The sequence below is a fragment of the Euleptes europaea genome, chromosome 1, assembly GCF_029931775.1.
Source record: "Euleptes europaea isolate rEulEur1 chromosome 1, rEulEur1.hap1, whole genome shotgun sequence".
Lineage (NCBI taxonomy): Eukaryota > Metazoa > Chordata > Lepidosauria > Squamata > Sphaerodactylidae > Euleptes > Euleptes europaea.
Genome location: NC_079312.1, coordinates 179883515 through 180025555, shown reverse-complemented (window position 1 = coordinate 180025555; position 142041 = coordinate 179883515). Strand labels below are relative to the sequence as shown.

General features: G+C 48.8%; 4 protein-coding genes across 4 annotated transcripts; 3 read left to right on the top strand and 1 right to left on the bottom strand.

The window, feature by feature from the left end:
• The first annotated feature begins 26121 nt into the window (after positions 1-26121).
• S1PR2 (sphingosine-1-phosphate receptor 2) lies at positions 26122-27193 on the top strand. Its single transcript, XM_056867225.1, has one exon. It carries the CDS (start codon positions 26135-26137, stop codon positions 27185-27187), a length of 1053 nt encoding a protein of 350 aa, XP_056723203.1. The 5' UTR covers positions 26122-26134; the 3' UTR covers positions 27188-27193.
• Positions 27194-59781: 32588 nt separating this feature from the next.
• DNMT1 (DNA methyltransferase 1) lies at positions 59782-109787 on the top strand. The gene is made up of 34 exons (XM_056867127.1): positions 59782-59839; positions 66712-66754; positions 66894-67001; positions 67893-68172; positions 68924-68996; positions 69998-70091; positions 70363-70403; positions 73180-73231; positions 74161-74244; positions 74340-74449; positions 75235-75353; positions 77578-77670; positions 78662-78813; positions 79367-79554; positions 81817-82006; positions 83852-83949; positions 84110-84257; positions 84978-85093; positions 86700-86904; positions 87954-88087; positions 89408-89581; positions 91625-91846; positions 92845-93037; positions 95014-95104; positions 96974-97108; positions 98546-98828; positions 100103-100244; positions 101070-101236; positions 102344-102521; positions 104172-104367; positions 105425-105588; positions 107352-107468; positions 108104-108194; positions 109525-109787. The coding sequence occupies exons 1-34, from the start codon at positions 59793-59795 to the stop codon at positions 109560-109562; spliced, it is 4566 nt and encodes a 1521-aa protein (XP_056723105.1). The 5' UTR covers positions 59782-59792; the 3' UTR covers positions 109563-109787.
• A 4569-nt stretch (positions 109788-114356) lies between these two features.
• Positions 114357-126095, top strand: EIF3G (eukaryotic translation initiation factor 3 subunit G). Its single transcript, XM_056858605.1, has 11 exons — positions 114357-114423; positions 116387-116433; positions 119607-119738; positions 119847-119935; positions 120816-120875; positions 122184-122288; positions 122443-122632; positions 123230-123337; positions 123477-123613; positions 125108-125214; positions 126044-126095. The coding sequence occupies exons 1-11, from the start codon at positions 114404-114406 to the stop codon at positions 126057-126059; spliced, it is 1011 nt and encodes a 336-aa protein (XP_056714583.1). The 5' UTR covers positions 114357-114403; the 3' UTR covers positions 126060-126095.
• Positions 126096-128049: 1954 nt separating this feature from the next.
• On the bottom strand, positions 128050-129066 carry P2RY11 (purinergic receptor P2Y11). The gene has a single exon (XM_056850467.1). The coding sequence runs from the start codon at positions 129064-129066 to the stop codon at positions 128050-128052; it is 1017 nt and encodes a 338-aa protein (XP_056706445.1).
• Between the last annotated feature and the right edge of the window lie 12975 nt (positions 129067-142041).

Below are 142041 nucleotides of genomic sequence, written 5' to 3'. Positions count from 1 at the left end.
CATAGAGTCCAAGGTGGCCATTTTCTCCAGGGGAACTGATCCCTGCCATCTGGAGATCTCCGCCCATTACCTGGAGGTTGGCAACCCCATGTATTCCCCAAGCAGGAGCTGGCAAGTCTTTGTGCCACTAATAAGAGGCTTTTACCACTTCTGCATTGCTCTGCGTCAGTTGCTAATGTTAGAGCCTTTTGTTACTACCAGGCCTTCCTTTTTTTCCCCCCAGGCCGGCAGCCTTTCGGCATTTAAAACGTATTTTTTGCCCTGCAGGGCATCCACGTGTTTCTGCCTACTTCACTCTGCAGTTAAATCAGCCTTTCGTAACCGGGCTTTCTGTCTGCCACCCTCTAAACTATGTTTAAGTCATTCACATGCCTCTTCGGATTCACAAGTTCTCGCTAACAGGTTTACGTAGGTTTGCATATGGATCTGTGCTCTCCTGTTGAGTCCGAGTGACGAGCGTCTCCTTTCCAATTTAATTTTGCCTTGCACTGCGCCTAGGGTTGCCATCCTCCAGGTGGGGGCTGGAGGTCTCCCGCTATTACAACTGATCTCCAGGCGACAGAGATCCGTTCCCCTGCAGAAAATGGCTGCTTTGGCAGTTGGACTCTCTGGCATTGAAGTCCCTCCCCTCTGCAAACCCTGCCCTGATCTTGGGCTAGTCACAGTTCTCTCAGGACTCTCTCAGCCTCACCTACCTCACAAGGTGTCTGTTGTGGGGAGGGGAAGGGAAGGTGATTGTAAGCCGGTTTGATTCTGCCTTAAGTGGTAGAGAAAACCAGGGTATAAAAACCAACTCTTCTTCTTCTTCTTCTTCTTCTTCTCCTCCTCCTCCTCCTCCTCCTCCTCAGGCCCCTCCCCCAAAATCTCCAGGTATTTCCCATCCTGGAGCTGGCAACCCTAGCTCTATGGCATTGAAGTCCCTCCCCTCTCCAAACCCTGCCCTCCTCAGTCTCCACCCCCCAAATCTCCAGGTATTTCCTAACCCGGAGCTGGCAACCCTAACTGACCTGGCAACCCTAACTGCACCGCATGCTTCGAATGTGCTAATGGAAACTTGAATGTTCTCCTTATCTGCATCGTCTTCAGAATTAAAAGTATTAAATATCCGTCTTGCAAAGGGCTTTGCCCGCTAGATGAAGAAATGGAGCTGACTGAAGCTCCTAATCTTTCCGATCAGCCCTACTTTCAAAGGCAGGACAATTCAAACCTTTGTTTTCTGCTCTCTCTCGTTCTAACCCACATTTCCTTCAGCTTTCTCAGAGGCTGTCGCCGGCCGTATTTTGCTTTACTGTCATGTAATTGCCTGACACGGGTAGAATATTTGTTGCTGTTAACTTTACAGAACGATGTCACATGAGATAGTGAAATACGGGCTAACACAGCCCCATGGTGCTCTTTGAAATTTAAGGACCATAGAATCATAGAGTTGGAAGGGACCACCAGGGTCATCTAGTCCAACCCCCTGCACAATGTAGGAAATTCACAACTACCTCCCTGCCCCACACCCCCAGCGACCCCTACTCCCATGGCCAGAAGATGGGGAGAAAAGCCCTCCAGGATCTCTGGCCCATCTGGCCTGGAGGAAAATTGCTTCCTGACCCCAAAGTGGCGATCAGCATTACCCTGGGCATGTAAGAAAGAACCACCAGAACCAAACACTGACACAACCCTTCCTGCCCTTGAACACATGAAGCTGCCTTATAATAAATCAGACCCTTGGTCCATCAGGGTCAGGATTGTCTACTCAGAACGGCAGCGGCTCTCCAGGGTTTCAGGCAGGGGTCCTTCACATCACCTACCTGCCTGGTCCCTTTAACTGAAGTTGCCGGGGATTGAACCTGGGACCTTCTGCATGCCAAGCAGATGCTCTACCACTAAGCCACAGCCCCTCCCCCATGCTCAGATGCTTCCCTTTATTATGATATCACATAATCTAGGGCTGTACCCGTGTACTTGGGGGGGATTCCAAGTCTGATCTCTGGCTCTATTAATTCCTGCAAGCGGCTGTAGGATTTTCCTAGCGTAGAGAGCCATTATAGTGTAATCGTGCGGCTCACTGGTAGAGCCTCTGCTTGGCATGCAGAAGGTCCCAGGTTCAATCCCCAGCATCTCCAGTTAAACGGACTAGAAAGAAGAAGAGTTGGTTTTTATATGCTGACTTGCTCTACCACTTAAGGAAGAATCAAACCGGCTGACAATCACCTTCCCTTCCCCTCCCCACAACAGACACCCTGTGAGGTAGGTGGGGCGGAGAGAGCTGTGACTAGCCCAAGGTCACCCAGCTGGCTTCGTGGGTAGGAACGGGGAAACAAATCCAGTTCACCAGATTAGCCTCCGCCGCTCATATGGAGGAGTGGGGAATCAAACCGGGTTCTCCAGATCAGAGTCCACCGTTCCAAACCACCACTCTTAACCACTACACCACGCTGGCTCCCATACCATGACTGAGATGCTGTATGTAGATGTAGGGTCTTCGACAATATAATTTTTCATATTGTGGCTTTAAAAGTTGTGTGCAGTGGTCGGTTTCAAAATAGAGAGGACCTAAATTCTGCTAAGATCTCTTGCCCCCATCCGCCAGATCTGTGGGGACCAGTTACTATTAGTAGGGGAGGGTGGGTGTACTTTTCTTTTTTAATGCCCCTATATATTTCACCAGTGACCCTTGGCTGTATCTCTCTTCTTATGTCTATTTGTAAAAGATCCATAGGAACAAAGTCAGGCATGGCAATTGTGGGATCTGGGCGAAGTTCGTGTTCCATACAAATGTGCCTTTTTCCCCTTTCTACCAGACCAAGCTCTGGAGAAACCTGTTCTGCCGCTTTCAAGAGTCATTAAATTTTCCTACGGATGGCACTAAGTGGCTAGCGCCGGTGATGTCAACAACCACGCCTCTCTCCCTTCTTTCTCCCTCCCCCAGTCCCCAGGACCAGATTTCATGCGTCTGGGTATATTTTTGCTAGCGCGCATGACGATATTTCGTTACTGTGGGAGAAATCCCATCCTAATGTGAGCCCTCGAATCTTGCAAAACACTCCAGCGGGCCGGACCGGGGGGGGGGGGGCCGACCGAGCCCTCTTTTATCAGGATCTCTGTGCGCCTAGCAGCCCATTGTAACTTTGATCTGCCCCTGATGTGTACAGATCGGTCCTTTGCTTTTGGCCAGTGACATAATTCCCCAGAGTTTGGGTGGGGAGCCAAGGAACTGCCCTGTAGTTCAACGGCTTTGCTGCGTAAGAAGCCGTTTCCTGCTGCAGAGATACAAAAGGGCTTGAGCCTGACAAAGGGCACCGTAAGCATTTGGAGAATTTGGTCCCGACGCAGCTTTTGGGATCGTCGCGCTCTTCCCCGGAGAGGGAAAGGTGGCCGTAACGGGATTCTTTGCCTTACGCACTATGGAAACGGCAGATTCCCCAACCCCGGCCTCCCTCTTCAGATCTTTGAAAGGTCAGCCCTTGTAGGAAGCGGCCCAAAAACACACACCTTTGGCACATGCAGATCAGCAAGGGGGGGCAGGTTTCTCGTTTTCCTGTAGCTAATCTTGTAGCTTTTCAGGCTCGGGACGGACAAGGGTATTTCTGCAGAGCTGAAGGCAGCTCGGAAGAGGAAGAGATGCTCACAGGGGGCAGGATCTTCCCTCCCGCCATGTTGTTGCACTTGGTGGACTGATTTGGCAGGGTTTTTGCCTTTCAAAAACCTGCAAAACGTGTTTGTCCGGAGGCAGCAATGGGATAAAAGAAGTAGGTGTGTGCTCTTGGGAAGGGATGCGTCTCTCAAAGCTCTGCAATAAAACTCTATGCTTGCTTCTGCACAGTGTTGCTGTCAGAAATTCTTCGGGGTTTTTTGGTTGTTGTCATTTCACTGTCCCCTGTTTCAGGAATACATTCCCCCTTCAGCTGCTGGTTGTCGTTTTCGTAACAGGGCGAAAGATTTTTCTCTCTTCCTGCGCTTACCCTGACCTTTCAGTCTTTTCTTCGGTCTTGGTGTCCCTCAGCATTTTGGAATCCCTGTTGTACGAACCCCGTCTTTTCAAATGTCAGTCTGCAAACCAACCTTGTGTATAGATCCCGCGGCATATCACTTTCATTCAGTGCTTGCTAAGTCTGTTCCTATTCATTTCAGCCCAGATATGGCCAGTTGTGAATCTAAAGCCTGGCTTATAAGTGCACGGTTCTTGTCCAGTACCAACTTAGAGACCAACACGTTTTTCAGGGTATAAGCTTGGTGGTCCTCAAACAGAGAAGCCTCAAGGGGAGATTTCAAGGGTGAGATTGCTGAACTGGAGTTCATTCACAAATTCAGAACCATGGGCCACCCAGGGCTGAATAGGGATGTAGGATTCTTGGCTCACTACAGATGCTGATTTTCTACCGCTAAGCGTTTCTCCCCTGCTCCAATCAAGCCGATTACATTCTGCATTGTACCTTCTTTGTAACACCCCTCCCAACTTCCGGGAAATGAAGCATGTTCCCTGTCTCTCGAAATCCACCTGGTACGACGCAGGCCTTGTATTGCAACAGGGAACTAGTATAGTAACCACCTGGATTCTCCGTGAGAAAGACAGACTATAAAGACAGTAAATAATAATCAATAATACAGCACAGTGGCAAAGGGCGCAGCTACAAATTACACCGGTATTTGCACATTTGCTGTGGCAAGGCGTGTTAGTTAAAACGCACACACAAGTGCATGAATTTGGTAAGCTTTTAATTTCGCAGGCGTGTGTACGATGCCATCTAAACCTGTGTGCGTGCTTGGGCTTCTGCACGTTCCCCGTGAAAGACTACCTCGGAGCTTTGCTTTGATTATGCTCGCATTTTCAGACTGCCAGAGGTCGCCTTGCTCTCCCAACGCGTTTCCGCGCGTTTTGCCCGTGCTTTCTGGATGCCGGCTAAACACGAATCCAGAAAACATGAGCAAGAATGTGCAGAAGTGCATGGGGAGAGCGAGGCAACCTCTGACAATTGGAAAATGCAAGCATAATCAAAGCAAAGCTGCGAAGTAGTCGGCAGGGTGACCACGAGGAAACAGCCGTGCATTAACGGCCTGCATGTTTGTGCATCTGCCACTCTAATGCTCTTAGTTGGTGTGCTTGCATGGCTTGCTTCGGCTTCTTAAGTTTCCTCTCTTCCCATTCACCCTCCCCCTCCCTAAAATAAAATCTCCGGCACCTTCCATCTAGCTCACTGCTCACGCCCTCCCCCTTGGGTTTTCTATTCCCGTTTTTTAATCCCATTACTTGCGAGGAGGCAGTGATCCAATTTGCATCCGCCCCATGTCCTCAGGGCACGTGGCGTGTGGGGTGCGGGGCGGGGACGAGTGCGTCTCCGTCTGGGCGAGGGATGAATGAGGCTTTGGGATAAAGTCTGGGGCTGAGAACAAGGCCTCCCTCTGTGCGGGTAATGAACGTCTTCGGACAGCTCCTCTCTCCCGGGCGATCCAGACAAAACCCTCTTCTGTATTACGGTCCCTGGAGCCGTTCTCGACAGGGATGAAGGCACAGGTAGCCTGAGGCTTCATCCAGGGCTAGCGCAGGCAAGAGGTAGATCTTGAGGCTTCACAGGGAGGCGAGGCAAGGGGAGAGAAGGGGAGCCAGAGAGTACAAAACAATACCTTTCCTAAAAGGACGTTTAGCCTCTTGGATAATTCCAATAACAATAGAGTCGATAAATAAATCTGTAAAAGCTAAAATAAAATATTAAAATATTTATTTAGCATTTTTATCATTATGCCCGCGGCGCACATTATACACAAAAGCACAGAACTTAGCAACATTACTTGTGACTTGTGGGTTTTCATCAGAGAAGAGTTTTTCGAGGTCAGTTTTTTTCAGAACGACCTGGGATTTTCTTTAACAAAGGTAAATAATCTTCATTCCCATGCCATTGTAAAAAGAACAACGAAAAAGCACATGTTCTCAAGTCTCTACTTCCCCATATACATAAACCCTTTGGCCATTTATGCTGGGTCGATTTTGATACTCGCTCAAAAAGCTCCTTTTTTAAAATCCGACCTTTAAAATGCCTATTCACAGTCCCGATGCAAGAGGAGAAAGTCAAACAAATTCCACCACCCCCACTCGCCTGCTCCTTCGTTCCTTTGTTTGCATAGCCTTTAGCGCTTGTCGTTTGCATAGCTAACCCCTTGTGATTCTTCATGCTTCCTTGAGGGGATTCTTTGATGCGGGGGCGGAGCAAACACAAAAGGTCGCGCTAAAGGGGCTCTTAAGAAATGCGAAGCAGGTATGCGCCGGCTTCGCAGTGACTTCTAGAATGACGGTTCAGTGTGAATAACTCAAAAAAATATGCAGGGCACTTCAGCCTGGAACACACTGCTAATTACCAAGCATAAACGGCCTTTCTCTCCAAGAAGTGGATTTTTTTACGCCTGCCTTCTAAGACTGCCGATGGCAAGGCAGAGTATCCGCCTGGGTTCGAATGCCCACTTCTACCATGGAAGCTCTCTGGGTGACCTTGGGCCTGGTCTCCCTCACAGGGTTGTTGCGAGAGGACGGAGGAGGGAAGAACGATGTTCTAAAGCTGCTTTGAGTCCCATCTGTGGGGAGAAAAGCAGGATATAAATAAATGCAAAGACATGCCTCCTGCATCAGGGGCGGCTGTAGGGCTGCCAACCACCAGGTGGTGGCTGGAGATGAAAACGGTGCAAATAAATGCATGGAAATCATTTTGGCCCCACATGCCTGGGCATTGGGTCTGAGTGCGGAACTCGCAGCCCACAACCCAGGAGGGTGCAAAGAAAACGTAACATGTAGTTAGGCCCTGGAAGAGTGGATGTGAAGCTGAAACATCAGGAGTTTTCTCTCAGGACTTGGCCTGAGGCTGCCTGTATCGTCTTTCTATGAATCAAAATTCTTGGGAAGCAAACTCACATTCCACAGTGAGAAACATTTGGTTCTTGGGATAAATGGAACATACATAAAAGGGTCCTTGGGGCTCCCATTTGGCGGCTCTATCTTTGGCTTTGCCCGACTGGCGTTTTATTCCAGCTTTATTACAATATTAGGTTGAGCAGAATTTGACACTTTTATAGGAAGACGTTGTGTGGGCTATAAGAAGGGGGTTTGAGGACAGACCAAAGAACGTAAGAAAAGCCCTGCTGGATCAGACCCAGGCCCATCAAGTCCAGCAGTCTGTTCACACAGGGGACAACCAGGTGCCTCTAGGAAGCCCACAAGCAAGACGACTGCAGCAGCACCATCCTGCCTGTGTTCCACAGCACCCAATAGAATAGGCATGCTCCTCTGAGACTGGAGAGGATAGGTATGAGCATAAGAACATCAGAAAGGCCCTGCTGGATCAGACCCAGGCCCATCAAGTCCAGCAGTCTGTCCACACAGGGGCCAGCCACCCTATTAAGCTGAACCCTATTAACCTGGATCCTGAGGTGGGACATGCTTCCTGAGCAAGAGTTGCCAACTCCAGCTTTGGAAATTCCTGAAGATTTGTGGGGGTGGTGCCTGGGGAGGTTGGAGTTTAGGGAAGAGAGGAAACTCAATGTGGATGCGATGTCTTCTTAGAGACTACTATCCAAGGTTGCTGTGTCCTCCAGGGGAACTGATCTGTCGTCTGAGGAGTGGCTCAGTTTGTAGAGCATCTGCTTGGCATGCAGAAGGTCCCAGGTTCAACCCCCGGCATCTCCAGTTAAAGGGACTAGGCAAGTCGGTGATGGGAAAGACCTCCACCTGAGACCCTGGAGAGCCATGGAGAGGGGCTGTGGCTCAGTGGCAGAGCCTCTGCTTGGCATGCAGAAGGTCCCCAGTTCAATCCCCGGCATCTCCAGTTGAAAGGGACCAGGCAAGTAGGTGATGGGAAAGCCCTCTGCCTGAGACCCTGGAGAGCCGCTGCCAGTCTGGGTAGACAATACTGACTTTGATGGACCAAGGGTCTGATTCAGTAGAAGGCAGCTTCATGTGTTCATGTGTGTGTGTGTGGAGATCAGTTGTAATTCTGGGAGAACTCCAGTCTCCTCCTGGAGGTTGGCAACCCTATCTTGAGTAGCTTCTCGCCTTCTGCCGCTAGGGCTCTTGGTGTTTTGCCAGTCTTGGGGCCGCCAGCAAATGCCTGACCTCCCCACCCCGTAGAGAAGGCCGTGGCCGTTCCGGCTGACGCCCCCGCGTATTTCAAGTGACGAAGTTTTCTGAGCGCTGGATCTTCAAGTCCCAATCTGGAGCCCTTCCAGAACCAATTTAGAATGAGGCAAATGTGAGCCATCTAGTGCTGGGAATGCATCCAGTTCTAAATGCAACCCTAAATCAGATTTGAATCTGTTCCATGCGAATGTTTCCTGTGTGACTCTCCCCCCAAAGGTATCGATGTTCCACTGCTTCGCTTTTGCACAGCTTCTCTCTGGGTATTTTCTCCCAGCGGGACCAGGGGATTTCCTGGAATTACAACTGATCCTCAGACAACAGTAGGGTTGCCAACCTCCAGGTGGTGGCTGGAGATCCAGGATTACAACTGATCTCCAGGCGACAGAGATCCGTTCACCTGGAGAAAACAGCTGCCTTGGAAGGTAGACTCTATGGCCATTTTTGCGTGGTCAGTTTTGATGCTCGCTCAAAGCTCTTTTTTAAAATGGGACTTTCAAAATGCCTTTTCACGGTCCCGAAGCAAAATGCCTTTTCACAGTCCCCCCACTCGCCTGCTCCTTTGTTCCTGTTTGCATAGCCATTAGCATATGCACAGCTAACGCGCCTCTGTTGTTTTGCATTGTTCCTTGAGAGTCATTCTTCGTGGCAAACCCCAAAGGTGGCGTTAAAGGGGCTCTTAAGTAATGCGAAGCAGGTATGCGCCGGTTTCGCAGTCACTTCCGGAATGACGGTTCAGCACGCAAAATTCAAAAAAAAAATGCGGGGCAATTCAGCCTGGAACGCTCTGCTAATTACCATGCAAAAATGGCCTATGGCATTATGCCCCACCAAAGTCCCTCCCTTCCCCAAACCCCGCCCTCCTCAGGCTCCACCCCCAAAATGTCCAGGTGTTTCCCAACCCAGAAGTGGCAACCCTAGACAACGGAGATCAATTCCCCTGGATTAAATGGCTGCTTTGGAAGATGGACTCTATGGCATTATACCCTGCTGAGGTCCCTCCCCAAACCCCGCCTTCCCCAGGTTCCACACCCCCCCCCCAAATCTCCAGGTATTTCCCATCCCAGAGCTGGCAACTGTAAGCTCAAGCCAAGCCCCCACAGCAGTTGTGTTGGCACAGGCCCCAGGATGTGATGCCAAGCCCCTGGTAGCTGGTAGCCAGACAGGCATTGGGGCCCTACTCACCGGGCTGTGCCAGCCGTCTCTCGGGTGACTCGGTTGGAGAATTGGGCCGCCTCCCCTGGGGTGAACGTAGCAAGGATGGAATCATGAGGGTGGAACGGCCGGTCCAGTCATTCTGCATCGTTCATAGTCCACCTTTCTCTCGAGGAGCTCTAGGGGAGGGGCCGTGGCTCAAGGTAGAGCATCTGGTTGGCATGCAGAAGGTCCCCGGTTCAATCCCAGGCATCTCCAATTAAAGGGACGAGGCAAGTAGGGGATGTGAAAGACCCCTGCCTGAGACCCTAGAGAGCCACTGCCGGTCTGAGTAGACAATACTGACTTTGATGGACCCAGGGTCTGGTTCAGTATAAGGGTCTAGTTCAGTATAAGGCAGCTGATTCAGTATAAGGGTCTGATTCAGTATAAGGCAGCTGATTCAGTATAAGGCAGCTGATTTAGTATAAGGGTCAGCATAATAGTCTGATTCAGTATAAGGGTCTGATTCAGATTAAGGGTCTGATTCAGTATATGGGGTCTGATTCCGTATAAGGCAGCTGATTCAGTATAAGGGTCTGATTCAGTATGGCCATTTATGCATGGGAGGTTTTGCCTTGGATTTGCCGCTCTCTAGATAGACATTTTCCCCATCCAAATTCTAAAAACTCACAAATAAGCTCCCATGCAGAGCTTTGAGAATTCGGATGGGGAAAATGTGCATCTAGTGAGCGGCAAATCCAAGGCAAAACCTCCCGTGCATAAATGGCATAAAAGGCAGCTGATTCAGTATAAGGGTCTGATTCAGTATAAGACAGCTTCAAATGTTCATGTGTGAGCTCAGCTGCGTTGGTTGGAGAGCCCGATTCCCCATCGAGCAGACATGCAATGCCTCACTCCCATTTGATGAGCAGAAATTCCTCCAAGTTCTCTTTTTTTGCTTTCTACTCCCTTCTGGGTTGTATATCCCTGGCAGCTAACATGGAAAAGCCAGAGAAGAAAGATGGCTTTGAAAGAGAACTTCCTTCCAGCGTGGTGTATTGGGTAGAGCAGCCGACTAGAATCCTGGGTGGCCCAGGTTTGAATCCCCACTTCTACCATGGTAGCCCGCTGGGTGACCTTGGGCCCGTCACAAACTCTCAGCCTGGCCTACCTCACAGGGTTGCTGTGAGAAAGTCGAGAATGGGAGAATGATGTTCTTAGCCGCTGTGAGTCCCGACTTCCGACTGGGGAGAGAAGTGAAATATAAATAAATAAATGCAAATGCCTCTTGAATGCCTGCCCATCTGTCTCAATTCTCCAGTTCAATGATCTTTGACCTTGTTCTCATGGAAGGGCTAAATTTTTGCCTGCAGGTTGGGAGCTTACGGGATGGACGAATTCTCTGTTGTTGTTTTTAATCCCTGCATGTAGAAACCCAGCGTGTCAGGGGGTGAAAGGTATTCCATCGTGTCTGACCTACTGTCTCCCACGGTGAAGCCCAGGCAAAGATTTTACCAGCTTGGTGAGGAATAAATAACTTGAATCTCAAGAGCTTTATTTTTTGTTTTGCTCTGAAACCAGACCGGCTGCTTGTCTGCTAAGTCGGCGAAGGCGGAGAGAGAGATTTGAGTGTACCGCTCCTCCACCCAGGGGGGAAACGGCCCACTCAACTCCCACCTTAAGTTGCTCATTTTAAGCCGGTTGTATTGAAATCCCCTTTAAAAAAATCATTTCTTTAAAAATTCTGCCATTGGTTTCCAGACGCGGGCGCTCAAACCGAGAGGCGGGTATCTCTCGATCTGCGGCTGCCGTTTTCCTTCTCCCACACAGACCTAGGTGGGCAGCTATGTACCTGGAGCACTCGTGGCTGGCTCCGTGCGTCAAGCCGAGGCACGCATGGGGAGGGACGGTGCCCTTGGAGGTTTCCAGAGTGTCAGATATGGAGCTTGAGTCAGAGTGATCACGCCGGAATTTGTGCCAGGGCACACAGGGCCAAAGGAGCGCTGGGCAGTGACGAGCCCAGGACGGGGGTCTTCTGGAGCTGCAAAAAAAACCCCGCGAGGAGGGGCAGGAGGCAGGTTGGGTTGCGTGAAATGGGAAGCATCTTTGGTTGCTCGGCACAGGTGACTTGCAAGGCCAGGAAAGCTTTGTGAAATCCTTCTGCGTGGGTTACAAGTTAGGAACGGTGCCAAGTAAAGAGCTGCTTGCGAAGAAGAAGAAGAGGAGGAGGAGGAGTTGGTTTTTATACCCCGCTTTTCTCTACCCTTAAGGAGTCTAAGGAGCCCCGTGGCGCAGAGAGTTAAGCTGCAGTACTGCAGTAAAAAGCTCTGCTCACGACCGGAGTTCGATCCCGACGGAAGTCGGTTTCAGGTAGCCGGCTCAAGGTCGACTCAGCCTTCCATCCTTCCGAGGTCGGTAAAATGAGGACCCAGCCTGCTGGGGGTAAAGGGAAGATGACTGGGGAAGGCAATGGCAAACCACCCCGCAAACAAAGTCTGCCTTGGAAATGTCAGGATGTGACATCACCCCATGGGTCAGGAATGACCCGGTGCTTGCACAGGGGACCTTTACCTTTACCTTTAAGGAGTCTAAGGTCATTTATGCCTGGGAGTTTTACCTGAGGTTCACTGCTGGCCGGACCCACACTTTCCTGTTGGGAATCTCGGCACCAGCAGTGACAGACAGCCAACTGTTCAGTACGGAGGCAGTCACAAGACTGACGGAATCAGCGTTCAATTCGGTGATTTGTACGTCTGTCATTTGAATTTTGGAAAGGGGAGGAAGCCAGGTTCACCCGGCCAGGGGGGAAAACATGCCGCGGTACTTTAAAAAGACACACCGACCATCCCTGCACTTTTTATGCGAGGGAAGTACACCGTCCTAGAGCAGAGGTGTGGGGCGGGAAACGTTCCTGCGCTTTATTTTTCCAGAAGAAGACGGTTCCATTTCTAAAGATCCATTTTTTTCCCACTCAACGATCGACAACGGCATCATGTAGCTCTGCCTTCCGAGACCGGTGTTTAAACCTTAAGGACTTCAGGCTAACTTTAATGAGCCGCAACCTGCCACCCCACAATTGCCTTTGTGTTTTTTAAGGGCCATCCTGGTACATACCAACGGAAGTCGTCACGGCACATAGACCGCCGGAAAAATAAATCAGCTACGGTCTAATTGACGGGAACTTCCCTGTCGACTCCCTAAGGGTCAACTTGTGGAACTGGTCGAGGAGAGATCCAAGACAGGGAGAAGATCGGCTTCCACCCAAGTATACATGATTTGTGGACCATCGCCCAGAGATGTGGTGATTGCTACTGCCTAGTCTTCCCGGGTTGCCCGCTCCCGCGCTCCGGCTCATGGAGCCGTGGGAGCACATTGGGGAGAGGAGCCAGGGTCGTGCCATGCTGTGACATCACTTCCAGGCACGAAACAGAAAGTGATGTCACAGCGCCACACGACACTGGGTTCTGCAGCCTCCGCCCCGTCCCACTGCTCCTGGGGGTTGACAGATAGAGGGCTGGACAAACATATGGCAAATGCATATATTGCTGACTGTGTTAGCCATGATAGCCAAATGGGGCCTCTGAGTCCAGAGGCAAAAATGCCTCCGATTGTCAGATGTGGGGCAGCAGTTGGCAATTTGGGGAGGGGGCTGTTTTGAACACATGAACACATGAAGCTGCCTTACACTGAATCAGACCCTTGGCCCATCAAAGTCACTATTGTCTTCTCAGACCAGCAGCAGCTCTCCAGGGTCTCAGGCAGAGGTCTTTCACATCATCTCCTTGCCTAGTCCCTTTAACTGGAGATGCCAGGGGTTGAACCTGGGACCTTCTGCATGCCAAGCAGATGCTCTACTACTGTGCCACGGCCCCTCCCTAAAGGAAGCCTTAAATCAGACCCTTGGTCCATCAAAGTCAGTATTGTCTACTCAGACCGGCAGCTGCTCTCCAGGGTCTCAGGTGGAGGTCTTTCACATCACCTACCTGCCTGGTCCCTTTAACTGGAGATGCCATGGATTGAACCTGGGGCCTTCTGCATGCCAAGCAGAGGCTCTTACCACTGAGCCACCGCCCCTCCCTGTCTGTGGGCCCTGGTCGTGGTATCTGACTGGGTACCGCTGGAAACATTTTCAGAGTGTATCCATGTTGGTCTGCAGGGGAACAGCTAGATTCACGTCCAGTAACGCCTTAGAAACCAACAAGATCTTTGGGGTATGAGCTTGCGAGAGTCAGAGCTCTTGTATCTGACGAAGGGAGCGCTAACTCCCGAAAGTTCCTACCCCGAAAATCTTGTTGGTCTCTAAGGTACTCCTGGTCTTGTATCTAGCTGTTGGAAACAGGACCCTGGGCCAGAGACGAACCTCTGCTCTGATCGAGTAGGGCTGGGTCCACGTTTAGTTGCTTGAACGCAATCACTACTCGCCTAAGGAGCCAGCGTGGTGTAGTGGTGAAGAGCAGTGGACTCTAATATGGAGAACCGGGTTTGATTCCCCACTCCTCCACATGAAGCCTGCTGGGTGACCTTGGGCCAGGCACAGTTTTCTCCAAACTCTTTCAGCTCCACCTACCTCACAAGTAGGGCTGCCAGGTCCCCCCTCTCCTCCGGTGGGAGGCTATGGGGCTAAGGTCAGGATTGCGCAAGCGCGCCGACGCATGTGCGCGTCACTTCGGGTTGGCCTTGTGAGGGGCCTTATAGCTCTCAGTTTGAGTGGTAAAGCGACCCTTTTCCCTTAGTTTGAGTGATATAAGGCCCCTCGCAAGGCAGCACTTCGGGTTGTAAAGCGGAAGTGATGTGCGCGCGGTGTGTACGCGCGTGGTCGGCGAGCAGAGGGGCGATTTGCCGGGGGTTTGCCCACCACCACTGGGCACCTGGCAACCCTACTCACAAGGTGTCTGTTGTGGGGAGAGGAAGGGAAGGTGATTGTAAGCCCCTTTGAGGTCATTTATGCATGGGTACTTGGACTCACGATCGCCCCGTCTGACTTGGTTGTTCCTTGGAGTTCTGCATGAGTTTTCCATCCAGTAGAAATGACCTCGCTGCCAGCCCTCACAGTGCCTGGATCTTCTCATTCCTCTGTTAACCCAACTCTTCCTTCTCCCCTGAGCTCAGCCCGGCTGAAATCTCCGTGCAGAAGGCAAAGCACTGGACACAAAAGCCGGGTTTCTCTCACAGCCAGTTACAAAGCAGTGTGTAAAGAGGCGGGGATTCAAATGCTTCCTGAGAACTCTTTCTGAGCAGAAGAAGGTCTGGATTGCTCCTCCCCTTCCTTTGAGATTGCTCCCTTTTTTGTTTTTTGCTTTGTTCTTAAAATGCTTTTTTTATGCAGCAATTGGGTTTGGGGGGGGGATTTTCTCTCACAGAAAGCACTACAAAGTAAGCCAATTACAAAGCAGCATTGCAAGGGGCGGGGACTTATTTGAGCTTGGAGACTGCTGGTGCACAGATTCCCAACAGGAAAGGGTGGGTCTAGCAAGCAACGAACCTCGGGTAAAACTCTCATGCATAAATGACCCAGGAGGGCCCCGGTGCTTCTGTCATTCTGCAAAATGTGCAAAACAAATATTCAGGAGGCATCTTTATAAAGGGGTTAGAACGGCAGCAGAATGCAACAGTCCCCAAAGATGCCTTTATAACGGAACAGGAAAGTAGCGCATCGCCGTAGTTATTCAAGGTATTATCTTGCTTTTACCGCATTGTGCTCTACCTTTGTAATTCCACTTACAACGCTGTTTATAGCCCTGACCTGGATAGCCCAGGCAAGCCCAATCTCGTCAGATCTTGGAAGCTAAGCAGGGTTGGCCCTGGTTAATACTTGAATGGGAGACCACCAAGGAAGTCCAGGGTCGAGTGACATGGAAGCAGGCAATGGCAAACCACCTCCAAGTGTCACTTGCCTTGAAACCCTACAGCATCACCATAAGCCACCACCATCCTTCCTTTACTTCATTGAGAGCCAGCGTGGTATAGTGGTCAAGAGCGGTGGTTAGGAATGGTTTGATTCCCCTCTCCTCCACGTGAGCGGCGGAGGCTAATCTGGTGAACCGGGTTGGTTTCCCCACTCCTACACACGAAACCAGCTGGGTGACCTTGGGCTAGTCACAGCTCCCTCAGCCCCACCGACCTCACAGGGTGTCTGTTGTGGGGAGGGGAAGGGAAGGTGATCGTAAGCCGGTTTGAGTCTCCCTTAAGTGGTAGAGAAAGTCGGCATATAAAAACCAACTCTTCTTCTTCTTCTCCTTCTTCTTCTCCTTCTTCACCTTCTTCTTCGCCTTCTCCTTCTTCTTCTCCTTCTTCTTCTCCTTCTTCTTTTTCTTCTTCTTCTTCTTCATTGTCCTCTATCTTTGGTATTCTACTTAGGGCGCTGTCTATATCATTCCTTGCCTTAGGCAGATTGTCATTCGCGTGGTGTGTTTTTGTTTTGTTTTTTGAATAATTTTATTCCTTTTTTTAAAAGGGGTACAGGAAAGGGGGGGAAAGGGAAGGGGCAGGTAGGGAAAAGTGATACAATTCGTTTCGCGCCCATGCCCGTCAAAACCCGTCTACCTTTCTGCTTTTATTGTTATCGGTTTTAATAGTATTGGTGTTTTTAATTCTGTGCCATTCTTTGATCCTCGGAGGTCTTGACTTAGGCTGTAACCGAACGTTGCTTTCGCTCCATAACCCGGTCTTGCGTCTCCGCAAGAAGCGCGGGCTGTAAATAAAGCAAATAAACCAACACCGAAACAAAGAACGCCGTCCCGGAACTCCAGTCTGCAAGAACGCTTGCAAAGAAGAAATCCCCCGTGGCTTGGGCCGTCTGGCTAAAAACTGGCAACTTGTTAATACAGTATATGCACAGAGTTCTTGTTTTCACTGCAGACGTGTTTCTAGGGGCGGGGGGTGTCGTTCCAAATTAAAAGCAGCTTTCGCTCGCATATTAGCATGACATATTAACTAAGTTCACATTTTTTTTGAAGTGTTAAAAGAAACAGATGGCCTAGCCATAATTTCTTGACAGTAATTCAGGTTATTCACTTTCTCCGTGCGCACGCATAACACACACACACACACACCCTTGACTGTGGGATACGCGTGGGCTTGCCTGGCCGGAGCGGCGCTGACGTCGGCACGTCCCGTCCGTCCTGTCGCTTGAAATCTGCAGGGTCCCAGTTTGGTTCTGCTACTGAGAGCCCGCGTGTGATAGTTGTTAAGAGTGGCGGACTCTAATCTGGAGAACCGGGTTCGATTCTCCGCGCCTCCACATGAACGGTGGTCTCTAATCTGGAGAGCCAGGTTGGATTCCCCACTCCTCCACATGAGCGGCAGACTCTAATTGGAGAACCGGGTTCAATTCCCCACTCCTACACACGAAACCAGCTGGGTGACCTTGGGCTAGTCACAGCTCCCTCAGCCCTGGGTGACCCTGGGCTAGTCACAGTTGTCTCGGAACTCTCTGCCCCACCTACCTTACTCTGCCCTCCTCAGGCTCCACCCCGAAAACCTCCCGCCGGTGGCGAAGAGGGACTTGGCAACCCTACATGCAGAAGGTCCCAGGTTCAATCCTCAGCATCTCCAGTTGAAAGGACCAAGCAGTAGGTGACTTGAAAGACCTCTGCCTGAGACCCTGGAGAGCTGCTGCTGGTCTGAGTAGACAATGTTAACCTTGATGGACCAAGGGTCTGGATTTCTCACATTGAACTGGCGAGCAAGGGCATGTGCTATGCTCATATTGGTTTCTCTGCTCTTTCCCACGCTCTGCATCCTACGGTTGCCAACCTCCAGGTACTACAAATATGAAGTTAGCCTGCTATATAAGTAGTTAGTAAACCATGAAATAGCAGAAAATATGCAAAGTTTTATACTGCAATCTTTTTAGTTAGATATATGTTTCACCAATATTCCCATTATATTAAAGTTCATATATGAATTTGTACAATTTGTGAAACATATATCTAACTAAAAAGATTGCAGTATAAAACTTTGCATATTTTCTGATATTTCACGGTTTACTAACCTCCAGGTACTAGCGGGAGATCTCCCGCTGTTACAACTGATCTCCAGCCGATAGAGATCCGTTCCCCTGGAGAAAACGGCCGCTTTGGCCATTGGACTCTATGGCGTTGAAGCCCCTCCCCAGGCCCCGCCCTCCTCAGGCACCGCCCCCAAAACCTCCCGCCGGTGGCAACCCTAATTATAATGTGTGAATCGGCCCTAAAGCTGCCACAAATGTGCGCTTACCCGCTTTGGGGCAGGCATCCCAACGATAAAACTTCAGTTCCAGAAGGGCAGATTCTTCCTGCTCCCAAGAGGAGCGCTGATTGACACGCGGGCCCAGCCAATCGCAGCTCCGTTTCCCTCCCCAGCCAGCGGCGCTGAGTTCGAAATCCGCTCCCAGCGGTGTTTCAGTTACCAACCCCCAGCCCCGAACCAACTGCACCTTAATTAAAAGCATCAAATAAATACACTGAGTGCTTGGGAAACAAAAAAAAACCGCTCTGAAATCAAAGCAAACAAAAACCTATCCAGGGAAAATGTTAGGATGTAAATGCAACCCGGTGTTTGTGCCAGGGATACCTCTGGCAAGAAGAGAAACCCAGGGCTTCGCTGAGTGTGCCCTGGGAGGGTTCCAGATTTGGCGCTCCCAGCAAATTTTTTCAAACAATTGATTTTTAGGGGTACCCGGAGGTGAGGCCACATACCTGAAAATTAAGTTTACAATATCGCCGGGAGCTCTGAACGTGGTACTCACAGCGCACGGCTGCTTAGACCCAGAATCAGGGAAATCAGGGCTGCCCTGAACCCCCAAACTTCTCACCCATTCCGGCATGCAGCTTAATGGCCAAACTACATTGTAACTAAAAATCTTTTAGTGCTTATACAATCATAGAATCGTAGAGTTGGAAGGGGACCACCAGGGTCATCTAGTCCAACCCCCTATACAATGCAGGAAATTCACAACTACCTCCCCCCCCCATACCCCCAGTGACCCCTACTCCATGCCCAGAAGATGGCCAAAATGCCCTCCCTCTCATGATCGGCCTAAGGTAATAGAATCAGCATGGCTGACAGATGGCCATCTAACTTCTTCTTAAGAACCTCCAAGGAAGGACACTTACCACCTCCTGAGGAAGCCTGTTCCACTGAGGAACTGCTCTAACAGCTAAAAAAACATTGCTGGGGTTGCCAACCTCCAGGTAATGGCTGGAGGTCTCCCGCTATTGCAACTGAACTCCAGGTGACAGAGATCAGCTCCCCTGGAGGAAATGGCCACTTTGGCAGGCGGGCTCTGTGGTGGGCTCCCAGATATTCACTAAATGCTACCTGATCCTTGGGATATCCTTGAATTTTGGATTGTGCCTCTCCCAATGATGCACCCCTAACCCCGTTGCTTTCTTTTTTTTCCCCCTCCAGTGAATCGCTTCAGACAACCATGATCCTGACCGCTGTCGACGACTAGGATACCCTGAGCTAGTCTGGAAAGTCTTCCCTGCACGTTCGTAAGTTGGAGCCTTATTGGGTAAATTACATTTGAACACATGAACACATGAAGCTGCCTTATACTGAATCAGACCCTCGGTCCATCAAAGTCAGTATTGTCTAAGACTGGCAACGGCTCTCCAGGGTCTCAGGCAGGGGTCTTTCACATCACCTGCTTGCCTAGTCCCTTTAACTGGAGATGGCGGGGATTGAACCTGGGACCTTCTGCATGCCAAGCAGATGCTCTGCCACTGAACCACAGCCCCTCCCATTTCCTCTGTTACCTGAATTGCTCCAAGGAGTGCGCAAAGGTGGGAACTTTCCACAAGGCGTGGAGATCTTGCCCTGGGAAAGGGCTCCATACACGCTGTTTCCTGGGTCATTTATGCTTGGGAGTTTTACCTGAGGCTTGTTGCTCGCTTTCCTGTTGGGAGTCGATGCACCATCAGTCTCCAAGCTCAAATCAGGAAGTATTTGGATCCCCGCCCCTTGAAATGCTGCTTTGTATTTGGCTGAATCTCCAGGGGTTTCCTTGCTCAGAGTTGGCAACCCTACTCTAACCGAGCCCCCTAAAACTGGGGAGGGGCTGTGGCTCAGTTTGTAGAACATCTGCTTGGCATGCAGAAGGCCCCAGGTTCAATCCTCGGCATCTCCAGTTAAAGGGACCAGGCAAGTAGGGGATGGGAAAGACCTCCGCCTGAGACCCTGGAGAGCCGCTGCCGGTCTGAGTAGACAATACTGACTCTGATGGACCGAGGGTCTGATTCAGTAGAAGGCAGCTTCATGTGTGTTCATGTGAGTGTATTGGAATTGGATTTCTGCTTTAGTGGGTGGAAGAGAAAAGCACTTTCCCCAGCTCTAATGAATGGGTTCGGCCTTATGTGTAGTGGCGAATTTGTTTTGTGTATAATTCCTTAGTGTGTACAGGACAACAGAGCAGTAAGCTGCCCTCCAAATGCCTATTTCTGTCCTCCGCTGGTAATCCCCATCCATCTTTTTTGGGCTTCTAGAGCTAGCGTGGTGTAGTGGTGAAGAGTGGTGGTTTGGAGCCGTGGACTCTGATCTGGAGAACCAGGTTCGATTCCCCACTCCTCCACGTGAGCGGCGGAGGCTAAACTGGAAAACCGGGTTGGTTTCCTCACTCCTACACATGAAGCCTGCTGGGAGACCTTAAGCTAGTCACAGCTCTCTCAGCCTCACCTACCTCACAGTGCGCCTGTTGTGGGGAGGGGAAGGGAAGGTGATTCTCTGATCTGGAGAACCGGGTTCGATTCCCCACTCCTCCACATGAGCGGCGGAAGCTAATCTGGTGAACTGGACTTGTTTTCCCACTCCTACACATGAAGCCAGCTGGGTGACCTTGGGCTAGTCACAGCTCTCTCAGCCCCGCTTTCCTCACAGGGTGTCTGTTGTGGGGAGGGGAAGGGAAGGTGATTGTAAGCCGGTTTAATTCTTCCTTAAGTGGTAGAGAAAGTCGGCATATAAAAAACCAACTCTTCTTCTTCATCATCTTCTTCTTTTTCTTCTTCTTTTTCTTCTTCTTTTTCTTCTTCTTCTTCTTCTTCTTCTTCTTCTTCTTCTTCTTTCTTCTGGGACATTTGTGGGGATTATGCTTATCTGCTTCTCAAGGAGGCAATTTAATTGGGGGGAGAGAAAGAGGGTCCAGAGGAGGGTCCAGGCCGTGTGCGCAGTGTGTTTCCTTTGTGAATTTTTGGGGGAAGTCGCTCCCTTTTCTCCCCTCTTGCTCCAAGTGAGGAGGGGCAGGGGCCACGGCCTGTTTTTCTCCCCACCCTGCCCGGGAGCTAGACCTCTTCCTTCAGGACAGTTGTGTTTGAAGGCAAGGCGGGGCCCCCAAACCTAGTATCAAAGCAAAAGTTGAAATGTAATATGTTTTAATGGGTGGGGGGGGAACCTGTTACTTGAATACCGTGTTTTGTTTCGCTGACAGTAATATTATGTTGTTAAGCGGCACTCCTTAATTGTTCTACGGATGTTCGACCTCGACGGGAGGGATCTCATTGCCAGCAAACTGTATGTCCCGTAACGGCAGGTCAAAAATATCAAAGCGGTGATTTGTAGAAGATGGAAGGGAGGGGCCGGTTTTTGTCAGCAGCAACTAGTCGCTTTCCCCAGCTCTGAAGACTCAGAGAGCCAGCGTGGCGTAGTGGTTAGGAGGGGTGGTTAGGAGCGGCGGATGCTACTCTGGAGAACCGGGTTCGATTCCCCACTCCTCCACGTGAGCGGTGGATGCTAACCTGGAGAACCGGGTTCGATTCCCCACTCCTCCACGTGAGCGGTGGATGCTAATCTAGAGAACTGGGTTCGATTCCCCACTCCTCCACGTGAGCGGTGGATGCTAATCTGGAGAACTGGGTTCGATTCCCCACTCCTCCACATGAGCAGCTGACTCTAATCTGGAGAACTGGGTTCGATTCCCCACATGAAGCCAGCTGGGTGACCTTGGGCTAGTCGCAGCTCTCTTAGAGCTCTCTCAGCCCCACCTACCTCACAGGGTGTCTGTTGTGAGGAGGGGAAGGTGATTGCAAGCCGGTTTGATTCTTCCTTAATTGGTAGAGAAAGTCGGCATATAAAAACCAACTCCTCTTCTTCTTCTTCTACATATCCTGCTTTTAGAGTTGCCAACTCTGGGTTGGGAAATACCTGGAGATTTTGGGGGTGCAGGCTGGGGAGGGGAGGGACCTCGGCAGGGCATATTGTCACGGAGACCACCCTCCAAAGCAGCCATTTTCTCCAGGGGAACTGATCTCTGCCGTCTGGAAATAAGCTGTAATTCCAGAAGTTCTCCAGGTCCCACCTGGAGCTTGGCAACCCTAGTGGCGATGCTGCTCCCTTAACCCTAGCAGCAGACAAACACACCTTCTCCGTAAACTCTATAAGCTGGAGGTTGGTTATAAATTTGGGGGCTCTCCAAACCCCACCTGGAGGATGGCAACCTTGTGCCGTCCTAGCTCAAGGGTAGAGATTTATGTGCAAGAGGGCATCTTGCTTTGACTTTGACCTAACAGTTCTGGGAAATCTATTTCTTAACCAAAGTCCCTGGAGAGTCATTGCCAGTCAGGAGGAACAGTAGGCTCTTGGGGTTTAGCTGGGTGAAGCAACGGCCTGTTTACTGGGTAGAAACCCTTCCCATCATTCTTTTATCCTGCTTGCCAGAGTCTGAAGGGTGTTTTGGCTTTTTGCCAGTGAACCGATATATATGGTATGACCTCTCTCTTTCTCCCTTCTTTCCTGGACGGGAAGGGCTGTGGCTCATTGGAAGAGCCTCTGCTTGGCATGCAGAAGGTCCCAGGTTCAATCCCCGGCATCGCCAGTTAAAAAGGACAAGGCAGTAGGTGACGGGGAAGACCTCTGCCTGAGACCTTGTAGAGTAGACCAGGGCTTCTTAAACTTTTTCCACTTGGGTATACAAATCAAACATTTACTCATAATAAATTAAATGTTTTGCAGCCCCCAGTTTAAGAAGCTTTGGAGTAGACCTTTAGGGTTGCCAGGTCCCTCTTCGCCATCGTTGGGAAGTTTTTGGGGTGGAGCCTGAGGAGGGAGGGGTTTGGGGAGGGGAGGGACTTCAATGCCATAGAGTCCAATGGCCAAAGCGGCCGTTTTCTCCAGGCGATCTGATCTCTATCGGCTGGAGATCAGTTGTAATAGCAGGAGGTCTCCAGCTAGTACCTGGAGGTTGGAGCAAAAAGGCACGTTTACTATAAAAGTCAAGCTGAGGGAAAGTATAGTAAAGGCTCTGTAAATAACACACAAACTCTTATTCTATAAGCCAGTGAATTTAGTGACAACAGTGAAATATTACATATATACAAAACTATTAAAGGAAAATAACTATGAGTACGATGCAATACAAAAATATATATTTTGGGCTTATCTCGTTCAATAAATTATTAGTCTCTGAGAGTTTTATATTGTTCATATGCTTATTATTCCTTCAGGAACAGGGAGCTGTGGTCTTATAAAAAACATGAAAGGTCTATTTAGAACGAAAGCATTGGAAGCCCCTTCAACATCCCATTTCATTGAAAACCACCACAATGAAAAGGACTTGCGATTCTTCGCCATTGGGGTTTACAGAGGTAACCCTTTTAATGCAGAAAATATACAAAACGTACTGCTCAAACAAGAAATGCGCTTTATATCTCTTTTGAAATCTTATTTTCCTTTCGGGTTAAACAATGAAATAGACCTTGCATGTTTTTTATAAGACCACAGCTGTTTCAGTTTTGGTATTCAGATAAATTACCCACACCTGTAATCAGCTCTCTAAGCAGCTAAGAGCGGAGCAGCCTAGCAGGCGCGTGAAACTTCGAACTTCTGAGAGATTGTACATATTTGGTAACTTATTGAAGGTATGCAATTGTCACTGTATCCAACATTATGTTGTATGCTATTTTGAGTACTGCAGACTGTGTTTAGCTTAAAGAACAACAAGTTTAGAAATGTATTGTCATTTTGTTCCTTCTTAAAGGAGCTTAGACTCCAATCGAAAGGAGAGCTGATGAAGCTGCCCACGGGGTGGTGAAAACGCAAAGCATCCGGACGGCGTTCCTCCACCCATCGTCCGTCATCATCCTCCCTGTTCCTGAAGGAATAATAAGCATATGAACAATATAAAACTCTAAGAGATTAATAATTTATTGAACGAGATAAGCCCAAAATATATATTTTTGTATTGCATCGTACTCATAGTTATTTTTATAAGTTTCCTTTAATAGTTTTGTATATATGTAATATTTCACTGTTGTCACTAAATTCACTGGCTTATAGAATAAGAGTTCGTGTGTTATTTACAGAGCCTTTACTATACTTTCCTTCAGCAGTACCTGGAGGTTGGCAACAGTACTGGCCTTGATGGACCTGTGGTTTGATTCAGCATAAGGCAGATTCATGGATGTTTGGGGAGGGGCTATGGCTGAGTGGTCGAGCATCTGCTTGGCTTGCAGAAGGTCCCAGGTTCAATCCCCGGCATCTCCAGTTAAAGGGACCAGGCGAGCAGGTGATGCGAAAGACCTCTGCCTGAGACCCTGGAGAGCCGCTGCCAGTCTGAGTAGACAATACTGACTTTTATTTGTTTGACCTGCTGTAAGGTCCTGGAATATTTACAAACATTCCAACTTCTGAGAGAAAAGGATTGGTCTTGGAACGCTGTCAGTCCTGTGGCCGCAGTGGGCTCTTTCAGGGCCTAAGGGGCAAGAGGTTCTGTAAACAGTTTGGAAGAAATAGGATGCGTACGTGTGCGGAGGGAGGACTTTAATTTTTAACCTAACGTTGCAAAGCAAAGAGCTGAAGAATGATTGCTGCTTTATCTACAGAGACTCCGTGGACATTTGGTTCTACCCATAATGTGAAAGGAGGCACAGGGACCTATTTCTGGTGGTTCATAAAGCAGAAGAATAGAATCTTAGAATCATAGAGTTGGAAGGGACCACCAGGGTCATCTAGTCCAACCCTCTGCAGAAGAGTTAGTTTTTATATGCCGACTTTCTCTACCTTTTAAGGAGAATCAAACTGGCTTACAATCGCCTTCCCTTCCTCTCCACACAGTAGATACCTTGCGAGGTAGGTGGGGCTTAGAGAGTTCGGATCCAGCAGGGCTTCTCTTATGTTCTTATGACACAGAGGCAAGCAATGGCAAAACCACCTCTCAACGTCTCTTGCCTTGAAAACCCTACGGGGTCGCCATAAATCAGCTGCCACCTGATGGCACTTTCTACCACTACTGTTGTCTGTAGCTTGTATTCAGGGACGTCTGGGGAAGGTGGTAGGCTGTAAATGGGATATGGAAGGGGCTGTGGCTCAGTGGTAGAGCATGCATAAGGTCCCAGGTCCAGTCCCCGGCATCTCTAGTTAAAGGGACCAGGCAAGTAGGTGATGTGAAAGACCTCCGCCTGAGACCATGGAGAGCCGTGGAGAGGGGCCTTGGCTCAGTGGTAGAGCCTCTGCTTGGCATGCAGAAGGTCCCAGGTTCAATCCCCGGCATCTCCAGTTAAAGGGACTAGGCAAGCAGGTGATGGGAAAGACCCCTGCCTGAGACCCTGGAGAGCCATGGAGAGGGGCTGTGGCTCAGTGGCAGAGCCTCTGCTTGGCATGCAGAAGGTGCCAGGTACAATCCCCGGCATCTCCAGTTAAAGGGACTAGGCAAGCAGATGATGGGAAAGACCCCTGCCTGAGACCCTGGAGAGCTTTGGAGAGGGGCTGTGGCTCAGTGGCAGAGCATCTGCTTGGCATGCAGAAGGTCCCAGGTTCAGTCCTTGGCCATCTCCAGTTAAAGGGACCAGGCAAGTAGGTGATGTGAAAGACCTCATCCTGAGACCCTGGAGAGCTGCTGACGGTCTGAGTAGACAATTTTTACTTTGATGGACCAAGGGTTTTGGTTCAGATTAAGGCAGCTTCATGTGTTCATATGCTCGTGAGACAACGGATGCTTCCCCCCCCCCCCCCGTGCACGTGCACACACGCTCACACTCAGAGGGCAACAGGGCCTGCCTTCCAAACAGGAAGCGCAGTAGCAAAGGAAAAAGCGATCGGTCTGCGGGACGCCGCACTTGGGAAGGCCAGAGGTGGGAGAGCAGCTTTCCTGTCCCCACGTGGCCTCTTCCTTTCCCCTCCCTGTCCACCTCAGTCCACCAAGATCCTGAAGTCTCAAATGCAAATCCAGGCGAGGCCAAGATGTTTTTGCCGCCTGGAGGCAAAACCCGTAAAAAGCCGGCAAGGGGGGTAGGGATGGGTAGTGAAAGGCCCCAGCCTGTCTGATTTGGTCAACAGATTTAGGGCGTAATCTCTGCAGTCTGGAGATAAATCATAATTCTTAGACAACTCTAGGGCTCAACTGGAGACTGGCAACCCTATCTGTGAGAGAGGCAGCGTGGTGTAGTGGTGAAGAGCAGTGGACTCTGATCTGGAGAACCAGGTTTGATTCCTTGCTCCTCCACATGAGCAGCGGTGGCTAATCTGCAGAATAGGGTTAGATTCCCTGCTCTTCCACATGAGTGGCGGACTCTAATCTGCAGAACAGGGTTCAATTCCTCACTCCTCCACATGAAGCCTGATGGGTGACCTTAGGCTAGTCACAGTTCTGTCCGAACTCTCTCAGCCCCACCTACCTCACAAGGTGGCTGTTGTGGGGAGAGGAAGGGAAGTGGGTTTGATTCTCCTTAAAAGGTGGAGGAAATCGGCATATAAAAACCAACTCTTCCTCTTCTAATGTTGCCCCTTTCCCCAGACAGTTTTCTATGCTCCTAACCCTGTTGGTTTTGTGCCTACTTCTAGGGTTCTCCAAGTTGCCTCTTCGTCCCTTCCGCTCTCGATGGACATATCCTGGCTGCAGCCTGGCCCCGTGCCCTCTTGTACGGATATTCCCGGGCAAGCGCCAGCGTGACCAGTCCACCGGAGAGGGAGCGTGTCAAAGCCATGGGGAGCTTCTACAAGGACTACTTCAACTCCTGCAAGGTCTTGGAGCACTACAACTACACCAAGGACAAGCTGGAGAAGGACAAGGACCCCTCGCTCGGGCCCGTCACCGTCGCCATCGTCATCTTCTGCTGCTTCATCATCTTGGAGAACCTGCTGGTGCTGGTGTCCGTCTGGAGGAACAAGAAGTTCCACTCGGCCATGTACATCTTCATCGGCAACCTGGCCTTCTCGGACCTCCTGGCGGGCGCGGCCTTCATCGCCAACGTGGTGCTCTCGGGCCCGGCCACCTTCCTGCTCACCCCGCTGCAGTGGTTCGTGCGGGAGGGGACGGCCTTCGCCACCTTGGCGGCCTCCGTCTTCAGCCTGCTGGCCATCGCCATCGAGAGGCACGTGGCCATCACCAAGGTGAAGGTCTACAGCAGCGACAAGAACTGCCGGATGGTGCTGCTGATCGGGGCCTGCTGGGTCATCTCGGCCATCATCGGCGGGATGCCCGTCCTCGGCTGGAACTGCCTGCATAATCTCGACGAGTGCTCCACCGTCCTGCCGCTCTACTCCAAGCGCTACATTTTCTTCGTGGTCACCGTCTTCACCCTCATCCTTCTGTCCATCGTGGTCCTCTACGTCCGGATATACCGCATCGTCCGCTCCAGCCACGCCGAGATAGCTGGCTCCCAGACAATGGCCCTGCTCCGGACCGTGACCTTCGTCCTGGGGGCCTTCATCGTTTGTTGGCTGCCGGCCTTCATCGTCCTCCTGATAGACGCTTTGTGCCCCAGGAAGGCATGCACAATCCTTTACCAGGCGAAGTATTTCTTTGCCTTCGCCACCCTCAACTCCGCGATAAACCCCCTCATCTACACCCTCCGCAGCAAGGACATGAGGAAAGAGTTCCTGCGAGTGTTGTGTTGTTGGGGGATCATGGGCCAGGGGAAACCCGCGGACCGGTGCATGATCCCCCTCCGGAGCTCCAGCTCTTTGGACCGCTGCACCCAAAAGCAGGACCTGACCACTTCGCCTTTCATGAAGGAGCGTTCCACTTTCGTTTGAAGGGACCACAAGGAGAGGGATCGCAGGGATGGAGAGACCCCCCCAGAGAGAAGGGGTTTTTGGTAGACCCCCCCTAAGGGAGCGGTACAAAAAAGAGATGCGGTACAGGGTGTAAAAACGTTGTCCTGGCGGCTCGGTCCGTGGGCTGCGGACACGCGAGGTGTCCGTTTTGCCCACCAGACCCTGTACAGTATTATAACTTCCTGTTTTGAAAAGTGTGGGCGGGTCGGACCGCGTTAAAAGTCCGACGGGTCTAGGGAATAGGTGGCCACGGAGCGATTGACATCTGGTTTGGTACGATTCTCCTTTGTGAAAGGCGCCCGGACCTGTCTGTACACCCACATTTCTTCCCCTCCAGCATCTCAGAGCAGGCTTACGCGTTCCCATCTTTATGACTCATTCGCTCCCCTTTTTTCCCCCGGGGGAGCACCAATTAGTTGTTCCAATCTACTTGGCTCCTTGCTGCTGCCGTGTCCGCACTTTGGGCCCTGGTTCTAAGGTGCATGCTGGTGGTGCTTTGAGGAAATAAGGGGCGGGGGCCGGCCCGAGGTCTTTGGGCACCCTAAGCGAACTACCACACTGACACCCCCAGTCAATAGAGAGAAAGAATGAGAAATCAAGAATGAATTTTTTACTTACTGGGCATTCAAAACGAGCGATGGAAAAATAAAAACAGATGATAACAATTAACAGCCATCAAGTTGCAATCGATTTATGGCGACCCCTTGAGGGTTTTTCAGGGCAAGAGGGGCCGTGGCTCAGTGGTAGAGCATCTGCTTGGCATGCAGAAGGTCCCAGGTTCAATCCCCAGCATCTCCAGTTAAAGGGACTAGGCAAGTAGGTGATGGGAAAGACCTCTGCCTGATACCCTGGAGAGCTTTGGAGAGGGGCTGTGGCTCAGTGGTAGAGTATCTGCTTGGCATGCAGAAGGTCTCAGGTTTAATCCCCAGCATCTCCAGTTAAAGGGACTAGGCAAGTAGGTGATGGGAAAGACCTCCGCCTGAGTCCTGGAGAGCCGCTGCCGGTCTGAGTAGACGACACTGACTCTGATGGGCCGTGGGTCTGATTCAGTAGAAGGCAGCTTCATGTGTGCATGTGTTCTAGAGATGAACAGAGGTGGTTTGCCATCAGCCTGCTTTCGCATAGTGACCCTAGACTTTCTTGATGGTTTTCCGTTGGAGTACTAACCAGGGCCGACCCTGCTTAGCTTCCGAGATCTGACAAGATTGGGCTAGCCTGGGTCATCCGGGTCACGGCAGAGACAAACAGAGGTGGTTTGCCATTGCCTTCCTCTGCACAGCGGCCCTGGACTTCCTTGGTGGTCTTCCATCCAAGTACTAACCAGGGAAGACCCTGCTTAGCTTGAGCTCTGACCAGTTGAGGGGTCGCCTGGGCTATTCTGGCGGCCCCTCTCAGTCTGGCCCAGCCCAACCAAGTGGCATTTATGTCATATCCGGCCCTCATAACAATTGAGTTCAATGCCCCTGGGCTAGATTTGGGGGTTGGCCAGTGGGGGCTACAAAGCATAGAATCATTGAGTTGGAAGGGACCACCAGGGTCATCAAGTCCAACCCCCTGCACAATGCAGGAAATTCACAACTACCTTCCCCCCACACTTAGTGACCAGAAGATGGCCAAGATGCCCTCCCTCTCATCATCTGCCTAAGGTCACAGAATCAGCATTGCTGACAGATGGCCATCTAGCCTATTCTTAAAAGCAAAATCTAGTCTCTGAGCTGAGTTGCCCAAACCTTGAGAAAAGATTTGCTAGCAGTGCCCTTTGGGGACAGGAGTTGGACTCTGGCCCACCCAGGGTTGCCAAGTCTGGGTTGGGAGCTCCCTGGAGATTTGGGGGTGGAGCCTCCGGGGGGGCGGGGTTTGAGAAGGGGGCAGACCTCAGGAGGATATAACGCCACACCCTCCAAAGGTGCCGTTTCCTCCAGGGGATCTGATCCCTGTAGTCTGGAGGTCAGTTGTGATTCTGGGAGATCGCCAGGCCCCACCTGGAGGTTGGCAAGCCTAGGCCCACCTCCGTTCATTCCCCTCCCTGCCATGCCCCCCACCCCCTGTTGCAAAATTAGCTGGCTCGGGTCTTAGACAGGGAAACAGGCCTGCTGCGGCATTTGGCAGCGGGTTTCGACTCTGTGGGCTAAGAACCGTGCGCGCACCTTGAAAGAACCGTTCTGCAAGATGCCTCTTGCACCAGAATAACCCTCTCTCTCCTTCAGCCCTGAGCATGTGTCTTGGGGGGTGGGGGTGGAGCGGGGGTGGAGGATAGGGTTGTACGCACAGGCACTTTCCCTTAGGATGCTTTCTCCGCCACCCCCATCCCAACCTGAAATTCCAGTCTGCCATAAAAGTCCTTTAATTTCCAACCCCGTTCAGTCAAAGGGTTCCTTCTGCGGTGTGGGAACACGGGCTCGTTGTGGGTTTGGGGAGGGGGGGGCCGGGCTGAGAGCATCCCTAAGGGAGAGCCAGCGCGGTGTAGTGGTTAAGAGCGGTGGTTTGGAGCGGTGGACTCTGATCTGGAGAGCCAGGTTCGATTCCCCACTCCTCCACGTGAGCGGCAGAGGCTAATCTGGTGAACCGGGTTGGATTCCCCACTCCTAAACATTCAGCCAGCTGGGTGACCTTGGGCTAGTTACAGTTCTCTTAAGAGCTCTCCCAGCCCCACCTACCTCCCAGGGTGTGGGAGGGGAAGGGAAGTGGATTGTAAGCCGGCTTGAGTCTCCTTTAAGTGGTAGAGAAAGTCGGCATATAAAAACCAACTCCTCTTCTTCTTCTTCTCCTTCTTCTTCTTTGTGTGTGTGTTTGTGTGCCAGGAGGAATGATTCCTTCAAGGAAAACGCCAGGAGTGGGTGTGCTTCCCGCCGGCATTAGGGCTGCTGCTAAAAGCATGATTCACCCCTCGCGATGTGCAGGGACATGCTGTGGGAAGGTACATGGGGGATGTTTTTATGAATGGGAATGAGATGCAGGCGTGGGAATAACGTCCCCTCCTAGGGCACGGAGGATGAGGCCCAGGGCTGGAGGAGGCGGGTAATTACTTTAAATAACCCATCTTCGTCCTCCTCGCTCACTTCACACACACACACCGACAACATTCTGCAGGAACCTGAATATCCACAGGAATTTTAGAGCAGTTCTCTGCTTGTGGTCAGCTGCAGTGCTGCAGTCCAAGCTCTGCTCACGACCTGAGTTCGATCCCGGCGGAAGTCGGTTTCAGGCAGCCGGCTCGAGGTCGACTCAGCCTTCCATCCTTCCGAGGTCGGTAAAGTGAGTACCCAGCTTGCTGGGGGTAATGGGAAGATGACTGGGAAAGGCACTGGCAAACCATCCCGTAAACATAGGCCATTTATGCTTGGTAATTAGCAGTGCGTTCCAGGCTGAAGTGCCCCACATATTTTTTGGGTTTTCTTCACGCTGAACCGTCATTCCAGCCGTCACTGCGAAGCCAGCGCATACCTGCTTCGCATTTCTTAAGATCCCCTTTAACACGACCTTTTGTATTTGCTCCGCCCCCACATCGAAGCATTTACTGAAGGAACCATGAAAAATCACAGCCACGGCTTAGCTATGCAAGCGACCATTGCTAATGGCTATGCAAGCGAAGGAACAAAGGAGCAGGCGAGTGGGGGGGTGGAATTTGTTTGACTTTCTCCTCTTGCATCGGGATCGTGAATAGTCATTTTAAAGGGCGGATTTAAAAAAGCAGCTTTGAGCAAGCATCAAAACCGACCCTGCATAAGTGGCAATAGTCTACCTAGTAAACATTGTGATGTGATGTCCCCCCATGGGTCAGGAATGAGCCACTGCTTGCACAGGGGACTACCTTTACCTTTAGCTGGGGATCAACGCGGGGGCTGGGAATTAAGATGGAAACAACATGGTTATCAGCTCTGTGGGTTCTAAGCAAGATCCCATGAGCTGCAACGGTTGCACATGGAGTAGGATTGGGAGCTGTGCATATACAACGTTCAGTTGCGTGCAGGTCAGAAAGTGCCCCCCCCCCCGGGCAGTGTCGATCATAAAATGCATTGCTGAAAAACTATCCAGCATTCGACTTAGGCTGGCGCTCAGCTCTGGAGTCTTTTTCAGTTCTAGAACGTGTGAACTGGGATATTAATACCTTGGATTGAGATCCGTTTCTCGGCTCAGGCAAAAGAGAACGCTGCAAGCAACCAGCCTTTCCTCACTGCTAAGTCAAGCCCTGCTGGACCAAAGCCCCACCTGACCCCCCCCTTTTAAAAAACACTTGGCACCAGGAAAGGGGTCAGTGGGGGCTATGGTGCCCATGGGTACCACATTGGGGAACCCTGATAAGGAGCCTGACTGCCAGAAACTCTGAAATGCTAGTCCAAAATCCAGCCTGTACTCAGCTTGCCTTGCCAAAGAAGTATATAGTTGAAGTCTGCATTATATACTGAGTGCACCCCGTAAAGCTAGATGGCCATCTGTCAGCAATGCTGATTCTATAACCTTAGGCAGATGATGAGAGGGAGGGCATCTTGGCCATCTTCTGGGCATGGAGTAGGGGTCACTGGGGGTGTGGGGGGGAGGTAGTTCGGAATTTCCTGCATTGTGCAGGGGGTTGGACTAGATGACCCTGGTGGTCCCTTCGAACTCCGTGATTCTATGAGTCTAAGTACAGAGGGGTGGGTAAGATGGACATGCTTGTAAGCTAGGGAGGGAGAATGTGTCCCCAGGAGGCATTGGCTACCCTTTTGCAGATCGGCGCAAGCAGCCAAGCAAAACTATGAAAGGGAAAAATACGTACTTGTGAATGTCTTTTGGGGGCCAAGCCGAATCACGCTGTGGGGTAGGGTTGCCAACCTCCAGGTGGTAGCCGGAGATCTCCCACTGATACAACTGACCTCCAGCCCATAGAGATCACTTCCCCCTGGAGAAAATGGCTGCTTTGGCAATTGGACTGTTCTGGTCATTGGGGGGGTGTGGGGGAGGTAGTTGTGAGTTTCCTTCATTGTGCAGGGGGTTGGACTAGATGGCCCTGATGGTGCCTTCCACCTCTATCTTTCTATGATTCTATGACTCTATGGCATTGAAGTCCCTCCCCAAACCCTGCCCTCCTCAGGCTCCACCCCCAAAATCTCCACGTATTTCTCAACCCGGAGCTGGCAACCCTTCTGTGGGGTGTGGAGAAACTTAAATACCGATCCTATGAAGGATGTGTGTGCTTGTGCTGCTTCTTATAGCAATGAAGTGTGTCCCTGTGTGTGTATACATGCGGGAGTGAGTGAAGATGCACCTTGGTAAAATGCCCATTTGTCATTTTCCATGTCTTCCTTGGCATAGATGTCCTGTCTGCACCCAGGCCCCCCTCCCCTGGCCAATGATTCTTCCCCCACCGTATCTGGTGACAATTTTGGAACCAGCATCTATTCGGTTCGGTTCTGATTCTGTGGAACGTTTCGACTCCGGAAGATGGCCGGAACGGGAGCGCAAGCCCCAAATCCGGATCGCAGGTAGCTGCCTCCTGAACGTGCACGGATCTCGTTTCCGATCTCGTTCTCGCATGTAGCAAAGCAGGAATGAGCTTGAAGGCATATCTGCCGCACAGACGTCCAGGTCTCTTCGTCTTTCCTTTGCCGTAGAAAACCCCAGGGATTGTAACGGTGAGAGGGGAGGCGAGAGATCTCGAGGCAGGATTCTCGGCACAATCCATCAAACCACAACAGCTGGAGATTCGTTGGGGGAATCTCTGGGATAAAACCGATGATACAAGTTTGCGGTGTGGACATGCCAGTAGATGCAGAGCCGGTATGGCTTTAGAAAGCCTTGAGTCGATCTCGGGGCGAGCGGGATCGTGGAAGGACCCCGGACGGTAGGAACAGGGGCCGACCGCCCCCCTGTAACGATCTTTCTCTTGCACACACCAAATGGTACGGCCTTGGGCTATTGGTTTCTGCCGTCCCTACCGCAGCAGAACCTTCCCTGTGGAAACACTAACTTTTTGGTATTTTTTTAAAAAAAATAATAATTCTCCCTTTTAATGGAGATGTGTATGTATTAAAATGTTTGCTTCTAAGTTTGGCCTCTGTCGTCGTTTGTTCTTGGCCCGCGCTCTCCAGAGGTCATGCAGATTTGCAGCGTGTTAAGGAATGACCCTTCTCAACGCCTTGGAGAACCTGCAGACCTGTACTGGGGAGGGGCTGTGGCTCAGTGGTAGAGCATCCGCTTGGCATGCAGAAGGTCCCAGGTTCGATCCCCGGCATCTCCAATTAAAAGGACTAGGCAGGTAGGGCTTTCCTTATGTTCTTATGATGCATCCCTGTTCTCTCCAGTATCAGAGGAGCATGCCTATTATAGTAGGCTCTGTGGAACGCAGGCAGGACAATGCTGCTGCAGTCGTCTTGCTTGGGGGCTTCCTGGAGGCACCTGGTTGGCCCCTGTGTGAACAGACTGCTGGACTCGATGGGCCTGGGTCTGATCTTTTCTTATGTTCTAACCCCGCTGGAATATCCGAGGCAAAAAAGCATGCTTGATGCTTTTGCTTCCCCCAACAGCTGTCGCAGGGAAGAAGGAGTGGTCCGGTTGCCAGGTGACTGCCAAGTTCATTCTGCCGTGAACGGTGACACACCCGTCAGCCTGGCAGTGGATGAGAAACCCTCCCTTGCCGCCTGCCTCGTTTCTCGTTCTCCCGGATTTGTAGGGGCAAGAGTGGATGGACCCGAATGCCAACTCGAAGGCACACCTCGAGTCGGGTTCAGCAGCTGGCGGCCCAGCGGCTCAACCTGGCCTTTGAACTCTGCCCCCCCCCCGCTCCTCCCCTCTCCCACACACGAAGCCAGCTGGGTGACCTTGGGCTAGTCACACTCTCTCAGCCCCACCTACCTCCCAGGGTGTCTGTTGTGGGGTGGGGAAGGGAAGGTGATTGTAAGCCGGTTTGAGTCTCCCTTAAGTAGTAGAGAAAGTCGGCATATAAAAACCAACTTCTTCTTCTTCTTACCCTCTCAGTCCCAGAGACCTCTCCCTTGTGCGCTACACGTGAGGGATTTATTCCACGCTTGTTCCAAACTTTTTTTTTCTTTTGCAAATGTAGCTGCCTGAAATTGTTTTTCTCATGGAAAAGAGAAGAGCTTTAACCCTTTGCTCCCATTCTGTCTTGTCGACCCCCGGTTGGGTAGAAAGGCAACACACAAATGTTTTAAATTAAAGAAGAAGAGGAAGAGTTGATTTTTAAAAATTATTATTATCTAAAATAATACGAACAGATAATACAACACTAAAAGTAGCTACGATAAAGTTAAGGAAATACAATACAGTAACACATGGAAAACTTAAAAGCAAATGAGCTAGATGAGATTTTACAACAAACAAAATGATCAAATTGGCACAGAGAATATGAGGAACGTTGGCCGGTGCACTTGAAAAAACTGAGATATCTATTATCTGACCATTTAAGCCAGTGGCATACTGACTGCTTGACCTTTTCATTCAGGATCATTCAGGATCATTCAGGATACTGGATGTAAACTAATATCCCCAGGACCTGCCTAGCATTCAGTATATTTGTAATGTATTGTTAAACCTACTATGGTCCCTGACCAGGAAAGCCACAGTTCTAAATAGGCAACCTGGTCCCAATACTAAAAGGTGGGGGGGGAGAAAGGTGAAGGCTGTCATAGAATCATAGAGTTGGAAGGGACCACCAGGGTCATCTAGCCCAACCCCCTGCACAATGCAGGAATTTCACAACTACCTCCCCCCATACACACACACCCAGTGACCCCTACTCCATGCCCAGAAGATGGCCATGATGCCCTCCTTTCCTTCAGTCACAAAGAGTAGAGTTGCCAACCTCCAGGTGAGGTGTTGAGTTCTTCCAGAATTACGACTGATCTCCAGAGGACAGTTCCCCTAGAGAAAATGGCTGCGTTGGGTGGTTATTATACCCACTGGGGTACCTCTCCTTCCCCAACCCTGCCTTTCCCCAGGCTCCACCCCCAAATCCCCAGGAATTTCCCCAAGTGGACTCTTGGCATCTGCCGTTGCTCTTTCTTTGGCCCAAACTCAGCATCCCTGATTCCGCCCTACTCCTTCCTTGGGTCAGAGGAAGAAATATCCTTCCTCCATAGGACTATTAGCAGATGGAAGACATCTGTGGCTGGAAACCCCCCATTCCCTCCCCCTCCCCACCACTCACACACACCCGCTGTCTGGCCTGAGCTGTGGGAGCCGATCCCATTCGCATCCAGGGGGACATAAATGATGGCAGAGGATTATTTGTCTTTCTATTAAAAAGCCTCCCACCCCTTCCCTGGAGGGACCCAGGCAGGAATCGCGGCTGAGAATGGGCTTTCCTTTCCTCGGGAAAACTTCGTCGAGCAGCCCCAATGTCAATTGGGGGTGATGATAGGAGAGTGGTGTGCCTTTGGAGAGAAACGGCCTCTTTTCCGGCACTGCACACATCTGCAGGAGTGTCTTCGATCATTCAGCCCACTTGCAGCCTAGACCCCGCTTAGCTTCCGAGATCTGATGAGATCAGGCAAGCCTGGGCCATCCAGGTCAGGACATGGGAGGAGCGGAGGGGATTTGCCATTGCCTGCTTCTGCGTGACGACCCTGGACTTCCTTGGTGGTCTCCCACCCAAGGACCATCCAAATTTTAAAATAAGCGAAGGGGGAAATGTTCCTAAAATACAGCCCTGGGAGGGCTCCCGGCTTGCGTACCCTATGCGGCTATATGCATGGAATTGAAACAGATGGTTAATAACTAAGGCCTGGATGACAACGCTTAAATTCTGGTTACATCTTCATTTTAGGTGTGACACAGCCTGATTTCTATCATGCTTGCCGAGCACCATAGATCCGAATGGCTGGCTAATATTGATAAGAAAATTTCAGCCATTGGCCTTAATATAAACGACTTGGCCTTGCTTTCTGAAAATAGTGCCTTTGCGTGATTAAACAAAGACTTATCGATATTGAGATACAAGAATTGAGTAGCCTTGCTGCTGGCCGTTGTTCCCCAGCGCTTTGGGGCTTTTTTCCCGATCCCTCTCTTCCGAAATATTTTTTCTGCTTGACTGAACCACCTCTCTGTAGGGCATTTATGTTGGTTCGTTTTAATGTCCATCCTTCCAGGGTGTTATATGGAAGATTCGACAAAATCCCTTATACTGAGAGATTGTGTCCTTGTGGGATGAACAAAATTGAGGATAATGAGATTGTTTTGCTCCATGGTAAATTCTATAAGGACCTTCGCACTATTTATTTACAGTCTAGCTTGCAATTGCTCGAGGGGCAATCGGATTATGGTAAAACCCGTAAGCTTATTGTAACAAAGAATAGGATTATTATTGACTCAGTTGCGAACTTTATTATGCTACTAGGAGGAGATTTGCCTTTGACCACTGATCCTTATGTAATTTATGATGTTTATGCCAATAAAGGTGTTTCTGATTCTACAGCCCTGGGTTTCCCAGAGTCCCTTCTGAGCCCCTCCCTGCGCCCCCCCCCCCCAGCCACTGATCTCATCTGGTTGGGTTGAGGAGGTCTGAGTTCTTCATCCTCTAGTGCAGGGAGGCCGAGAGCTACTGGAAACCCAACCCGCAAAGACAAACATTCCCAGGGAAGTTAGAAGGGTCAGTTGCTGCTTTCTCACTGCATGGGTAGCAGATGGCCCCGGGGTGGGGCGGGGTAACTTGTCTCTTCCTCTGCAAAGCAACATCTGCAATGGATTTGCGGGGCTCCGAGGGTCACACATGACCTCAGAAGATACCACGCATGATGCAATGACCAACATCTGTTTTACAGGGACGGAGGGCAGAGAAAGACAGATGTGATTTTCTTCAGATCTAGCTGCCACAAGCTGATAAATAGTCCCCTTGCTGTCCCATAGTGGCCCCAGGAGCCAATCTTGTTCATTCCTCCGACGCAAGATTACAGCATTGCATTAGATATCTCTGAGTTCTCTCTTGCCTTCTTTGAATACATGAAACTCCCTGATACTGAATCAGAGCATCACTCCATCAAGGTCAGTATTGTCTACTCAGGCTGGCTGCGGCTCTCCAGGGTCTCAGGCAGAGGTATTTCATGTCACCTACTGCTTTTTCACTGGAGATGCCAGGGATTGAACCTGGGGCCTTTTGCATGCTAAGCAGAGGTTCTGCAAACATACATGAAACCACCTGATGCTGAATCAGACAATCTCTCAGGTAGATGTTTTTCACATTACTTATTACCTGGTCCTTTCAACTGGAGATTCTGGGGACTGAACCTGGGGCGTTCCACTGATCTTGATGGACCAAGAGTCTGATTCACTATAGAGCACTTAGGGAGGGGTTGTGGGTCATTGACAGAGCAGAAGGTCCCAGGATCAATCCCTGGCATCTCAATCTAGAAAGGATCGGGTGATAGGTGATGTTAAAGACCTCAGCCTGAAACCCATTATTGCGAGTCCTATCCTCTGCTGCCAACAGGAACAGCTCCCTGCCCTCCTCTAAGTGACAGCCCTTCAAATACTTCAAGAGAGCAATCCTGTCCCCCCCCCTCAACCTCCTCCAGACTGAACATCCCCAACTCCCTCAGTCTTTCCTCACAGGGCTCGGTCTCCAGGCCCCTGATCCCCCTCGCTGCTCTCCTCTGCACCCGCTCCATTCTGTCCACATCCTTTTTGAAGTGAGGCCTCCAGAACTGCACACAATACTCCAGGTGCTGCCTGACCAATGCAGTGTGTGTGTGTGTCTGTGTGTGTTAAGTGCCGCCAAGTCGCTTCGACTCATGGCGACCCTATGAATGAAAGTCCTCTGAGCCTTGCTCAGATCTTGCAAATTCAAGGCTTTGGCTTCCCTTATTGAGTCCATACATCTCTTGTTGGGTCTTCCTCTTTTCCTGCTGCCCTCAACTTTTCCTAGCATGACTGTCTTTTCCAGTGACTCTTGTCGTCTCATGACATGACCAAAATACGATAGCCTCAGTTTAGTCATTTTAGCCTCTAGGGTCAGTTCAGGCTTGATTTGATCTATAACCCACTGATTTGTTTTTTTGGCAGTCCACAGTGTCCGTAACACTCTCCTCCAACACCACATTTCAAAGGAATCTATTTTCTTCCTATCAGCATTTTTCACTGTCCAGCTTTCACACCCATACATAGTAATAGGGAATACGATGGCATGAATTAATCTAGTCTTGGTGGCCAGTGACACATCCTTACACTTCAAAATCTTTTCTAGCTCCTTCATGGCTGCCCTTCCCAGTCTCAATCTCCTTCTGATTTCTTGTCTGCAGCCTCCCTTTTGGTTGATGGTGGAGCCAAGGAATAGAAAGTCTTGAACAATTTCAATTTCCTCATTGTCAACCTTAAAGTTGTGTAATGCAGTGTACAGCAGAACTATGACATCTTGCGATCCTACTTCTGAGCACCCAAACATCACTGCCTGCCTGCCTGCCTATGAAACGTGGCACTGGGACCTGACTTTGCCCAGCAAGTTCCTTGGCATCTGGGCAGCATCTTGCAATGTTTCTGTTCTAAAGCCCCTTTATTCTCTGCTGGGGGGACAGGCAGTATTGAGCTGGATCTCTGGACCTCAACATAGATTACAACCCTTTGAAGGTCACCATGTAAAAATAATATCTGAAGCTATGCAACAGATCGAAACACAACCCGGCAAAGCCCGTTGCGATTATATGTATCCCCTATAAACCCACAAAATACTGGATTAATCCTAGCCAGTCCCAGATGGAATATGTTGCAACAACATTGGAAGATTTTCAGCTTCCCGCTTTGGCGAGGCTTCAGGACAGGAAATCCATCAGAGCCAAGCAAGGGCTGAGAATCTTGCCCCGCATGTCAGGGGCATTTGGGGCACAAATGAACGAGAGTTGGCAGAGCTCAAGCTCACATGTAGGATTGGCAGTCTGCTCTGGAAGTAAACCCCCGCATCTTCATTCTGCGGGCGAATATGGGTTGGTTTGGAATGGTTTATTACTTTATCAGTAAATAATTGCTGGAATCAAAAATAAATCTCTCGTTCTTCTCTCGGTGTTACATTAATGTACTTGGCTTTCCCGTGTCCCGTATCTTCTCCATCCGCTTGCCAATGTGCAGAAGTTCTAAACTGAGCAAAGCCAAATGGCGAAAAGAAAGAAAACAGTCGTAGATCATTTTTACAAGAAAAGGGGTCTAAGAAGGAAATGGACTCCCCAAGGTGGGAACAACCAGCCCTTATTGGTCCCAAAGAATTCACTGGGTGAAATATTTATTTATTTGTTAACATTATTTATAGTCCACCTTCTCACTGAGACTCAAGGTGGATTGCACCGTGTAAATTAGTACAACCAACAAAATGTGTGTGTGTGTGTGTGTGTGTTAAGTGCCGTCAAGTCGTTTCCGACTCATGGCGACCCCATGAATCAATGTCCTCCAAAGTGTCCTATCCTTAACTGCCTTGCTTAGATCTTGCAAATTGAGGGCTGAGGCTTCCTTTATAGAGTCGATCCATCTCTTGTTGGGTCTTCCTCTTTTCCTGCTGCCTCCAACTTTTCCTAGCATGGTTGTCTTTTCCAGTGACTCTTGTTTTCTCATAATATGTCCAAAGTACGACAGCCTCAGTTTAGTCATTTTAACCTCTAGGGTCAATTCAGGCTTGATTTGATCTAAAACCCACTGATTTGTTTTTTTTGGTGGTCCAGGGTTAGGGTTAACACTCTCCCCCAACACCACATTTCAAAGGAATCTACTTTCTTCCTATCAGCTTTCTTCATTGTCCAGCTCTCACATCCATACATAGTAATAGGGAATACGATGGCATGAATTAGCTTGATCTTGGTTGCCAGTGACACATCCTTACACTTAAGAATCTACCAACAAAGTAGGACATCCAATAAAGGAATGGGGAGGGGGCATGGCTGAGTGGCAGAGCATCTGCTTGGCATGCAGAAGGTCCCAGGTTCAATCCCCGGCATCTCCAGCTGAAAGGAACAGACAGTAAGTGATGTGAAAGACCTTTGAGTCCCTGGAGAGCTGCCGCCAGTCTGAGTAGACAATACTGACTTTGATGGACCAAGGGTCTGATTCAGTTTAAGGCAGCTACATATGAGAGTTCCATTCAGGGGAAGGGCCGTGGCTCAGTGGTAGAGCATCTGGTTGGCAGGCAGAAGGTCCCAGGTACAGTCCCTGGCATCTTCAGTTAAAGGGACTAGGCAAGTAGGTGATGTGAAAAACCTCCGCCTGAGACCCTGGAGAGCCACTGCCGGTCTGAGTGGACAATACTGACTTGGATGGACCGAAAGCCTGACTCAGTATAAGGCAACTTCATGTGTTCATGTGTTCAATGTAATAGGATTCCGATTGCAGAAATCTGAAAACAATGCATAAGCATTAATGTGACATTAGATGCAGAAATTGCACAGCAACAGATAATATATATTATACCTTGTAGGGGTTCCCAGCATGGTAGGGGGTCCCCAACATGGTGCCCATGGGTGCCATGGTGCCCTCCAATACCTTTCCAGGCACCTGCCAAGTGTTTATAGAAAGTGGGTGGGGCCAGGTGGGGCTTTTGCCCAGCAAGGCTTCTGGTTGGCCGCTGGAGATTCTTTAGCACGGAGGTATGACCGCATGCTTATAAAGCTGCAAAGAAATTTCATCGGTGCATATCTAGATGGGTCAGTTCAGTCATAAACTCCCGAAGTCAATTCTTGCAGACTTTTTGGCAAGAATACCGATGACACGACAACACATGATGCTTCCAAGACAAAAAATATGACCTTACGAACTCTCCCTGGGAAGATATGCTCATTGAAGATCTCCCGTGGAGATCATCACAGGGTCAGGAGATGATGTCTCTAAAGGAAAATGTTACTTGCACAATCCCCGCCATATCCACCCTCAGACTGGAGCTATTACAAGGGCAGAAAGAGGATATCCTGATGACAATTGAACACATGAAGCTGCCTTATACTGAATCAGACCCTCAGTCTATCAAAGTCAGTATTGTCTACTCAGACCAGCAGCGGCTCTCCAGACAGAGGTCTTTCACATCCCCTACTTGCCTAGACCTTTTAACTGGAGATGTCAGCTGGAGTATTCTCTTTAAAAGGTAGAGATAATGGGCATATAAAAACCAACTCTTCTGTGATTATACGAAGAAGAAGAAGAAGAAGAAGAAGAAGAAGAAGAAGAAGAAGAAGAAGAAGAAGAAGAAGAAGAAGAAGAAGAAGAAGAAGAAGGGGGAGGGGGAGCCGACTTTCTCTACCGCTTAAGGGAGACTCAAACCGGCTTACAATCACTTTCCCTTCCCCTCCCCACAACAGGCACCCTGTGAGGTAGGTGGGGCTGAAAGTGCTGTTACTAGCCCAAGATGACCCAGCTGGATTCATGTAGAGGAGTGGGGAAACCAACCTGTTTCACCAGATTAGCCTCCGCCGCTCATGTGGAGGAGTGGGGGAATCAAACCAGTTTCTCCAGATCAGAGTCCACCGCTACAAACCACCTCTCTTAACCACCACACCACGCTGGCTGGTGTAGTGGTTAAGCCTGATGGAGACATCAGTGAGGGCATAGGACAGGTGCAGCAGATGTCATCTAAGGTCTGCTCCGGGCAGATGCGGCTCATCTGCTCATAGCCAAGAACCTGAAGAACAGGAAGGACCGCAAATCCGTATCCACCCATCATCTCGACAAAAGAACCATCCAGCCTAGCCCACGCAGACGTTTCCAGAGGCGGAAACATCTAGAGGTCCTTCTGAAACCAGATCCTGTAAGATGTGGATGTTAGGTGAGGGACCTGAACCTTATAGGGATGTGTATGAAATGTATTTATTTATGTATTGAAGACATTTATTAGCCACCTTTCTTCCTCGTGGAGCTCAAGGCAGGCTTACAATATCAATAAAATACACAAAACGTAGTACATAAAAACACATAAACCCAAAGTCTTAAAACCACAGTTCAGGATGGCATGAATCGAATGCAGTCCTACATAAAACTGTCTTCAGCAACCTCCAAAAAATGGGAAGGGAGGGGGCCAGGCACACTTCCTTGGAGAGATTGTTCTGTATTCATGGGGCTCCACAAGGGGCTGTGGCACAGTGGAAGAGCCTCTGCTAGGCATGCAGAAGATCCCGGGTTCAATCCCCGGCATCTCCTAGGAAAAAGACCAGGCAGTAGGTGATGGGAAAGACCCCTGCCTGAGACCCTGGAGAGCCACTGCCAGTCTGAGTAGCCAAGGCTGACTATGATAGATCAGTATAAGGCAGCTTCATGTGTTCATTTGTAAGGGAGGGGCCATGGCTCATTGGAAGAGCCTCTGCTTGGCATGCAGAAGGTCCCAGGTTCAATCCCCGGCATCTCCAGTTAAAGGGACTGTGCAAGTAGGTGATGCTAAAGAGCTTTGCCTGAGACCCTGGAGAGCCGCTGTTGGTCTGAGTAAACAATACTGACTATGATAGATTAGTATAAGGCAGTATGATTCAGTATAAGGCAGCTTCATTTGGTCATTTGTAAGGGAGGGGGCATGGCTCAGTGGTAGAGCCTATGCTTAGCATGCAGAAGGTCCCAGGTTTAATCCCCGGCGTCTCCAGTTAAAGGGACTAGGCAAGTAGGTGATGCAAAAGACCTCTGCCTGAGACCCTGGAGAGCCATGGAGAGGGGCCATGGCTCAGTGGCAGAGCCTCTGCTTGGCATGCAGAAGGTCCCAGGTTCAATCCCTGGAATCTCCAGTTAAATGGATCAGCTAGGAGGTGATGTGAAAGACCCTCTGCCTGAGACCCTGGCGAGCTGCTGCTAGTCTGAGTGGAGATACTGACCTGCGATGGACCCAAGGTCCAATTCAGTATAAAGTAGCTTCATGTATGTTCACGTGTGCCACTGAAAAGGCGTTGTCTCACGTCCACACCAAATGAGCTTCTTGGCTTGATGGGGCAGTCAGGAGGGCTTCTCCCGGTGATTGTCATTCTCGGACCGGAAGCGCTGTCGCCCTAATTGTCTGGCCCAGGAGACTAACTAGGGTTGCCAGCTCTGGGTTAGGAAATAGCTGGAGATTTGGGGGGGTTGACGGTCTGGGAAGGAGGAAGGTCTAATGCCACAGAGTCCACCCTCCACCGCTGCCATTTTCTCCAGGGAAACTGATCTTGGTGGGCTGCAGATCAGTTGTAATACTGGGGGCGGGGGTCTCCAGGTGCCACCTGGAAGTTGGCAACCCTAATTATTGACAAGTTTAAGTTTTTGCTTACCTGAATAGTTTTTTTTAAGCTTGCTTTACTTGGGGAGGGGGACAGAGGGAGGGAGATGGACAGCCAGGTTGTCAAGGGGAGCACTTTGTTAGTTGAAGGAAGAAGAAGAAGAAGAAGAAGAGTTGGTTTTTATATGCCGACTTTCTCTACCACTTAAGGAAGAATCAAATGGGGTTACAATCACTTTCCCTTCCCCTCCCCACAACAGACACCCTGTAAGGTAGGTGGGGCTGAGAGAGCTGTGACTAGCCCAAGATCACCCAGCTGGCTTCATGTGTAGGTGTGGGGAAACAAATCCACCAGATTAGCCTCCGCTGCTCATGTGGAGGAGTGGGGAATCAAACCCGGCTCTCCAGATCAGAGTCCACCGCTCCACACCACCGCTCTTAACCACGACACCACGCTGGTGAAGGGGGTTGGCGAGAGAGGAATAAGCAGTGAGAGCCGCCCATTATCTGGGACCTCACCCAAAGAAGGAAGACCTCCAGCGCCTTGCCCGGGAGCCGTTCTTCAATGCGTTGCCACCCACGCACCAAGGCAGGAAGAGCCTCTGTATGTTGTTCGCTCTCCAGCTCCTCCGCCACAATCAGGAACAATTAGACCTGTTTTGTTTTGGTTTTTGGGCATCCTGTTTTCCAAGCTATAGGATGTCTCCAGATCATTTTCAAAGGCTGAGCCCCTTTCAGAGGGGAGAGAACACATCAAGGACGTACGTGGTGTTTTGCAGTTTAAAGTGTGCCGTTTTACTTTCTCTTGCCGTAAAGGAAATGTCCACGTCAGACCTAGTCTCTGTGCTAGAGCATGTGCAGGACAGGGTTGCCAACCCCCAGGAGGAGCTGGAGATCTCCCACTATTACAACTGATCTCCAGGTGACAGAGAGCAGTTCCCCTGGAGAAAAGGGCCACTTTGGCCATTGGACTCTATGGCATTGAAGTCCCTCCCCTCCCCAAACCCCACCCTCCTCAGGCTCCACCCCAAAAACCTCCCGCCGGTGGCGTAGAGGGACCTGGCAACCCTAATGTCCCCCTTGCTGAGTTCTAATCCCTCCTCCAACCTCACCTCTCCAAGCTCCATCCCTCAAATCTCCAGAAATTTCCCAACCTGGAGTTGGCAACCCTAGAAGGAACTGGCTCTTATGTCGATATGACTGCCTGTACGAATTTAGGGTTACAAACTCTGGGTTGGGAAATTCCTGGAGATTTGGGGGTGAAGCCTGTGGAAGGTAAGGAGCTCAGCAGGGAAGGGATGCAAGGTTGCCAAACTGCAGGTGGGGCCTGGAGATCTCCTAAAATTACAACCAATTTCCAGACTATACAGATCAGTTCCCCTGGAGAAAATAGCTGCTTTGGAGGGGGCATTGTACGGCGTTATTCTTCTCCGAGCTCGGTTCCCTCCATAAACTCCACCCTCCCCAGGCTCCACCCCCAAATCTCTAGGGATTTCCCAACCCAGAGTTGGCAACCATGCCATAGCGGTACAAAACTGGAATACCCTTGTGTTACAAAAACAGCAAACTACAAATAACCAGCATAAGCCCAAAAAGTGCAATGTATGTATATATCAAAAAGTATCACAACCACAAAGTATATGTCAATAACACATATTCACAGACAGAGCAATACACAAATATACATCACATACTATAGAAATATTAAGACTGACACATGGTGTTTTCTTAATCTCTTGCAGGAGATATGAACAATGAATACATCACAGAAGGAAGAAAACATCTCTTCTTTGAAGTTTTCTCCTTTGGAAAAAGGAAAAGAATAAAATACAAGCTTCAAGCCATATGGACTACTATTCTTCCACTCACCTTTCTTTTGAGATGTATTCATTGTTTGTATCTCCTGCAAGAGATTAAGAAAACGCCATGTGTCAGTCTTAATATTTCTATAGTATGTGCATATTTGTGTATTGCTCTGTCCATGAATGTGTGTTATTGACATACTTTGTGGTTGTGATACTTTTTGATGTATACATACGTTGCACCTTTTTAGCCATGCCATAGAGTCCCCACGCTGACGCTGTCATTTCCTCCAAGGGAACTGCTCTCTGTCGCCTGGGGATGGTAATTTCAGCAGATTTCCAGGCCCCATCTGGCAGGTTTCCAGGCCCCAGATAGTAGAATAGATTTAAACGGACAGGTGTTTCGCATCAGTAAGGATCCATACGCATCACGGTTAGGAAGTGTGGTTTTCCATGAAGAAGCAGTGCTCAGTCAAACAAGTTTTGTTGTAAGTATGGTTTATTTTTAGATTTTGTTATTTGTATAATTGTAACAACTATGGATGTGATATTCATTGTATGTATGGTAAATGCTTTATTGCCAGTGGTACAATGTCCATGGGAATCTTCAGATGAAGACGAATTCTTGAAAGAGGATAAATTCTACCAGAGACCTGTTAAAGAGCATGAAGAATATATTAGACATGGACATGTACTTAAATGCGTTAAATAACTGGACACTTACCTTTTACCACATGGAACAGGTTCTTTTTGTGTGAACATGCCCTAAGTGGTTGCATATGGAGATATTTGGACTTGTGTGCCACATGTGACCTTTGCTTGGTACATTTATGTTTGTGGGAACATTGTAAGAGCTTAATGGATTTCTCTTTATGAAAGTCTAGTTACTGTTGCAATTGCCTGAGTTGCTTTATTTTTTTTTTTTGATATCATATATTAAGGGGCTGGAGCTCCCCCCCTCCCTTTTAGGTTGTCCCATCTGGAGGCCGGCAGCCCTAAGCACGTACAGTACACGTGTACTTTTTTAAAAATGCACTTACATATTTAATTACGCCACTTTGGCACCTTGTTTCTATTTTAGTCGTGCGTCTGCATCGGGCCCCAAAATAGCTCGAGTCGGTCACATTTCCGGCCCTGGCCTTCTACTCCTTCCTCCCAGGCATTATAGCTCTGCTCTTGACCTGTGTGACCTCATGCATGGTTCACAGCGGCAGCTCTCTCCGGTGGCCTCCTCGGTGCGCAGATCAGCTGGCTGTCATGGTGGTGACGCATCGCCTTTGTTCCTGCAACCAGGGCCTGCCACCCTGTATTGGACTTTTGTTGTTGCTGGGGTTTTTTGCGAGGGAACTGGGCTCCTTGTTTGGCACTGGAGTCGATTTACAGCCCATTCCTGAAAATGGGGCCGAAACTGGTCGATCCAGATGGGATCCAAAGAACAATGTCCACGTTTTATCCCATCAACAGTCCTTGTATCTGCTTATCCATTCCCAACATCCTCCCCCAAAGCTGGAACCCTGGAACGTGGTTCTGGGGAGCCCCGAGGGGATCCCCCCAAAAGACAGGGATCCGGTAATCACCCGTTTCGAGTTTTTTCTTCATCAGGATTCACTATTTGTACATGGACTGCACTAGGGTTGCCAACCTCCAGGTACTAGCTGGAGGCTCTCCTGCTATTACAACTGATCTCCAGCTGATAGAGATCCTAGCTGTAACTCAGCACCTCTGCAATTAGGGTTGCCAGGTTCCTCTTTGCCACCGGCGGGAGGTTTTGGGGGCGGAGCCTGAGGAGGGCGGGGTCTGGGGAAGGGAGGGACTTCAATGCCATAGAGTCCAGCTGCCGAAGTAGCCATTTTCTCCAAGGCAACTGATCTCTATTGGCTGGAGATCAGTTGTAATAACAGGTGGTCCGCAGCTAGCACCTGGAGGTTGCAACCCTATCCGCAATAGAGTTTAGCATATTGCCTTCTTCTTGCCTCTTGCAGAGAATGCAGGCAAGATCTGACTTTAACACCAAGCCCAGGGAGGCCAGCTCTGGGTTGGGAAATATTGAGATTTTGGGGGCAGAGTCTGGGAAGGGTGGGGTTTGGAGGGAGGACAGCAGAGTATAATGCCATAGAGAGGAGTGCCCTCAGTGGAGTATAATGCCATAGAGTCCACCTTCCAAAGCAGCCATTTTCTCCAGAAGAACTGATCTCTGTCATTTGGAGACCGGGTGTAATTCCAGGAGATCTCCAGCCACCACCTGGAGATTGGCAACCCTACTGTTTCCTGAAAAATCTGACTCCTGCCCTTCTTTCTTTTTCAGTTGTGTACCATCCAGCCTGAAACAATTGCATGGACGTCATTCTTGTTTTTAGGGTTGCCAGCTCCAGGTTGGGGAAGTCCTGAAGATTTGGGGGTGGAACCCGGGGAGGGCAGGGTTTGGGAAGGATGCTGTGAGCGGTTAAAACACTTAGGGCTGTTTAGCCTGGAAAGAAAGCGGTTAAGGGGAGACGTGATCGAGGTCTATAAAATTATGCATGGTTTGGACAGAGCGGACAGGGAGAAGCTTTTCTCCCTCTCTCATAATACCAGAACGTGGGGTCGTCTGCTGAAGCTGGAGGGCGAGAGATTCAAAACAGATAAAAGTATTTCTCCACACAATGCATAGTTAAATTGTGGAACTCCCTGCCTCAGGAGGTGGTCATAGCTGCCAACTTGAAAGGCTTTAAGAGGGGAGTGGACATGTTCATGGAAGAGAGGAGTATTCATGGCTACTAGTAAAAATGGATACTAGTCATGATGCATACCTATTCTGTCCAGGATCAGAGTAGCATGCCTATTCTATGAGGTGCTGTGGGACACAGGCAGGATGGCGCTGCTGCAGTCGTCTTGTTTGGGGGCTTCCTAGAGGCACCTGGTTGGCCCCTGTGTGGACAGACTGCTGTGTGGACAGACTGCTGGACTTGACGAGCCTGGGTCTGATCCAGCAGGGCCTTTCTTATGTTCTTATGGAGGATGGGGCTATCCATGGCTACTAGTCAAAATAGATACTAGTCATTGATGCATGCCTGTTCTCTCCAGTATCAGAGGAGCATGCCTATTCTGTTAGGTGCTGGGAACGCAGGCAGGATAAATGCTGCTGCAGCCGTCTTGCTTGTGGGCTTCCTAGAGGCACCTGGTTGGCCCCTGTGTGAACAGGCTGCTGGACAGGCCTGGATCTGATCCAGCAGGGCCTTTCTTATGTTCTTATGTTCTGTGTGCGCCCTTCTGCTCGCCCTGGGGCTAACACCCTTGCGGCGACCACACTGCTCCGTCTCTCAGTATGACTGGGCCGCTTCCTTTTTCTGGCCTGTTGGAGCCTTGCTGTTGCCGAGTGGGGGTAAAAAAAAAAAACATGGGTGGGGGGAGGCCGAGGAAGGAATGACTCGCGAGTGGAGAGCTGCCAGTTTCCAAGTGGCGGCGTCTGATGCAGATGATCCGGAAGTGCATTTGCATCGTGCGAAAGAAGACGCCTCCCAGTCAAACCGTCTGCATGTTTGCCTGGCAAGGCCCTCCGAGGCTTGACACCTACAGTGAGCCAATATTTTGGATTGCTTCATCGCTTGGCATCGGATCAAGAAGAAGAAGAAGAGTTGGGTTTTATATGACGACATTCTCTACCACAGTAGAAAAGGGCAAGAGTCCAGTAGCACCTTAAAGACTAACAAAAATATTTTCTGGTAGGGGATGAGCTTTCTTGAGCCACGGCTCACTTCTTCAGATACAGCTAGAATGTGAATCCATCTGTCTTTAAGAAGAGGAGAGTGAATTCAGACAAGCATTAGTATGTACATGTTAACAGTATGTAAATGTGAATAGCAGGCGTGATGGGATTAGGTGTGGTATGCAGAAGAGTCTGTGATGTCCAGGGGAGAGATGGGTGTGGAGAAATCAGCATTGGTCATGGGCCATGAATGCAAGGTCTTTATTCAGCCCAGGTAAATGCATTGACTGTAGTTTGAATATCAACTGTAATTCAGCAATTTCTCTTTCCAATCTCCCTTTGAAATTCTCTACCACTTAAGGGAGACTCAAACCAGCTCCCGATAGGGTTGCCGGGTCCTTTTTCGCAACCGGCGGGAGGTATTTGGGGCGGAGCCTGAGGGGGGTGGGGTTTGGGGAGGGGAGGGACTTCAATGCCATAGAGCCCAATTGCCAAGCGGCCATTTTCTCCAGGGGAACCGATCTCTATCGGATGGATTGTGTTGTTGTTCACATTGTGTAATGACATCGGAAATACCCACTGTATCAGTATTTTGAATGATGGATTTTCTGGTTTCTGTTGTATAATTAAGATAATGCCTTAAGAATAGTAAAATTGCATATAAAAAGTTAGTGGTTGCGTACTGATAATTTTTCCCTTGTGGGTTCTTTTTGCACAACTTCCAGGTACTAGCTGGAGATCTCCTGCCATTGCAACTGATCTCCAGCCGATAGAGGTCAGTTCACCTGGAGAAAATGGCTGCTTTGGCAATTGGACTCTGTGGCATTGAAGTCCCGTCCCTCCCCAAACCCTGCCCTCCTCAGGCTCTGCCCCCAAAACCTCCCTCTGGTGGCGAAGAAGGACCAGGCAACCCCTAGCAAGCATGCTCCCTTCCACACCAAATTGCAGCTTCCCTCAATGCTTTCACGTTCTCTTTCTGGGTTTTCAAGATCAAAGGCAGCCAATATCTACTTTGAGGAGGTTGTTGCTGCTTGCCCACGCCCACCGGTGGGGTGCTCCCCTCTTTGTTAACTGCTAGGGTTGCCAACCTTCATGTGGTAGCTGGAGATCTCCTGGTTCACCAGATTAGCATCCGCCACTCATCTGGAGGAGTGGGGAATCGAACCCAGTTCTCCCGATGAGAGTCCACCGCTTTTAACCATTACACCGCGCTGGCTGTTGCTGCTACCCAGTGCTGCTTGCCAGGACTCACTTAATCACTCTGCGGGGACTTGTAAAAAGCTGTTTCCACACACGCAGGCTTCCGCCACCTTCACTGCCATCCATTCTCCACATAATGAGCTTGGTTCCTGCCAAGAAGGTTTGATTGGGGGTCATGCTCATATGCCCTTGGGTCAGAAGGGAGCGATTGCCTGAAAAGAGTCCAAGCCTTTTCAAAGGGGCCAAGTGACTTTTGCTGCAGCTGATAAGGCTTGCAAAGAGGGTCTCCATTTTTTCCTGGCCCGCCATTCGGGCTGCCAATCTCCAGGTGGTGGCTGGAGATCGCCTGCTATTACCTGAACTGATCTTCAGGTGACAGGGATCGGTTGCCCTGGAGAAAATGGCCACTTTGGAAGGTGGGATCTATGGTATTATACCTAAGGTTGCCAACCTCCAGGTAGTAGCTGGAGATCTCCCGTTGTTACAACTGATCTCCAGCCGATGACCAGTTCACCTGGAGAAAATGGCTACTTTGGCAATTGGACTCAATGCATCGAAGTCCCTCCCCCAAACCCCACCCTCCTCAGGCTCCGCCCCAAAAATCTCCAGGTATTTCCCAACTGGGAGCTGACAACCATAATTATACCCCATTGAAGTCCCTCCCCTCCCCAAACCCCGCTCTTCTCAGGCTCCACCCGCAAAATCTCCAGATATTTCCCAACCAAGAGCTGGCAACCCTAGGCCTGGAGATATCCCAGTATTACAACTGATCTCCAGGTGACAGAGATGAGTTCCCCTGGAGAAAATGGCTGCTTTAGAGGGTGGACTCTGCAGCATTATACCCTGCTGAGGTCCCTCCCCAAATCCTCCTCTCCACAGGCTCCACCCCCCCAAACCTACAGAAGGTTCCTGATCTGGAGATGAAAACCATAATGATGGGTAGAGATGCCAGCTCTGGGTTGGAAAATACCTAGAGATTTTGGGGGGTGGAGCAAGGCATAATGCTATAGGGTGCGCCCTCTAGAGCATCCATTCTCCCCAGGGGAACTGATCCCTATTGTCTGGAGATCAGTTGTAAGAGCTGGAGATCTCCAGGCCCCACCTGGAGGCTGGCAACCCTAATGGTGGGCCAGTAGGTTTGCCAAGTCCCTCTTCGCCACCTGCGCGAGGTTTTTGGGGGCAGAGCCTGAGGAGGGAAGGGTTTTCCAATTGCCAAACCGGCCATTTCCTCCAGGTGAACTGATCTCTGACAGCTGGAGATCAGTTGTAACAGCATGAGAGTGCCAGCTAGTACCTGGAGGTTGGCAACCCTACGGGCCAGATGCTGTGAAGAAGGAACACCCTTGCTGTTTGGAAAATCATCAACCTACATTTGATTAACGAGTTGGAGGCGAGGGAGAGAGGGAAAATAAGAAGGGCTGGGGAAAGACCCGGCCGACCGCAGAGCAGGAAAAATTAGGTGAGGTTACTCTCTCTCGGTCATGGTAGGCGGCTGTGGGTCGCAGGTTCTAGCCAGACAGACATACTCAAATGGGGTGGACGTGGCCCCTTTGCTGCACTTTTCCAGGGCAGAGACTCACATTGAACCCACTTCCACCCCACTTAAAAGGTGACTTTTCCCATGAAGACCAACGGAGTTTCCATTTGTCAGAGTCCATTGCCCTGTCTGCCTCTGTAACCAAAAGCAAAATATAGAGGCCATTTATGCAGGGTCAATTTTGATGCTCGCTCAAAGCTCTTTTTAAAAACGCGACCTTTAAAATGCCTATTCATGGTCCTGACGCAAAAGGAGAAATTCCACCCCCCCTCCCAATCGCCTGCTCCTTCATTCCTTCCATTAGCAACCGCCGTTTGCATAGCTAACCCCTTGTGATTCTTCATGCTTCCTTGAGGGGATTCTTCGGTGCGGGGCTGAAGCAAACACAAACGGTCGCATTAAAGGGTCTCTTAAGAAATGCAAGCAGGTATGCGCTGGCTTCTCAGTCAGTTCCTGAATGACGGGTTCAGCATGAAAAACTAAAAAAAAAAATGCAACTCACAAAATCATGCAAGGTTGGAAGAGACCACAAGGGCCATCCAGCCCAACCCCCTGCCAGGCAGGATCCCACAATCAAAGCACTCCCGACAGATGGCCATCCAACCTCTGCTTAAAGACCTCCAAAGACGGGGGACTTTAAGCAGAGGTTGGATGACCATCTGTCGGGAGTGCTTTGATGGGGGAACTTCGGCCTGGAATGCACTGCTAATTGCCAAGCATAAATGGCCTCTGTGTCAATTTCATGCCATCGCTTGGAGCTGAAGTTCTCCCACGGAGTTCACCACACTCTGTTGGACTTATTTTTTTACCTTGTTGCGGGGTTGGGTTGTAATTTTTGTATGTATCCGGGTGATTTATATATTGTTGTGGGCTTCAGAATTCTTGATGTGAGTCTCTTTATAAACTGTTTAGATTCTTTAGCCTGGTGTCAGTTTTTACTGTCTGCCTCTGGGGCAGGGGATGGGGCGTTGCTGACCCCTGCTGGACATTAAGTGGTACAGACCTTCCTGCTGGAACCACGCTTCATTCTGCCTGCTCCTCGGTCTGATCCCGCTGCCCCTCGTGGACCATAGATCTTCCACTATGCTAGCCTGATCTCTCCAGATCTTGGAAGCTGAGCCGGGTAGGCCCTGGTCAGTTCTTGGATGGGAGACCACTGAGGAAATCCAGGGTCACACAGAGGCAGGAAATCACAAACCACCTCTGTTCGTCTCTGCCCTCACCTGGATGGCCCAGGTTATCTTGCCAGATCTCAGAAGCCAAGCAGGCTGGGCCCTGGATAGTAGAATCATAGAATCATAGAGTTGGAAGGGACCACCAGGGTCATCTAGTCCAACCCCCTGCACAATGTAGGAAATTCACAACTACCTCCCCGCCCCACACCCCCAGCGACCCCTACATGCCCAGAAGATGCCCAAGATGCCCTCCCTCTCACCATCTGCTTAAGGTCACCGAATCAACATTGCTGACAGATGGCCATCTAACCTCTTCTTAAAAACCTTCAGGGAAGGAACGTTTACCACCTCCCGAGGAAGCCTGTTCCACTGAGGAACCTCTCTGTTGGAAAATTCTTCCTAATTCATGTTGGGGGCCTCTGCCCTACAGGGTCACCATAAGTTGTCTGCAACTGGACGGCCTTTCCCACCAGGTTTGTACCCTGTCTCACAGCTGGCTTTACCCCATTGATAAACAGCCCACCACGATTGCTGAGGAGGGAGACGAAACCTTCACTCTAAAATGCCAGATGAATGATAGAAAATCATTACAGCGGAATGCCGTGACCTGGGGCTGCAATTATTTCTCCCAGGGAAAAGCAGCAGGGCCGTTAATCTGAATATGTAGGCAACTCAATAGCTGCACTGTGCCCAACGCTGAGCTTAAAATATAAATAACACAGCCATGAGGCAAACAAACCGGTCAGACAAGATTTCCGATCGGGCAGGTGACAACCCTACAGTAATTTTAAAAGCAATGGGTTCTTTCATTGCCTGTAACACTCTGGATTGTTCATAAGGGCTCAAACGCTGTTATTTTGGTTGATCCTAATAAAAGTTATTAGATGGCTTTTGTTTGGGGGGGGGGGTTTCTCTGGGCTAATCATGCCCCTTCGTACTGTCTGCCCACTGCACCGGCATCTGATCCTCTAAGGGTAGGGATGCCCGCTCTGGGTTGGGAAATACCTGGAGATTTGGGAGTGGAGCCTGAGGAGGGTGGAGTCTGGAGAGGGGAGGAGCCTCCGCCGGGTGTAATGCCATAGAGCCCACCCTCCCGAGCAGCCATTTTCTCCAGGGGAACTGATCTTGGTCGTCTGGAGATCAATTGTAATAGTGGGAGGTCTCCAGGTGCTACCTGGAGGCTGGCAACCCTATCTAAGAGCCTCAGGCTGGGTTTACCTGTTTAAGCCTCACAACAACCCTGTGAGGAATATCAGGACGGCATCTAGTCCACACAGGAGTTTTTTGCATGCTTTCCTTCTCCATTTCCTCTGCATTTTTCTCTCCCCACCACCAGAGGGAACAAGAAATTGGTAACGGCTAGATCTCTGTAAAATTACCTGTCGTCACAATTTACTTGTTCCTCTGAATTCCTACCTTATTTTTTTTAAGTAAATCTGTAGTTCTTTTGTGAGGAGATACCTTCACAGAGATAAGGGTTAGAGGCTTTATTTTATTTCTTTTAATGGAAGCTAGGAATTCAGACCCGGATGCCCTGACTGGGAAGGCCCATACTAGCCTGATTTCGTCAGATCTCAGAAGCTAAGCAACATTGGCCCTGGTTAGAACTTGGATGGGAGACCTCCAAGTAAGTCCAGGGTTGCTATGCAGAGGCAGGCAATGGAAAACAACCTCTGTTCCTCTCTTGCCTGGACCTGAATGGTCCAGGCTAGCCTGATCTCATCAGATCTTGGAAGCTAAGCAGGGTCGGCCTTGGTTAGTACTTGGATAGGCGACCACGAAGGAAGTTCAGGGTTGCTATGCAGAGGCAGGCAATGTCAAATCACCTCTGTTCATCTTTTGCCTTGACCTGGATGGCCTGTGTTAGCCTGATTTCGTCAGATCTCAGAAGCTAAGCAACATTGCCCCTAGTTAGTACTAGTTAGTACCTAGTTAGTAAGCAGAGGCTAGATGGCCATCTGTCAGCATTGCTGATTCTGTGACTTTAAGCAGCTCATGAGATGGTGTTGCAGGCTTTGACGTATTAGAGCATATGAACTGTTGTATTAGTGTACATATGCAAAATTATTCAATGTAAAACCTTATAAAGGCCATTTAGAGGCTTGTATTTCATTTAAAATGAACATGCCTGGCTAAGAGACTCTAGTAGAAAATTCTTCTACTGTTTTAAAAACTCCTAATCTTTTTAAAGCTAAGCTTTTGGAATCTAACCAAGTTTCAGGAATCCAACTAGGTTTTTGAAATTCGATCTGCCACTAACACTGTTATAAAATAATGATGTAATGTAAACAATATATTGTGTTTTAAGATTTTAACATGAAGACATGATGGTAGAAATTAATGAATAGGATCAATCTTAACGTATTTTTCTGGAGATGAGAATGATGGTAAAATTGGTTATATAGAGGTATATTAAAGCTAAAAACTGACTGTTTATGAAATAGTATGCTTAGCCTCCTGGAAGTGGAAGTCCTTATATAGTAGCCTACAGGAATACAGTGAGGAAGTCCTTATATGGTACAAGTTTAGCTGTGGAAACCCGGCAAAGTTGGAATATGATGACTTTTAACAGTGAAAATACAGTATGAAACAGTATAAACATGGGCAGGGAGAGGGCTAGAATTTCAGACCTCTCTAAGTCTTTGGACTGAGGGTCTCAAAAGATGGTCTTGGTATGTATGACTTTACTTATATATTATTCTAGAGTGTGAATTAGATACTTTGAACTAAATCAGACTGTTATATTTTAAGTATTGGATTTTAAAACTGAATAGTATGTAGAGCTTGCTTTACTGTATACATTGTTACTGAATTTTAAGACTTTGTAATACTTGCATATACACATATTTACACATAATTTCATTGCAGCACATCAATAAAAAGACTTACTTTTTAAGTCAGTAAAGTAGTTGAGTCCTGCTTAGTAGGTGACTAACTGAATAAGATAACATACCACTTCTCAGGAAGGGGTCAATTCTAAGAGCATAGTCAACCAAAATGCACTGACCAGCTTCAATGGAGGGCACCTTGGTCATCTTCTGGGCATGGAGTAGGGGTCACTGGGAGTGGGTGGGGGAGGTAGTTGTGAATTTTCTGCATTGTGCAGGGGGTTGGACTAGATGACCCTGGTGGTCCCTTCCAATTCTATGATTCTGTTCTATTCTAGGACAGGAAGCAACTGGCTCCATGCTAGGGGTGGCAACTCCAGGTTTGAAAAGTCCTGGAGATTTGGGAGTGGAGCTTGGAGAGGATGGGATTTGGGGAGGAGAAGGACCTCAGTGGGGTATAATGCCATGGAGCCCACCCTCCAAAGCAACCATTTGCTCCAGAGGTTTCAATTTCTGGAGTCTGGAGATCAGCTGTAATTCCAGCAGATTTCCAGCCCCCACCGGAAGGTTGGCAACCTTACCATGTCACTCTGTAAACCTCATGGCTGGGTGGGGTGTAGAACACACCCCTCCTATGTTATGACAGGCTGGTTTGGTGCTGCTTTCTCTGGGGAAGGTAACGTCTGGAGCCCCCTCCGTTTTCGAATGCGGAGAAAAATATACACCCAGGCAGTCTCTCTGCAAAGATGCAAGAGGTGCAAAACAGTTGCAACATGAGTAAAACGGGATGCAAAGAACAGAATTCCGTGCAACCTCGCCCCAAGATGCTCCAGCTGTCAGAAGCAGCTATTCTAGGGCCCTAAAAGTCACCTCCAGATTGCTTTATATAATAATGTGCAGCCTAGGCTTTCCAGCTCCAGGTTGGGAAATACCTGGAGATCTTGGAGGTGGAGCCTGAGGAGGGTGGTTGGAGGGGAGGGACTTCAATGCCATAGAGTCCAATGCCCAAAGCGGCCATTTCGTCCAGCTGAACTGACCTCTGTTGCCTGGAGATCAGTTGTAATAGCGGGAGATCTCCAGCCACCACCTGGTGGGAATTTTTCATGGTTTAGTATTTATTTTCCGGTGAGGTAACCGGTTTGTTTAGGATTTCTTCTTATGCTAGTCGTATAATTGCCACGACTATATATTGAATAAAGGTGTAAATGTGTTGAAACCAGTTGATTATTTAACATTGTTATTATACCGAGCCTATGCTGAGTTTTTCTGCTTAACCACCTGGAGGTTGGCAACCCTAGCGCAGCCAGTTTGGTTTCAATAGAAGGTTAGTGGGGAGGAAACCTCAAAACTGGTCCCAGGTAGACCAAGACAACCGTCCCATCTGCTGGTGTCGTGAATATGTGTGTGTTAAGTGCCGTCAAGTCACTTCCGACTCATGGCGACCCTATGAATGAAAGTCCTCCAAAATGACCTATCTTTGACAAAATAACAAAATACTTCTGCAAAATAACAGTTTGCCTACTTGCTTTTGACATTTTATGTTGCCATTGTGTGTCTAATTCACTCATCTCCACTTAAGGATAGATGGAATCACATTTAGCAGTATCTGAAGAAGTGAGCTGCGGCTCACAAAAGCTCATAACCTGCCAGAAATTTGGTTAGTCTTTAAGGCGCTCTTTTGTACTGTAATATTTTCTACTGTAATATTCCTGAAACTGTTAAACACTTCTGAAATTCTGGGGGAAACTGAGTCACATGCCATTCTTATTACTTGTCAAGCCTAAATTTACGTATCACTGGTTGATGTAGTGGTAGAAAAGAGCAAGAGTCCAGTAGCACCTTAAAGACTAACAAAATTCCTGGCAGGGTAGGAGCTTTCATGAGCCACAGCTCACTTCTTCAGATACCTTCTTCAGATACCTTCAAGTATCTTCAGAAGAAGTGAGCTGTGACTCACGGAAGCTCATACCCTGCCAGAAATGTTGTTAGTCTTTAAGGTGCTACTGGACTCTTGCTCTGAAGAAGTGAGCTGTGACTCACGCAAGCTCATACCCTGCCAGAAATGTTGTTAGTCTTTAAGGTGCTACTGGTGTTGTGCCTAGAAAAAACGCTATCCAGATCACTGGACTCTTGCTCTGAAGAAGTGAGCTGTGACTCGCTCAAGCTCACACCCTGCCAGAAATCTGGTTAGTCTTTAGGGTGCTACTGGACTCTTGCTCTTTTCTGCTGCTACAGACAGACTAACACGGCTACCTGTCGTAAGCTATTAAAATGTATGTACTTTGAGAGCCAGCGTGATATAGTGGTTAAGAGTGTCAGGCCGGTATCTGGGAGACCCGGGTTCGCATCCCCGCTCTGCCATGGAAGCCAGTCACACTCTCTTCCCAGCCTTGCCTACCTCACAAGGTTGCTGTGAGGGTAAAACGGAGGAGCGGAGAATGAGGTAAGCCACCTTGGGGGTCCCCATTGGGGAGAATGGCAGGGAGCCCATGAAGTCAATTTTTTAAAAAATTAAAAAGATATTCCAGGGATCGTTGTTTGTTTCTGGAATTTTTGGACCAGGACAAAACAACTTTTATTTATTTTATTTTATTTTTAAAAACAGCTGCTTGCCTCCTTCCTGCCTTGCAGAATTTATGGCGGCTGACGATATAAATAAAACAAGTATTAAAAAAAAATATTAAAAGACCAAACTTTAAAATCTCCAATGAGGACTGCCAAGAAATGCAAAAAGTTATTTTTTTTTAAAAAAAATTAATGATTAGAAATGATTTTTTAAAAAACTAATTATTTAATATCCAATGAGAACTCCAGTTTTTTTAAGAAAAACTAATGATTTAATCATCAATGCGGACTGCCAAGAAATTAAAAAAAATATTTTATAAAAACAATTAATGATTAAAAAATAAATGTTAAAAAACTAATTATTTAATCTCCAAGGAGAACTCCAATAAAAAAAAACTAATTATTTAATCTCCAATGTGGACCGCCAAGAAATTCAAAACATTTTTATATAAAAAAATGATTAAAAATGATTTTTTTAAAAAAACTAATTATTTAATATCTAATGAGAACTCCAATTTTTTAAAAAACTAATGATTTAATCACCAATGCAGACTGCCAAGAAATTAAAAAAAATATTTTATAAAAACAATTAATGATTAAAAAATAAATGTTAAAAAACTAATTATTTAATCTCCAATGAGAACTCCAATAAAAAAAACTAATTGTTTAATCTCCAATGTGGACCGCCAAGAAATTCAAAACATTTTTATATAAAAAATGATTTAAATTTTTTTTTTAAAAAAACTAATGATTTAATCTCCACTGAGGACTGCCCAGAAATTTTATATATATAGTTATAGTTATATAACTATATATATAACTATATATATATATATATATATATATATATATATATATATATATATATATATAACTATATATATATATATATATATAACTATATATACTATAGTTATATATATAGTTATAGTTATAGTTATATATATATATAGTTTTATTTATTTATAATTGAATTTTTAAAAATTATTTTTTAAATAATTGATTTTAAAAAATTATATATATATATATATATATATATATATATATATATATATATATATATATATATATATATATATATATATATAATTTTTAGAAATCAATTATTTTTTAAAAAATTAAAAAATCAATTATGAATAAATAAATAAAACTAAATTAAAAGGCGGTCCTGAATTAAACCGTCTTCCATCAGTCCCCATTTTTGAATATATATATTGTGGTATTTATTGGACCAAAAAAACCAACAACTTTTGGTCGTTTTTTGCCGTTACCTCAATCATTTCAAAATTAAAAAAAGATATAACGGTTGATCCTGACAACCGTTGGACTCCCGCTCCTCCTCCCACCCCACTCCACCCCCCCCGCTCTGCTGGAGACTTGGTACGCCCCAGTCGCCTCCCTCCCTCTCGGGCCAGCTTGGTCTCTCCCTCGCCCCCCCCCCTGGCGTCACCAACTTGGTCGCGCCCCGTCCTTGCGGGCCTCTCGGCGCCTCTCTCTCTCTCCTCCCCCCCCTCCGCCGCCGCCGCCAGTGGTTCCTCCCGCGGCTGGCCCCGCCCCCCGGCCGCCCTGTTCCCCCCCCTTCCCTGCCCGGCGCGCGCGAAAAAAGCCTCCCGCCGCCGCCGCCCCCCCCCACTTCTCCCGGTCCGTCCTCGCCCGCCTCGCCGCCCCGATGCCCGCCCGGGCCGCCCCGCTGACCCCGGAGGAGCTGCGCAGGCGGTGAGTGAGCGGGACGAGCCCCCCCGGCCCCCCCCCCAGGGAGGGGCAGGAACTGGGCTCCGCTCCCACCCCCTCCCCTCTTTCCACCCCCCCAGACTGACCCCCCCTTCCTCTCACTTTTTGCATATGCGGATTGCACCCCCCCTTCCAACACAGCCTCCCCCCCTTGGAGAGAAGTGGAGGGGGGGGGTCATTGCTCTCTCTCCTCCTCCCAGTCCTGGGAAGTCTGCCCCCCCCCCGTTCTTGCATCTGTCTCCTCTCTGCAACCCCCTTTTTAGGCTTTCTGCCCCCCCCCCCCAGTCCTGGGAAGTGGGAGGTATGTCTGCCCCCCCTCGTTCTTGCATCTGTCTCCTCTCTGCAACCCCCTTTTTAGGCTTTCTGCCCCCCCCCCAAAAAAGTCCTGGCCCCTTTGCTTAACTCTCCCCCCACAATCTTGGGGAGAAGTCCAGGGGGAGTCATTGCTCTCTTTCCCCCCCCAGTCCTGGGAAGTGGGAGGTATGTCTGCTCCCCCTCGTTCTTGCATCTGTCTCCTCTCTGCAACCCCTTTTTCAGGCTTTCTGCTGCCCCCCCCCCCTTTGCTTGACTCCCCCCCACACACACTTGTGCATAAGTGGTTAACCAGCAAAAGGAAGGGGGGTTTGCACGGGCAGCCCCCCCTTCCAACACTCACAGCTTTCCCCCTTGGGGAGGGGGATCATTGCTTTCTCTCCCCCTCCCCAGTCACTTGGTCTTGGGAAGTGGGGGGTATGGCTGCCCCCCTTGTTCCTGCATCTCTCTCTTTGCAACCCCCTTTCTAGGCTTTCTGCCCCCCCAAAAGGCACTAGACCTTTTGCTTAACCCCCCCCCCCGAGCATAACCAGCAAAAGGAAGGGGTGCTTGCAGGGGCAGCCCCAAGCATAGGGGGAGAAGGAAGGAGCTTTCAACGGGGCAGCTGCCCCCCACCCAGCTCTGCTCATTGCAACCCTAATTTGGGCTCTGCCCCCCCTCCCCGTGAGATTGCCTTGAAGGGGGTGCCCTCTGTGCTCCCAGAGGCAATGCAGGGGGGGGGGGGTCTTTGCCAGCGAGGGAGGGCTTGTTCCCCTCCTGTCATTTGTGCGTGGGGGGGTCCTTTCATTTGGAGTGGGGGCTGACCCTCACTCTGGATCCTCTGTCTTCCTGGGGCTGTTTTCTCCTGGGTTGTCTCACTGTCATGTAGCAAAACTGAAGAAGGGGGGGGGCTTGCTAAGCAGGAATTGCCCCCCAATCGAGGCTTGGATCCCTCTCTTTTCTTAGCCTGTCTTTTCCCTCCAACCTTTCTTAATAGAAATGTGGAGGGGGGGGAGAGACAGAATGCAACCCCCTGCCCAAAAAATGCTCAAAGGTGTGTGGGGTGTGTGTGTTGCAAAGTCACTTTCCTTTGGGGTGTGACCTGTTAATGTGTTTGTACCTTGGGAGTGCATGTACAGAGTTCATAAAGAAGCATAACTAAGTTCTGGGTTTTTTTGGGGGGGGGTCTCAACAACATCCTCTACTTCCCTTCTGGGCACCTTTCACCTAAGTAAAATTCTTGGTAAAAATGCAAGGGTGGGGGGAACAGAGATCGACTCCCTGCCAAAAAAAATTCCAGAGCAGGGGGTTGCATTGCAAAGTCACTTTCTTTTGGGGTCTGTTAATGGGTTTGTGTTTGGGCGTGTGTGTGCATGTATAGAATTCATAAAGCAGCAAAACGGAGCCCTTTTGGGGGAGGGGGGTTCCTCTGCAACGTTTTCTGGTCCCCTCCTGGGCACCTTCCCTCCTCCGGAGCCATCCGGGACAGGAAGTGAAAAAAGGGATTCTTCATCCGCTCGAAAGCGCGCCTTGGCGGGAACCAGTGGCGCCGGGTTTCACATACATGCACAGTCGAGCAAGCGATAGCCTGTGCATAAAAAGGAGGGGGGAGACCGTGGGCTGGGCATGTTGGCAAATTACAAGCTTGCAGGGCGGGCTGCATCGCCCTCCTTTCCGGCACCTCTTCAATGGAGGCCATCCCTTCCCGGGGTGGGTGGGGGGCATGTTTGTGTGCCAGCCTGGCTTGACAGTCGCTCCAAATAAATACTGGCCGGGCACATTCCTTCCCTGGTCCGAAGCAAATTGCCTTTGTCCTGGTCACTTCTTGCCACGTTTATGACCGCGCCATTGCCATAGTCGGCATGAAACTCGGGCATTCTTTTCTCCAGCTTTGCCCCTGCCAGGGTGGCCAACTAATCTTTCTAGAGGGTGGCCCTCCCTTGCTCCGCCGCGTAAAGCCACCGACCCCTCGCATCCCCACACTAACATTTTTGAGACTTTGATCTGATCTCTGGAACTGTGGGTAAGGGACCGAAGCAGTCATTAAGAACGGAGAATAACTCGTTTTCCCTTTTCTCCCCCCAGAAGGAAAAATAGATTTGGTGCCCCTTAGTTTGTGGGTCTCTTCCTTGCTTCTTCGATTAAGTATGTATCTCTTTATTGCTCTCTGCACGCATCTCTGCTCCCGAGGCTGGCGTAGGTGAGCTTCCAGGACTCTTTGCAAAATGGAGGTGTGCTTGTTAGAAGCGAACTGGCCTTCGGGCAGAAGCCGGAAGAGCAAGAGGGCGCCTTCTCTTCCTCCTCCCTTTTTTTTTTTTTTTTTTTTGCAACTTCGCATTAAGTTGCTCGCAAACCAGCCTTCCACCTGGAAGGCGGATCCAGTGTGCGTCTTTTCCCGCCGTTGCAGCTGCTGCGGGCTTTTGAGGCCTGCCCCTGTATCATGCGCCACATGGCAGTCTGTTTGCGTATCCGCTTCCTCCAAGAGCGATGCAGGCAGCGTCCGGACTGCTATTGTCTGCGGTCGCCGGCAGTGGGGGGGGGAGACGACTGGCGTGCGTCTCCCTCCTTGGGGCTGCTCTTTTTAAAAAAAAAAATATTTCCCCATTTTTAGATCAACATCCTCCATGTGAGCATAACTCCCATTTATTAGCGAGAGTGGCAGAAAATCTTCCGATGCAGCAATGCCCTTCTCTCAATCTAGAGTGGCTTCGGTTTCCTTCCACCTCTGTGCAAAATCGTCTTCACACCACGTCAGTCCATCCCATGCTTATTATTGGGGGGTGGGGGGCGAAGCAGCCAGCCAGGCATTCTGTCTCAGGAACCAACCATAAAGTTTCTGAACTACTTTAACACACATCTCTTTTTCAAGTTAAGTTTTGTTTAGTCGCTTCTCTTTGGTAATCATCTTGCGTGCTGGAAGTTGGCACGTGGTTTAGACCCTCTTTCTCCGCACATTTGCATTAGTAATTGGTAGGTACTTTAGTGTCTGTGTTTTCCCAGGGATGTCTTAATGTCTGATGTGAAACGAATCAAAATTTTCAGTGCCCACATGGGAACGCAGGACAATTGTTCTTTTCTCATCTGCCTTTGCCCATGGGATGGGGAGTCAGGAACGCCAGCCTGCCTGGGTTTGCACTCAGAACTGTTACTAACAATGTGCACAAGAGAGAGAAACTACAGAACTTTTAATCTAAATTCTAGGTCAGTCGCATCCTAGAGACCAACAAGAGTTTCGACGCCTAAGCTTACAAGAGTCAGAGCTCCCTTCGTCAAAGCTTTTAATCTGTTGCTGTTAAACCCAAGAATCACACAGCATCTTGAAGGCTGACACAGGTTATTATAGATCACCATGGGCAGTGTAATGTAGTGGTTAAGAGCGGTGGTTTGGAGCGGTGGCCTCTGATCTGGAGAGCCGGGTTCGATTCCCCACTCCTCCACTTGAGCGGCAGACTCTGATCTGGAGAACCTGGTTTGATTCCCCACTCCCTCCACATGAGCGGCGGAGGCTAATCTGGTGAACTGGATTTGTTTCCCCACTCTTCCAGATGAAACCTCCTGGGTGACCTTGGGCTAGTCACAGCTCTCTCAGCCCCACCTCCCTCACAGGGTGCCTTTTGTGGGGAGGGGAAGGGAAGGCGATTGTAAGCTGGTTTGATTCTGCCTTAAGTGGTAGAGAAAGTCAGCATATAAAAACCAACTCTTCTTCTTCTTCTGTAGCAGTAGAAAAGAGCCAGAGTCCAGTAGCACCTTAAAGACTAACAACATTTCTGGCAGGGTGAGAGTTTTCGTGAGCCACAGCTCACTTCAGATACAACTAGAATGTTATTATAGTATAACAATTTTGGGCCATCTGCAACAGAAGAGCAGGGCTTACCCCTTCAGAATTGTGGCATAAACTTTGGTGGGCCAAAATCCATTTTGCAGGTGCATGTTATCTTGAGTACAGAGAGAAGGGGGAGGAAAGCAAGACCCAGATGGAGCGAGATCTAGTCAAAAGTTGATCACATCACAGGGGGGTTATCTGCTCCCCCTTGGTACTGGCAAAGCAAGGTGGGAAACTGCAGCACACTTTAACCCTCTTGTGCCTGAGTCCAAGAAGATGGCGGTTGCATGTTAATTTTCTGCAGGGAAGCTTCGCACTGAAATTTCCAAAGAGACTCTCTTGCAAAGGGTGGGATGGAAAAAGAGCCAGCTCTCTAGCGACAAGGCCGTTTACTTAAAGGGAACTATTTTCCTCAGGCCTACAAAGTTTGAAAACCAGGTTGTAAAACTAGTACCCTGAGGACGTCTGTCTGGGGTATGTCTCAGATTGGGGGGCAAAGAGGCGCTTTGGATGCCAAGGCAAAAAGAAAGTGGCCATTCATCGAACTTGTGCGAAGAGTTGGTGTGTGCGCGGGGGAAGCATTTGGGGCTGCCTCGTTCTGCGGCGGAAGTGTCGCTAAATGGCGCCCTTTTGCCTCGGCCCAAAAAGTGGGTGGTGCATTTTGGCTCCCCCCCCCAATCAGGGGTTCTTTGTGTACGGTGGGGGGGAGGGGTGGTTCCCGGTGGGCATCCAAAGAGAAAGCCATTTGCCTCAATGAAGCGAAGGGAATTCCTGGCATCCCTCAAACCGCTGCCCGCGGTTCGGTCATGTTTATGCATGCACGGTGTGTGTCTGTGGCAGGAAACAACGGGTAATTCAAAGGGGGTCTTCTTTCCTAGGGCTTCTCTAGGGCCTGTTGGCGCTTGTGTACCTGGGGCTATTATTTTTCAGCAGAAATCTGCCTTCCCGTCTTTGGTAGCGTTCAGGAAAGATTGCATGCCTGAAACGTCTCGTGACGAAGCTTGCATAAATTTGGGGCGGGGGGGGGGGGAGATCTATAAGAACATAACAAAAGCCATGCTGGATCAGACCAAGGTCCATCAAGTCCAGCGGTCTGTTCACCCAGTGGCCAACCAGGTACCTCTAGGAAGCCCATGAACAAGACAACTGTGGCAGCATTATCCTGCCTGTGTTCCAATACACCTAATGTAATAATGTCAGCGAGGGCATAAGCATGCTCCACATAAGAAAGGCCCTGCTGGATCAAACCCAGGGCCATCAAATCCAGCAGTCTGTTCACCCAGTGGCCAACCAGGTGCCTCTAGGAAGCCCATGAACAAGATGACTATAGCATCATTATCCTGCCTGTGTTCCACAGGATTGCTCTCTTTAAGTATTTGAAGGGCTGTCACTTAGGGGGAGGGCAGGGAGCTGTTCCTGTTGGCAGCAGAGGATCATAGGACTTACAATAATGGGTTTAAATTGCGGGCAAAAATGCTGGATATTAGGAAAAAGTTTTTTACAGTGAGAGTTGTTCGACAGTGGAATCAGCTACCGAGGGAGGTGGTGAGCTCCGCTTCACTGGCAGTCTTCAAGCAGAGGCTGGACAAGCGCTTGTCAGGGATGCTCTAGGCTGATCCTGCATTGAGCAGGGGGTTGGACTAGATGGCCTCTATGGCGCCTTCCAACTCTGTGATTCTATGATTCTAAATTCTGGGCTTGGAAGCTTATAGCCAGGGGGCGGGGGCGTGTGTGGGGTCCTTGCTGGCCATGAACTTGCATGCAGAGTTGGATTCCAGTGGAGATACAAGTGTTATCTCTGGCTTTCAGGGACGGACACACTGCCTCCCCTGTCCTCCCCTCTGCTTCAAACCTGGGGGCGACATACATTTAAAAAATATTTCTTAATAGCATTATTTTATGAGTTTTAACCGTTTTTGATTGCTCAGATGTTTTAATGTTTTTTTATGTTTGCGGCCTTGTGGACCCTGGTCAGGTGGAAAGGGGGCATGAATATGTTTTAGGGGCATAAAATAAAACAATACATGCTGTCAGAATAGAGACGGTGAGCGATGAATTGAAGATATGTGCTTGGTGGGTTTGGGGATTGCAAAACTGTTGAAACTCTTGCGGGCGTGAAATTGTTCATGGGCTTGACTGTGCCCCGGTCGGTCTCAAATTTGGGGGGAAATCCTGATTTTGGAAGTGTCCGTGTTCAGCAGGTGGGCTTGGCTTTCTTGGTGTCTCCGCTACTGGTTTCTTCTTCATGAGTTATTTATTAGGAGGTGGAGAAAAGAGAGGCAGACACTGTCAAAATATTCAATGTGGATCCTATGTTATAAAGTGTAGGAACTTAACTGTTGCTGATTTCTTCCCCCCACACTCCAAATCTACAGGGCAGTGTAGTGGTTAAGAGCAGTGGTTTGGAGCGGTGGACTCTAATCTGGAGAACCGGGTTTGATTCCCCAATCCTACACATGAGCGGCGGAGGCTAATCTGGGGAACTGGATTTGTTTCCCCACTCCTACACACGAAGCCAGCTGGGTGACCTTGGGCTAGTCACAGCTCTCTCAGCCTCACCTACCTCACAGGGTGTTTGTTGTGGGGAGGGGGAGGGAAGGGGATTGTCAGCCGGTTTGATTCTCCCTTAAGTGGTAGAGAAAGTCAGCATATAAAAACCAACTCTTCTTCCTCCTCCTTCTCCTTCTTCTAAGAAAGACAATATTCTGTAACGATGTATTCTGGTTGTTTGGTTTTTAAACAGGCTGAAAGACCTGGAGAGGAGTGAAGATGGTCTCAGCGAACGGGTGAGTGTGTAAAAGGCGTTTTGTTCGGGGGGGGGGACATTTGTCATTACCCTCCCCCCTCCATGCATCCATCCCGTGAGAAGCGTCTTCATGTATTTTGTTTCCAGGTGTGTAAAATGGTTCCATCTTTTGCCTTCAGGAGTGCCTCAAAGAAAAGCTCAGCCTGATGCACGGCTTCTTACGAGTGGATGTTCAGAATCAGCTGAAAGATCTGGAGACCAAGCTGCACCAAGAGGAACTTTCGGAGGTGAATTACTGTCGGGCTGGAGCTGATTTCCCTCTTTCTCTCCTCCCAGCCCCGCTCTGTTCTTCTGCCGTTCAGTAGATTTCCTCTGCCTGCATTATGCCCCTCCCGCCAGCAACCCCTAATTATTACTGGGTGAAAATAGAGCTGTGCTCCACCTTCTTTTATAGTCGTCTGGTTTTCTCCCTGCTCAGCCTGCATTTTTTTTTTTTGCAGAGTACACTTCCTCACCCTTTTATCTGAAAAGTTTCCCAAATTGAAAACTAAATTCCTGCACTGTAATAGTACAGTTCAGAAAGAATCTTGGGTTAAAGGTTTGGGACTGTAAACTGTATACCACTGTATATAGTTCATACTGTCTGTTGCTGGTAATAGATTCCTACTATGTAATTTTTGGTTTCAATTCATGTGTCATGTTTAATACTAATGTTGCGCTTCACCGGCATGGTGTAGTGGTTAAGAGCGGTGGTTTGGAGCGGCGGAGGCTAATCTGGTGAACTGGGTTTGATTCCCCACTCCTACACACAAAGCCAGCTGGGTGACCTTGGGCTAGTCACAGCTCTCTCAGCTCCACCTCCCTCACAGGGTGTCTGTTGTGGGGAGGGGAAGGGAAGGGGATTGTAAGCTGGTTTGATTCTCTCTTCAGTGGTAGAGAAAGTCGGCATATAAAAAACAACTCTTTTTCTTCTTCTACCTCTGTTTGGTTTCCATTTTTCTACAAATAATATTGCGTCGTCGATTGGACATCCCACTCTGTTGATTATATTGATTTATTCTGTGTAATCCTCCTTGATTTCCCAGTGAGAAAGGCGGACTATAAATAACTTAAAAGAATATAGACATACCCCATGAGGACATAGACTCATTTTGTTCCTCTTCCCCCTCCTCCTCCAGGAGCGGTACTTGGCCCAAGTCAAAGCCCTGCTCCCCGAAGAACTGTCTTTGGGGAATGGAGACGCCCCGGAACTCAGCCAGAAGCCCAACGGCCACACAGAAAATGGCACCTGTGGCAGCGACGAGGAATCCGAGAGGCCGTGCCGCAAGGGAATAGAGGATACCCCCATGGAGACTGAAGAGGCAGCCTCATCTTCGTCCTCCTCGACCACGCTGTCCTCGCCGACCGTGTCGAAAGCCCGTCGGGGTCGGAGGAGCAAGTCCAGCAGCGAGAACAGAAGTAAGCTGCAATTTGGGGGCTGTTGGGGAGGTCCTGATCTCTGCTCACCGTTCTTTTCTTCTAGCTGGTGCTTTATTCCAAAGTACCAGGCCACTGGCCTTTCTGGAAATAAGAGCTGTTGGCTTAAGAACATAAGGAAAGCCCTGCTGGATCAGACCAAGGCCCATCAAGTCCAGCAGTCTGTCCATACAGTGGCCAACCAGGTCCCTCTAGGAAGCCCACAAGCAAGACAACTGCAGCAGCACCATCCTGCCTGTGTTCCACAGCACCTAATATAACAGACATGCTCACCTGATCCTGGAGAGAGTATGTATGCATCATGACTAGTATCCATTTGGACTAGTAGCCATGGATAGCCCTCTCCTCCATGAACATGTCCACTCCCCTCTTAAAGCCTTCCAAGTTGGCAGCCATCACCACATCCTGGGGCAGGGAGTTCCACCACTGAACTCTGCGTTGTGTGAAGAAATACTTCCTTTTATCAGTTTCGAATCTCTTACCCTCTCCAGCTTCGGCAGACAACCCCACTTTCTAGTATTATGAGAGAGGGAGAAAAGCTTCTCCCTGTCCACTCTCTCCATACCATGCATAATTTTATAGACCTCTATCATGTCTCCCCTGAACCGCCTTCTTTCCAAGCTAAGCAGCCCTAAGCATTTCAACTGCTCCTCATTTCACGCATTGTAAAAATGGACATAACCACAACAATGTATATTAACAGCAACTTTTTTGTGTGGTTTTTGACATGCAGAATCCCCCGGCAGTTCAAGGATCACCCGCAGTTCTGGGAAGCAGCCCACCATTGTGGCTATGTTTTCCAAAGGGTGAGTAGGGAGATGTGTGTAAACTTGGCGCGTCTGCTTTTTTGCAGGGATTTCTTTTTGTGTTGCTTCTACCTCGTGCTTTATCAGCCCTGCATCTTTCTTATTTCTTGTGCTTGTCTATCTGCGGGTTATGCTGAAGTGGGGAAACCTAAGATCTGAGCGCTGGACTGGCCGTCAGCACCACAGGGTCCAGATGGGGCTGTGGCAAGCAACAGGGTAGCCAACTTGTTTAGGGAAATTCCTGGAGATTTGGGGGGTGAAGCCTGGGGAGGGCAGGATTTGGGCAGCGGACGGACCCTGGCAGGGTATAATGCCACAGAGCCCACCCTCCAAGGGTCTGATTCAGTAGGAGAGGGGCTGTGGCTGAGTGGCAGAGCATCTGCTTGGCATGCAGGAGGTCCCAGGTTCAATCCCTGGCATCTCCAGTCAGGGGTCCCCAATCTTTTTGATCCTGTGGGGACATTTGGCATGCTGACACAGGGCAGTGGGCACAGTCACCAAAGGGCTGCCCCCAGGAGGTGGAGCCAGCCACAAAATGGCAGGGAGTGAGGCGATGCATCACTTGAACATTTCAGGCAGAAGTTGCATTGGACAGCACAAGGCCCACCTAGCCCCACCCACTTCCTAAAAGCACCTGGCGGGCACCAGGAAAGGGACCAGGCAGGTAGGTGATGGGAAAGACCCCCGCCTGAGACCCTGGAGAGCCGCTGCCGGTCTGAGTAGACAGTACTGACTTTGATGGACCAAGAGTCTGATTCAGGATAAGGCAGCTTCATGCGTTCATGTGTATATTATATGTATATTATATAGTGAACAAAATGGGTCACATTTATAAGAAGAAGAGGAAGAGTTGGTTTTTATATGCTGACTTTCTCTTTCAGTATAAGGCAGCTTGATGTGTTCCCTCATACAAATGATTACCAAAAACGTTTTGCTATGTTGACTTCTTTTTTTTTGTTTTTCTTTTTTTTTGCTATCCATTTTGTGGTCAATCGTGACAGTTCCACGAAACGAAAATCAGAAGAGGTGAACGGAGAAGTGAAACATGAAATGAACGTAGAACCAGAGGAAGAGGAGGAGGAGTCTGGAGAGAAGGTAGGAGCCCTTATCACACACACGCGCGCAAAGAAAGAAAACAATTTGAATCGGTTATTTCAAGTTCTTGAAATACACAGACACACAGCTTGGATCCTTCAGAGCGATCGATAATGCAAATCGTATTTTGGTAGTGCAGTTTTGGCCCTGGGGGAAGATGGCTACATCCCATCTACTAGAGTCACGCCTGTACCTTATTATATTTATCTGTTTAATTTGAAAAAAATTGCTGCCTTCTCAATGTGGCTTCTCTTTCATTTCCCTTTCAAAGGACCAAGATGAGAAAAGAATCAAAATGGAAAACACAGAAGGGTAAGTGCAGTTGGCAATGGCGCTTTCTCTCTCCACTGCCATACCTTCCTGGGAAACATGCCAGTAATTCGTAGCAATGCACAAAACAAACATTTCTTAACAGGGTGTTCTCCTTTGCAGCCTGAAGAAAAACTGGTGTCTGACAGTCAAAATAGGGCTATAGCAGCACAGTAGGGCTATAGCAGCACAGATATTGATAGCAGTAGAAAAGAGCCAGAGTCCAGTAGCACCTTAAAGACTAACAAAAATTTTGGTAGGGGATGACCTTCAAGAGTCAAAGCTCACTTCTTCTGATATTGAGTAAAAGTTTATAACATAAGGTATTCAGTAGAAAGGAGGGGAGGGGCTGTGGCTCAGTGGTAGAGCCTCTGCTTGGCATGCAGAAGGGCCCAGGTTCAATCCCTGGCATCTCCAGTTAAAGGGACCAGGCAAGTAGGTGATGTGAAAGACCTCCACCTGAGACCCTGGAGAGCCGCTGCCAGTCTGAGTAGACAATACTGACTTTGATGGACCAAGGGTCTGATTCAGGATAAGGCAGCTTCATGCGTTCATGTGTATATTATATAGTGAACAAAATGGATCACATTTATAAGAAGAAGAAGAGTTGGTTTTTATATGCCGACTTTCTCTGCCACTTAAGGGAGACTCAAACCGGCTTACAATCACCTTCCCTTTCCCTGCCCACAACGGATACCCTGTGAGGTAGGTGGGGCTGAGAGAGCTCTAAGAGAGCTATAACATGTCCAAGGTCACCCAGCTGGCTTCATGTGTAGAAGTGGGGAAACAAACCCGGTTCTCCAGATCAGATTCTGCTGCTCCAAACCACCGCTCTTAACTACTACACCACAATAAATGTACATTTTTTAAATACACACCCACATTTAAACAATAAACATACAATAAAATATATTGAATGTGTACATAGCACACACAGGAATTAGCATTACATAATACTGTAGATCAGGGGTGTCAAACTCATTTCTTATGAGGGCCAGATATGACATAAATGTCAATAGGTTGGGCCAGGTCATGTGTACCAAATACATACATACATACACACACACACACACACACACACACACACACACACATACCATAAAATGTAGTGCCAGGTTCCATAGATACGAACTTCATAGAAGACAGAGGCAAAGTCAATTAATGATATTATTTGTGTTATTGGTTTAAGCATGTTTGTATTTTAAGTAAAAAATAATATCATTAATTGGCTTTGCCTGGGTCTTCTGTACAGTTTATATCTCTGGTACCTGGCATTAAATCCCTGGCATTAAATTTGATCTGGACTGGGGGGTGGCTGCCTGGGAACAGAATTTGTGCTCTGGGAATGGAATGACATGTCGCAGAGTGGAATGACAGCCTGTGGGAGTAGCAGGAAGCATTCTAGGACTCAAAAAGGGCAAGAGTCCAGTAGCACCTTAAAGACTAACAAAAATATTTTCTGGTAGGGTATGAGCTTTCGTGAGCCACAGCTCACTTCACGAAAGCTCATACCCTACCAGAAAATATTTTTGTTAGTCTTTTAGGTGCTACTGGACTCTTGCCCTTTTTGACTACTGCAAACAGACTAACACGGCTACCCACTGTGAATCATTCTAGGACTGTCATTCCAGTCCCAGAACACTTCTGCTACTTCAAGGGGCTGTCATTCCACTCTGCAACCTGTCATTCCAGTCCCAGAACACTTCTGCTACTCCCAGTGGCTGTAATTCCACTCCTGACCTGTCATTCTAGTCACAGATCACTTCTGCTACTCCTAGGTGCTGTCATTCCACTTGGGGGCTGTCATTCCAGTCTCAGAACTCTTTTGCTACCCAGAGGTTGTCATTCCACTCTGCGACCTGACATCCTAGTCCCAGAGTAGCCTATTTGGGCCCAGAGACTTTAATGGAAAATCCAGTCCGCATTTTCTTTGCAACTTTTTTGTGCTGTAATGTATTTCAATGGAGCCGCTTCTGGCCCGCGGGCCGCCTGTTTGACACCCCTGCTGTAGATTGTCTTGCCTTTATGACCTGTGGCGACCCAGTAGGGTTTTCAAGGCAAGAGACATTCAGAGGTGGTTTGCCATTGCCTGCCTCTGCTTCGTGACCCTGGTATTCCTTGGTGGTCTCCCTTCCAAATAATGGCCAGAGCGGACTCTGCTTAGCTTCTGAGATCAGACGAGGAGAGCCAGCGTGGTGTAGTGGTTAAGAGCGGTGGTTTGGAGCGGTGGACTCAGAACTGGAGAACCAGGTTGGATTCCCCACTCCTCCACATGAGCAGCGGAGGCTAATCTAGTGAACTGGATTTGTTTCCCCACCCCAACACATGAAGCCAGCTGGGTGACCTTGGGCAAGTTACAGCTCTGTTAGAGCTCTCTCAGCCACTCCTACCTCCCAGGGTATCTGTTGTGGGGAGGGGAAGGGAAGGTGATTGTAAGCCGGTTTGCATTTCCCTTAAGTGGTAGAGAAAGTCAGCATATAAAACCAACTCTTCTTCTTCAAACACAGCATAAAATTATACCAAAATGGAGCATGCCGGCCTTGTGGTGGAAACAGCTGAGCCAGGATGTGAAATGGTCAGAATCTGGCTATTTGGGCAGCTTGCCTCCTTAATTATGAAATGTTGTTCTTGTTTGTTTGTTCTTTAACATCGGGAGGTGTGGCAGATGTTGAAGTTGAACTGCTTCGTTGGTATTTCAGAATCTCTCTTTTTGGGACATGATCCGTGCTTAATCTTCTGACGACCCTGCAATCTGTCTGTCTTTTGTGTTTCTGCCCAGGTCTGAAGTCAAAGAAGAAGCTAGTCAGGTTAAAATTGTACCGCCCGTTAAAGTAAGTAGTACATTTTTTACTTGGCTTTAAAAAAAAAAACCATTCAGAGCGGCAGATGAATGATCTAGCACATTACTATTCCAACTGAGTAGCGATATTGTGTGTTCAAGGCATACTCTTCTCCAAGCGTCTCAAGGAGGGGCCGTGGCTCAGTGGTAGAGCATCTGCTTGGCATGCGGAAGGTCCAGGGTTTGATCCCTGGCATCTCCAGTTAAAAGGACCAGACAGTAGGTGATATGAAAGACCCCTGCCTGAGACCCTGGAGAGCTGCTGCCAGTCTGAGTAGGCAATGCTGACTTTGATGGACCAATGGTCTGATTCAGTATGACAGTGTCATATGTTCAAGTTTCGGGACTGGGGGAGGTGGTTGGCTCACGGGCCAGATAAAAGCTCTCAAGGGGCCAGATCCGGCCTGCGGGCCGTATGTTTGACACCCCTTCTCTAGACCAGGGCTTCTTAAACTTTTCCCAGATCCCCTCTTCTCCCAAGAAATGTTTATGCAACCCTGTGTGTATTGGTATATAAAATAGATATACAAATCAAACATTTACTGATAATAAATCATAAAGAAATTTATTTTAAAGCAATTGTTTGATATACATATCATTTTACCATTTACTCTTGCCAAATTTTTCGCGACCCCCACATTCAGTTATACAACCCCATATGGGGTCACGTGACCCACAGCTTAAGATGCTTTGCTCTAGACGATGGTGTGCTGATCTTGTGAAATACTTGGGAAAATCTCTTGCTGCTTATGGCGTTCCTGGATATTTAATCTTTCTTGAGAGACAGCGCTGTGTAAATTTTAGCCTGCTGGACTACGATAGAATAATAGCTACAGGCTTTCCGACTCGTCAAACGTTTTTGGTACAATGTGCAGTCCTGGACAAACGGCATGGTTGACTCTTAATGCCTTGCCCTTCCAGACCACGCCTCCCAAGTGTGCTGACTGCAGGCAATACCTGGATGACCCCGACCTCAAGTTCTTCCAGGGGGATCCTGACGATGCAGTAAGTATCCTGCCAAAGATGCAGCATGGGGCAAGAATCCTGCCTTTGCCCGTTCCGTCTCAGAAGCCAACGCGCAACGTCTTCTCTCTTCCCAGCTGGATGAGCCAGAGATGCTGACGGACGAGCGCTTGTCCATCTTTGATGCCAACGAGGACGGGTTTGAGAGTTATGACGACCTGCCCCAGCACAAAGTGACGTCCTTCAGGTGAGCTGACTCACTATCAGGCAGTAGGGACCAGTCTCTTTGACCCTGCGGGCACCTTTGTAATTCCGGCACAGTGGGGGGGGGGGCGCAGTCACAAAATAGCTGCTATGGGAAATGAAGCCAGCTACATAATGCCTGCCCTGGCTTACCTTCAGTCACACAGTGAAGATCCTTGTGTTGTGGTACCAGCTGCTGCCAAAGCAACATTTTAAACAAAATCTGCACAGCCAATCAAATCTCCAATATTCAATAAGAAGCCTTGGCAGGCAAAAGCCCTACATGGCCCCACCCACTTCTAAAAGCACTTGGCAGGCACCCGAAAAGGTGTGGGCGGGTGCTGAGGCGCCCATGAGCTTCGCAGTGGGAAACCCTGCCTTAGGCAAACCTGGACACCAGAGCTGGGAAGGGGCACCAAAAGGGTTTGGGGGCCACGGGCAGCCCTGGGGGTGCAGGGTAGAGAAGGAGGTAAACCAGCATTCCTCTTACACATACCTATTCAGAAGCAAGTCCCACTATGGTTCCTCCCAGGTTAGCGTGCTTAGGTTTGCAGCTCTTGGAACGAGCCAGCTGCTGATACATTATGTTTGTATGTGTATGGTGAAAGGGGGAGGCATCAAAGTCATAGTTCACCAAGGGTGCCAAAAAACCTGGGGCTGGCCCTGTATACCTTTGCCATGTCGGAGTCCTGGTGGTGACTGTTACCGGTTGTGTCAAGCCTGCTGGGGCTGGGGGAAACAACTTTGCAGCCGTTCAGAGACCCCTCAACTGTCTCCTTCTCCAAACAGCGTTTACGACCGCAAAGGTCACCTGTGCCCGTTTGATACCGGCCTCATAGAGCGGAATATCGAACTCTACTTCAGCGGCGCCGTGAAGCCCATTTACGATGATAACCCCTGCCTGGACGGTAAGTGCGGTCATAACATAAGAAAGGCCATGTGGCTCACACCAGGCCCATCAAGCCCAGCAGGCTGTTCACACAGAGGCCAATCAGGTGCCTCTAGGAAGCCCCACAAGCAAGACGACTGCAGCAGCATTATCCTGCCCGTGCTCCAATGCACCTAATATAATAGGCCTGTCCCTCTGATACCGTAGAGAATAGGTATTAATCATGACTGTGCCAGTTCATGCAACCAATGGGTGACACATTTCTAAGATTGCCCAGAGGACTAACGGTGGTAGATCTCAGATTTGTATTTCTTGGAAGATGCTCCCCGACAAAGGGGGACCCCCTTGAGAACGACCTATTCTCTCCAGGATCAGAGGAGCATGCCTATACTACTAGGTGTTTTGGAACACAGGCAGGATAATGCTGCTGCAGTCATCTTGTTTGTGGGCTTCCTAGAGACACCTGGTTGGCCAATGTGGGAACAGACTGCTGGACTTGATGGGCCTGGGTCTGAGCCAGCAGGGCTTTTCTTATGTCCCCACCCTTCCTTGAAGTATTGAAGAGAGGAGTGGACATGTTCACAGAGAAGAGGGCTATCCATGGCTACTAGTCAATATGAATACTAGTCATGTGTAAGCAGGATGGTTTACTGGCATGTGCACAAGATAGCAATGGGTTGAAAATTAGGAGCTAGAGACTTTGAAGCTGCAGACTGCAGTAGAGAGCCGTGTTCACTCTGCTTAGAAAACCGAATGCCAGTTCTGAATTGCTGTACCTTCATCTGCGTGGCACATTAAAAAAAGTTTACCCTTCTAGTTTCGAAAGATGGGGTAAAATGAGGGTTTAAAATAATGGATGGCTGGAAGGGCGATCTGAGAACTAGGAAGCTTCACGCCTTGCACAAGAAAACCAAAAGAACAGTGGTTCTTGTAGGTTATCCGGGCTGTGTAATCGTGGTCTTGGTATTTTCTTTCCTAACGTTTCGCCAGCAGCTGTGGCAGGCATCTTCAGAGGAGTAACACTGAAGGACAGTGTCTCTCAGTGTCAAGTGTGTAGGAAGAGTAATATATAGTCAGACTATATATTACTCTTCCTACACAGTTGACACTTTCTGACTATATATTACTCTTCCTACACACTTGACACTGAGAGACACTGTCCTTCAGTGTTACTCCTCTGAAGATGCCTGCCACAGCTGCTGGCGAAACATCAGGAAAGAAAATACCAAGACCACGGTTACACAGCCCGGATAACCTACAAGAACCAATGAACTCTAACCGTGAAAGCCTTCGACAATATTTCAAAAGAACGGTGTTCCTATATCGATGGTTGTTTCAAATGGAAAGGCCAATTTTATTTATCTACTTCATTTGTAATCCTCCTTTCTTGCTGAGGTTCAGGACGGACTACAAATTCTAAAAAGCCATTCAGTCAAACTCCACAAGACATCCAATGGGACTGGGATTACAGAACTATAAGACAGTGTGAATAAACATCTGTTTAAGGCATGATGTATCGTAGCATACAAAGTGGATGACGGTGCAGTAAAAGGAAGGGTGGTACATACAGTAAATATTACAGGAGACTGCAATCCTCTCCGTTATAAAAGCACCCTCCTGAATTGTTCTACTGCAGTTAGATTCTACTACAGCGTGGTGTAGTGGTTAAGAGTGGTGGACTCTGATCTGGAGAACTGGGTTTGATTCCTCATTCCTCCGCATGAAACCTGCTGGGTGACCTTGGGCCAGTCACAGTTCTCTCCGAACTCTCAGCCTCACCTCCCTCACAAGGTGTTCGTTGTGAGGAAGGGAAGGTGATTGTGAGCCGCTTTGAGACTAGAGAAAAGTTAGAGAAAAGCGGGGCATAAAAACTAACTCTTCTTCCCTTCATAAAAATTAGCTCCTGAACGTTTCTGTTTTGCGCATTCTGTGTGGGGGTCTTCCTGATCGCCTCCATTAATACAATACTTGAGGTTTTCCCAAGAAAGGTCCCAGTGTGGATAAGGGAGAATTAGCAGAAAAAGAAAAATTTGTTTGCAGCCCACTTGAACTTTCAGCTCTGCAGGGGAAGCAAAGATCTTGCGAGGAAAAGTCAGAATGGTTCTGTTATCACTACAATCGGTCTTATTGTACTGTTTGATTCCAGTCTGGCCATTCAGAGTCTTTTTTAAAGCAAGTGTTTGCTGAGAGCCATCTAAGAAGGCCTGGATTTATGTCGATCTCTTCCCGCTGCTTTGATTCAGGTGGTGTCCGGGCCAAGAAGATGGGGCCCATCAACGCCTGGTGGATTACCGGCTTCGACGGAGGAGAGAAGGCCCTGATCGGCTTCACCACGGGTAAGACCACCAGAGCATGTCAGAGGACCGATTCGCCTTGACCTGGGGTGGCAGTTCATAGAGTCTCTAGACGGAGTGTCTCCGCCTCCCTGCTAAGTCACGCAGAATAAAACGTCGGTCCTCTCACATCTTTGGCCCCACCATTTCACACTCTCACGAAGTCTGTCGTGTTGGAATTATTTTCCGTTCTGAACCCTTCCAAATTATTCCGTCAGGGGTAAACCCTTTGTGGAAATTAATGTGAAGAGAGTGGATAGGGAGAATTTTTCTCCCTTTCATAATACTAGAGCAGGGGTCCCCCACACCTTTCTTGGCATGTACCAAGTTTTTTGGGAAAGTGGGTGGGGCCAGGTGGGGCTCCTGCCTAGCAGGGCTTATGACTGGCCGTTGGGAGATCTGATGGGGTGTGCAGATTAAAATAATATTTTTTCAAGCAGAGGCTGCCACCACAGTGTTGGTTTTATTCTGTCTCACAGCATGGTGTAGTGGTTAAGAGCGGCGGGCTCTAATCTGGAGAACTGGGTTTGATTCCCCACTCCACATGAAGCCTGCTGGGGGACCTTGGGCTAGTTGCAGTTCTCTCCGAACTCTCTCAGCCTCACCTACCTCACATGGTGCCTGTTGTGGGGAGGGGAAAGGTAGGCGATCGTGAGCTACATTGAGACTCCTTAAAAGATAGAGAACATCAGGGTATAAAAAACAACTCTTCTTTTTTGTGGTTGGCTTGGACTCCTGCCCCACCCTTCCCCATGATAGAATCCCAAAGGTGCTTACAGGCTCAAAAAGGTTGAGGACCCCATATTTGAACTCAGATCACCAAGTACAGTTGATAGACAGTACATTTAGGATGGACGGTAGTGCTCCTTCACTCAACTCCCAAGGCCGTTCACATGCTCCGAGGTGGTGAACTCTTTGCATGTCAGTTTAAGGCCGAGTGTGTGCTTGAACCCCACGCGGTTTGTTAGACCCACGCCTCTTCGTTGCATTCTAGCTTTTGCAGATTACATCCTGATGGAGTCAAGCGAGGAGTACGCCCCCATCTTTGCGCTGATGCAGGAGAAAATCTACATGAGCAAAATCGTGGTGGAGTTCCTGCAGAACAATCCCGACGTCAGTTATGAGGATTTGCTGAACAAGATCGAGGTCAGTTTGGCAGAGGAGAAACTGTTCAAAAAAATTTTCCCCAAGCTGGCTGAAGCGGTAGGAAGCCTTAATAAAATGCTGAGGAACCCCTCCTTTGAACACAGGGCAGCCGAAAGTCTAAGAGCACAGGCAATCTCCACTCACGTTAAGAGCTTGTACAGCTGTGCCTCCTGAGACGTATGCTTAAATCTGTACAGCAGGGGTACCCAACGGGTGCCCATGGGCGCCATGCAACCTTTTCTGGCGCCCACCAAATGTTTTTAGGAAGTGGGTGGGGCCAGGTAGGTCTTTTGCCCCGCAATACTTCCGATTGGCCACTGGAGATTTGATTGGCGGTGCAGATTTTTAAAACATGTTTTGGCGGCAGCTGCCACAAGGATCTTCACAGAAGGCAAGTTGTGGCCGCCATTTTGTGGCCGGCTCCAGGTCCCGTGGCAGCCATGTTGTGGCTGCGCCCACCGTGCCGTGTCAGAATTACAAAGGTTCCCACGGGCGCAGAAAGGGCCCCTGCTGTAGACAGGCATGTGGCGTTACATCCTGTAATTGTCTTCAGACGACCGTCCCTCCCGCTGGCCTGAACTTCAACCGCTTCACAGAAGACTCCCTCCTGCGGCACGCGCAGTTCGTGGTGGAGCAAGTGGAGAGCTACGATGAGGCGGGAGACAGCGATGAGCCCCCCGTCCTCATCACCCCCTGCATGAGAGACCTCATCAAGCTGGCCGGAGTCACTTTGGGGAAGAGGTAGGGCAGAAGAATAAGAGTTGGTGCTTCTCTGCCACTTAAGGCAGAATCAAATTGGTTGACAATCACCTTTCCCTCCCCACAACAGACACCCTGTGAGGTAAGTGGGGCTGAGAGAGCTCTAAGAGAATGTGACTAGCCCAAGGTCACCCAGCTGGCTTCACAAGGAGGAGTGGGGAACCAACCCAGTCCACCAGATTAGAGTCCACTGCTCATGTGTAAGAGTGGGGAATCAAACCCTGATCTCCAGATTAGAGACCACCGCTCCTGTGGAGGAGTGAGGAATCCAACCCGGTTCTCCAGATCAGAATCCACCGCTCCCAACCACCACTCTTAACCACTACACCACACTGGCAGCCGATGCCCCGCAGAGAACTGGGCAGACTTTCTGAAAACGCTCATCTTGAGGCCGACCAACAGGGGTTTTGTTGCACTCTGTAGTATAAATTGTTTTTGCTTTGTTCTGGCTGTGAGTGGCAGCTTGGAAGGTGGAATGGCTCTCCATGCCAAGAGAGTAAGAACCCTGCTCACTGACATGCTAACTTTCTGAATGCAGGGAATTTCCTTGTGTGGAAGAGAGCCAGCGTGGTATTAGTGGTTAGAGTGCTGGACTAGGATTTGGGAGACCCAGGTTCAAATCCCCCCACTCTGCTATGGAAGCTCGCTGAGTGACCTGGGGCCAGTCACACACTCTCAGCCTAAACTACCTCACAGGGCTGTTGTGAGGATAAAATGGAGGAGAGGAGAACAATGTAAGCTGCTTTGGGTCTGTACTGGGAGGAAAAGCGGGGTATAAATGAATAAAAGAAGTACATTTGTATGGAGGAAGATTTGGTGATGTTCCATGATCTGAAGAGCCAAGATGAAGTCAGCTCCCTAAGAATAAGCCCTAGGTTATTCCCAAGGGTTTCGGTGCGTTGGATGTGTACCACCTGAAGCAGTGCTTGCCAGATTGCACCAAAAAGGGCCAACACGATTTCCCTCATCCACATAAGAACAGAATGAATGCAGCTGTGTGTTTGAGCCCAAGAAGGGCTATTCGTGTGTGTGTGTGTGTGTGTGTGTGTGTGTGTGTTTGTTTGTTTGTTTGTTTACAACATTTGTATCCCGCCGTTCTTCCCTTACAAGGGCCACCAAGGCGGCTAATGGTTTAAAACACACGATAAAAATCGCATCTTAAAAATCATTAAAATTAACGCCCTATACGCACCATTAAAACAATTTTTTAAAAACTGTTAAAATACATACAAAACTTCTCTTTGCTTTAGAAGCTAGGAAAATCCGAGGTAAAGCTGTTTTTAATCAGGGAACTTAATGTATTTAAATACTAGCTTCTTGGGGGTCAGACTGTTTTAAAGTTATTTCAGTGTTATTTTATGTTATTTTAATGTTTTGTACGGTGGATTGTGATGGCCTTCGGCCGCAGACAAACTTTATATCACGTTATATCATACGAAACATAAAAACTTTGGTGAGGAAGAAGGGGTCATTGAGGGAATACGAAACGAAACAAAAACCCGCTGGCGGAAGACGGCAACGGAAGGGGACAGCCGAGCATCTCTGAGGAGGGGGTGCCAGACCTTTGGTGCCACGAACGAGAAGGCCCTCTCTCAGGTTGCCACCCAACTTGTGTCAGAAGGCGGGTCGTCCGAAGCAGGGCCTCCGTGTATGACTGCAGTGGCTGAGCAAGTTCGTAAGGGGTCAGGCGGTCCTTCGGCTGCGTGTGAAGTCTGAGAGCTTGGTGGTTTTCCTTGCTTTTTCCAAGTTCTATGAGGAAAGGTTGACGGAGCTGGGTATGTTTAGCCTGAAGAGGAGAAGACTGATAGGGGATATGATAACCATGTTCAAGTACTTGAGGGACTGTAATATAGAGGATGATGCTGAGTTGTTTGCTGTTGCTCCAGAAGGTTGGACCAGAACCAACAGGTTGAAATTAAATCGAGAGTTTCCGTCTAGACATTAGGAAGAATTTTCTAACAGTTAGAGCGGTTCCTGAGTGGAACAGGCTTCCTCAGGAGGGGGTGGGCTCTCCTTCCCTGGTGGTTTTTAAGAGGTTAGATGGCCATCTGTCAGCAATGCTGATTCTATGACCTTACCCAGATGATGAGAGGGAGGGCATCTTGGCATCTTCTGGTCACTGGGGGTTTGTGGGGGGGAGGTAGTTGTGAATTTCCTGCATTGTGCAGGGGGTTGGACTTGATGACCCTGGTGGTCCCTTCCAACTCTATAATTCTATGATTTTTATTCCTCCCCCCCACCCAGGCGAGCGGCCAGGAGACAGGCGATCCGGCACCCTACCAAGATCGACAAGGACAAAGGCCCCACCAAGGCGACCACCACCAAAATGGTCTACTTGATCTTCGACACCTTCTTCTCCGAGCAGATAGAGAAGAACGAGAAGGAGGAAGACAAGGAGAACGCCATGAAGCGCAGGCGCTGCGGGGTCTGCGAGGTAGGGCAGGGGTATCCCGCATGCAGCCCTTGAGGAATGTCTGTGCGCTGCGGGCTGGTGTTCAGGGGCAGAGCTCCAACATTATCTGTGGCTTCCCAACTTCCGCTTTTGGCCTCCCCCAGCATGTTCTCCTTGAGAGCCAGCGTGGTGTAGTGGTTAAGAGCGGTGGACTCTAATCTGGAGGACCGGGTTTGATTCCCCCACTCCTCCATGAAGCCAGCTGGGTGACCTTGGGCCAGGCACAGTTCTCTCCGAACTCAGCCTCACGTACCTCACAAGGTTCCTGTTGTGGGGAGGGGAAGGGGATTATAAACCGACTTGAGACTTCTTAAGGTAGAGAAAATTGGGGAATAAAAACCAATTCTTCTTCCTTACCCTTCACTCATTTGTCACTGTACTGTTCCTGGCTAAAACGTTTGTTCATGCATTTTCCAAATTCACATCTCTCAAAGCAAAGCATGCAAATTGGGGGGGGGGCACTCAGAGGGCTCTTGGATTTGCCGATCTGCTTCGAAGGCGGCAGTTACGGTCCTTTTGCCTCTTCTCTTAGTTTTTCATCTCTTCTGCTTATGCAGAGAGAGGCTTTGAGCATTTTTCCTGTGGCTGTATCTGAGTCGATACCAGGTTAACCAGGGAGGGAGGAGGTAGCTCTGAGGAGCTGGATTTGCATCTCTGCTCCAACGAGGAGGAGGGAGCATCAGGAAATCTGATGCTGAGGCACCCTTCCCACCCACTCGCCAAAAAAGAGCTGGTGGTGGAGCGGTTTGGGAAATGCCCTTTTCCAAGTACCTCTCCTCTCTTAGGAGTCCAATTTTCTGCTCTCCAAATGACTCCCTCCTCTCCCGTCACACCCCCAGACATTTTTTTAGACATCTGAAGCTCTCCCAAACTGGAAAGGATGCAGGATCTTGAAACACGTCCCCTTGCCTTCAGAACTTTGTTGGGAGCCGCCCTGAGCCCGACAGTACCAGGGAGGGCGGGGTATAAACTCAATAAATAATAATAATAACTTCCATAAAACATAGAATCATAGAATTCAGTTTCAGTACCTTTATTGGCATACCAAGGACAATCAAGAATCATAGAGTTGGAAGGGACCACCAGGGTCATCTAGTCCAACCCCCTGCACAAGGCAGGAAATTAACAACTACCTCCCCCTACATCCCCAGTGATCCATACCCTCCCCACGCCATGCAGGATCCCATAATCAAAGCACTCCCAACAGATGGCCATCTAGCCTCTGCTTAAAGACGGGGACGACACCACCCTCCGAGGCAGCTCATTCCACCATCGAACAGCCCTCACTGTCAGGAAGTTCTTCCTAATGTTTAGGGGGAATCACTTTTCTATTAGTTTAAATTAATGGAACAGATCACACTGCCTAAACAACCATTCCCCCCCCCCACCCCCATTTTATTACCAGGACTACTGCATCACTCTAAAGAGAATGGTTGCTGCTTCTGCTTACCTTGCCCTTTGTCTTATACTTCGCGGCTCCTTCTCTTTGCGGTCGAGGGTGCAGGTTTTGGTATCGATTAGTATCTGGGTGGCCAGTGAGTTCCCATTTAGCACTAAAAAAAGTTTATTTTTAGATTTGTAGACTGCCCTGTATCCCCAGCCAAGGCCAGGCTCAGGGTGATTCACATCAAAATAAAACCACATCTGCAATAATACAAGTGCATCTAATCCTAATTAAACATCTAATCCTAATTTAAAAGTTCACCAAGTTGCTTTTACAGCTGAATATACATCATGCCCCCTGAAGCACACCGGCCACATTCCTGACTCCAATTTCCTTCTGAAGTTGCTCCTCACATCACCTCCTGTTTCCTCTTCCCCTTCCAGGTTTGCCAGCAGCCAGAGTGCGGCAAATGCAAAGCTTGTCAGGATATGATTAAGTTTGGTGGCAGTGGGAAGTCGAAGCAAGCGTGCCTACAGAGGAGGTAAATCTTTTTTAAAATTTTATTTGCAGATGTCTGTCTTCAAAATGTGGGTGTTTTGGGGGGGGATGGGAATTGAGAAGGTTTTGGTGGGGGGTTACCGAACTGGCGAGGCGACTGTTCTCCTCTGCAGACGTGGCATATTTTTACATTTTGTTTTAAGATGTCCCAACTTGGCGGTGAAAGAAGCCGACGAAGACGAGGAAGTGGACGACAACATACCCGAAATGCCGTCGCCCAAAAAGATGCTGCAAGGAAGGAAGAAGAAGCAAAACAAGAGCCGTATCTCCTGGGTGGGGGATCCCGTCAAGGTACGCTGCTTGTGGTGAAAACAGCATGCATTCAGCGAACTGGAAAAGGGAGGTGTTTGAGGTTCCATTCTGAGGTGGCTGTTTGTGGCAAGGACATCTCTCGAATGCAGCAGCTGATTGACACCTATGTTATACAATGTAATCTAACGCATGTTGGAATGACCACCAGACCAGTAACGATAAGAATCGAAGAATGCAAGAGTTGCATCAGACTCACTCCACTGGTTCAACATTCAGCCGAGTAGGCTGAAACGCATTTGGTTTTATATTGGTCATTTGCATTTATTATAGATCATCAACATTGTTGGATATTTAGTGATTTTAATTTGATGCCTATGTGTTTTGGGCCTGGTTTTCAATGCGTGCATACTCTACAATAAGTTATAATAACATTTTGTATAATATTTAGCTCAGCTTTAAATTCTTTGTTTATTGGGCTAAAGAGAGCCAGTGTGGCATAGTGGTCAGGGTGTCAGAGTAGGATCTGGAAGAATCAAATTCGAATCTCCACTCTGCCATGGAAACTTGCTGGGTGACTTTTGGGCCAGTCACAAGCTCCTCCCAAAAAACCAAGTCGTGATGGGGAGGACCAGGTAGAACTCTGCTCACCTGCCAGGTAGAGGAGAGCATCCAGGAAAAAAGATATTTAGTTGGCTTGTTATGTAGCTGTGGGTACCTGTGTGCTGTTTTCCCATGAAAATATTTTTTCCTGACTTTCAGAGTGACGGTAAGAAGGACTATTACCAGAAGGTGTGCATCGATTCGGAGACTCTGCAGGTGGGAGACTGCGTGTCCGTAAGCCCCGACGACCCCACAAAACCTCTTTACCTGGCAAGGTGTGTGTTCACAGGAATAAATGTGCATCCTTCGGAGTAAACGTGGTGCTGCGCACGGAGCATCTCAGGCTTAGAATTAAAATTTGATTCCCAGGCTATCATGCAGTTTGGGGGCAAGCTTTTTGTGCAGGTGACGTTGCCATTACAGCAACATGCTGAAAGGAGCACCGCTGATTCTCCTACAGATGTGCATATTTTCACACTGCAAAGGCTTAGAAAGAGAGGAGTAGTGGAAGAAACAGCGTGAGTGGAAAATGCTGTCAAGTGGAAGCTGACCTGTGGCTACCTCGTAGGGTTTTCAAGGCAAGAGACAAACAGTTGGTTTGCCATTGCCTGCCTCTGCGTAGCAACCCTGGACTTCCCTAGTGGTCTTCCATCTATGTACTAACCAGGGCCGACCTTGCTGAGCTGATGAGATCGATCTAGCCTGGGTCATCCAGGTCAAGGCAAGAGATGCATAGAGGTGGTTAGCAGTTGCCTGCCTCTGCATAGCAACTCTGGACTTCCTTGCTGGTCTCCCATCCAAATACTAACCAGGGCTTACCCTGTTGAGCTTCCAAGATCTGATGAGACTCTGCTAGCCTGGGTCCATGTCAGGGCAAGAGACAAACAGAGGTGGTCTGCCATTGCCTGCCTCTGCACACCAACCCTGGATTTCCTTGGTGGTTTCTCATCCAAGTACTAACCAGGGTTGACTCTGCTTAGCTTCTAAGATCTAATGAGGTCGGGCTAGCCTGGGCCATCCAGGTCAGGATGGACACTGTGTACCAGCACCGATTATTCTGAGCATAGTGCTTTTGGGTTGACCAAGGGTTGTATCACCTCCTTTGCGTACTAGCTGTGAAGGCGCAAGTGTTGGATTCAAACGTAACCTCTGGTGACAACTCGCTAGGTGGCCTTATGCAAGATGCTCCCTCTCAGTTTCAGCTCCCCCCAGAACGTGTCGGGTTGCCAAACTCCAGGTGATGGCTGGAGATCTCCCAGAGTTACGACTCATCTGCAGACAATAGAGATCAGTTCCCCTGGGGAAAAATGGATGCTTAGGAGGGTGGACTCTGGCTTTATATTCCACCCCAACCCCTCCCTCCCAAATCTCCCAAAGGAAGGGAGCCAGCATGGTGTAGTGGTTAAGAGCGGTGGACTCTGGTGAACTAGATTTGTTTCCCCACTCCTCCGCATGAAGCCAGCTGGGTGACCTTGGGCTAGTCACACTCTCTCAGCCCCACCCAACTCACAGGGGGTCTGACATTGGGAGGGGAAGATGATTGTAAACCGGTTTGATTCTTCCTTAAGTGGTAGAGAAAGTCGGCATATCAAAACCAACTCTTCTTCAATAATACTGATGTGTCTTATTGGGCGGTTGTAGGGATCACTGAAGATATTTCGGTCCTTCCTAACCTTTTGCCTGGAACTTGGGGTAGAACCCAAAAGCCCCCTACCGTCCTCGTCCCATTTCTTTCAGGACCTTAATCCACTAGACCACCCTTCTGGGGAGGGGCTTGCAACCCAACCAGTATTGCAAACCACGAAAGATCCTGTGTTCGGATCCTTTTTCGGGAGCTCATTCTCTCTTCCCTCTCCTACCCCCTCTCCCTGATTTCCTTAGAATCACCGCCATGTGGGAGGATGCCAACAACGAGCCCATGTTCCACGTCCACTGGTTCTGCCGTGGCACCGACACTGTCCTGGGGGCAACCTCTGACCCTCTGGAGCTCTTCCTGGTGGACGAGTGTGAAGACATGCAACTCTCTTACATCCACGGCAAAGTCAATGTCATCTATAAAGCCCCTTCGGAGAACTGGGCTCTAGAGGTGTGTTGATAAACCGGGTGGCCGTTGCAAGGGGATGGTGCTCTCTCGTCATATTTCATCCAGGTGGGCTGTGGCTCAGTGTTAGAGCCTCTGCTCGGCATGCAGAAGGTCCCAGGTTCAATCCCCAGCATCTCCAGCTGAAAGGACCAGGCAATAGGGAATGTGGAAGACCTCCGCCTGAGACCCCGGAGAGCCACAGCCACTCCGAATAGACAGTTGTGACCTTGATGGACCAAGGATCTGATTCAGTATAAGGCAGCATAATGTGTGTTGGGAAGGGAGTATGGCCCAGTGATTGGGTACCTGCTTGGCATGCAGAAGGTCCCAGGTTCAATCCCTGGCATCTCCAGTTAAAAAGACCAGGAAGTAGTAGTTGTGAAATTCCTCTGCCTGAGACCCTGGAGAGCCACTGCTGGTCTGAGTAGACAGTACTGATCGCAGTGGACCAAGGGCATAAATCAGTGTAAAGCAGCTTGGTGTGTTTGGGGAGGGGCGGTGGCTCAGAGGTAGAGCCTCTGCTTGGCATGGAGAAGGTCCCAGGTTCAATCCCTGGCATCTCCAGTTTAAAAGGCCAGGCAGTAGTATTGATGTGAAAGACCTCTGCCTAAGACCCTGGAGAGCCACTGCCAGTCTGAGTAGACAATACTGATCTTGATGGGCCACCGTCTTGATGGCCACCGTCTTAATTCCTCCTGACAAATTTGGGAAGCGGAGCGTTAGGATAATGACTTCCAGGATTATGACCATTTTAATACATAGATGGGTTTCATATCCAGCTTTGCAGGGTTACCTTGAACAGGACTGTCCCTTTCCTTGATCGTCCTGGCACACCTCTCCCATGATACTCTTCTGGGGTCTTTTTCTTTGAGTTGTGCCCATACGTTGCTATTCCACCAACCAGGAAGCCCCTTGGATAAGTTTTCAGAAAGGCCTCGAGCATTGATGCACTGGCAGCTGCTGTGGTGTGGTGTTCTGACTCCGAAATCCTCGTAGAAGTTCCCTCTCTTGCTTATGTGTTCTCCCCACCCCACTCCCATTTCTGCTCACAGGGAGGACTCGACATGGAAATCAAAATGGTAGAAGACGACGGCCGGACGTATTTCTACCAGATGTGGTACGATCAAGAGTACGCCAGGTTTGAATCTCCCCCGAAGACCCAGCCCTCCGAGGACAACAAGTACAAGTGAGTCCCGCAGGATTAATTTTATTAATTTCATTGTTTATTAAAACATTTATACCCCACCTTTTTGTTGTAGTTCAAGGCTACCAAATACTAACCAGAGCCGACCCTGCTTAGCTTCTTTCCTTTATCCCTTAGAAGCTCCTTGATCCATTGATCTTGAGCAGCATAGTTTTAAATCTAATGTTTGAGGGATATAAGGACTGAGATAAATTTTTGCCACTGCGAATGTAGCCTTGGGATCCCTATCAGTTAATTAAAAAGGCATTATATCAGACACCGAGGCATTGAATATACATATTAAAAGAGAAGAGATGTATCGTTCTCTAAGGTCCTCATAGAAACCATATCTGCTTAGTTTTTGAGATCTGACAAGATCAGGCTAGCCTGGGCTATCCAGATCAGGGCCCTGGCTTACTGGAAATTAAATCTAAAATTAGACAGTTTGTCTCATAAGAACATAAGAAAGGCCCTGCTGGATCAGACCCAGGCCCATCAAGTCCAGCAGTCTGTTCACACAGTGGCCAACCAGATGCCGCTAGGAAGCCCACAAACAAGACTGCAGCAGCACCATCCTGCCTGTGTTCCACAGCACCTGAGATAGCAGTCTGTAGTGTATTGCAGAAGGTACTTTTCAGGTCACCCCAAAAGCAGAAGATTCCAAAAAAACAAGTTGCCAGGAACACTTTAAAAGGGGATGCTTTTGCATCTCTCAGTCAAAACTTGGGGCATGACATTTATCTGCTAACCAGGCCATACAAAGAAGCCAAATCAGCCAAGGGGTGGAAGATTGGGCTGGGTCTTCCGTTGCCTCTCCAAATTTGGGGGCTGGAGAAGGATATACAGCAGCATCTAAAAGGCTTGGATTGTATTTGCAGGGTGACAGTTTCATTTTTTTGTGTGTGTGAATGTTTATTTTAATTTTTTTAATCTTGTTTTTTTGGGGGGCTTTGATGGTCGCTGCGATTTGTTTGGAATATATTCTTACAAAACTTTGCAAAGGGTAGAGCTTGTCTCACCCACAATGCCATGAGCCCTTGAAGATACCTTTATCCACATCTTTCTGTTGCCTGCATCATAACTAATACCTTCTCCTTCCGACCTCACACTGCTCTTGACTGGGGCAAAAAAATAAAAAATCCCCCAAATGTCTGTAAACTCTTTCCCAAGCACTGCCAGAGAGTCCACCCTCCAAAGCAGCCATTTCCTCCCAGGGAACTGATCTCTGTCATCTGGAGATCAGTTGTCGTTCCAGGAGATCTCCAGGCCCGACCTGGAGATTGGCAACCCTAACTCCAGCCCAGGGGTCTGTTTTCTTCCTAGGTTCTGCATGAGCTGCACTCGCCTGGACGAGGTGAGGCAGAAGGAGATCCCCAAAGTCTTGGAGCAGCAGGAGGAGTTGGATGGGAAGATGTACTATGGTGCGGCAACCAAAAACGGGGTGCAGTACCGAGTTGGGGACGGAGTCTTCCTCCTGCCGGACGCTTTCTCGTTCAGGTTGGTCCTTTTTTGTTTTAATTGAATTTTTATTTTCATGAATTAACATTAATGACAATACAAAATAATGCAAAACAATACAATACAAAACAATAACATTCTCTAATCTACAGTGGGTTACCGTGTTAGTCTGTTTGCAGTAGTCAAAAAGGGCAAGAGTCCAGTAGCACCTTAAAGACTAACAAAAATATTTTCTGGTAGGGTATGAGCTTTCGTGAGCCACAGCTCACTTCTTCAGATACAGCTAGAATGTGAATCCATCGGTCTTTAAGTAGAGGAACAGTATGTAAATGTGAATAGCAGGCTTGATGGAATTAGGTGGGATATGCAAAAGAGTCTGTGATGTCCAGGGGAGAGATGGGTGTGGAGAAATCAGCATTGGTAATGGGCCATGAATCTAGCATACTGCAACATTACATTAGGCTGGGTGGATCAATACTGTTTTTCTACCTTCCAACTTCCTAATAATTTAACTAATAATAGAGTATAAACAGAGAATTAGCCCCATTTTAACCTTATTATTAATGTATTAATCATTATACTGTTCATCTTTATGTCTAAGTACATGGTAAATAAATTGTCTTTTAATGATAAAAATTATCTGTAGTTGTTTCATCATTCATTTTTTAGTATAAATTCTATTCTAATAAGAAACAATTTAATTTAATTCCCTTCATTTTATTCATCATTACTACCATTTTACAAATTCATGAACTTATTTACACATCAATGCCATCTTTATGGTTATTTAAAAACCATTTGACAATTAAACAATTATAACACCTGATCATAATATAGTTTCCATTTTTTTCTTAAACTCTTCCATGGGCCTTTTATTCATGAGATTCGTCAGCTTGGCCATCACAGGTTGGTTCTTGAAGTGACTTAATTAGGTGGGGTAAAGAAGACAAGATTTGCAAGCAGCCAGGATCCCCTGGAAACAGTGCGCTTGGGTAGGGGCGGCTCCTTTGTTGATAAGGCTGGAACGGGGTCTCATCTTATCAGCTTTTTAGGAGTTTTATCTTTAGGAGTGCTAGATTCGAGTCCTGGTGAAGGGTCCTCTTACTCTCAAAAGCTTATACCCTGAAAATCTCATTGAACACATGAAGCTGCCTTATACTGAATCAGACCCTTGGTCCATCAAAGTCAGTATTGTCTGCTCAGACTGGTAGCGGCTCTCCAGGGTCTTAGGTGGAAGTCTTTCCCATCACCTACTTGCCTAGTCCCTTTAATTGGAGATGCTGGGGGGTTGAACCTGGGACCTTCTGCATGCCAAGCAGATGCTCTACTACTGAGCCACGGCCCCTCCCCTATAAAATCTCATATGGTTTCGAGCCATGAACACAAGAAGTTTAAGTGAAAATTAACCGATATTGACACAAGGTTATAGTATGTTCAGGACAGTTAAAGTTTTAAAAAGTGGGGACAACTCTAATGATTTAATTTTTTAAAATATTACAATGTATTACAAAATGTAAAGAACAAATTTCACACAAGTCACATCTAAACCTGAGTACGCTTTAAAAACAAAGTTATCCACATTCATTCAACTTGCCTGTAGAAACCCAGCTGTGTTTAATACAATGCTTTAAAAGTATCAGGCATGTTAGAAGCTGACAATTCCAGTTTGCTTATTCTTCCTTTGACGGTTCCTTGACTGTGTGCATAATTAAATTGTGGAACTCCCTGCCCCAGGATGTGGTGATGGCTGCCAACTTGGAATAGGGGAGTGGACATGTTCACGGAGGAAAGGGCTAGCCAAGGCTACTAGTAAAAATTGATGCTAGTCATGATGCATGGCTATTCTCTCCAGGATTAGAGGAGCATGCCTATGATATTAAGTGCTGTGGAACGCAGGCAGGATGGTGCTGCTGCAGTCGGCTTGCTTGTGGGCTTCCTGGAGGCACCTGGTTGGCCTCTGTGTGAACAGACTGCTGGACTTGGTGGGCCTTGGTCTGATCCAGCAGGGCCTTTCTTATGTTCCTATGCCCCATCCAACATCCTTCTCTGTTTTCTGTTATGGACCCTTATTTCCCTCTGCAGCCTGAGGCTGGCCAGCCCCGTCAAGCGCCAGAAGAAGGAAGCAGTGGACGAAGAGCTGCACCCGGAGCATTACCGCAAATACTCGGAGTACATCAAAGGCAGCAACCAAGATGCCCCTGAGCCGTACCGCATCGGCCGCATTAAAGCCATCTTCTGCAACATGCGCAGCAACGGCCGGCCCAACGAGGCAGAAATCAAGCTGCGGGTCTACAAGCTATACAGGTGAAAAGCAGTGGCCTGACATCTGAAGCGTGTGTGTGTGTGTGTGTATGGACCGGATTGGTCTCGAAGTCATAACTTTTGCAACCCTACAAATGAGACTCTGGACCCCCCGCCGACATTTTATATCGGCATGTGTGAACAGAGCAGCTGCTCTTTGCTGAGTATGAGAGCCAGTGTGGTGTAGTGGTTAAGAGCGGTGGTTTGGAGTGGCGGACTCTGATCTGCAGAACCGGGTTTGATTCCCCACTCCTTCACATGAGCTGCGGAGGCTGATGTGAAGGAGTGCGGAGGCTGATCTGGAGAACCGGGTTTGATTCCCCACTCCTCTACATGAAGCCAGCTGGGTGACCTTGGGCTAGTCACAGCTCTCTCAGTAGCCCTGCTGGGCAAAAGCTCCACCTGTCCCCACTCACTTTCTAAAAATACCTTGTTGGGCACCAGGAAAGATCTCAGTGGGTGCCTACAAGCTCCAGATTGGGGACCCGTGAACCAGACAAAAGACCACTGGTTTAGGGGCGATAAAATGTTGCAACAAAGAATTCTTCAGGGAGTTGAACTTTGGCAAAGGGTTTTTTTATTTAGGAGAGGCACGGTTAAAGAAACAAGGAAGAAGAAGAAGAGTTGGTTTTTATATGCCGACTTTCTCTACCAAGGGAGACTCAAGCCGGATTACAATCACCTTTCCTTCCCCTCCCCACAACAGACACCCTGTAAGGGAGGTGGGGCTGAGAGATCTGTGACTAGTCCAAGGTTACCCAGCTGGCTTCATGTGTGGGAGTGGGGAAACCCACCCGGTTCTCCAGATCAGAGGCTGCCGCTCATACAGAGGGGGAATCAAACCCGGTTCTCCAGATCCGAGTCCATTGCTCCAGACCACCACTCTTCACCACTACATCACAGCTCATTTTCAATTTTGCTTGTTTGGCTTCGGGGTGGGGGTCGGTTCCCCTCCCCTTTCACCCTGCTGGATGGCAACGTTCTGCCTCGTCTTTCCCCAGGCCGGAGAACACCCACAAGTCCGTGAAAGCCAGTTACCACGCCGATATCAACCTGCTGTACTGGAGCGACGAAGAGTCCACCGTGGAGTTTCGAGACGTCCAGGGCCGCTGCACCGTGGAGTACGGAGAGGACTTGACCCAGTGCATCCATGACTACTCGGCCAGCGGCTCTGACCGCTTCTACTTCCTAGAGGTGACCTTTCCTGCGGCGTAACTGGACCTGTGCGGAGTTTTTTTTAAAAAAATTATTCATTTGAAACGTTTATTCCCCTCCTTTCTCCCTCGCAGAACTCAAGGCGCAGCCTAGAATACAAATAAATGATTGTGCAAAAAACACAACAATTATTTTTTAAAAAAACCTTAAAAGTCACAATTTAAACACTCCCGTTAGGAGTAAATAAAAATTAAATTAGTCACAGTGCCAAGAAGAAGAAGAGTTGGTTTTTATATGCCAACTTTCTCTACCACTTAAGGAAGAATCAAACCAGGTTACAATCACTTTCCCTTCTCCTCCCCACAACAGACACCCTGTGAGGGAGGTGGGGCTGAGAGAGCTCTAAAAGAGCTGTGACTAGCCCAAGGTCACCTAGCTGGCTTCGTGTGTAGGAGTGGGGAAACAAAACCAGTTCACCAGATTAGCCTCCCCCACTCATGTGGAGGAGTGGGGAATCAAACCCGGTTCTCCCATAATACTAGAACGCGAAGTCATCTGCTGAAGCTGGAGGGTGAGAGATTCAAAACAGATAAAAGGAAGTATTTTTTCACACAACGCATAGTTAAATTGTGGAACTTCCTGCCCCAGGATGTGGTGATGGCTGCCAGCTTGGAGGGCTTTAAGAGGGGAGTGGACATATTCATGGAGGAAAGGGGTATTCATGGCTATTAGTTAGAATGGATACTAGTCATGCTGCATACCTATTCTCTCTAGTATCAGAGGAGCATGCCTATTATATTGGGTGCTGTGGAACTCAGGCAGGACGGTGCTGCTGCAGTCGTCTTGTTTGTGGGCTTCCTGGAGGCACCTGGTTAGCCACTGTGGGAACAGACTTATGGACGATGGGCCTTGGTCTGATCCAGCAGGGCCTTTCTTATGTTCTTATCAGAGTCCACCGCTCCAAACCACCGCTCTTAACCACTACACCACGCTGCCATCTGACAGCAATGCTTATTCTGTGAACTTGGGCAGATCAGGAGAGGGAGGGCAGGTTGCGTCCGAGTTTGGCTCTCGGGGGCCCTTCTTACACGCCCAGGGTAATGCCGATCAATCGCCGCTTTGGGGTCAGGAAGCAATTTTCCTCTAGGCCAGATTGGCTCAGGGATCCTGGAAGGTTTTTGTATGGCCATCTTCAGGGCATGGAGTAGGGGTTGTGCTGGGGCGGGGGAGGTAGTTGTGAATTTCCTGCATTGTGCAGGGAGTTGGACTAGATGACCCTGGTGGTCCCTTCCAATGCTGTGTCTTCAGCTGCCTCCTGCAGATCGACAATAAGGGGGCCAGGGGCACCTGCTTGGGAAGGTGGTTCCATAATCATGGGGCTGCCACCAAACAGGCCATCTCGTGTGCCCATCAGATGAGCTCCTCGGATTGGTGGGACAGTCAGTATGGCCTCTCCCAATTCCCGGGCAGGAACGTGTGGGAGAAGATCGTCCTTCAGACACCCTGGTCCCAAGCTACGTTGATCCTTTGGCCGGTAGACAAACAGTGGCTACACCAGGGCTGCGCCAAGGCATTTGGGTGCCCGAGGGGAAAAATCCCAACTGGCTCCACTCCCACCAGCTGCTAATGAAGTTGGCCTCCTATCTCCAGGAACATCTCCCGTGGGAGCCCTTTTGAGATAAAGAGGAGCCCCACAATACTTTTTCATACCCCTCCTCTTCCTTTTAAAATGGAGATAGTGTGGGAGAACTTGCAGCTGAGTGTGCTCCATGGGGCCTGAGGTCTCCCTGACTCCTTACTGATTCCCTAAACCCACCCTTGGGAGCAGCTGCTTTGTAGCAGGGGTGCCTGTCGGATAACGCACGACTCTTCGGTCCTGTCTGCTTCTTGTTTGGTTCCATCTACTTCCTGTTGATGTTCTTTGGGCATTGGGGGAACCTTCAGAAGTCGTGTCTTCTGAACTGCACTGGTTTGGAGGCAAATTGTGTTTTAATTTATTCTTCTTTCCCCTCCAGGCATACAGTGCGAAAACAAAAAGCTTTGAAGACCCCCCATATCATGCCCGAAGTTCTGGAAACAAAGGGAAGGGAAAAGGAAAAGGAAAAGGTGGGCAGTTCTCAAAAGATTTTTTTCATGCCTCTTCAATCTCTCTCCTTTCTCCCGCCCCAAACCCTGTGTTTGAGCACAGACAGAAAGCGGGGTTATGCTCTTATCACTCAGGAGAAAAATCAAGGTTCTGCTTGCTCACCACCGTTTGCATCAGGAATAGCTGACTTCTTCTACCCAGAGAGGGTTTTTTTGTTTCTGTTTTTTTGCATACAAGTTCGTTGATTTGTTTAAAATATTTTTATGCTGCCTTTTCACCCGTTCAGGGTCTCCAAGGCAGCGAAGAAGTGAGCTGTGACTCACGAAAGTTCATACGCTGGCAGAACTTTTGTTCATCTTTAAGGTGCTACTGGAAGTTAGATTAATGAGGCTATAAATTTTATACTGCACGTATATATTTTCTTTTTCATGCTGATCTAGAATCGTAATAAAATTGATTGAAATTAACGGAACCTGTGTTGATTCGCCTAACCTGCAATAAGGTCGCCTCTTGGCAGAAAAACCACATTCTCCTCTTCCCACCCCATCCTCAGATCTCCTAATGGTACATACACTAAAAATTCAAACCAACAAAAAAAAACTGCATGGGTCGAAGATGTCAGTAGACACTCATTTTTTGTCTTTGAGGGGAAAACGAAGTTGGGGCCCTGTCTTTGATCTATCGCATGGGGGAACCTCCAGATGAATGCAGTGAGTTGGGCGACCAAGCAGACAATCCAGAAAAAACTGCATTCTCCTCCTTGGAGAGATTTTTTAGGGATTCTTAACTGCCTGGGGTACGGTCCCATGCCAGGCTAGAAACCACTAGGATGGATGGTTCAGAGGCAACTGTGTCCATTCTTCGTTGTATTTTGATTTTCTGGGTCTTCTGTAGTTGTGTAGCTACTTCGCTCTTGGGCTGATCAGATGGTTGCCAGGTCCCCCTCTCCTCCAGCAGGAGGTTTTGGGGGCGGAGCTGGGGCGGGGATCGTGCATGCGACGGGATGATTTCACTTCCAGGTTTACACCCAGAAGCCCCGCATTGCGACAGGCTGCTTTACCATTTTGGAGGTTTGAGTGGGAAAGCAGCCTGTCGCAATGCGGCGCTTCCGGGTGTAAACAGGAAGTGAAATCATTGCGTTGTGCAATTTCCCCACCCCTGAGCCGGCTGATGGATTAGCGAGCAATGGCCTGTTGTAATCCAAGTGGCCTGGCAACCCTAGCTGATCGTGATGATTTTGCTGCCAGGTAGGGTTATTTGTATCGCTGGTCGGCTTTTGACTGGCTCTCCTTTCTTTCTGCTACCTTTGTGAGTCAGCTTTGAGCAGTTCTCTCTACAGCGGTTGTGTAAAAATGTATTAAAACATTTCATTTATTTATTACAGCCAAAGGCCGGCATAAAATATAAAATATACATCCTATGATAAAATTATACAGCTCCCGTGCACAACATCTCATCCGTACTAATTAATCGGATGGTTTGCCCATAAGGTCTTTCTTCTTCATAAATGCCTTCCGTTTCCAGCAAACATAAGAGCAAAATTTTGCTACGGAATATGAAATATAAGTCACCTGTCTTGCGGTAGATATTCTACCAAGGAGGCCTCAGAGGTGTAAGAGTGTACAAATCGAGATAGGAGGGGAGTAATTAAACCATTTCTGGCATCATCATTACGTTCACAATGGAGCAAAATGTGTGCTTAGCGTCTCCACCCCGTATCCATGGAACAAGAGCATTTGCGGGTCTCAGACAATGAAGAAACCTTGAAAGCAGATGGAAGGGCATCAAAATCAGGCCCTAGAAAAGGCCCATCTTAACGTTGGGGAAGTAATTGAGGTTAGATAAGGGACTGAATATATTAAAACAATAAACTGCTTTTTCTGATGTAGGCAAAAGCAAAGTGAAATCTTCACGGGGGTCTGAGCCCGGCGACCTTGAGGCTCCTGAGGTGAAGCCCCCGAAGCTGCGCACGCTGGACGTCTTCTCTGGTTGCGGAGGCCTGTCGGAAGGGTTTCACCAAGCAGGCAAGGCTCTTCAGAAAAATCGGGGTGGGGGGGCCCGAATGGCCGGCTCAGCAGCCACTGTGCTTGTGATAACCTCACTGACAGAATATCTACTTGCAGCATAAAGTGGGGGAGGTGGGACTTTTTCCCTCTTGGGTTTGGGAATGGGGCTTCCAATTTATTTATTTACTTACTTACGTGGTGTGGTGGTTAAGAGTGGTGGACTCTGGAACTGTAATCTGGTTTGATTCCCCACTCCTCCACATGAGCGGCGGACTCTAATCTGGTGAAGCAGGTTTGATTCCCCACTCCTCCACATGAGCGACGGATGCTAATCTGGTGAACCGGGTTCTATTCCCCACTCCTCCACATGCAGCCTGCTGGGTGACCTTGGACCAGTCACGGTTCTCTTAGAGCTCTCTCAGCCCCACCTAGCTCACAAGGTGTCTGTTGTGAGGAGAGGCGATTGTAAGCCAGTTTGAGACTCCTTAAAGGTAGTGAAAATCGGCATATAAAAACACAACTCTTCTTCTTCTGCTTACTTTCTTCATTTATACCCTACCTTTCTCCCCAATGGAGACCCAAGGCAGCTTACATCATTCTCCTCTCCACTATTTTATCGTCACAACAACCCTGTGAGGTAGGCTAGGCTGAGAGTATGTGAGTGGCCCGAGGTCTCCTAGCGAGCTTCCATGGCAGAGTCAGGACTAGAACCTGGGCCTCCCAGACCCTACTCTGACTCTCTAACCGTTACCCACCATGCTGGCTTCCAATACAAAGCTGAGTTTTGTTCCTAGCTACTCACAGGAACCTTTGGAGGTCTTAAGGAACGGTGTATATACACCTTGAGAATAAGAATTCTACTACCGGGTAATAAGCTAATGAAAGCAATATGAAACGTGTTTGATATCCCGAGGGACACGTCCTTATCATACCTGGTATCCTTTGGGATAAGGTTTATTTTCATTTTCTATTGCCTGGAATCACTGGCTGAGAGTTAGCAAACCTGTTGCATCTCCCTTCCTGTGGGGATACAGAGTGCCATTAGCACTGGAATACTGTTTTTGCAATCTTGAAAGAGAACCGACACACGCCACTTGTAATTCTTGAGTGAATGAAACTTACAAGCAATTACTGCTGCGGACTTCTCAGACGGGAACTTTAAAACGGACAGATTGGAATAATCAACAACAAAAAAAGTGTTGATTTGGTGTTAACTTGATGTAAAAGAGTGTCCTTTGAGTGTTATGTTTTGCTTTATTTGATTTTGTTTGTACTTTGTATATAATATCTAAAGTGTGCAAGTAACATTGTATTTTGAAAACACTAAAAAAGAATAGACACTATTGATGGTTAAAAAACTTTTTTTTATTAGAATAACATTGAGCAAGTGTGCTGTAATGGCTTCCAATATAAAGCTGAGTTTTGTTTCCCCCCCCCCTCGCCCCACAACATCAGAAGTCACCGAGACGTGTTGGGCCATTGAGATGTGGGAGCCGGCTGCGCAGGCCTTCCGCCTGAACAACCCCGGCACGACGGTGTTCACGGAGGACTGCAACGTCCTGCTGAAGCTGGTGATGTCGGGGGAGAAGACCAACTCCCTGGGCCAGAAGCTGCCGCAGAAGGGGGACGTGGAGATGCTGTGCGGGGGCCCTCCTTGCCAGGGCTTCAGCGGCATGAACCGCTTCAACTCCCGGACCTACTCGAAATTCAAGAACTCCCTGGTGGTCTCCTTTCTCAGGTGAGGGCGGCTGATATTGTTCCTCTCATTGTCATGGCTCAGCAGTCGAGCCTCTGCTTGGCATGCAGGAGGTCCCCAGCATCTCCACTTAAAAGGAGCAGGCAAGTAGGTGATGTGAAAGACCTCAGGCTGAGACCCTGGAGAGCCGCTGCCCGTTTGAGTAGACAATACTGACTTGGATGGACCAAAGGTTTGATTCACTAGAAGGCAGCTTCATGTGTGTTCATGTAGGAAGCACTGCTTTAGAGGAGGGCCTGTGGCATGTAGAAGGTCCCAGGTTCGATCCCTGGCATCTCCAGTTAAAGGGACCAGACAGCAGGTGATGTGAAAGACCTCTGCCTGAGACCCTGGAGGGTGGCTGCCAGTCAGAGTAGACAGTACTGACTTTGATGGTCTGATTCCTAATGAGGCAGCTTCTTATGTTTATGTATCCTAGGGGAGGGGGCTATGGCTCAGTGGAAGAGCCTCTGCTTTGCATGCTGGTCCCAGGTTCAATCCCCAGCATCTCCACTTAAAAGGAGAAGGCAGTAGGTGATGTGAAAGACCTCTGCCTGAGACCCTGGAGAGGCGCTGCCGGTCTAAGTAGACAATATTGACCTTGATGGACCAAGGGTCTGATTCAGTATAAGGCAGTTTCATGTGTGTTCATGTATGAAGCACCTAATAGAATAGGTATGCTCCTCTGATACTGAAGAGAATAGCCATGAACATAAGAAAAGCCCTGCTGGATCAGACCAAGGACCTTCAAGTCCAGCAGTCTGTTCACACAGGGGCCAACTTGGTGCCTCTAGGAAGCCCACAAACAAGACGACTGCAGCAGCATTACCCTGCCTGTATTCCACGGCACCTCATATAATAGGCATGTTCCCCTGATCCTGGAGAGAATAGCTGTACATCATGACTAGTATCCATTTTGACTAGTAACCATGAATATTCCTCTCTTCCATGAACATGTCCACTCCCCTCTTAAAGCCGTCCAAGTTGGCAGCCTTCACCACATCCTGGGGCAGGGAGTTCCACAGTTTAACTATGCATTGTGTATATTTAACTTTATTATTCATAACAGCTGCGTTGAGAAGGCAGAGAGTTCTGCTTTGCTTCCATCTTGATCTGTCTTGGGAAAGCTTGCAAAACCTGGGCTGGATTAGGGGTGTGGGAAGGGTTTGCCAGGCCTGGCCTTGACCACGTTTTTAAAGTAAGGGGGCAAATCTGCTGCTGGGGGGTGGGGGAAACACACTATATCTGACACCGCGCCCTCCCGTATTGTTTCCCAGCTACTGCGACTACTACAGGCCGAGGTTCTTCTTGCTCGAGAACGTGAGGAACTTTGTTTCCTTCCGGCGCTCCATGGTGCTAAAGCTGACCCTGCGGTGCCTCGTCAGGATGGGATATCAATGCACTTTTGGAGTGCTGCAGGTACAGTGTGCAGGAAGCTTCTCTGCGGGAGGAAAGCTCAGTTGGGGGGGGGACGCATCTTTTTACCCAGGCTTTTCATTGGGGGCGGGAGGAGGCAGCACGGTATAGCTGAATCTCATCAGATCTCAGAAGCTAAGCAGGGTCAGCCCTGATTAGTACTTGGATGGGAGACCTCCAAGGAAGACTCTGCAGAGGAAGGCAATGGCAAACCACCTCTGCTTAATCATTTGCCTTGAAAGCCCCTTGCTGGGGTTGCCAAAAGCTGGAAGCTAAGCAGGATCGGTAGCTGGATGGGAGACCACCAAGGAAGGCTCTGCAGAGGAAGGCAACGGCAAACCACCTCTGCTTCTCACTTGCCTCGAAAGCCCCTTGCTGAGGTCTCCATAAACTGGCTGCAACTCGACAGCACTTACATACGCTTATTTATGTATTAGAACGCCTGCCTTTCCTCTTGGTTCAAGGCAGCTTACAATAATAGTTAAAAACATTTTCAGTTAAAGCCAAAATAAAATAGTGAACCCCAAATATCTCTTTCCTTCCTCCCCCTTAAAAGATGCCTGCCAGTTCAGACCCCCTCCAAAGCCCTGCCAATTAGGCAGGACTTGCAGCACCCCCTGAAGATCTCCAAGGAGGACCCCCACCACCACCAGGGAGCCCATTCCACAGAACCGGAGCCACGATGGAAAAGGCCCTGGGTTTTGGTCAATGCCAAACAGGCCACCCTTAAGTGGTGGAATAGCTGCCTGAAGATTGTAGTTGGCGCAGGGATTCGATGTGGTGTTTTGCCCTTGAGGTAACTAATGTGTGTCTGTTTCACCCTTCCAGGCTGGTCAGTACGGCGTGGCCCAGACACGCCGTCGAGCCATCGTCTTGGCGGCAGCTCCTGGCGAGAAACTTCCCATGTTCCCGGAGCCCCTGCATGTTTTCGCCCCCCGGGCCTGCCAGCTCAGCGTGGTGGTGGACGACAAGAAGTTCGTTAGCAATATCACCAGGTAATTACTAGCAGTCGTGGTTTTAAGCTTTGGTTGTTGTAGTGGTGTCGTGATTAGGAGCAGCGGACTCTAATCGGGAGAACCAGGCTGGTTCCCCCACTCCTCCACATGAAGCCTGCTGGGTGACCTTGGGCCAGTCACAGTTCTCTCCAAACTCTCTCAGCCGCACCTACCTCATAGGTTGTCTGTTGTGGGGAGGGGAAGCGAAGGCGATTGTAAACCGGTTTGAGTCTCCTTAGAAAGGTAGAGAAAAGGGGGGTATGAAAACCAACTCTGCTTCTTCTTCTTTTTTAAAAACAATTTTTTTTTCTGTAACATTATAAACAAACATTTCAACAATGTGTACGATTTTTCAATAAAAACAAGAAAAAAATATGTTATTGTTGAAGATACATTTTCGTTATTGGATAAATATAAAAAGAACTCCCCCTTCATCTTCCTCCATCTTGTTAAATCTAGTCACTCTTTTGTATTAAGGATTCTAATCCTAATATGCTTTGTATTGTTAAATGTAATCACTTTGCTCAATATCTGTGCAGCTATAATTACTAAATATTTCAGGTCAGAAATGCTTATTTCATTGTTTTAAACCAAATATAATATAACAATTATAAATTTTTATTATTAAGCCTTGTAAATAATAGTAAAAGAGTTGTTTAAAAATTAAAAACAAAATTAATATATAATATTTCTTTAACAATGTCTTTGAAAAGTGGATTAGATCAATGAGTAACCTTTAAGTTCCCCCAGTTGAAGTTGTTTCACAGTAAACCCTCCATTCCTCCCATTCACCCATAAATTGTACATTGTCTTTTTGATTTATCAATGCAGTAAGTTTTGCCATTTCCGCCATTTCTAACATCTTTTGTATTCTGCTTCTTTTTAATGTATATTATGTATTCTATTTGATGCATTTTATTTATCTTGTAAGCCGCCTTAAGCTCTGTAAGGAAGAAAAGTGGCTAATAAATGTTTTAAATAAATATAGAGTTCCCCCCCCAATGGAGGAGGAGTCGGAGAGGCCATGGGCGCATCCTAGCTTTCTTTTATAGCAAACGCTGCCAGGAGCAGCCGGGCAGGAAATCACTCCTTTTCGTTCCATTCCAGGACCTATTCGGGCCCATTCCGGACCATCACAGTCCGGGACACCATGTCTGACCTTCCCGAGATCCGGAACGGGGCCTCAGCACTTGAGATCTCCTACAACGGGGAGCCCCAGTCCTGGTTCCAGCGGCAAATCCGAGGTTCCCAGTATCAGCCCATCCTCAGGGATCACATTTGTAAGGTGAGGCGCTTTCTAAACTCTGTTATCTGGGGAGGGGATGGAGGCAGTTATGTTTGGGGCAAGGAAGTCAAAGCTTTCTGTATAATGGTTAAGAGGGCTACCCTTTTCTAGAGCACAATCCAGTAGCTTCCACATAATCTTGAATGGGGGGTGTCGAACTCAGTTGTTACGAGGGCCGGATATAACAATAAATGTCACTTGGTCGGGCCGGGCCACGCCTCGCCAGCCAGGATCGAGGGGGTAGGGTTTGGCTGGCTCACGGGCTGGATAAGAGCCCTCAGGGGGCCTCATGTTTGACACCCCTGATCTTGAGAGTGTTTCTAGTCCTCATGTTCCTGGTAAAGAAATAGCTAAAAAAATCCATGGAGGGCACTGTAAGCTCCCTTCAGTAATATCCATGTAAGTCTTCACGCTGTTCATTCAATTATTTATCAAAACCTTTATGTCCCATCTTATATTGTTGTTCAAGGCAGCTCACAATAAGAGTTGGTTACAGTTTCAGTTAAAAATCAGTAATAAAGTAGCAACCCCCAGATCTCCCCCCACCCTTTAAAAGATGCCTCAAAAGCCCTGACCTTGCAGTGCCTCCTGAAGATCTCCAAGGAGGGGTCCCGTCTGACCTCTTCAGGGAGCCCATTCCACTGAGCCGGGGCCACGATGGAAAAGGCCCCAGCTCTGGTCAATGTCAGATGGGCCACCCTGAGCCATGGGATAGCATATAGAAGAAGAGTTGGTTTTTATATGCCGACTTTCTGTACCACTTAAGGAAGAATCAAACCGGCTTACAATCACCTTCCCCTCCCCACAACAGACACCCTGTGAGGTAGGTGGGGCTGAGAGAGTTCGGAAAGAACTGTGACCAGCCCAAGGTCACCCAGCTGGCTTCATGTCGAGGAGTGGGGGAAACAAATCCAGTTCACCTGATTAGCCTCCATTGCTTATGTGGAGGAGTGGGGAATCGAACCCAGTTCTCCAGATCAGAGTCCACCGCTCCAAAGCACCTCTCTTAACCACTACACCACACTGGCTCTCAGATAGCTGCCTGATTACCGTAGTTGCCGCACAGGGATGTATGGAAAGAGGCGGTCCTTCAAATGCCCCAAACTCCACATGCTACTGTTTTTTAGACAGTGTTAAAATGAACAATCTTACACTGTGCATCTCCACAACTAAGTCTCTGAGAATCAGACGGGGCATATGTCATTCGCTAAAAACAATCCATTTTGTTCAAAGACCTTAGCTCAGACCAAACTAGGGGATCATCAAAGGCAGCAGTACCAGACTCCGGCCTCTGCCTTAATCCCCCTCCCTGGCAAAGTTAGAGAAACTTAGGAACTTTCTGTCCCAAAAAGCTTTTTTAAAAATATGCTGATAATTCAGTTGAGCTTTATTCTGTGATTTATTCCTCTTGCTGGAATCTGATCCCTGTTCTCCAGCTATTGCGTACGTTTTTCTTTGTCCCTGTGGCGGTTGCAGTGGAAAAATGCCATCAAGTCGCAGCTGACTTAAGGCTACCCTGTCGGGTTTTCAAGGCAAGATCCAGCAGGGGTTTTCTTATGTTGCTATGGAGGAGAGGGCTATTCATGGCTGCTAGTCCAAATGGATGCTAGTTATGTGCATCCCTATTAACTCCAGTCTTTGTCTTCCTAGGATATGAGCGCGCTGGTAGCAGCTCGGATGAGACACATCCCGCTCGCCCCGGGCTCGGATTGGCGCGACCTGCCCAACATTGAGGTACGCCTCTCGGACGGCACGACCACTCGGAAGCTGCGCTACACGCACCACGACAAGAAGAACGGGCGGAGCAACATGGGAGCCCTGCGAGGAGTCTGTTCCTGTGCCGAAGGTATAAGGCGGACTTTTTCTGGGACACACTGTGATAAGGGCCTGGGTGGACGGTCCTTCTCGCCTGGTCCTCTCAGCCCAGATGAATTCAACACTGGGGAGTCTCTGACACATGGTTGTCCCCAGTCAGCTGACAAGAGCATGACTACCGCACATGGAACTTTATGCTGCATATTGTTCCTTGATTCATTTGCCCGAGTCAGGGGTCTCCAACCTTTATGAGCCCATGGGCACCTTTGGGGTTCTGACGTGGGGTGGTGGACACAACCACACTGTGGGAGGTGGAACGACACACCCGCAGAAGAATCCCAAGGTGTAATCTTTAAAAGTACCCTGGGGAAAGAGGAGTGAGCGAGAGAGTCAAATCAGCACTGCAGTTCTTGTAGGTTATCCGGGCTGTGTGACCGTGGTCTTGGTATTTTCTTTAATGACGTTTCGCCAGCAGCTGTGGCAGGCATCTTCAGAGGAGTAACACTGAAGGACAGTGTCTCTCAGCGTCAAGTGTGTAGGAAGAGTAATATATAGTCAGAAGGGGGTTGGGTTTGAGCTGAGTCATTGTCCTGCAAATATCAAAGGTAATGTGCTAATCATTGTCCTGTAAGTATCAAGATAATGTGCTAATGAGGGTGTGGTATGTTAATGTGGAACGATTTTATCCTGAAGTGATCTGCTAACATGTGGAATCCAAAGCTAATCCACATGGCTATTGTGGACTGTAGTCTTTGTTAGTCTGGAGTTTTTCAGGACAGGAAGCCAAGCCTTATTCATTCTTAAACTCTCTTCTTCAGATACAGCACTGCAGTATCTGAAGAAGTGAGCCAGTGGGGTATAATGGTTAAGAGCGGTGGTTTGGTCGCTGGGGTGTCGGAGGGAGGTAGTTGTGAATTTTCTACATTGTGTAGGGGGTTGGACTAGATGACCCTGGTGGTCCCTTATGATTCTATGATTCCCCCTCGCCATTCTGAGCCCCTTCCCGGTGATGCTGTGAGTAACGTCAAGGCGGGCCCCGCACACACGTCCAGTCTGCAGAGTGGCCTGACTTCTGTCCTGCTCTCCAGGCAAGCCTTGCGACCCGGCGGACCGGCAGTTCAACACCCTGATCCCGTGGTGCCTGCCCCACACGGGGAACCGGCACAACCACTGGGCTGGCTTGTACGGCAGGCTAGAGTGGGATGGCTTCTTCAGCACGACGGTCACCAACCCCGAGCCGATGGGCAAACAGGTAAGGAAACGGCCCGCAAGCAGGATACGGCAGCAGCCGGAGCCCTCCTGCTAAAGGGTGCCACGAAGGCACAGGGGCCAAAGAGCAGAACACTGCTCCACACAAAATGGAAACCTCTCCTAGAAGTCTCGTGTGTTTGAATTGTGCAGGAAGATTGTTGGCAGCCGTGAATTTTTTCCATGTCCCAAGGTATGCCTAGCTGGACAGTGGGGCTAGCTAATCAGCCACTGCCTCACCCTAAGGTGATTTAATTAGCACTCCTGGCCGACCATTAACTATCTTACCTACACCCATCCTGGGCAATTAATCGGTATCCAGAAGGATTGCACTGACATTCTCCTGCATCCTGACAACTCATCCAGCCTCTCCGGTCTCTTTGTTCAGACCCCGGAGAAGCAATCAATTCTTAGCAATCAATTCTTTGTCTGGCAGGTTTCCACTGCCAGTTACTTCATACTTCCTCAGGACTCATTTTTGGGTATAAATATTAGTCCTTTGGCATTCATTGTGTGTGTGTGTGTGTGTGTGTGTGTGTGTGTCTTGGATCCGAACATACGCCTCTACTTACATGTGGGGGCTCCTCTTTTTCGCTCCCGGAAACGCTGGCCATTTCCCTCTTCAGCACTGCTTTCCCTGGACACCCTCTCTTCTGAAACAGTAAATCTTGCCCATTCTTAATGCTATCCGGCCAATTTTCCACCTTTACTTTCTTAGTTCTTGAATGATTGGTGCGTGCTGTCTTTCTACTTGAAAGTATACTTTCTATTTTTATTTTTCAATTCAAAAAAAAACCTTTCATTGCACAACTGCCTGTTTGTTTAAGAGTTTTCCCCAGGATTCATCCAGGTGTACACAGGTTACAGACCCCAGCTTACCCGCCTCTTGCTCTCGTCTCCTCAGCTAATTCCCCCAAATAAAGTGGAGACCTCCTGATTTGGGTAACAGACAAGGTCAGCGGGGTTCTGACTTCCCTCTGCTTTTCCATTGCCTCTCATTTACTCTTGTAAGTTTTACCTATTCTCTCCAGGATCAGAGGAGCATGCCTATTATCTTGGGTGCTGTGGAGGACAGGCAGGATGGTGCTGCTGCAATCATTTTGTTTGGGGGCTTCCTAGAGGCACCTGGTTGGCCCCTGTGTGAGCAGACTGCTGGACTTGATGGGCCTGGTTCTGATCCAGCAGGGCTTTTCTTACGTTCTTATGTACTTTTTGGATCTGTAAGGGTTTTTTTTTTAAGATGTCTTTTTTAATTACAGAATTAGTATTATTTTATTTCTTTATTTTTATTTTATTCAATTTATATCCCACCCTCCCCCGGCAAAGCCGGGTTGAGTATGCCGCCTTCCTTCCCTTACAAGGGCCACCGAAGCGGCTAACAGTTTAAAACATAAGTGGAAAAAAATGACATTTTAAAACCAACCCCTCCCCCTCCACAAACCCGCATCATGAAAACAATTAAAACGCAGAGTTAAAATATCTACAAAACATTTTTAAAGCAATTCAAACATTGGTCAGTAAAGGAAGGGATCATTGAGGGAATGCCAAACAAAACAAAAAAAATGTCTTCGCCCACTGGCAGAAGACAGCAGCAGAAAGGGACAGAGGAATCTCCTTGGAGATAAGGTGTGAACGGCTTTTGAAATAAGCCTCACCCTGGTGTGGAAGGTATATACCGCCCCGTTCTGGAAGAACCGAACCATGGCAACCAGTCCAGCCCTGGTGGACAGTTGGACGTGGCCAACGTGACTCTCTTCTCTTCTGCAGGGCCGCGTGCTTCACCCTGAACAGCATCGAGTGGTGAGCGTCCGGGAGTGCGCTAGGTCCCAGGGGTTCCCAGATACCTACAGGCTGTTTGGAAACGTACTCGACAAGCACAGACAGGTAGGATTGCCCTCCTGTGCTGCATGTTCTCCGGGGACAGTTCTGACGCAGAACCCAGAAAGCCGTTGATGCTACATGGAACAGCGTTTGCTGGATTCCCAACCTGGCCTTGCTGTATTATCAGATTTCTGTAGTCCTAGTACATTGAGTCCTAGTAGTCCTAGTACATTCTGTAGTCCTAGCGCATGGAGAACCAGCGTGGTGTAGTGGTTAAGAGCGGTGGACTCTAATCCTGAGAGCAGGGTTTGATTCCCTCCTCCTCCACATGAGTGACGGACTCTAATCTGGAGAACCGGGTTCGATTCCCCGCTCCTCCACATGAAGCCTGCTGGGTGACCATGGGCCAGTCACAGTTCTCTCCAAACTCTCTCAGCCTCACTTTCCTCAGAAGGTATCTGTTGTGGGGTGGAGGGAAGGAGATTGTAAGCTGGTTTCAGACTCATTAAGAGGTAGAGAAAATCAAGGTATAAAAACCAACTATTATTATTAGTCTCATCCTATTGATTGCATCGATTTACATTGTGTCACCCCTGGTAGTTCTAATACTGCAAGGCCTGGCATTAGCTAGCGAACAATGTGTGCTGATCCTCTCTGCTTCTTTTTCCTCCCGTCCCGGCGGTCTGTTCTCCTTGCAGGTGGGTAACGCAGTGCCTCCCCCTCTGGCGAAAGCCATCGGACTCGAGATCAAAGCGTGTGTGTCAGCCAAAATGAAAGAGGAAGCTACGGGTACGTCGCGGGCTCTCAGCTCTGAGTGCCACATTTCCCACAGCCTCAGTTGATTGTTCCTCTGTCTCCCTGACTCCTGGCACAAGGCAGACAACACGGAGCGTGCCATACCCTACGTGGTGTAGTGGTTAAGAGCGGTAGTTTGGAGTGGCGGACTCTGATCTGGAGAACCGGGTATGATTCCCCACTCTTCCACATGAGCAGCAGATGCTAATCTGGTGAACTGGATTTGTTTCCTCGCTCCTACACAGGAAGCCAGCTGGGTGACCTTGGACTAGTCACAGCTCTCTCAGCTCCACCTACCTTGCTGCAAACAGCTGTGTGCATGGAGCATCCCTCTTAATCTCTAAAGCGGATGGGGGCGTTTCCATCACACGCATCCCGCCATGTTCAAGAATGTGCAGGTAGTAGCACACTTTGTAGTGTCTAAGAGCGCTGGTTTGGAGTGGCTGACTCTGATCTGGAGAACCGAGTTCGATTCCCTGCCCCTCCACATGAGTAGCAGATGCTAATCTGGTGAACTGGATTTGTTTCCCTGCTCCTACACAGGAAGCCAGCTGGGTGACCTTGGGCTAGTCACAGCTCTCTCAGCCCCACCTACCTTGCTGCAAACAGCTGTGTGCATGGAGCATCCCTCTTAATCACTGAAGCGGATGGGGGCGTTTCCATCACACGCATCCCTCCATGTTCAAGAATGTGCAGGTGGTAGCACACTTTGTAGTGTTTAAGAGCGCTGGTTTGGAGTGGCTGACTCTGGGGAACCGAGTTCGATTCCCTGCCCCTCCACATGAGTAGCAGATGCTAATCTGGTGAACTGGATTTGTTTCCCCGCTCCTACACACAAAGCCAGCTGGGTGACCTTGGGCTAGTCACAGCTCTCTCAACCCCACCTACCTCATAGGGTGTCTGTTGTGGGAAGGGGAAGGGAAGGTGATTGTAAGCTGGTTTGATTCTCCCTTAAGTGGTAGAGAAAGTCAGCATATAAAAGCCATCTCTTCTTCTTAATGTGAGGTGTTTGGGTGTTTTGTGAGCTGGTCACTGTCCGTTACGCCTTACTGGCTAAATCAGCTACCCCCATTGCATAATCAAACCTTCCTGGAAGTATCTAGAGCAGGGGTCCCCAACATTTTGGTTTTATGTCTTTTATGTACTCTATTTTATGTATTTTATTAATATCGTAATATTGTAAGCTGCTCTGTAAGGAAGAAAGGCAGGTAATAAATATGTTAAACAAATAAAAGCAGAGACTAGTCCCCAGTTAAAGGGACTAAGAGAAAACAGTACCCTTTCAGCATTCATATTGCAGCTTCTCCTTTGTCCCCCTCTGCAGATACCATCAAACGGGAAAAGATGGAAGTTTCGGATTAAATGCCCTCTCCTCCGACTCCTCTGAGTTCCAGCACCTGAACACCCAAACATGCACTGAACGTTTTAATTCTTGGTCATCGTTTCTGGGTTTATTTTTTTCTCTCCCTTCTGGACTCTAAAACATGTTGGGCGGGAGGGGGGGCGTATGTTTCTTTTTATTTGTCTCTGTTCAGCCTGTATCCGTGAGCAGTGTTTGTCTCTTTTGAAGCTGTTTTGGTGTTTCCAGATTATCAACACAAGACCATTCTCGAGTGATCAAGTGTACAGTGCCTGCCATTTCATGCGTGTGTGTGCGTGTGCGTGTGTGTGCGTATGTGTGGTTGCGCGCGTGCGTTTGAGGAAGGGAAGGATTAAGGATGACGTTTTTATTACACGTTGTACTGAAAAATTAATCCACCACTTTATACAAGTGGAAATTAATACTTTATGTAGTTTTTATATGTTGTAATATTTCTTCAAATAAATCGCTCCTATAAATTATGCCAAGGGGCCTTCCTGACTTCCTTTCAGTGAATTTAAGCAGAGGCTAGATGGCCATCTGCCAGCAATGCTGATTCTATTACCTTAGGCAGATGATGAGAGGGAGGGCACCTTGGCCATCTTCTGGGCATAGAGTAGGGGTCACTGGGGGTGTGGAGGGGATGTAGTTGTGAATTTCCTGCATTGTGCAGGGGGTTGGACTAGATGACCCTGGTGGTCCCTTCCAACTCTATGATTCTAATGATTCTGTTTCTCTTGCATTTGCCTGTGATCTGTATAGGACTGAGAGCCAGCAATGAACACACAAAGCTGCCTCATGCTGAGCCTGACTGTTTGGTCCATCAGGGTCAGACTTGCCTACTGGCAGCGGCTCTCCAGGATCTCAGGCTGAGGTCTGTCACATCACCTGTTGCCTGGTCCTTTCAACTGAAGATGCTGGGGTTTGAACCTGGGATCTTCTGCATGCCAAGCAGATGCTCTACCACTGAGCCACGGCCACCCAATGCTAATTTGTATGCATTCCTATCCCTTGATGTCGTGCACAGCTGTAGCAGAGTGCAGCTGTCAGAGAACCAGCTGAGAAGGTTTTGTTTGGCAGTTCTACAGGGTTTTCCAACTTCTATTAGCCTACGGGCACCTTTGGAATTCTGACACAGGATGGTGGGCGCAGCCACAAAATGACCTCAATAAGAGGCGGAGTCGGCCACAAAATAGCTGCTGCAGCTTACCTTCAGGGGAGGGGCTGTGGCTCAGTGGCAGAGCATCTGCTTGGCATGCAGAAGGTCCCCGGCATCTCCAGTTAAAGGGACTAGGCAAGTAGGTAATGGGAAAGACCTCTGCCTGAGACCCTGGAGAGCCGCTGCCGGTCTGAGTAGACAGTACTGACTTTAATGGACCGAGGGTCTGATTCAATAGAAGGCAGCTTCATGAGTCACACAGTGAAGATCCTTGTGCCATGTTGGCAGCTGCTGCCAAGCAACGTTTGCACAGTCAATCAGATCTCCCATGTCCAATCAGAAGCCTTCTTGGGCAAAAACACCTCCTGGCCCTGTGCAATTTCTAAAAACACTTGGATGCTAGGAAAGGTGTAAGCGGACATCATGGCATCCACAGGCACCCTGTTGAGCACCCTGTTCTATACAGGATCTTGCCGTACCCAAGAACAAGGGTGCCCAACAGGATACCTGTGGGGCAAGGGACTCTACTGGCGAGCAATGGGAAAAGAAAATAGTAACAGAAACCAGAATCCCTTCCATCTACCAGTCTTTCATTCCTCGTTTCAGTTCCCTGTGGGTGCTTGTATATGTTTTGTATATGCAGAAGGTCCCAGGTTCAAGGAGGAAAATGTGCACTAGCGTGGTACACTGGTTAACAGCGGTGGTTTGCAGCAGTGGACTCTGATCTGGAGAACCGGGTTGGTTTCCCCACTCCTCCACATGAAGCCAGCTGGGTAATCTTGGGCTAGTCACAGCTCTATTAAGAGCTCTCTCAGCCCCACCTACCTCACAGGGTGTTTGTTGTGGGGAGGGGAAAGGAAGGTGATTGGAAGAAGAAGAGTTGGTTTTTATATGCCGACTTTCTCTACCACTTAAGGAAGAATCAAAGTGGCTTATAAACACCTTCCCCTCCCCACAACAGATACTCTGTGAGGTAGGTGAGGCTGAGAGAGTGTGACTAGCCCAAGGTCACCCAGCTGGCTTCATGTGGAGGAGTGGGGAAACGAACCCAGTTGGTTTTTAGTATCTATAGATACTAAAAGCAGGAGTGGAGAGAGAGAGTCTAGGGTTGCCAACCTCCAGATAGGACCTGGGGATCCCCTGGAATTACAGTTTGTGTCAAGGTGGCAGAGATCAATTCATAGAGTTGCCAGCTCCAGGATGGGAAATACCTGTAGATTTGGGGGTGGAGCCTGAGGAGGGCGGGGTTTGTAGAGGGGAGGGACTTCAACACCATAGAGTCCAATAGGCAAAGTGGCCATTTTCTCTAGGTGAACTGACCTCTATTGTCTGGAGATCAGTTGTAATAGTGGGAGATCTCCAGCTAGTACCTGGAGGTTGGCAACCCTATAAATTAATCTGAAGCAAATGGTTGCTTTGGAAGGTGTATTATACCCCGCTGAGGTTCCCTCCCTTCCCAAACTGCTCTCCCCAGGCTCCACCCTCAAATCTCCAGGAATTTCCAATGTGAGGTTGGCAACCCTGCCACCGCGCCCCTCTCCATGCTCGAGGGCTGCTGTGGCTCAGTGGTAGAGCATGTGCTTGGCATGCAGGAGGTCCAGGTTCAATCCCCAGCATCTCCAGCTAAAAGGACCAGGCAAGTAGGTGATGTGAAAGACCTCTGCCTGAGACCCTGGAGAGCCACTGCCAGTCTGAGTAGACAATACTGACTTCGATGGACCAAGGGTCTGATTCATGTGTCCCTTTCAGGGGAGGGGTCGTGGCTCAGTGGTAAAGCATCTGCTTGGCATGCAGAAGGTCCCAGGTTCAATCCCTGGCATCTCCTGTTAAAGGGATCAGGCAAGGAGGTAAAGTAGTATAAGGCAGCTTCATGTGTTAAATACACTGTTAGGAATTGTAATATTTGTGGCATACAATAAACATGTTGGTGTATATGCCTACAGATTTGCAAGCTGAATTCCGCTGGTGCCAATCTTCTTTCCATGCATCGGTTAGGCTTAATTCAGAACTACCTAATTATAAATACAGTGGAGCTTTTCCTGTAGCACCGCTACCAGGGGAGGGGTCGTGGCTCAGTGGTAAAGCATCTGCTTGGCATGCAGAAGGTCCCAGGTTCAATCACTGGCATCTCCAGTTAACAGCTGCCAGCCTGAATAGACAATACTGACCTTGATGTACCAAGGATCTGATTCAGCATAAGGCAGGGGCATTCATGTACCACCAGGCTGGAAATTCAGACACAATCTGGAACTACCAGTGTAGTCATTCACCTGTGTTGCAGGAGTCTGTGAGAGCCAGTAGGACGCAGTAGTTGGGAGCGCTGGATTAAGATCTGGGAGACTGTGATTAAGATAGGGAGGGGCGGTGGCTCAGTGGTAGGGCCTCTGCTTGGCATGCAGAAGGTCCCAGGTTCAATCCCCAGCATCTCCAGTTAAAGGGGCTAGGCAAGTAGGTGATGGGAAACACCTCTGCCTGAGACCCTGGAGAGCTTAGGGGAGAGGCCGTGGCTCAGCGGCAGAGCATCTGCTTGGCATGCAGAAGGTCCCAGGTTCAATCCCAGGCATCTCCAGTTAAAGGGACTAGGCAGGTAGGGGATGTGAAAGACCTCCGCCTGAGACCCTGGAGAGCCATGGAGAGGGGATGTGACTCAGCGGCAGAGCCTCTGCTTAGCATGCAGAAGGTCCCAGGTTCGATCCCCAGCATCTCCAGTTAAAAGGACTAGGCAAGTTGGTGATGTGAAAGACCTCTACCTGAGACCCTGGAGAGCCATGGGGCTGTGGCTCAGTGGTAGAGCATCTGCCTGGCATGCCTGGCATGCAGAAGGTCCCAGGTTCAATCCCTGGCATCTCCAGTTAAAGCCATCTCCAGTTAAAGCAGTGGTTCCCAACCTTTTTTTGACCAGGGACCACTAGGACTTTTTGGTTCGGTGCGGGGACCCCAAGGTTCAGAATAAAAATTCCGGGAATTTGAAAATAAACTTTAACCATAACTGTTCGTTAAACATTAAGCTTAGAATAATATTTGAATATATATTTTTATAATAGAGAACTTTTGATTGAAAATATTAATTTATGATGGGTTTATAACTTTGTTTCCTGGACCTTAATTTAGTTCTCGCGGACCCCTGGGGGTCCATGGACCCCTGGTTGGGAACCAGTGAGTTAAAGGGACCAGGCAAGTCGGTGATGTGAAAGGCCTCTGCCTGAGACCCCGGAGAGCCATGGAGAGGGGCTGTGGCTCAGTGGTAGAGCATCTGCTTGGCATGCGGAAGGTCCCAAGTTCAATCCCTAGCATCTCCAGTTTAAAGGACCAGGCAAGTAGGGGGTGGGAAAGACCCCTGCCTGAGACCCTGGAGAGCCGCTGCCAGTCTGAGCAGGCAATACTGACTTCGATGGACCCAGGAGGGTCTGGTCCCAGGAGGCAGCTTCTTGTGCCCCCGAAGTCGAGGCAGCGCATCGCTGCAGCTTCCCTCTGTGTCCTGCGCAGGGCGCGCCCACAATTCGAAGCCGTCCGCGCACTAAGTTTGGCCGCTCAGAGCCCCCGTCCGGGGGGCGGGGAGGAAGGAAGGAAGGCTGCGCTTTCCCAGGATCCTCCGCGCTTACGGAAGCCGTCGGGCCTGCGCGTGGTGGGCGTCGTGCGAGGCCTTCGCTTTCCCTGTCCGGGCCGGTTCCGTGAGGGGCGACGATGCCGACCGGGGACTACGAGTGAGGAGAGGGGAAGGGGTGAGGGGTGGGGGGTGGCCTGCAGGCAGGCAGGAGCTCGTGCGAATGGGGACGCGCGTTCGTGAAAGGCACGCGTCTTGGCCGGGGCCCACTTGGGCACGGAAAGAGTAAGGGGGGGGGGTCTGGGGAAGTTTGAATAGGGACTTTTTCTAGTTAATATGTTAATATTAACATGTTTAATATGTTTAAATGGTGTTTAATATGTTTAAATGATGATGGCGATATTTAAACACTTAAAGGAAGGCAGGTACGGCATGGGCAAGCCTGCGCGGGGGGGTTGCCAACCTCCAGGTGGGACCCGGAGATCTCCTGGAATTGCATTGCATTGCAAGACTGCAGAGAGCACACTTAAACTGTGGAACTCCCTGCCCCAGGATGGGGGGATGGCTGCCAACTTGGAAGGCTTTAAGAGGGGAGTGGGAATGTTCATGGAGGAGAGGGGTATCTATGGCTACCAGTCAAAATGGATACTAGCCATGCTGCATACCTGTTCTCTCTAGTATCAGAGGAGCAGGCCTATTGCATTGGGTGCTGTGGAACGCAAGCAGGATGGTGTTGCTGCCGTCGTCTTGCTTGTGGCTTCCTAGAGGCACCTGGTTGGCCACTGTGTGAACAGACTACTGGACCTGATGGGCCTGGGTCTGATCCAGCAGGGCTTTTTTTAATGTTCTTATCAGCTCCCTTAGAGAAATTGGCTGCTTTGGACTCTGTGGCATTACTTTCTAAAATTTGCTTTATATACATCCTACCTTTCTCCCCGCCCTGACCTAGATGGCCCAGGCTAGCCCGATCTCATCAGATCTCGGAAGCTAAGCAGGGTCAGCCCTGGTTAGTATTTGGATGGGAGACCAGCAAGGAAGTCCAAGGTTGCTGTGCAGAGGAAGGCACTGGCAAACCACCTCTGTTAGTCTCTTGCCATGAAAACCCCAAAAAGGGGTCGCCATAAGTCTGCCGTGACTTGATGGCATTTCACACACACGCACACCTTTCTCCCCAATGGGGACCCACAGTGGATTACATCATTCTCCTTTCCTCTGTTGGCAGCCCGAGTGTACAAGCATTGGGGTTTGTCCATGCTTCGTATCCTGTATTTTATTTGTTTATTTACAAAACGTATAGTCTGCTTTTCTGCCCATACAAAGCCTACCAAAGCGTCTAACAAATTAAAGCATGCGTCATAAAACCGTAATTTTAAAACTCCTGAAAAACACTCATCGTCGAAACAACTCAAAACAGACCCAAAATACATATATACAAAAACATAGACAACAGTTTGAAAATATTTTAACCCACCTAACGTTATTGGTTTGCAGCATGAGAGCCCTGACAACTACAGACAGACAGGCTATATTTATGTATGTGGGTGGATTTTTTTTCCATGGAAAACTATGGCATTGGGGAGGAAATTGTGTTGGAAAATGTTCTGCCCCATATCACTGGGTGGAGGGTGGTGCAAGTCGCAGCCTTGTTGGGTTGAAAAGGAGTGTATGCAGATGAAGTGGAAGAACAGGACAGCCTAGTCCATCCAGAGGCGGCCTGGTTGTGTCTGGGCCTCTCCCTTGCAGCTGTCAGCTCGCGTGGCTGAATGTTTCTCCAAACAAAAGCATGGGGAGCCCACTTCCAAGGCAGCCACACGCATACACAAATACTCTCGATCTGGGCTGATGAGGCATGGCCTGGCCAAGTGACATTTATGTCATATCTGGCCCTCGTAACAACTGAGTCCAACACTTCTGGGATATTCTTTTGGGGCTGGTGTGTTTTCTGTTGATACTGGTGTGTTGAATGTATGGATTCCCACTCCCATTATGTGGGTGCTGTGTAGTAGTGGGTGGCGAGGAAGGGGTTGGGAAGAGCATCTGTTGGCATTTGGGGGCGTTCAGGAAGGGGCGTAGGTATTTGAGGCACCTGAGAGCAGACCTTTAACCTCATGCCTCTGTTTCAGCTCCAAGCCCAGCTGGGCAGATCAAGTAGAAGAAGAAGGAGATGATGGTGAGAAAACGCTGTTGCTGGTGATTTGTGTGTGTGCGCGCGCTAAGCTATAGAATAACCACATCCCTTCAAAGTCTTGCCCAAAGTTCCCACCCCTCTTTCTGGGAGCCCCTTATCACAGCATCCCACCAAGACTGACCTTTCGCTATTTGGGCAAGTAACAGTAATGGCTTCTTTCGTTTTAGCCAAGCTTTGCACAACGCTCCCAGAATGATTATTCCATAAATATAGAGCTTGATTGAGAGCCAGTGTGGTGTAGTGGTTAAGAGCAGTGGTTTGAAGCGGTGGAGGCTGATCTGGAGAACTGGGTTTGATTCCCCACTCCTCCACAGGAGGGGCAGAGGCTAATCTGGTGAACTGGATATGTTTCCCCACTCCTACACGCAAAGCCAGCTGGGTGTCCTTGAGCAAATCACACTCTCTCAGCCCCACCTACCTCACAGGGTGTCTGTTGTGGGGAGGGGAAGGCGATTGTAAGCTGGTTTGAGTCTCCCTTAAGCGGTAGAGAAAGTCGGCGAATAAAAACCAATTCTTCTTCTTTATTTGCACAGAAAAAAACTTTTATTCCTCAACAGCACCAGGGTCAAACCTTTTCATGGTAACATTTCCTTCCAAAACTCCCCAGAGATCATCTTGTGTCTCATAGCCTGATATCTGTGTGCAGTCCTAGACAGGAAAAGTGTAAAGAGATCTCCACTGGAATACGTTTCTTTTGGAGGGCCGTATTTCAGCACAAAAGTATGAGTTTTAAACCTTTTTTTTTTTTTTTTTTGCCAACCCCTTCATTGCTTGTTCCCTGTCTCATGTTCCCGGTTAGCTTCTCCAGCTTTCTTCCACAGGGCATGGGAATCGACATCCCTGTGTTCTGAGGGACGTGCTGCTGGCCCAGCTAGCAACTGCTTTTGGGACCATGCTTTCACCTGTCTGTACATTCATTGGCTAGCCCGTTCTGGTGCTACCGGGCTATTTTTGTGGTGCTGTTTACAGGCAGGCAGCTACAGTGTTCCCATCCAGTGTGCCTTCCAATCTGGCCGCCCAATCCACCTTTGGACAGAAGAGAAGAAGAGTTGGTTTTTATAACCTTCTTTTGTCTACCGAAAGGAGTCTCAAAGCAGCTTACAATCGCCGTCCCTTCCCCTCCTCACATCAGGCACCTTGTGAGGTAGGTGAAGCTGAGTGAGTCCTGAGAGAACTGTGACTGGCCCAAGGTCACCCAGCAGGCTTCATGTGGAGGAGTGGGGAATCGAACCCGATTCTCCAGATTATAGTCCATCGCTCTTAACCACTACACCACGCTGAATACCATAAAGAGCTCTGCTGCTCCTAAGAAATTAGTCTGCCCCAACAATCAGTAATTTATTACAGTAATGGAACAGCAGACTGAACATATATTAGCAGAGTGGTTGTAAGAATGTTTATAAAACCTTCCATTAAAAATAATATAAAAGCAAATTTGTGTCACTGAATCAGAATCAGAACTATATTATTGCGGTAGATAACCAGCATAAGTCAAGTGAGACCGTTATAGCCCCACACACAATATACCCAGCCAGCGATGCAAAACAATACTTTGGAGTATACACCTAAAAAATAACCCCTGTAAAACAGAATACGTAAACTCAGACGCAGAAGACCTAAGACGCATTAATCTTCTTTCTTCCTTAAGTTCTTTACGGATTCTAACAGCTGCAGCCAAAAAAATATAGTACGGGTTGAGTATCCCCTATCAGGACATCCAAAAACCAGAACTACCCAAAAACTAGGCTTCTAAGACTAAAACCAATGTTAATGAGGCAGATGATTCTGGAGGAAGCATTTTTAAAAGCCATCCAGCAGAATGCCTCCTCATCCCTAGAGAACTAACTTCCTGGTCCCTCAGCTGCTTCTGATGTTTCTTCTCACCATCGTAGGTGGAGACTGAAAGCCTGCCGTTGTTAGCTTGTTGCTCTTGTTTCACAGCTGCTACAGGTATTCTGGTGAGATAGTTACACCTTTGCTTCCTGATGGTTCAACGTACACAAAATTATTTAAAACGTTGTTTAAAATTACATTCATGCTGTGTGTATAAAATGTATGTAAAACATGAATGAATTTCGTGTTCAGATTTGGGTCCTGTCCCTGAGGTATTTCATTTTGTGTATGCAAATATTCCAAAATACGGAACAGTTCTGGTCCCAAGCATTCTGGATAAGGGATACTCAACCTGTATTAGATTTAGAGGGTCAGAGACCAGGGTTTGAATCCCAGTTCAGGAACTGTTTGCCCAACTCCCTGTGTGTGTGTGTGTGTGTGTGTGTGTGTGTGTGTGTGTGTGTGTGTGTGTGTGATGTGCTGTCAAGTCGCTTCCAACTCATGGCGACCCAATGAATGAAAGTCCTCCAAAATGTCCTATCTTTGACAGCCTTGCTCAGATCTTGCAGACTGAGGGCTGTGGCTTCCTTTATTAAGTCACTCCATCTCTTGTTGGGTCTTCCTCTTTTCCTGCTGCCCTCAACTTTTCTTAGCACGATTGTGTTTTCCAGTGACTCTTGTCTTCTCATAATGTGTCCAAAGAACGATATCCTCAGTTTATCCTCAGTTTAGTCATTTTAGCTTCTAGGGTCAGTTCAGGATCGATTTGATCAATAACCCGCTAATTTGGGGTGGTTGTTGTTTTTCTGTAACGCTCTCCTCCAACAACACATTTCAAAGGAATCTACTTTCTTCCTATCCGCTTTCTTCATTGTCCAACTTTCACACCCATACATAGTAATAGGGAATATGATGGCATGAATTAACTCGATCTTGGTGGCCAAGATCTCACATGAACACATGAAGCTGCCATATACTGAATCAGACCCTTGATTCATCAAAGTCAATATTGTCTAATCAGACCAGTAGTGGCTCTCCAGGGTCTAAGGCAGAGGTCTTTCCCATCACCTACTTGCCTAGTCCCTATAACTGGAGATGCCGGGGATTGAACCTGGGACCTTATGCATGCCAAGCAGAAGCTCTGCTACTGAGCCACAGCTCCTCCCCACAAGGGCCTTATTTATATCTCATTTCCTTACTCTGGAAATAAGAATATTAATAGCACTTCTCCCTGATTTGTTAAAGGAAAGCGAAGCATTATCTATACCCTGGTATGCTTTACTGGAGTGCTGCTGCTGATGCCGCTTTGTTTCCCTGCACAGACAAATGCATCACCAGCGAGCTGCTGAAGGACATTCCCTTGAGCGATGTGCTGGGTGGAGCGAAGACCGCCGAGCCGGAGCCGGCGCCAGTGAAAGTCGGGAGGACCGCAGATCCAGACCTGGTGAAAGGAGGTAGGGACCCATCCAGCTGAGCCTGGGGTTTGTATCCCAGGGAGGGGCTGAGCCTGAGGGGTCGTAGAGACCGGCCTCACCCTCTACTGCCTCTCGCTTCGTTCGCAGAACCCCTTCCATTGCCCAAGGAACTTATTAACGGCAACATCAAGACAGTGACCGAGTACAGGGAAGAGGAGGATGGCAACAAGGTGAAAGTAAGTCAGGCGGTTTTCTGTGCCCTGCGGCTAACGTCTGTCCTGATGTGCAGGTGCTGGCCTTGCTAGGCTTTATCTATTCATTTATTTTATTAGATTTATACCCCGCTCTCTTTCCCGTCCAAGTCCGGGATCAGTGCGGCTAGCAATTTTCAGGACAATCCAAAAACATAGAATTCAATGCAGCGCAATACACGAAAATCAATTTAAAAAATTAACAGCAACCGTTAAAACCTAACTAAACCAATTGGTGCACGTTAATAAGACACTAGGCCACTGTGTCTGAGAGAGAGTGTGTGTTAAGTGCCATCAAGTCGCCTCCGATTCATGGCTACCCTCTGAATCAGTGTCCTGCAAAATGTCCCATCTTTAACAGCCTTGCCAAACACAATTATTGGCATTTTCCTGGAGTTTTCCACTCAGTTCACATGCATGCAACTGCATTATAGTAAATCAGACCATCGGTCCGTCAAGGTCAGTATTGTCTACTCTGACCGACAGTGGCTCTCCAGGGTCTCAGGCAGAGGTCTTTCACATCACCTACCTGCCTAGTCCCTTTAACTGGAGATGCTGGGGATTGAACCTGGGACCTTCTGCATGGCAAGCAGATGCTCTTTTACTGAGCCACGGCCCCTCCCTAAATGCTTTACACTGAATGAGACCCGTGGTCCATCATGGTCCATCCTGTCTACTTAGACTGGCAGCAACTCTCCAGGGTCTCAGGCAAAGGTCTTTGACATCACCTACCGCCAGATCTTTTCTAACTGGAGATGCTGGGGATTGAACCTGAGGTCTTCCGCATGCCAAACAGATGCTCTTCCCCTAAGCCTCAGCCCCTCCCCAGGACACAGTGTGACTAAGTTGCTGTTGTGTTTGGCAGATCATTCGCACTTTTCGGATTGAGACCCGGAAGGCGTCCAAGGCCGTGGCGAGGCGAAAGGTGAGTAGGGAAGCGAGGATGACACCTCCCCTGCTGTGAAAGGTTCTTGTTTAAGTAGATTCAGCTCCACCTAAACGTACAGTGCAGCGTCAAGCTTAGAACAACAAGTACACGCAAACTCAAAGCTGCCTTATACTGAATCAAACCATCGGTCCATGAAGGTCAGTATTGTCTACTCTGAGTGGCAGCTGCTGTCCAGGGTCACATGAACACTCATGAACACATGAAGCTGCCTTATACTGAATCAGACCCTTGGTCCATTGAAGTCAGTATTGTCTACTCAGACCGGCAGCGGCTCTCCAGGGTCTCAGGCGGAGGTCTTTCACATCACCTACCTTCCTAGTCCCTTTAACAGGAGATGCCGGGGATTGAACCTGGGACCATCTGCAGGCCAAGCAGGGGCTCTACCATTGAGCTCCGGCCCCTCCCCTAATGCTCCTTGAAAAAAAGGCAGACTATGAATGGTGCAGAATGACTGGGCCTGCTGTTCCACCCTCATGATTCTATCCTTGCTACGTTCAGCCCAGGTGAGGCGGTCTCAGGCAGAGGCTTTTCACATCAGCGACCACCATATCTTTTTAACTGGAGATGCCAGAGATTGAACGTGCGACCTTCTGCACACAAAGCAGAGGCTCTTCCACTGAGCCACAGCCCTCCCCAGACTGGTTTAACGTCATAGTTTTTGATAGGAAGTCTTGTACAGTTCATTAACATGAATCCTTTCTGTTACTTTCCAATATTGTGCTGGACTAGAGCACCAAGAATCCTTGTAGATGGTTGCATCAGCTTGTCTGCTTTTTTGCTCCTGTTTTTTCTCCTAGGAATCTCCTTGGTGCTTTTCTGTTTTGAGCTCTTAAGCAACTCATTCTGCATTTGGGATCTACTAGTTGGGGACTTGAGATTTCTCCTTCCCTGGATGTTTTTAAGCAGAGGCTAGATGGCCATCTGTCAGCAAGGCTGATTCTGTGAACTTAGGCAGATCATGAAAAGGAGGGCAGGAAGGGTTGTGTCATTGTTTGGCTCTCATGGCCCTTTCTTACACGCCCAGGGTAATGCCGGCCGCCACTTTGGGGTCACGAAGCAACTTTCCTCCAGGCCAGATTGGCCAGGGTTCCTGGAGGATTTCCCCCCATCTTCTGGGCATGGAGTAGGGGGTCACTGGGGGGGAGGTAGTTGTGAATTTCCTGCATTGTGTAGGGGGTTAGACTAGATGACCCTGGTGGTCCTTTCCAACTGTATGATTCTAGTCTTTTGATGATCACAAGCGAAGCCAGAGGCGCAAGTCAGTTCTTTCATTCTCTCCCTCAGAACTGGAAAAAGTTTGGCAACTCAGAATTTGATGCTCCCGGCCCAAACGTAGCCACAACCACTGTGAGCGACGATGTGTTCATGACTTTCATTACCAGCAAGGAGGTGAGTGCCAGAGAAGAGGGGACTAAAGAGTTTGTTTATTTATTTACTTGCTTCATTTATAGTGCAGATTTCTTGCTGACGTGAGTCAAGATTGCATAAGTTTTTTTAAAAAAACGAGCACTCGGTCACTCCCTTTGACCATCGCTTTCGACAGGACTTGAACTGCCAGGAGGAGGAAGATCCCATGAACAAGCTGAAAGGGGGCAAGATCGTGTCCTGCCGTATCTGTAAGGGGGACCACTGGACCACTCGCTGCCCTTACAAGGACACGCTGGGCCCCATGCAGAAGGAGCTGGCCGAACAGCTGGGGCTCTCGACGGGAGAGAAGGAGAAGGTGCCAGGAGGTGAGGGGAGCTGGGAGCAACGGGAAGCGCGCAGGGGTGGGGAAGGCAACTCAAGCACGGCCCCTCTCTAAGCCAGCGCGGTAGAGTGGCTAAGGTCGGAGGTTTGGAACGGTGGGCTCTGATCTGGAGAACCGGGTTTGATTCCCCACTCCTCCACATGAGTGGCGGACTCTGATCTGGTGAACTGGATTTGATTCCCCACTCCTCCACATGAGTGGCAGACTTTAATCTGGTGAACTGGGTTTGATCCCCCACTCCTCCACATGTGCGGCGGAGTCTAATCTGGTGAACTGGGTTTGATTCCCCATTCTTCCACATGTGCAGCGGAGTCTAATCTGGTGAACTGGGTTTGATTCCCCATTCCTCCACATGTGCGGCGGAGTCTAATCTGGTGAACTAGGTTTGATTCCCCACTCTTCCAGACAAAGCCAGCTGGGTGACCTTGGGCCAGTCACAGCTCTTGCAGCTCTCTCAGCCCCACCTACCTCACAGGGTGTCTGTTATAGGGAAGGGAAGGCGATTGTAAGCCACTTTGATTCGTCCTTAAGTGGTAGAGAAGGTCGGCATATAAAAACCAACTCTTCTTTGTTTCCGCAGAACCGGAGCCCGTGCAAGCCCAGCAGAGCAAGACCGGGAAGTATGTGCCTCCCAGCCTGAGAGACGGAGCCAGCCGTCGAGGGGAGTCGATGCAGCCCAACCGGAGAGGTGGGTGGCGTCTGAGTGGAAGCCACGCCGGGATCGACCATGCCCAGACAGCTGTCGCCTTGGCTCTGTGCAAACCTGGGTTTGCTTGGGAACCAATTGCAGTCTCTCTTCTCCCCTCCCCTCCACCACTCCCCCTTAGCTGACGACAACGCCACCATCCGGGTCACCAACCTGTCCGAGGACACCCGAGAGACTGACCTGCAGGAGCTCTTCCGCCCTTTCGGGTCCATCTCCCGCATCTACTTGGCCAAGGACAAAACCACCGGCCAGTCCAAGGTGAGGAGGGGCTTGCAAATCAGGGAAGGGATGTGCTGGAAGAAGACCGAGGGCAAGGAAAGCTTTCTCCGTCTTCCTTGTTGCTTTTCACATGAACACATGGAGCTGCCTTCTGTTGAATCAGGCCCTAGGTCCATCAAAGTCAGTACTGTCTACTCAAACCAGCAGCAGCTCTCCAGGGTCTCAGGCAGAGGTCTTTCACATCACCCCCTTGCGTAGTCCCTTTAACTGGAGATGCCAGGGATTGAACCTGGGACCTTCTGTATGCCAAGCAGGTGCTCTGCCACAGATCCACGGCCCCTCCCCAACACATGAAGCTCCCTTATACTGAATCATACCCTTGGTCCATCAAAGTCAGTATTGTCTACTCCAGTGGTTCTCAACCTGGGGCCATATGGGGGCCCCCAGGATATTCCAAGGGGGCCACAGGTGAAAATTGTGTAAATGGGGGGCCACGGCACGAGACTAGGGGGCCACAGAGGGAAGTGAGAAGTGCAGAAAGCAGAGAAGTGACCGAGAAAAGAAAACAGAGAAGTGAAGAAAATAGAAAACAGTGGTAGGGGCTTCGTTCTCCCTTGTATGTGAACATTGTTGTTTATTAGCGTGTTGTATTCCCTTTTTGTGGGGTATTTTTTGTAAATATCAGTTTCCCAATAAGAACTGCATGTGTGCATTTTGTGTGGCTGTTTATGCTTCTTTGTTCCTGGGCTATTTACAAACAAAACATTTAAATAGCTACTTTTCTACCAGTAGGACAGTGGGGCCACAGGAAGGAAACAAGGTAGGAAGGGGGCCACGGTCAGAAAAAGGTTGAGAACCACTGGTCTACTCAGACCAGCAGTAGTTCTCCAGGGTCTCAGGCAGAGGTCTTTCACCTCACCTACTTGCCTAGTCCTTTTAACTGGAGATGCCGGGGATTGAACCTGGGACCTTCTGCATGCCAAGCAGAGGCTCCACCACTGAGCCTCAGCCCCTCCCCAACACACGAAGCTGCCTTATACTGAAGTGGGCCCTTGGTCCATCAAAGTCAGTATTGTCTACTCAGACCAGCAGCAGCTCCAGGCTCTCTGTCTTCACATCACTTACTTCCTGGTCCTTTTAACAGGAGTTGCTGGGGATTGAACCTGGTAACTTCTGCATGCCAAAATTCCACTGAGTCACATCCCTCCTCTAAAGCAGTGCTTCATAGATGCACACACATGAAGCTGCCTTATACTGAAGTGGGCCCTTGGTCCATCAAAGTCAGTACTGTCTACTCAGACTGGCAGTGGCTCTCCAGGGTCTCAGGTGGAGGTCTTTCACATCATCTACTGCCTGGTCCTTTTTATTGGAGATATCAGGGATTGAACCTGGAACCTTCTGCATGCCATGCAGATGTTCTACCACTGAGCCACAGCACCCTCTCTTATCCTGTGGGTCTGTTCCATGTCAGGGCTTTGCTTTCATCAGCTTCCACAGCGCCCTCCCTTATCCTGTGGGTCTGTTCCATTTCAGGGCTTTGCTTTCATCAGCTTCCACCGCCGCGAGGATGCTGCCAGGGCTATTGCCGGGGTGTCTGGTTTTGGCTACGATCACCTGATCCTGAATGTGGAATGGGCCAAGTAAGTGGCGCGGGGGAGGGAGCTCCCAGGGGAAGTCAGGGGCCTCCTTCCAGGCATGGGCTGTCTCTGAAAGAAACTAGTCTTCCAACAGTGCGGGTGGGGGGGGTGTCATTCCATGCACACAGAAAGCTAGTGGGTCAGGACTGCCAAAAAGACAAAGCAGTGGGTTCTAGATCAAATCAACCCTGACCTCTCCCTAGAAGCTAAAACGATTAAACTGAGGCTACTGTACGTTGGTCATGTCATGAAAAGACAAGATTCCCTGGAAAAGGCAATACTGATAGGAAAAGAGGGGAGCCCAACATGAGATGGGTGGACTCCGTCAAGGAAACCGCAGCCTTCAGTTTGCAAAACCTGAGCAAAGCTGGTAACGATGGGGTATTTTGGAGGTCATTGATTCGTAGGGTTACCATACGTTGGAAGCAACTTGAACGCACATAGGGTACGCGCGCACACAAACACACACAGCTGTTCTGGGAGCTGCTCTTAAAGTGCAGTAGTGGGCAGCTGTTGAGGTGGGCTGGGATCTTGTAAACGCTGACATGGCTGGCTTGAGAGAAGCAGTAGGCTTGAGTGTCTGAAGAAAACAGCCTACAGATGAAGTAAAATAAAGTTAAGGACAGTAGAAGGCAGGTACAGCTAAGTCCAGTTTCTAGGGACATAGCAGAAGCTCTACGCACTTCTGACATTTATCGCCAGTCACATGGCTTGGGAAGCTACCTTCGCTGTCTTCAAAAGCGATTGTCCAGGTTCTGCCCCAAATCCCACGTCGATCACAGAATCTCCCTGCATGTGCAAATGCTTAATAGTTCTCCTCTTTCCCCTCCAGGCCCTCCACCAACTAAGACCGGTTGCCTGGCCACATTCCTTGGAAACGGCCTCCTTCCATTTTAACCGGAGGTGTCGATCACTAATAAAAGGTTCGGTTCACTCTCTTCTGTGGTGTCTGATTCTGTCAAGGCAGACTTGTCACTTGAGTGGGTGCCCCAGTTTCCCTCTGCTTCCTTTCCCTCGGCAAACTTTGACCCAGGCGTGCCCGACTGTTGATTGTCCACTGTGGCAGTTCTTTATGTGTGTCATACGTAGACATATATATAGAATCTGCTTGCCTGCAGTGTTTTGTTTCTAAAGAAGAATGTTGGTTTTTATATGCCAGTTTTCTCTACCTTTTAAGGAGAATCAAACCCGGCTCACAATCTCCTTCCCTTCCTCTCTCCACAACAGACACCTTGTGAGGTAGGTGGGGCTGAGAGAGTTCGGAGAGAACTATGATTAGCCCAAGGTCACCCAAAAGGCTTCATGTGTAGGAGTGGGGAAGCCAACCTGGTTCTCCAGATCAGAGTCCACTGCTCATGTGGAGGAGTGGGGAAACAAACCCGGTTCTCCAGATTAGAGTCAGCCGCTCTTGTGGAGGAGTGGGGAATCCAACCCAGAGTCCACTGCTCCTAACCACTACAATAGGCTGGTTCTCAAAACAAGATGCCGTTCTTTCTGGCCAATGAAGCAGTGAATAGTCACATCCAAAGTCAGATGTCAGAATCAGGCCAAGAAGGAAGCAGCCGCCCTCCTAAGCGGGGGGGCCAAGGTGCCAAATGCTTGTTGGGAAAGGATAATCTTAACCAGCTGTCTGAAGGCTAGAAGGGGGGACCGGTCGTGCATGCCTGTTGGGAGACGGGCGGAGTTCTGTAGCTTCTCCATTCCCATCAGGAAGAAGTTGGTTTTTATATGTCAGGGGAAATGTGCAACGCTCCAGACGTTACAAGGCGTTTATCTAATAACTTGTAGCTACTCGCAAAGTTTTAAAAAATAGTAATAACAACAAAGGTTCAAATAAATTGTGTGTGTGTGTGTGTGAAGTGCCGTCAAGTCGCAGCTGACTTATGGCGACCCCTTTTGGGGTTTTCATGGCAAGAGACTAACAAAGGTGGTTTGCCGGTGCCTTCCTCTGCACAGCAACCCTTTTATTCCTTGGTGGTCCCCCATCCAAATACTAACCAGGGCTGACCCTGCTTAGCTTCTGAGATCTGACGAGATCAGGCTAGCCTGGGCCATCCAGGTCAGGGCCATCCAGGTCTAATAAATTACAAAATATGTATTACAGTATACAAATAATGAGCAAACGCAAAGAGCAAAAGCATTGGTAATATAACACAAAACCACAACAGGGACAGGTTTGCCAGCTAGTATCCCATTTCGATATCCTCCTTCGGACTGTAACCTTGAAATTCAACAACAAACAGATGTTGCTTATCACAATTGTGATAAGCAACAAGTTATTACATAAACGTCTTGTAACCTCTGGTGCATTGTACATTTTTTCCCCGTCTTCTATCAGAGGTTTCTCCCACTTCTTTTTTTCTGGGTTTTTTATATGCCGACTTTCTCTACCACTTAAGGAAGAATCAGACCAGCTTACAGTCACCTTCCCTTCCCCTCCCCACAACAGACAGCCCTGTGAGGTAGGTGGGGCTGAGAGAGCTGTGACTAGCCCAAGGTCACCCAGCTGGCTTTGCGTGTAGGAGTGGGGAAAGAAATCCAGCTCACCAGATTAGCGTCCGCCTCTCCAAACTACCACCCTTAACCACTACACCACGCTGGCTCTCCTTTCCCAGCCAACAAAGCAAATAACAGTAAAAAAACAATATCTGAAGCAGGGGTCCACCCACAGCACTTTAGAGGGTCCCCAGATACAGAGCGGGACGTCTGTAGGAGATCTCAGGGGAATGGTTATATGGGAGAAGAGACCAAGCAAGATAAATCTTGTTTTTCTGCTGTGGGCCAACATGGCTGTTCACCTCCCACTATGGGGAAAAGGGATGGTTACACAATATGGCGTCACCACTGGTTCTGGGGGTCTCCAGGGGGGGCCTCGTCACACTGCCTCAACGGCACACACTTCTCTCGCGCCTCTTTCCTCCGTCGGACACCTCTGCAGCAATATTCCAGCAGGTTGTTTGCCAGGGAAGCGTAGACCAGTGGGTGGAGGCAGATGTGGAAGTGAACCAAGATCTTTGCCAGCTGGTAGAGGGTGTAGATGAGATGGGCCGTTTCACAGTACTCCTTTTCCCGCATGCGCACCCTGAGGTTCAGGTTGCGTAGGATGTGGAAGGGCAGGTACAACAGGGCGTAGAGGGCCACCACCGCACAAAGGAGCGTTCTCACTTTGCGCTTTTCGTCCGTCGTGATGTTCTGGTTGCGGAGGACGGTGTAGAGGATGGCCCTGCAGGAGGAGGCAGTCAGGAGGAAGGGCAGCACACAGCCAAATGCCAACAGGAACAAACTGTAGGGCCAATACTGGGACAGGTGGTCTTTGGAGGCACTTCCGAGGCACTCCGTTCGATTGGTGCCGTTTTTGAGCTCTGTGGTCGAAAAGCTGAGCACCGGCGCGGAGATGGCCACCCCCAGCAGCCACACCGCCCCACTGAGCGCCTTGGTGTGGCGGGGTTCCAGGCGCCCGTGGGCGAAGAAGGGGTGGACGATGGCGACGTACTGGTTCAGGCTGATGCAGGCGATGAAGAAAGTGCCGCCGTAGAGGTTGCAGAAGAAGAGGAAGCGGTCCAGCTTGCAGAAGGTGAGGCCGTAGCGCCAGTCCTTCTCCGGGTAGTAATAAACGGCTAGGGGCAGCAGTGAGAAGGCGTACAGCAGGTTGCTGACCGCCAGGTTGAAGGAGTAGACGATGCCGGGGTGCCAAGGGGAGCGTTCGCGGGCCACAAAGCGGTAGAGGGAAAAGCCATTCCCGGCGACGGCCAAAACAAACTGCATGGCCAAGATCGGCCAGAGCTGCTGTTGGAACCCGTCCAAGCCGCCTTCCCAGGAACAGTTCTTGAGTTCTGCTCCGTCCTGGGGCTTCATTCTAGGGAAGCAAGCGGGACCGGGATTAAAATTCGGACCTTTATGTTCAATACCAGCTGACTTTGGCAAGGAAACAAGGAAATGCCCACAAAAAGCCTAAGATCATCTCTTGCTCGCAAATTGGACATTGTTTCTTTAGAAGAATGCCGACTTTCGCTACCACTTAAGGAAGAATCAAAACTGACTTACGATCACCTTCCCCTCCCCACAAGAGACACCCTGTGAGGTAGGTGGGGCTGAGAGAGCTGTGACTAGCCCAAGGTCACACAGCTGGCTTCATGTGGAGGAGTGGGGAAACAAATCCCGTTCACCAGATTAGCCCCCGCCGCTCATGTGGAGGAGAGGGGAAACCAACCTGTTTCTCCAGATCAGAGTTCACCACTCCAAACCACAGCTCTTAACCACTACACCACTCAGGTAGGTAGGTAGGTAGGTAGGTAGGTAGGTAGGTAGGTAGGTAGATAGATAGATAGATAGATAGATAGATAGATAGATAACACATTCAACTTAGCATGAAACCTAGATAGATGATAGATGACAGATAGTTAGGGAACACATTCAGATTAGCATTAAACCTAGATCGATCGATGTACCACTTAAGGAAGAATCAAACCATCTTACAATCACTTTCTCTTTCCCTCCCCACAACAGACCCTGTGAGGTAAGTGGGGCTGAGAGAACTGTGACTAGCCCAAGGTCACCCAGCTGGCTTCACATGGAGGAGTGGGGAAACCAACCCGGTTCTCCAGATTAGCGTCCTCCACTCACATGGAGGAGTGGGTAATCAAACCCGATTCTCCAGATTAGAGAGCAGTGATCCCCAACATTTTTAAAAAAATATTTTTTATTTCCTTTTAGGTTTACACAGCTTTAAACAGTGAACATAAATAACAATACATAGCGTGCAGTGAAAAAAAATAGAATGTCTGATATCAGTGAATATATCTATAGTTTAAGGCACTGAGAGAAAAAGGACAAGGGAGAAGTACATGATTCCGGTTCCTCCAATTCAACTGTTTATCCATCCTGAATGTACTTACTGTTCATACTTCAAAGATACCTTACATGACATTCATAAGCAATACCATACCCCTTTAGTAATTCCTGAGTAAGAAATTCATAGACTCATAGAGTTGGAAGGAACTACCAGGGTCATCTAGTCCAGCCCCCTACACAAGGCAGGAAATTCCAAACTACCTTCCCCCACACCCCCAGTGACCCCTACTCCATGCCCAGAAGATGGCCAAGATGCCCTCCCTCTCATCATCTGGGTAAGGTCATAGAATCAGCATTGCTGACAGAAGGCCATCTAACCTCTGCTTAAAAACCTCCAGGGAAGGAGAGCTCACCACCTCCTGAGGAAGCCTGTTCCACCGAGGAATCGCTCTAACTGTTAGAAAATTCCTCCTAATGTCTAGACGGAAACTCTTTTGATTTAATTTAAACCCGTTGGTTCTGGTCCGACCTTCTTGAGCAACAGAAAACAACTCGGCACCATCCTCTATCTGACAGCCCTTCAAGTACTTGAAGACGGTTATCATATCCCCTCTCAGTCTTCTCCTCTTCAGGCTAAACAGACCCAGCTCCTGCAACCTTTCCTCATAGGACTTGGTCTCCAGACCCCGCACCATCTTTGTTGCCCTCCTCTGGACACGTTCCAGCTTGCCTACATCGTTCTTAAATTGTGGTGCCCAAAACTGAACACAATACTCTAGGTGAGGTCTAACCAGAGCAGAGTAAAGAGATACCATCGCTTCTCGTGATCTGGACACTATACGTCTGTTGATACAGCCCAAGATCGCATTTGCCTTTTTAACTACCGCATCACACTGCTGACTCATGTCCAGTGTTTGGTCTGCTAAGACCCCAAGATCCTTTTCACACATACTGCTGAGACAAGTCTCCTCCATTCTATAACCATGCATTTCTTTCCCAAAGGTAAGAACTGTATTACTTTGGAACGCATCAAGTAAGTTCTGTGTTACAGGCAGAATTGTTTTTAACATTTATGCAATTATGCAAAATGGCTTTACAACCCTGTGTTTGGTTTAAAAAAACAGTAAGCTCTAAGGTAGGATATAAGCGGTGGGCTTCAGGAAGGGAAAGGACTCATGTTTAAGTTCAAAGGGGAGCATTTTGCAGCCGGTTTAGGATTTTGAAATGTGTTTATTTCAGAGGTTGAAAATAATTCATTACACAATGGCTGACCCAAATCAGGAACTATGATGTCTGTTTGGGAAAGCACGAAATACTAACAATAACAGAACAGCGCAACTGTCAACTGAATGTGGTGGGAAAGGAATTTAAGAAATGGGTGATCAGATGGAAGCAAGATATCCAGGGGGGAATCATAGAGTTGGAAGGGATCACCAGGGTCATCTAGTCCAACCCCCTGCACAATGCAGGAAATTCACAACTTACCTCCCCACCCCATACTGCCAATTATCCCTACTCCATGCCCAGAAGATGGCCAAGGTGCCCTCCCTCTCATGATCTGCCTAAGGTCCTAGAATCAGCATTGCTGACTGATGGCCATCTAGCCTCTTCTTTAAAACCTCCAGGGAAGGAGAGCCCACCACCTCCCGAGGAAAGGGAAAACACCACTTTTTTATACAGAGCCCGGGGAACCAAGGATAAAAGATGTCCATTCATCAATGTTGTCATCTTTAGGACCGGCACTTAACAAGAGTTTAACAGTTCATCACGTTAGAAACCAGGTGAGCTGATCTCTGTCACCTGGAGATCAGTTGTAATAGTGGGAGATCTCCAGGCCCCACCTGGAGGTTGGCAACCCTAAGGTCACAGCAAGGAAGGAAGGTACCTGATGCTTAAAGGGCACATATTTATTTATTTGTGTTTATGGCCTATTATTATAGAATGGTAAGACTGACCAATTTGAACATAGGGAAATTATTGGGGGGCACATTTTAATGGGGTAACAGATTCTAGCTTGGATAGATCTTCTAACAATATGAAAAATAATTATCGTAAATTTTTACTCGCATGTTAAAATTTATGTGGTCCCACTATATGTTGTTGAAATTCCAACATCTCCCACAGGTTCCCCAACAAAGTTGGGGGGGGGGCTAATCTGCTAGAACCCCCAGATAGTAGGGATTATACCTAATAATTCATATTCAGCTTTTGTCTTTCTCTTTTCACCATTGATAATGACTAAAATAGGAGCCCTGTGGCGCAGAGTATTAAGCTGCAGTACTGCAGCTGGATGAAAAGTGTGTGTGTGCGTGTGCGTGCGTGTCTGTGTGTGGGGGCCTCTTTCTCAACAGAGGCATAACATCCAAATTGCAAGATGTCATAGTTCCCCGTGGCGCAAAGTGGTAAGCTGCAGTATTGCAGTCCAAGCTCTGCTCACAACCTGAGCTCGATCCCAACGGAAGTCGGTTTCAGGTAGCCGGCTCAAGGTCGATTCAGCCTTCCATCCTTCCGAGGTCGGTAAAATGAGGACCCAGCTTGCTGGGGGTAAAGGGAAGATGACTGGGGAAGGCACTGGCAAACCACCCCGCAAACAAAGTCTGCCTGGGAAACGTCGGGATGTGACGTCACCCCATGGGTCAGGAATGACCCAGTGCTTGCACAGGGGACTTTACCTTTAATGACTAAAATATTAGGAGTTGAGATCAAATCTCAAACCCATGTGAATAACTCTCCTGTTGTTATTTTCTTGGGAAACCGATGTCCCCTCTCATAGTGTAGACTGTACAGTTGGCTACTATAAAAACCAGAGTTAGAGAAAGAGGTGAATAGTAGCGTTTAATGTTACAGCAGAATTCAACTGGCTTACTAGCTGGTAAACATTTCATATTTCTGTTGACGTCATTTTAAGCTTGTAGCTATCTTTAAGGAAGGAAATGCGTGCAGCAAAAAAAAGCTTATTAGTAATCAGGTCAAAACTCAAGAGAATAAATACAAAAAAAAAAAAAACCTGACAACTTAGGGGGTTGCCGCATTATGTATTCCCAGCGATGTATTAAGAGTTTGAAAATGTTATAAAAAATACTGTTCGCATTTTCTATGTATTCCCAGCGATGTATTAAGAGTTTGAAAACGTTATAAAAAATACTGTTCGCACTTTGTTTGGCCCCTTTAGCTGTGAAGACGTCTTCCAACCATTTTTTAGCCGTGGCATCCAAAAACCCTTTTAAAGCGATGTTTTTTATAACATTTTCAAACTCTTAATACATTGCTGGGAATACATAGAAAGTGCGAACAGTATTTTTTATAATGTTTTCAAACTCTTAATACATCCCTGGGAATACATAATGCGGTAACCCCCTTAGAAAGGATTGAGTTATTATAAGTGCAACGGTTTAAATAGATCTTATACAATTCGCTGAGATCCCAGCTAGGGTTGCCAAGCTCCAGTGGGGGCCTGGAGCTCTCCCAGTAGTACACCTTGTCTCATGAATACAGAGGTCAGTTCCCCTGGAGAAAATGGCCATTTTGCAGGGTGGACCATATAGCATTATACCCCGCAGAGGTCCCTCCCCTCTCCAAACCCCGCCCTCCCCACGCCCTTCCCAGGCTCCACCTCCAAATCTCCAGGAATTTCCCATCCCAGATTTGGCAACCTTATGAATGCTCTTCAACAAAGCTATTACGTATCTGCAAACAAATTATTTAATGTGGAGTGGGGTGAAGGAGGAGATTGATCACAGCCGTTTCAAGAGAAGGCGCTACATGTTCCGCGATCCAAAATATTCTCGATCAATTTAGATCATATTGTTTAAAATTACTAAACAGCAAAATGAGTCTAATATTGCCACTACTTTACACATGCGGTTCCAAAACGGGGCAAATAACTGGGCCATTTCAGCTCAGGAAAATTGCACAGGTGGAACATGGAAGAAAAAGAAAGGTTTGGTTTTTATACCCCCGTTTTCTCTACCTTTTAAAGACAATCAAGCCGGTTTACAGTCACCTTCCCTTCTACCCACAATAGGCGCCTTGTGAGGTAGGTGGGGCTGAGAGAGTTCGGACAGAACTGTGACTAGCCCAAGGTCATCCAGCAGTCTTCATGTGGAGGAGTGGGGAATTGAACCTGGTTCACCAGAGTCCACTGCTCACGTGGAGGAGTGGGGAATCAAACCCGATCCTCCAGATTAGAGTCCACCGCTCTTAACCACTATACCACGCTGGCTCTCCTTACCCCACATTGTGGTCCCAAGTCAAAGTAGGCCCTGGAGGTGCTTGACAAAGCAGTTCTTAACCACTGCTGTGTGGACGCAGGGAAAGCGTGTTGAGTTGGGTCCAGGTAACCCAGACTCTGTTTTAAAAAAAACTTGTTTTTTTGGCCCTTAGACAACATGAAGACCACTAGAGTCAGTCTAAAGGGCAACCTGAAGCCAGCCAACCCAGAAGTAAGGATTTTTTTTAATTCAACGGCAATAAAAAAAGGCTGGGAATAAAATGGGACTAGAAATTCTCCTGTACGCTGAAGGAAGATAAATAAGGGTAGCCAGATAAATAAGAGAGCCAGCATGGTGTAGTGGTTAAGAGCAGTGGTTTGGAGCAGTGGACTCTGATCTGGAGAACTGGGTTTGCTTTCCCCACTCCTCCGCATGAGCGGTGGAGGCTAATCTGGTTAACTGGGTTGGTTTCCCCACTCCTACACGTAAGGCCAGCTGGGTGACCTTGGGCTAGTCACAGCTCTCTTAGAGCTCTCTCAGCCCCAACTACCTCACAGGGTGTCTGTTGTGGGGAGGGGGAGGGAAGGTGATTGTAGACCGGTTTGATTCTTCCTTAAGTGATAAAGTCGGCATATGAAAACCAACTCTTCTGCTACTACTTTTCGCATTTTGCAATTGCAGAAAGTAACTATGCCATGGAAAACAGTCACCTTCTACATACCTCCAGTCCGATTTTGCGCTCTCGGTGGGGCAGTGGAATTTGTCAGTTGTTCCCAGAGAATCAGAGAGAGCTGCCTCCAGGCTGTACTACTTCCAGCCGCTATGAAGACCCCCGAGAAGCACAACCACTACATCAGCGCTCATTACATTTGGTCGGCCATCAGGATGTCCACTGCTGGAGACAAGGAAATGGGCGCGATCAAGGCCTGGTGTCACCTAGCAGCATTCTCCACGCCATCACTCCAGATTGCAGCCCAATTTAGGGAAAGCTGCTCTCTGACTCATAGAATCATAGAGCTGGAAGGGACCACCAGGGTCATCTAGTCCAGCCCCCTGCACAATGCAGGAAATTCACAACTACCTCCCCCACCCACACACACACACCCAGTGACCAGAAGATGGCCAAGATGCCCTCCCTCTCATCGTCTGCCTAAGGTCACAGAATCAGCATTGCTGACAGATGGCCATCTAGCCTCTTCTTAAAAACCTTCAGGGAAGGAGAGCTCGCCACCTCCCGAGGAAGCCGGTTCCACCGAGGAACCGCTTCTAACTGTTAGAAAGTTCTTCCTAATGTCTATGCGGAAACTCTTTTGATTTAATTCCAACCCGTTGGTTCTGGTCCAACCTTGTGGGGCAACAGAAAACAACTCAGCACCCTCCTCTCTATGACAGCCCTTCAAGCACTTTAAGATGGTTATCATATCCCCTCTCAGTCGGGATTTTTAGCACGTACCTCACAAGGTTCAGCGGAGATGTGATACTATCAGATCCACCCTCAGAGGTTGCCATTTCCTCCGGGGTAATTTCTGTAATCTGGAGATCATTGATCACTCCGGGAGAGCTCCAGGCCCCAATTTGGGGATTGGTAACCCTACGCAGTCCTCCCAACCCCCTTTTTGAGATCTCACCTGGCTGTAATCCAGAAAACACCACTGCAGACTCCACTCGCACGCCGAGATGCATAGCTCTAACCAAGGAACTGGGAAGTTACTCTCCGACCACATCCTGAATTTCGAAAAACAGCTCTATTTTCTGCAGTCAGCGCTGAGATCAGTTCCGGACAGAGAAATCAAAAAGCCACACTAAAGCTAGGATTGCCAACCTCCAGGTACTCTCATTAAAATAACCCAAAATATAATGGGAATCAAAAGAAAAGCCCTGCTGGATCAGACCCAGGCCCATTGAGTCCAGCAGTCTGTTCACACAGCGGCCAACCAGGTGCCTCTAGGAAGCCCCCAACCAAGATGACTACAACAGCATTATCCTACCTGTGTCCCACGGCACCAAATGTAATAGGCCTGCTCCTCTGATCCTGGAGAGAATAGGGAAGCATCATGACTAGTATCCATTTTGACTAGTAACCATGAATAGCCCCATCCTCCATGAACATGTCCACTCCCCTCTTAAAGCCTTCCAAGTAGACAGCCATCACCACATCCTGGGGCAGGGAGTCCCACAATTTATGCATTGTGTGAAGAGATACTTTTATCAGTTTTGAATCTCTCACCCTCCAGCTTCAGCAGACGACCCCGCGATCTAGTATTATGGGAGAGGGAGAAAAGCTTCTCCCTGTCCACTCTCTCCATACCACGCATAATATTATAGACCTCTATATGTCTCCCCTCAGCTGCCTTCTTTCCAAGCTAAACAGCCCTAAGCTTCCACACACACACACACACACTTTTTTGTTAAAAAATGGTAAAGGTCCCCTGGGCAAGCACCGGGTCATTCCTGACCCATGGGGTGACGTCACATCCCTACGTTTCCCAGGCAGACTTTGTTTAGGGGTTGGTTTGCCAGTGCCTTCCCCAGTCATCTTCCCTTTACCCCCAGCAAGCTGGGTCCTCATTTGACCGGCTACCTTGTAGGATGCAAAAGGCTACTCCGATCTCTGGCCAGATTCAGCCAAGGACGGAGACAACTCAGGTTTTTAGAAGCAAGAGGGAAATTTATTTTGCTAGCAAGGGAAAAGTTAGCCTTGTGGCCAAAATGAGACTCTTCCAAAATGTCACGCCTCTTTTCTCAGTTTTATACAATTTCAAAGTCTTTTGTCTTCTCAGATTTCATGATGCAGTATAGCCCCGTGATGTGCCCACCCCCTGAGCTCGATTTACGATTAGCTCACCATCCTGTTTATTCGTATCAGCCTGTATCAGTCTATGACGTAATCTTAAGACTACACCTGTGCAGAAGTTTAAACTTTTGTTAGGATATACTGCTTCCTACTGGCTTATATAGATAACTACAGCTTACAAATATTATTTTAATAAAACAATATTATCTTATAAACTTGTGCCTTCATAGAATAATACTTTTGGCGCTCCCATATTCTTTATATATCTTGTGAATGACTAACATGCTAGGATTAAATCAAATAAACTGAAATTCTACACTTCCCTCCACCTGAAAGCGACTTCCGTCGGGATCGAACTCAGGTCGTGAGCAGAAGCTTGGACAGCAGTACTGCAGCTTTACCACTCTGCGCCACGGGGCTCCTCATTTTTTTGTTAGGGTTTTTTTTTTCCCCTCAACTGCTATGTTACATGCACTTAATTGTGGAGGGGTTACACGATGTGTTGTTGGATATCAGCCTTTTAAGCCCATAATAAGAGCTGTGAGTACATGGAGCGCCCTTTTTGTGACATCTCAGATATGAGTCTTAGAAAGGGAGAGAGGGTCTGCCTGTTTGTCTGTCTGTCTGTCTGCAGGGTTCCACCCGGGTGTCCTGGACTTTGAACTGTTAACAGCTATGAAAATGCTTAGCAATACATAGAACATGGGAACTTCCCCTTAACTTGGAGCTATAACGGCGGAGAGCATCTGGGAGGCAAAAGTAATTTGACGGCATTTCCCACCACTACTTACGCACGGGTTGAATTGTTGCTCTGCAAGCAAGCTGCCCATGTAGGAAAAGTCTTTTTGGAGAAACTTGTGTCACAACAGAAGGCAGTCGTACAACATTCAAAACGAAGAGGAAGAGGAGGAGGAGGAGTTGGTTTTGATATGCCGACTTTCTCTACCAGTGAAGGGAGAATCAAGCCAGCTTACCATCGCCGTCCCTTCCCCTCCCCTCCCCACAACAGACACCCTGTGAGGAAGGTGAGGCTGAGAGAGCTCTAAGACAGCTGTGACTAGCCCAAGGTCACCCAGCTGGCCTCAAGTGGAGGAGCGGGGAAACAAATCCAGTTCACCGGATCAGCCTCCGCCGCTCACGGGGAGGACTGGGGAATCAAACCCGGCTCTCCAGATCACAGACCACCTCTCCAAACCACCACTCTTAACCACTACACCACGCTGGACAGACGTGTTCACATGCGCGTGGACATGTTCACATACAGACGTACAATTCGCAACACGGGCTACGCTTGCGTCCACGCATTTATCAACCTGTCTGCCTGCCAGTTTTTTATCTTGTTGTGCAAGCAAAGTGTTTTGTGAAGGAGTAATTTCAGCTTGTGTCTTTGTGCTCTGCAAAGGCTGTTAGATAGAATACCTTTATTCCAATACATTTATTCCAACCATCTGTGGCTCTATGCATCCCGTTCAAGTCATAATCCAGTCCAGCATTTCCATATGTTCCATACATTCCATTGGGCCATCTCCATCAATTACAACCCAACAGCCGTAATTCAAACAAGCCAGAATCCAATCCAGCATTTACATATTTTCGAATGTCAATGCGTGCCATTACTCATTTGTTGACTTCTTTCTCTGCCAGCAAAGTTTTGCCATGTAGGCAAACTAATTTCCTCCATTAACAATGAAGGTTGCCAACTCCAGGTTGGGAAATTCCTGGAGATTTGGTGGTGGAAACTGGGGAGGGCAGAAACTCCAGTGGGGTATAATTAGAGTCGCCAACCTCCAGATACTAGCTGGTGACCTCCTGCTATTACAACTGATCTCCAGCTGGTAGAGATCAGTTCCCCTGGAAAAAAGGGCTGCTTTGGCCATTGGACTCTATGGCATTGAAGTCCCTCCCCTCCCCAAACCCTGCCCTCAGGCTCTGCCCCAAAACCTCCTGCCAGCGGTGAAGAGGGACCTGGCAACCCTAGGTATAATGCCATACAGCCTGCTCTCCAAAGTAGCCATTTCCTCCTGGGGAACTGATCTCTACAATCGGGAGATCAGCAGTATTTCTGGGAAATCTCCAGGCCCCACGTAGGGTTGACAACCCTATCTAGTGCATACAGACAAACATGCAACATAATAGGGTTGCCAGCTCTGGGCTGGGAAACTCCTGGAGATTTTGGGAAGGGGAGGGACCTTAGCTGGGTTTAATTCCATAGAGTTAGGAGTGCCAGCTCCGGGTTGGGAAATACCTGGAGATTTTTGGGACGGAGACTAAGGAGAGCGGGGTTTGGGGAGGGGCGAACTTCAGTGCCATAGAGTCCAGTTGCCAAAGCGGCCATTTTCTCCAGGGGAACTGATCTCTGTTGGCTGGAGATCAGTTGTAATAGCAGGACACCTCCAGCTAGTACCTGGAGGTTGGCAACCCTACATGGAGCCCACCCTCCAAAGCTGCCCATTTCTCCAGGGGTGTTGATCTCTGTAGTCTGGACGTTGTTTGTAATCGTGGGAGGTCTCTGGGTGCTACCTGAAGGTTGGCAACCCTACGTTCAACTCATGAACTTTCTTGTGGGTTGGATTCTCTCTCTCTCTCTTCCCCCCCCGCCCCCAAGCAAGCTTTCCCTCTGGCTTTGCAAGCCAAGTGTGCAACTGGGTCAATCTGTCTTTCTTGGGATGCTTTCCCAAAATCGGTTCCTCCTCACCGACACAGGGCAGGGCGGTGGGAGGGAATCTGGCCTCCAGCTCACGAGACTTGGCGGAAAGTTTTGGCTGGCGAGCCGCAGCTTCCAGATCAAAGAAGCTGGGAGAAGAGAGAGAAAGACATCTGCCGAGAGCATCAGGCCGGGAGCAGGCAGGAATGAGAGAGATGTAAATATTTACAACCTGTCCTGGCAAGGTCAAAACTGAGGCTCCCTTCCCAGAAGGAATGGGGCGATCTGTCTGGTGTGGGAAGGATGCTGGGCGGGGTGGATCCACTGCTGGGATCTCCCCCCTTTCTTCTGGGTCCTGCTTCTAAATGGAGAACTTTCTGCCCTTCCTTTGCAAGATGCTGCTAGGGAACAGCCAGATCCCACCAAAGGAGGAGGCGAAAGGGAACACGAACACCGGCTTCAGCCAGGCAAAGCCCTGCAAATCGGAGGTAAGCAGAGATGCCGGATTCTCTTCCCATGTAAACTTCCAAGGCCTAGCCTACTTGGCTCGAGAGAGGGTTGCCAACCACCAGGTGGTGACAGGAGATCTTCTGCTATTAAAACTGATCTCCAGCCAAGAGAGATCAGTTCACCTGGAGAAAATTGGACTCTATGGCACTGAAGTCCCTCCCCTCCCCAAACCCCGCCCTCCTCAGGCTCCGTCCCCAAAACCTCCCAATGGTGACGAAGAGGGACCTGGTGACCCTAGTTGCCAACTCCAGCTTAAGTAATTCCTGGACACTTTGGGGGTGGAGCCTGGGGAGGGTGGGGTTTGGGGAGGGGTGGGACCCTTAGCAGGGTACAATGCCATAGAGTCCACCCTCCCAAAGCACCCATTTTCTCCAGGAGAACTGATCTGTGTTTTCTAGGAGTGCCAGGTCTGGGTTGGGAAATATCTGGAAATTTGGTGTGGAGCCTGGGGAGGGCGGGGTGGGATATGCATACTGGATGGGGGATATACTTCTGGGTAGCAGTGTGTGTGTGTGAACAGGATTTTGGGGTACAGGTGGACCATAAGTTGAATATGAGCAGCCAGCGTGATGCAGCGACAAAAGAAGCTAATACGATCTTGGGGTGCATCAACCGAGGCCTAACATCCAAATCGTAAGATGTCATAGTCCCGCTGCACACTGCATTGGTCAGGCCACACCTGGGGTATTGTGGCCACTTCTGGAGGCCTCACTTCAAAACAGGACGTGGGCAGAATCGAGCGGGTGCAGAGGAGGGCGACGAGGATGACCAGGGGCCTGGAGACCCAGCCCTACGAAGAAAGGCGGAGGAAGTTGGGAATGTTTAGTCTGGAGAAGAGGAGGTTGAGGGGGGACAGGATTGCTCTCTTTAAGTATTTGAAGGGCTGTCACTTCGAGGAGGGCAGGGAGCTGTTTCCGTTGGCAGCAGAGAAGAGGACTCGGTTTAAATTGCGGGTGGAAAGGTACTGGCTGGATATTAGGAAAAAACTTTTTTTTTACAGTAACTGTTGTTCAACAGTGGAATCAGCTTCCTAAGGAGGTGGTGAGCTCTCTGCTCACTGGCAGTCTTTAAGCAGAGGCTGGATGAACACTTGTCAGGGATGCTCTAGGCCAGCGGTTCCCAAACTGTGTTCCATGGAGCACTTGGTGCTCCGCGAAGCATCTCCTAGTGCTCCGTGAAGAGATTGGAAAGAAAAATACTACTGTCATTTGGTTTAGTATATAGGTGCGAGGTGGAAATTAGTGCTCCGTGATGAATTTATCTCCTGAAAAGTGCTCCATGACTCAAAAGGTTGGGGAACCGCTGCTCTAGGGCTGATCCTGGATTAAGCAGGGGGTTGGACTAGATGGCCTCTATGGACCCCTTCCAACGCTACGATTCTATGACCTTCTAAGACCCTCTCAGTGGATTGGGCCTCAATGAGTCAGATTTGTCTGCCTTTCCCTTTTGGGCACCTTTGATGGCGCCAAAAATCTACAGTCTCACTTTCCTGTGTGGTACTGCTACATCTGCATGCCGGTATTCCCCCAGAATAAGCATCTGAACAGTGCCACCTGCATCGAACCCATGAGTCTTCTGGCTGTCTGTTTTATCTGGCATATTAGCTGCAAATAAAAATTATTTATTTCTGGCTGACTCTCTGGATTAGCAGGAATTATCCTGGTTGCAGGGCAGTTTGCCACGACTGGATATGATGATCTGGTGCCAGTAACGTAGAGTTGCCAGGTCCCTCTTTGGGGCGGAGCCTGAGGTGGGAGGGGTTTAGGGAGGGGAGGGACTTCAATGCCATAGAGTCCAGTTGCCAGAGCGGCCATTTCCCACAGGGGAACTGATCTCCTTTTTTTTTCTTAAATAAAGGTTTATTTTTATAATTAAGGGGA

Bases quoted from the DNA above. Each gene is read 5' to 3' on its own strand.
- P2RY11 (XM_056850467.1), bottom strand. From the start codon at position 129,066: ATGAAGCCCCAGGACGGAGCAGAACTCAAGAACTGTTCCTGGGAAGGC.
- EIF3G (XM_056858605.1), top strand. From the start codon at position 114,404: ATGCCGACCGGGGACTACGA. The intron at 116,434-119,606 runs GTGAGAAAACGC...TTCCCTGCACAG, and splicing joins AGAAGAAGAAGGAGATGATG to ACAAATGCATCACCAGCGAG. The intron at 119,936-120,815 runs GTAAGTCAGGCG...TGTGTTTGGCAG, and splicing joins AGGATGGCAACAAGGTGAAA to ATCATTCGCACTTTTCGGAT.
- S1PR2 (XM_056867225.1), top strand. From the start codon at position 26,135: ATGGGGAGCTTCTACAAGGACTACTTCAACTCCTGCAAGGTCTTGGAG.
- DNMT1 (XM_056867127.1), top strand. From the start codon at position 59,793: ATGCCCGCCCGGGCCGCCCCGCTGACCCCGGAGGAGCTGCGCAGGCG. The intron at 93,038-95,013 runs GTGACCTTTCCT...TTTCCCCTCCAG, and splicing joins ACCGCTTCTACTTCCTAGAG to GCATACAGTGCGAAAACAAA. The intron at 95,105-96,973 runs GTGGGCAGTTCT...TTTCTGATGTAG, and splicing joins GGGAAAAGGAAAAGGAAAAG to GCAAAAGCAAAGTGAAATCT.